A 144,179-nucleotide genomic window follows, 5' to 3' on the forward strand; every position below is an offset into this window, starting at 1 on the left:
CTTGTTAAACATTTCTTGTATATTCTCTATTCTATTTCCAAGATTTTGGATCATCTTTACTATCATTACTCTGAATTCATTTTCAGGTAGACTGCATATTTCCTCTTCATTTGTTAGGTCTGGTGGGTTTTTACCTTGCTCCTTCATCTGCTGTGTGTTTCTTTGTCTTCTCATTTTGCTTAACTTACTGTGTTTGGGGTCTCCTTTTCGCAGGCTGCAGGTTCATAGTTCTTGTTGTTTTTGATGTCTGCCCCCAGTTGGTAAGGTTGGTTCAGTGGGTTGTGTAGGCTTCCTGGTGGAGGGGACTGGTGCCTGTGTTCTGGTGGGTGAGGCTGGATCTTGTCTTTCTCGTGGGCAGGACCGTGTCTGGTGGTGTGTTTTGGGATGTCTGTGAATGTAATATGATTTTAGGCAGCCTATCTGCTAATGAGTATGGTTGTGTTCCTGTCTTGCTAATTGTCTGACATGGGGTGTCCAGTACTGGAGCTTGCTGGTCGTTGAGTGGAGGTGGGTCTTAATGTTGAGATGGAGATCTCTGGGAGAGCTCTTGCCAGCTGGTATTACATGTGGCCAGGAGGTCCCTGGTGGACTAATGTCTTGGACTCCTCTCTCCCACCTTAGAGGCTCAGGCCTAGCACCCTGCCAGAGCACCAAGACCTGTCAGCTACATGGCTCAGAAGAAAAGGGAGAACAAAATAATGAAAAGAAGTAATAATAAAATAAAATAAAAAATTATTTTAAAAAATATTATTAAAATTTAAAAAGTAAGAAAAAAGTAAAGACAGAAACCAAACCAATAAAGAAATTCACCAATGTTAACAAGCACTAAAAACTATACTAAGATAAACATAAATATCAGAAACTAGTCAGTCGCGTACAACAAACCCCAAGTCTACAATTGTTCCCAAAGTCCACTGCTTCAATTTTGGGATGATTCACTGTCTAATCAGGTATTCCACAGATGCAGGATACATAAAGTTGATTGTAGAGATTTAGTCTACTGCTCCTGAGGCTGCATGTAGTAATTTCCCTTTCTCTTCTTTGTCTGCACAGCTCCTGGGGTTCAGCTTTGGATTTGGCCCCACCTCTGCATGTAGGTCGCCCTGTGGTGCCTGTTCTTCACCCAGACAGGAGTGGGTTAAAGGAGCGGCTGATGGTGAACTCTGGCTCACTAAGGCTGGGTTGAGGGAGGGGTACAGAATGTGGGGCGAGCCTGAGTCAGCAGAAGCCATCATGACTTTGCAATAGCCTGAGGTGTTCTCCCTGGGAAGGTGTCCCTGGATCCTGGGACCCTGGCAGTGGCGGGCTGCACAGGCTCCCGGGAGGGGAGGTGTGGATAGTGACCTGTGCTTGCACACAGTATTCTTGGTTGCTGCAGCAGCAGCATTAGCGTTTCATGCCCATCTCTGGTGTCTGCACTGATAGCTGCAGCTTGTGCCCATCTCTGAAGCTTGTTTAGGTGGTACTCTGAATCCCCTTTCCTCGTGCACCCTGAAACAAAGGTCTCTTGACTCTTAGGCAGTTCCAGACCTTTTCTGAGATTCCCTCCCAGTTAGTTGTAGTGCACTAGCCCCCTTCAGGGTGTGTTCCCACAGGAAACCCAAGTCCTCTCCCTGGGATCTGAACTCCGAAGTCCAAGCCTCAGCTCCCAGCCCCAATCCTCCCTGGCAGGTGAGCAGACAAGCCTCTCAGGCTGGTGAGTGCTGGTTGGCACTGATCCTCTGTGCAGGAATCTCTCTGCTTTGCCTTCTGCACCCCTGTTGCTGTGCTCTCCTCCGTGGCTCCAAATCTTCCCCCCCCCACCACCATTTCCACCATTGAAGGGGCTTCCTAGTGTGTGGAAACTTTCCCTCCTTCACAGCGCCCTCTCAGAGGTGCAGGTACTGTCCTGATTATTTTGTCTCTGTTTTTTCTTTTTTCTTTTGCCCTACCCAGGTACGTGGGGAGTTTCTTGCCTTTTGGGAGGTCTGAGGTCTTCTGCCCGCATTCAGTACATGTTCTGTAGTAGTTGTTCCACATGTAGATGTATTTCTGATGTATTTGTGGGGAGGAAGATGATCTCCATGTCTTACTCCTCCACCATCTTGCAGGTCTCTCCTTGCTTATGCCTGAATTTAATTTTTGTTAGTTTGATTAATATGTGTCTTGGTGTGTTCTTCCTAGGGTTTATGATATATGTGAGTCTCTGTGCTTCCTGGACTTGGGTGACAATTTCTTTTCCCATGTTAGGGAAGTTTTCCACTATAATCTCTTTAAATATTTTCTCAGACCCTTTTTTTCTCTTCTTCTAGGACCCCTGTAATTTGAATGTTGTTGCATTTAGTGTTGTCCCAGCGGTCTCTGAGATTGTCCTCAATTCTTTTCATTCTTTGTTCTTTTTTCTGCTCTTTGGCAGTTATTTCTGCCATTTTGTTTTCCAGCTCACTTATTCATTCTTCTGCTCAGTTATTCTGTTATTTATTCCTTCTAGTATATTTTTCATTTCAGATATTGTACTCTTCATCTCTGTTTGTTTGTTCTTTTGTTCTTCTGGATCTTTTAAAAACATTTCTTGTATTTTCTCAAGCTATGCCTCCATTCTGTTTCTGAGATTTTGTATCATCTTTACTATCATTACTCTGAATTATTTTTCAGGTAGATTGCCTATTTCCTCTTCATTTATTTGGTATTGTATGTTTTTACCTTGCTACTTCATCTGTGACAAAGATTTTTGCCGTCTCTTTTTTTTTTTTTTTTTTGAGTGGGATTGTGTTCCTGTCTTACTGGTGGTTTGATCTGAGGCTTCCAACACTGGAGTTTGTAGGCTATTGGATAGAGCTGGGTCTTGGTGCTGAGATGAGGAACTCCATGAGACCTCACTCTGATGAATATTCCCTGGGGTCTGAGGTTCTCTATTACTCCAGTGGCTTGGACTCAGAGCTCCCACCACAGGAGCTTCGGCCCCATCCTGGGCTCATGAACCAAGATCCTGAAAGCTGTCTGGGGTGGTAAAAAAAAAAAAAAAAAAAAAGAATAACAACGTAAAAAAAAAAGACTAGGAAACTAACAAATATGTTAGGAAAGATATAAAAATAAAAATACAGATTAATCAACAGCTAGAAGGTACATAAGTATCACAATAGTAAAAAAGAGGAGGAGGGAAAAGAAAAAAAAGTGTGGGGGGAAAGGCTTGGCTGTGAAGGGCAGGGTCTAAGCAAGGGTGAGGTTTGGGCAGTGGGCAGGGCCAATGCTCAGGACCACAGGGCTGGAAAAGGCCCTGGGGGCTGTGAGGGGTGGGGCTTAGGCTCAAGGAACAGAAGGCCCAGGCGTGCCCCCCACCCTGGTCTCAGAGGGCAGGGAACCTCACCTGGGAGCCCAGCAGGCTTCCTGGGCCCAAGTGGTCAGGGCAATCACCCTCCACTCCTCTCCCGCTCCTCCCAGAGGGCCCCTCCCACCTGCCTCTCCTGATTTCCCTGGCCTCCCTCTTATGCCCCCAGTTCTCATGCAGCCTGGAGGGGGCTTTGGAGGGTGTTACAGCCTGGGAGCTCAGCAGGCTCCTGGGCCTGAGTGGGTGGGACAGTCACCCTCTGCTCCTCTCCCACTCCTCCTGGAGGGCCCCCCCCTCCTTCTTCTCCTGATCTCCCCTGCCTCTCTCCTATGCCCTCTGGATCCTGGTGGCCTGAATGGGGCTTTGGAGGGGGTTTACCATCTTGGGAACTCAGCAGGCTTCCCAGCCCGAGTGGGCCAGGTCATTGCCCTCTGCTCCTCTCCCACTCTTTCTGGAGAGTCCCTCCCGCCTGCCTCTCCTGATCTCCCTGACTTCAGGGGTGCCACTCCTGTCTGGCCTCCACTTCTCCTCCCCCTTCAGTTCCCCTATGTCCTACCGGTTCACTTTGGGGTTTCTCCCATCTCCTTAGGCATCAGAGTCCCCCTCCAGCAGCCGGCAGGCCCCCTTCTTGTTGGGAGATGCTAACTCCATGTCTTCCCACACCACCATCTTGACTCCACCTCCTGATGAGAGTTTTTAAGATGAATGGATGTTGAGTTGTATAAATGCTTTTATTGAGATGATCATGTGATTTTTATTCTTTCCTTTTTTAAATATGGTGTATCACACTGATTGATTTGCAGATATTGAAATATCCTTGCATCTTGTGAATAAATCCCACTTTGTCATGCTGTATGATTCATTTTACCTAATATTGAATTCAATTTGCCAATATTTTGTTGATTATCTTTGCACCTATATTCATCAGAGATATTGACCTGTAATCTTCGATTTGTAATGTCTTTATCTGGTTTTGGTATCAGGGTAATAGTGGTCTATTAGAATGAATTTGGGAGTGTTCTGCCATCTTCAATTTTTTGGTGTAGCTTAAAAAGAATAGGAATTAGCTCCTCTTTATGTGTTTGGTAGGATTCCCATGTCAAGCTTTCTAGTACTGGACTATTGTTTGTTGGGAGTCCTTATATTATAAATTTCATTTCATTTCTAGTGATCGGTCTGTTCAAATTATCTGTTTCTTCTTGATTCAGTCTTGGCAAGCTGTATGTTTCTAGAAATTTGTCCGTTTCTTCTAGGTTGTCCAGTTCATTGGTATACAACTGTTCATAGTATTCTCTTATTGTTTTTTTGTATCTCTGTGATATCAGTTGTTATTTCTCCTCTTTAATTTCTTATTTTGTTTATTTAGGTCCTCTCTTTCCTTGGTGAGCCTGGCTAAAGGTTTATCAACTTTGTTTATTTTTTCAAAAAACAAGCTCTTGGTTTCACTTATCTTTTTCTGTTTTTTTTTTTAATTCATTAATTTATTTATTTTTGGCTGCATTAGGTCTTCGTTGCTGCATGCGGGCTTTCTCTAGTTGTGGCAAACAGGGGCGACTTTTTGTTTCAGTGCACAGGCTTCCCATTGCGGTGGCTTCTCTTGTTGCAGAACACGGGCTTCAGTAGTTGTGGCACGTGGGCTCAGTAGTTGTGGCTCACAGGCTCTAGAGCGCAGGCTCAGTAGTTGTGGCACACGGGCTTAGTTGCTCCACAGCATGTGGGATCTTCCCGGACCAGGGCTCAAACCTGTATCTCCTGCATTGGCAGGCAGATTCTTAACCACTGCACCACCAGGGAAGCCCCTCTATTGTTTTTATGATCTCTTATTTCTTTCCTCTCTGCTCTTCATTATTTCCTTTCTTCTGCTGACTTGGGCTTTCTTTTTCTAATCCTTTAGATGATAGATTAAGTTGTTTATCTGAGATTTTTCTTATTACTTGAGGGAGGCCTGTATTGCTATGAACTTCCCTCTTAGAATTCCTTTTGCTGAGTCCTGATTTTGGAAAGTTGTGTTTTTATTTTCATTTGTCTTGAGGTATTTTCTGATTTTCTCTTTGTTTTCTTCAGTGACCCATTGTTTTTTTTTTTTGTTTTTTTTTTTTGCTTTTTTCTTCTTTTTTTAGTAGAATGTTGTTTAGTCTCCACGTGTTTTGTGTTTTTCCCATTCTTCTTCTTGTAATTGGTTTTTTCTGTCATAGCACTGTGGTTGGGGAAAAAAAGGCTTGATATAATCTCTATTCTCTTAAATATGTTGAGACTTGGTTGGGGGCCTTGTATGTGATCTATCCTGGAGAAATTCCATGTGCACTTGAAAAGAATATGTATTCTATTTTTGTATGGAATGTACTGAGATAGCTATTAAGTCCAACTGGTCTATTGTGTCATTTAACTACTGTGTCCTTATTTTTATTCCTGTCTGATTTGTTCATTGATGTATGTAGGGTTTTAAAATCCCATAATATTATTGTATTATTATCAATTTCTCCCTTTATGTCCCTTAAAATTTGCTTTATATATTTAGGTGCTTCTTTATTAGGTGCACATATGTTAACAAATGTTACATACTCTTCTTGTGTTGATCCCTTTATCATTACAAGATGCCCTTCCTTGTCTTTTGTTATAGACTTTGTTTTAAAGTCTACTTTGTCTGATATGAATATTGTTAACCAGCTTTCTTATAATTTCCATTTTCATGAAGTATCTTCTTTCATCCACTCACTTTCAGTCTGAGTGTGTCTTTAGCTGAAGTGGGTCTCTTGTAAGCAGCATATAGATGGGTCTTTTTTTTTTTTTTAATCCAATCAGCAGCCCTATGTCTTTGATTGCAGCATTCATTCCATTGACATTTAATGTGATTATTGATAAGTATATATTTATTGTCATTTTGTTACTTGTTCTGGTTGTTTTTGTATTTCTTCTCTTTTCTTCTTCTTTTAGTTTTGTCCCTTGTGGTTTGATCATTTTCTTTAGCAGTATACTTGTGTTCCTTTTCTCTCTAGTTTTTGTGTATCTATTACTAAGGAGTTCATATATGTTGACGTATAAATATATCTACTTGTTTTAAGCTGATAGTCACTTAAGTTCAAGCACTTTCTAAAAGATCTACATTTTTTACTCTCCTTGTCCACATTTTGTGGTTTTGAGGTCATATTTTACATCTTCACTTTTATCCCGTAACTGTTTATTGTGCTTATAATTGCTTTTTAAATTTTTATCTTTTATTCATTGTTCTAGCTTATTTAAGTTGTTGATCCACAGCCTTTACTATATATTTGCCTTTACTAGGGGATTTTTCTCCTTTCCTTAAAATTCTTACTGATTGTTGTAGACATTTATTTCCCACTTAGAGAAGACACTAACATTTCTTTTGTGACTGGTTTAGTACTGAGTAACTCACTTAGTTTTTGATTGCTTGACAAGTTCTTTATCTCTCCTTAAATACTGAATGATAATCTTTCTGGGTAGAGTATCTGAACTTGTAGACTTTCTCCTTTCGGTATTTTAAATATACCATGACACTCCCTCCAGCCTGTGAATCTTGTAAAAAAAATCAGCTGATAACCTTATGGGGGCTCCCTTATATGTGCCTCTTTGTTTTCTCTTGCTGTCTTTTTTTTTTAACATCTTTATTGGAGTATAATTGCTTTACAATGGTGTGTTAGTTTCTGCTTTATAAAAAGTGAATCAGCTATACCTATATGTATATCTCCATATCTCTTCCCTCTTGCATCTCTCTCCCATTCACCCTCCCTATCCCACCCCTCTAGGTGGTCACAAAGCACTGAGCTGATCTCCCTGTGCTATGCGGCTGCTTCCCACTAGCTATCTATTTTACACTTGGTAGTGTATATATGTCCATACCACTCTCTCACTTTGTCCCAGCTTACCCTTCCCCCTCCCCATGTCCTCAAGTCCATTCTCTACTAGGTCTGCCTCTTTATTCCCATCCTGCCACTAGGTTCTTCATGACCTTTTTTTAGATTCCATATATATGTGTTAGCATACTGTATTTGTTTTTCTCTTTCTGACTTACTTCACTCTGTATGACAGTCTCTATGTCCATCTACCTCACTACAAATAACTGTTTCATTCCTTTATATGGCTGAGTAATATTCCATTGTATATGTGTGCCACATCTTCTTTATCCATTCGTCTGTTGATGGACACTTAGGTTGCTTCCATGTCCTGGCTATTGTAAATAGAGTTCCAATGAACATTGTAGTACGTGACTCTTTTTGAATTATGGTTTTCTCTGGGTATATGCCCAGTAGTGGGATTTCTGGGTTGTATGGTAATTCTATTTTTAGTTTTTTAAGGAACCTCCATACTGTCCTCCATAGTGGCTGTATCAATTTACATTCCCACCAACAGTGCAAGAGGGTTCCCTTTTCTCCACACCCTCTCCAGCATTTATTGTTTCTAGATTTTTTGATGATGCCCATTCTGACCAGTGTGAGATGATATCTCATTGTAGTTTTGATTTGCATATCTCTAATGATTAATGATGTTGAGCATTCTTTCATGTGTTTGTTGGCAATCTGTATATCTTCTTTGGAGAAATGTCTATTTAGGTCTTCTGCCGATTTTTGGATTGGGTTGTTTGGGGTTTTTGTGATACTGAGTTGCATGATCTGCTTGTAAATTTTTGAGATTAATCCTTTTTCAGTTGCTTCATTTGAAAATATTTTTTCCCATTATGAGGTTGTCTTTTCATCTTGTTTATAGTTTCCTTTGCTGTGCAAAAGCTTCTGAGTTTCATTAGGTCCCATTTGTTTATTTTTGTTTTTATTTCCATTTCTCTAAGAGGTGGGTCAAATAGGATCTTGCTGTGATGTATGTCATAGAGTGTTCTTCCTATGTTTTCCTCTAAGAGTTTTATAGTGTCTGGCCTTATACTTAGGTCTTTAATCCATTTTGAGTTTATTTTTGTGTATGGTGTTAGGGAATGTTCTAATTTCATTCTTTTACCTGCAGCTGTCCAGTTTTCCCAGCACAACTTACTGAAAAGGCTGTCTTTTCTCCATTGTATATTCTTGCCTCCTTTATCAAAAATAAGGTGACCATATGTGCGTGGGCTTATCTCTGGGCTTTCTATCCTGTTCCATTGATCTATATTTATGTTTTTGTGCCAGTACCATACAGTCTTGATTACTGTAGCTTTATAGTGTACTCTGAAGTCAGGGAGCCTGATTCTTCCCGCTCCATTTTTCTTTCTCAAGTTGCTTTGGCTGTTCGGGGTCTTTTGTGTTTCCATACAAATTGCTAAATTTTTTGTTCTAGCTCTGTGAAGAATGCCATTGGTGGTTTGACAGGGATTGCATTGAATCTGTAGATTGCTTTAGGTAGTAGAGTCAATTTCACAATGTTGATTCTTCCATTCCAGAACATGTATCTCTCTATGTGTTTGTATCATCTTTAATTTCTTTCATCAGTGTCTTATATTTTTCTGCATAGAGGTCTTTTGTCTCCTTAGGCAGGTTTATTCCTAGATATTTTATTCTTTTTGTTGCAGTGGTAAATGGGAGTGTTTACGTAATTTCAGTTTCAGATTTTTCATCATTTGTGTATACGAATGCGAGAGATTTCTGTGCATTAATTTTGTGTCCTGCTACTTTACCAAATTCATTGATTAGGTCTAGTAGTTTTCTGGTGGCATCTTTAGGATTCTCTTTGTATAGTATCGTGTCATCTGCAAACAGTGACAGTTTTATTTCTTCTTTTCTGATTTTGATTCCTTTTATTTCTTTTTTTTTTTCTGATTGCTGTGGCTAAAACCTCCAAAACTATGTTGAATAGTATTGGTGAGAGTGAGCAGCCTTGTCTTGTTCATGATCCTAGGGGAAATGGTGTCAGTTTTTCACCATTGAGGATGATGTTGGCTGCAGGCTTGTCATATATGGCCTTTATTATGTTGAGGTATGTTCCCTCTATGCTTATTTTTTAGAGGATTTTTATCATAAATGGGTGTTGAATTTTGTCGAAAGCTTTTCGTTCATCTGTTGAGATGATCATATGCTTTTTATTCTTCAGTTTGTTAATATGGTGTATCACATTGACTGATTTACGTATATTGATAAATCCTTGCATTCCTGGGATAAACCCCACTTGATCATGGTGTATGATCCTTTTAATGTGCTCTTGGATACTGTTTGCTAGTATTTTGATGAGTATTTTTGCATCTATGTTCATCAGTGATATTGGCCTGTAGCTTTATTTCTTTGTGACATCTTTGTCTGGTTTTGGTATCAGGGTGATGGTGGCCTCGTAGAATGAGTTTGGGAGTGTCCTCCCTCTGCTATATTATGGAAGAGTTTGAGAAGGATAGGTGTTTTCTCTTCTCTAAATGTTTGATAGAATTCACCTGTGAAGCCATCTGGTCCTGGGCTTTGGTTTGTTGGAACATTTTTAAACACAGTTTCAATTTCAGTGCTTGTGATTGGTCTGTTTATATTTTCTATTTCTTCCTGGTTCAATCTCAGAAGGTTGTGCTTTTCTAAGAATTTGTCCATTTCTTCCAAGTTGTCCATTTTATTGGCATATAGTTGTTTGTAGTAATCTCTCATGATCCTTTGTATTTCTGCAGTGCCAGTTGTTCCTTCTCCTTTTTCATTTCTAATTCTATTGATTTGAGTCTTCTCCCTTTTTTTCTTGATGAGTCTGGCTAATGGTTTATCAATTTTGTTTATCTTCTCAAAGAACCAGCTCTTAGTTTTATTGATATTTGCTATTGTTTCCTTCATTTCTGTTTCATTTATATCTGATCTGAACTTTATGATTTCTTTCCTTCTGCTAACTTTGCGGTTTCTTGCTGTCTTTCAAATTCTCTCTTTAACTTTTGCCATTTTAATCATATGTCTTGGTGTGGGTCTCTTGGGTTCATCTTGTTTGGAACTCTCTTTGCCTCCTGGACCTGGATATCTGTTTCCTTCTTTACAGCCATAATTTCATCAAATACATTTTTTACCACCTTTCTCTCTCTTTTCTCTTTCTGGCCCCCCTATATTGTGAATTTCAATATGATTGATTTTGTGTCAGTGTCCTTAAAATGTTTTTTTATTTGATTTTCTTTTTGCTCTTCTGATTGGGTGATTTCTATTATTCTGTCTCCCAGATCACTTATCTATTCTTCTGTGTTCTTGTCTGCTGTTAATTTCTTCCAGCATGTTTTTAATTTCCAGTATAATACTTTGAAATCTTTAACTGGTAAGTTATTGATTTCTGTTTAATTACGTACTTTTTCATGGTTTTTCCTCATTCTTACATTTTAAGCAAATTTCTCTGTCTTCTCATTTTGCTTAACTTTCTCCTTCTCTATGAAATTAGGAGAAACAGTGACTTATCCCAGTCTTGAATGGATGTCTTTGTTTGGGAGCATCCCTAAACATTCTATGTGTGCCTTGTGGCTTTCATGGGAGAGCTGTATCTGAATTAAGCGTGGATCATGTCTTCCCTCAGGGTTTGCTAACAGCTGTCACCTTGGTGGGAGGTCAGGCTGGAGATCGATGGTCTAGAGGCCAGAACCAGTTGTGAGCTGGGACTTCTCCTATGCTCAGTGGTTGTCACCTCCCTATGTGAATGGGGTTGGATCCCAAGATGCTGGAGCAGAGGCCCTGAGGGTCAGGTCTGAGCTCGTTCTGTTCCCTCTAAGTGTGTGCTCTCCCCTGTTCCAGCAATGATACCTTTGCTCCAGAGGGGAGCAGCACTGGAGAAAGAGGGGCCAGACTGGGCACTTGGCATGGGCCTCAGCATATACTAGGGCATTCCTGGCACACCAGTCAGAGCTCCAGACCACTCCTGATCTGCCACCTCTGCAAATTCCAGGAAGTGTCATCCTTGCCCTGTTTGGATGCAGTTTCAGGTCCTAGCTGGCTCCATCCCCACTGACTGTGCATTCTCTTTAGGAACAGCAGCCTTTAACCTAGTGGGGAAATACACAAATGAAACCTGATCACTTCCTTCTGTTTCCGTCATACCCAACTCTGTGTGGGCCTTTCTATACATCCTTGGTTGTATAATTCTTTGTGCCAGTCTTCAGTCTGTTTTCAGTGAGAATTTCTCCACATATAGATGTATTTGTGATGTTGTGGGGAGACATGAGCTCAACAACCTCCTGCTCTGCCATCTTGATTTCCTCCTTATCTTATTTGAATAACTAGCTAAAAACAGTGCTAAGTTCTACCCCTAGCACTTCCCTACCCTCTCTTTCAACACTGTGATTGCCCATGAGACCCTCTTCTGTAAGAATTCTTTCTCCACCACCTTCGGCAGAAATCTATTAGTCCTTGGAAGCCACCTGAATGATATGTGACTTATATTGAAAGACATAAAACTGGTTCTAGGGGCTTCCCTGGTGGCGCAGTGGTTGAGAATCTGCCTGCTAATGCAGGGGACACAGGTTTGAGCCCTGGTCTGGGAGGATCCCACATGCCGCGGAGCAACTAGGCCCGTGAGCCACAACTACTGAGCCTGCGCTTCTCAACAAGAGAGGCCATGATAGTGAGAGGCCCACACACCATGATGAAGAGTGGCCCCCGCTTGCCACAACTAGAGAAAGCCCTCGCACAGAAACGAAGACCCAACGCAGCAAAAAGAAATAAATAAACTCCTACCCCCAACATCTTAAAAAAAAAAAAAAACTGGTTCTAGTAAGTTACCCATTGATCTTGGATGGAGGATCTTAATTTAGTTAACATCTCTCTTAAATTAGATGCTTGGGGAGCAATGAACTGAATGTAAATGCATTCTTTGCAACCATGTAGTAGGTATATGTTTTATAGAGTGATATGATTAACATGTGCTTCTTTTGTGAAGAGGTTACTACTTTTTGTTTTCTTAGTACTCAGTAGCATAAAGAGAGTCTGAAACCAAAGAACAGCATGGGCAGTTTTTCACTTTAAGGGTAACTTCCAAACAAAATACATAGATTCATTTTACCCTTGAGTTTTATTTCATGTGGTGTCATGAAAGAATTAACACCCAGATTTGGAGAAACGTTGACAGCCCAGGAGCTATCTTTTTATTTTTACAACTTATGTAGATCTAAATGAGGGATAAAATAAAGAGATTAAGGATGAGTAGAATTTTCTCCACAGGAGTCACAAGCCCTCCATGTGGTCAACTTGTGGTGTTCAGGAGCATTGCCAGGTCTGCTATTCTTCACAGTTTGCCCAAAGGAGAATGCTCATCTCCTCATTTGTTTCATCTGTTTGCACAGGCACATTCTCAGGGCTAATAAAGATGAATACTGATATTAGGAGCTCCAATTTTCATTTGAGCATGGATCTTAGTGTCCAAGTTTTACGTATTCTTGACACTTCTCTTCACAAGAAAAAATAGTTTCTGATTTTATGACACAACTGTAAGCATCTTGAAAACAGCTACCTTTCTTTATACACATCTGTACTACTTGCAGTGCTTACCAAGTGCTTTGAACATGGCTGAATTAATTGCTAACCAAATTATCTTACTGTGTCAAGTTTGAAATTGTTAGACTTTTACTTCAATTTTTGCTGAAGTTTTTGAATGTGTGTGTGTGTGTTTAAGTGTATGTTTCTCTGTGTGTACTCAATAAATAAAGAATCAGATCATGACTATCTTAGATATATTCCATTTGGCTTTCCTGATCCAGTTTCCACTCTTCTTCAAAATGCTCTCTATCCCAGAGGGCTGCCTGTTTGAATTACAGCACCATGTTCCTTCTGTGTTCCCATTAGCATCTATTTGGATTTGGCTAATGGAGATCCTCAGCAGGAGATAGGAGACTGATCCTTGGGACTCACATGTGGACAGCTGAAGTAAGAATAGAATGTATGTGAGGGAGGATAATTAGGTCTTAGTGTGCTTTGGGAAAAGAAGAAAACCCCTATCCACTGGGTATTGCTGTTGAAATATCTTGTGAAATTTTTAAAGGTAACAACACAGAGATTATCTGCTTGACCCTTGTATGTGGATATATAAAGCAGAGGTCAATCAGTCAATGAACAAGTGTCAAATTTCCTTCCACTCTGGGTGTACCACCATGTTGAGCTGATGTTCTAGGAGGGAAACTGAAGCAGATTCTTTCTCATACTAAATTTTGTTGGAGGTCTTAGTAAAACCCATAAGACTTTTTGAAGAAAAATTGCCCAAGATTAAGTATACTAGCCAAAGACTTTTCAAAAATTAATCTACATTTTGTACTTGTGTACTCTGGAGATATTTTTTTCCCATTGTCAATCAAATGAAAATTTATTCTTTAGGTGAGTTTTAGGTGAATAAAAATATTCATTTTGAACCAAAAGAGTATACATAATAACAAATAATAAAAACATTAAGGTCAAGAAAGAGCTTACAAACAATTCAGAAAAAAAAATACCAAGAAAACCAAACAAGTTAGTTCAAGGATTTTCTTCTATAAGTCAAATCAGAAATAAGAAAGGAGCAGAGGCAATCAGAAGCAGAAGTTTTGTGATAATGGTGACAAGGAGAATAGGTGAGGGTTTTATGAATTGGCCAAAGATTCTTAATCCTTAAGACTCATGAGTCTAGCACAAGGCTGGAAAATACACTGAATTTGTATCCTCTCTCCAATTACTTAGTAGCACCCCACACACAGTAGGTGCCCAATACAAATACAGTAGGTGTTTGTTAAATGTCAAAAATGCTAAATTTGCCTGCATGATGTTCAAATGTTCAGTGCCTGGCAGCAGAATGAGCTGTCCAATGGCAATCTCTTCAGCTGAGTTCTGACCCCCTACTAGTTCTAGGTGAGAATGTGCTATTATTCAGATCAAGATGGATCACAGGACCTAGTGAGTTTCTCAGTATGCCAAGAACCTGGCATATTAGTTCTTCATATTAAGGACTTGTATAATATTTCCCACATTTACCTATCACTTAAAACTTCCTCTGTCATGCTGTAAAACTAGAAAAAGTACACATCTTCCTCCAGTATCTCAGTTCCCACTGGGCTAGGATCAGAGAGAAAAAAGAATAACAGTGGGAGAATGATGCTTAAGACAGAAATCAGAATGGAAGGGGAGAGGGGAAACCAGTTCATCCTGGTTTAAAGATTTCTTTAACATCTAATTTCCTTCTTACCTGCAGGCAGTTTTCTGAAGGTGCACATTTAACTTCTAGGATAAATATGAAACTTGAAACTTGAAACCACTGGCACTGTGGCATAAATTAAATAAGGGGAAAATGGAGAGTGATTTGTTTTTCTCCTGGAATAAGACCCCAGTACTCCTCCAAGGTTGTGTGAAAGGCTGAGGAATCTGTGGTACAAATAATTTAATTAGCTGAGAGCATGTGGGGTGAATTACATTTGATCTCTGTTCAAGATGCTTGTATAAAAAAGGACTTGTTTCATTTTTTAAAGGATAATGGATGGATGGAGGAGGATGATATCTTGAGAATTTATTCATTTAAAACAGTGATTGCCATACTGTTCTGAAAAGTAGAATACAACATGAAGAACGTTGTAGAGAAAGTATGTAGGTGTCCCCAGCATCTGGGGATTCTTTGTACCTTTGCCCTTCTGGCTGGTTGTGAAGCTAACATCTCTCCATCAAACAACTACATAACTTTTGGCCCTTGTCATCTTTTGCCAGCAAGAATGTGATAGTCTCTTAATTGGCCTCTCTGCCTTGGGTTTTATCTTCTTCCTTCTTCTGTCTACCAATCTATAGCCAGAGTGTTCCACCAATAATGATAATGTGACTGGGTTCTTCCTTATTTGAAAACCTTTCAATGCTGCCCCACAAGATAAACTACAAGATTCACATGGACTTGAAATGCGTTGGCTGGCTCTCAGCATCATCATCCTCTACTCTCTGTCTTGAACATTATGCCTCAGTAGCACCTGATTACTGAAAAGTCCATGATGAAATCACATTTTTTCTCTCCAAATTTCTGCTTATGCCATCTCATATCCAAGGATGTTCTTTTCCTCTCTCTTGCTCTTCCCCAATTTTTGTATTTGTCCTTTAAGTAAACTAAGTCATTACTTCTTCCCACCTTCCCACCTTCCTCCTATCTGCATGAGCTGCCCCTCATTGATGCCTCCATATGATCCTGTAAGTAGTCTATCAAAGCAGTTCTCCCACTATCTTATAAGTGTCTATGAAAAATTCCCCATTAGATGGTGAGTTCCTTAAGAACAGGCCCTATGTTTATTCAGCCTCCGGCCTCTAGTACAGGACAGAACAGGTACTTATTAAATGCTTGTTCAATGAATGAGTGAATGAAAATACGTTTTCTTCTATTGGTTCAACAATATTATATATAGTACAAGTAACATTTTACCAAATAGTCAAGTGAGGCAGGTGTAAATAAATCACACACTCAAACATGACTAACATTTGTGGAGTGAAATGCCACAAAAAATTAAATTGCCAAGAAAGAGACTTGGACACATGTGCTATCCAATGTAATTGCATTTATTTAACATTTCACTTAATTGTAGCTATCATCCAGAATGCGTCTTTGTCCTACCTATATTATGGTTTAGAGAACCTGGCCACTTATCTAGTCACATTTAAAGGAGAGGAAGGTGCCTTGTCCAAACAGATGTGACTCTAGCTCTGAGCTTCTCGAACACTATTATACATCTATATCTTGGCTATTGTAAATAATGTCACTATGAATATTGGGGTGCATGTATCTCTTTGAATTAGTATTGGATGGACCTAGAGGGTATTATGATTAGTGAAATAAGTAAGACAGAGAAAGACAAATACTGTATGTGATCACTTATATGTGGAATCTAAAAAATAAAATAAAAACTAGCAAATATAACAAAAGAGCACACTCACAGATATAGAGAACAAATTAGTGGTTACCCATGGAGAGAGGGAAAGGGAGAGGGGCAATATAGGGGTAGGGGATTGAGAAGCACCAATTAGTATGTATAAAATAAGCTACAGGGATATATTGTACAGCACAGGAAATATAACGAATATTTTTAAATAACTTTAAATGGAATACATTCTGTAAAAATACTGAATCACTCTATTGTACACCTGAAACTAACAACATTGTAAGTCAACTATACTTCAATAAAAAAAAACTCCACCATTTTGCAAATACCCAAATAATGCTGATGCTACTGGCTCTTGGCCCTCACTTTGTGTGGCAAGGATAGAGAGCATCTCAACTCCATGTAGAGTAAAATGGCGTGCAGGGAATTTAATGTCAAAGTATTTTATTTTTGTGCACATAACTAACCTGAGAGTTTCTACCACTTTGTGTTAATATCTAAGTAGATTTCAGCTGATACTGTTGACCCATAGTTTGATGATCAAGTATTTTTCATGATCAAATTGAGTTCTGAATATTGCAAGTGTTTTTCTCATAACAACTTCAGAAATTTTCATTTTCTTATTTTTATTGTTTTTATGTTATATTATTTTGCACTGCTTAATTTTTTTGGTACCAAGCCCAGGTTTTTGAGTCACATAGGTGGCCTCTCTAGATTTACAAACCATATAGATGAATCAAAATAGCAGTGTTTTGGGAAAGGTCCTGTTCAGTATAGAAACTTGGGAGGAAATGACCAAAATGTGATCATATTCCAGATCATAAAGGAAAGGGGAATTCAATGAGATTAAAATAAATTAACCTGAGGAAATCTAAACCAGATCCAGATAAATCAAAATGAAAAGAAACTATTGGAAAAGAAGTCTAAGAAGAAAATAAAATACAAATGTTTAGAAGGTTTCTGTTCTAAGATTAAAATACTCAAAATTATATATGTGAGAAGAGCCAAGAAAAATAATGAGACACAAATTAGGCTAACCCTCAAATTTGACAGAGTTTAAAACCAAAGAGAATAACTTTATAAAATAGGTGTGCCACCACCATCAGGCACAAAAGCCTTTCTAAGTGCATTATCTATCTTATCTCACTTAATTTTCTCAACAACCCCATCGGGTAGGCCCTTTTATTAAAGCCAGATGACTAGAAAGGAATAAAATTACAATGCTAGTTAACAAGCTCTTAGGAACTAAGTGGTGCAATAACCTACCTTTAAAAATATAGCCCTTTCTGAGATTCTGTAATAAAAATAAGAATTACTCATTTTGGGGCTTCCCTGGTGGCGCAGTGGTTGAGAGTCCGCCTGCCGATGCAGGGGACACGGGTTCGTGCCCCAGTCTGGGAAGATCCCACATGCCGCGGAGCGGCTAGGCCTGTGTGCCATGGCCGCTGAGCCTGCGCGTCCGAAGCCTGTGCTCCACAACGGGAGAGGCCACAACAGTGAGAGGCCCGCATACCGCAAAAAAAAAAAAAAAAAAAGAATTACTCATTTCATTAACATTTATTGGGCAAGTAATAAGAAGGCATATGTGAAAGGATATTACATATATTATTTAATTTTAATAACAAGCCTATGAGTTAGGAGCTACTATTGTTTTCATTTTACTGATGAGGGAATTGAGATTTAGGGAGGTTACATAACTATCCAAAATCACCCAACTAGTAAGAAACAGAACCAGGACTCAAAGTTTTCCTAACAGCAGTTGGTTTGTTTCCAGTTTTGTAATATCTTTTTAAAAGGCTGTATCCTTATGCACATCCTGGTGAACAAAAGTCCCTTTAGATATATGTTATATTGATAGAGCATAAGAAATATACATGTTCAACTCTGCTATGAAATGCCAATCCACATTTCACAGAAATTATACAATTTACACTCGCTTCAAAAGTGAATCACAGTTCTACATTCTTGCCAATACTTGATACATTCTGACAGTTTAATTTTTGCTAATTTTGTGGTTTTACTTGTCTTTCCTCTGGTTAATAATGAGATTGAATATTTTCAAATGTTTTTAGATCATTTTTGATCCATCATTTATGAGGTTCCTCTTGGTTCCACCTGCCCCATTTTTCTACTGGGGTTTCTTTTTCTTTTTGCTTCACAGTGTTTATACATACTATACACTAATTATGTGTTGTTTATATGTATTGCAAATATCTTCAAGTTTGTAGCATTTTTATTCATTCTCTAAATGGTCTCTTTTAACAAAGAGAAATTGTTGAATGTTTTCCTTTTGCATTTCCCCACTGACTGACTTATTTCCTGAGATCACCTCCCAAGTAAATAATGTCCCCAAATTCTTGGTTCAGGTTTGGTTTTGGCTATAACCCAAACTGTCCTACAAAGCAGACCCTCAGGATAAGATCTAAAATTAGATCACTTGCTAGTCGTATGGTGGAAGGTCTCTGTTACTGGTAGTAAGTAGGGTGGTGATGATCATTTGTATGCTGCAACATCATACTTACTAAGACTCTTGACTATGATTTCCTGGGAAGAAGCACAGGTGAAGGAGAAAAGGCTGGCTTGTATATAGTTCCAGCATTTGAAATATATGTGGGTAATGTTGATCAGTATAATGAAGTTGTCTGGACTTTGTTAACTATCTTGGAAGCATAAAAAAAGAGAGAAGTTCGTGTCACTCAAACATTAACTTAGGGATTGTTGTTAAGAGGCAGATGGCCTCTGTTGAATATTTAAAGAGACCCTCATCTCCTGCAGCTTGAGGGCAGAATGTACTGAAAATCGGGATTAATATTAGATTGCACAGATGGCAAGAGTTAAGAAGAAGATGAATTAATAGCCATGACAAATCTCCTATGATAAAAACAGTGTCCTGATAAAGAGGAGATGGGACCATGAATTCTGGGGTGGAGATACTTGAAAATCCTGAGCTCCTAGATTGCTGTAAACCCTATGGACCAGTAGAAGAAGCCCCCTACCTCTTTGTGAGAGTAGATCAGACTTAAATGGCTTAGAAACCACAAAAACACAATGATTCACAAGACGAGCTTGTTCTCCTTAATACAAAACAATTAAATAAAATCAATATAATACAATAAAATCAATGTCTCACCTCATTGATTGTATTTAGACTCTTGGAGCCAGTCCTGATACACTGCTGGAATGATACCTTGCAGCTTGGAAATGATGCTTCCATAGATCCTAGAAACCCTTTCAGGGAGTTAACAAGGTTAAATTATTTTCATAATAATACTAAGATTAATTTTGAATATTCTGTTTTGTTGACATTTCCACTGATAGTGCCAAAGCAATAGTATATCAAATTGCTGGTGTCTTAGCAAAAATCAAGGCAGTGCCACCAAACTGTTCTAGAATTCTCCACTGCCAATTTTAAAAGTCAGTTTTCCAAGAGATGCTCTTGATGAAGCAATCAAAATTATTAATCTTAAAAATCTTGATACTAGAGTACATGTCTTTTAAGTACTCTATATGACAAAATAGTAAGTATGCATAGAGCTTTTGCTGCATACCAAAGTATGATCATTATATCAAGGAAAAACATTTCTGCAATTATTTCACTTGAAAGCTGAACAAGCCTCTTTAAGGGAACAGTGTTTTTCCTTGAAATAACAACTGACAGGCAAAAGATAGTTATTCAGACTTTGTTATTTTGCAGTCATTTTCTCAAAAATTAACAAAGTAAGCCTGCCATTTCAAAGAAAACAACTGACTGTATGTGTTGCCAATGATGAAATTTTAAGTTTAAAGTAAAAGTTATAATTGTGGGAAACTTGTATATTACATCTTGATCTTGAACACTTCCCAATACCTCAAGACTTTTTGAGGAGATCAGGGATTTCATTAAAGAATGTGATTTTATTAATATTGTATAATTAAATGAATAAACATTTAGAAGATCTGCTTAACTCATTGAACTAATATTTTCTAAATGGGTCAATGTATGATGTTTCAAGATCATGCATGACAAAGATTTATTTAAAAGTTCACAGTGAGCCAATGAATTTTAATGTAACAGAGGATGAAAAGTTCATGGAAATTATTTCAAATTCCACATCACAACTATATTTTAAGAAACTACTGCTTGTCAAGTTTTAGTGTAGTACTAAAGAATATTCACAACTATCCAAAAAGGCCATTGTAATCTTCCTCCCTGTTCAAACTACATATTTTGTGAAGCTGGATTTTTTGTATACGCTTCAACAAAAACAATGTATTACTACAGATTGAACCCCAAAGCATAAAATGTAGCTATCTTCTACTGAGTCAGATATCAAAAAGATGTAATGCCACTATCCTCACTACTTTTTTTTTTTATGTGCTTCATCACTCCCCTCCTTTGGGGTGAAGGTCCTAGTGTAGGGAAGAAGAAAACACTTTAAAGGGAACAGAGCCAGCTAGAGCCAGAACCTCAGGGCTTGTGCTCCAGGAACTCGGGAGCAGATACTGCCCCTGATGGAGTGGTGATGGCCACTGAGCAGAGAGGAACTCCCAGCTCACACCCTGCACAGGCTCTAGCTCCTGCATCTCCAGCCACACCCCCAACCAAGGTGATAGCTGCCAGCACACCATACAGAAAGAAGTGACTGGCATCAACATTAAATCCAGCCCTCCCACCAAAGGCACTGGGGGCACACAGCCTGCATAGGGACACTCCCACGTAAGAACATGCCTTCAAGACTGTAATAGGTAAATGTTTCACCTAAACTCATAGAAGCAGAAAAAGTTAATTAAAATGAAGAGGCACTAATTCAATTGAAAGAGCAAGAGAAAACCCCTGAAAAAATAAATAATGAAACAAACAATTTACCAGATAAACAATTTAAAACATTGGTAATAAAAATTCTAACTGAATTAGGGAAGAGAATTGATCTAAACACAGATCATTTTAACAAAGAACTAGAAAAGATAAAAAATACCCAATCAAAAATAGATAAATCAGTATCTGAAATTAAAAACACTCTCTAAGGAATAAATAGCAGACTAAGACACAGAAGAACACATAAGTGATCTGGAAGATGGAATTATGGAAATCGCCCATCATAACAGCAGACGGAAAGAAAAATTTTTAATTTTTTTTAAATTAATATATGATTTTTAAGGAAACTCCAGATCTCTGGGACAATGTTAAATGTGCCAACATTTGCATTATGGAGGTTCCAGACAGAGGAGAGAAAGAGAAGGAGATTGAAAATGTATTTGAATAAATTATGTCTGAAAACTTCCTAAACCTAAAGAAGTAAACAGATATCCAGGTACAGGAAGCACAGAGAGTTCCAAACAAGATGAGCCCAAACACATGCATACCAAGACACATAAAAATTAAAATGGTAAAAGTTAAAGATAGAGAATTCTAAAGCCAGCAAGAGAAAAACAAAGAGTCAGATATAAGGGAATCCCCATAAGGCTATTAGCTGATTTCTCTGCAGAAACTTTGCAGGCCAGAAGGGAGCGGCATAATATATTCAACACACTGAAAGGGAAGAACCTGCAACCTAGGATACTCTAACCAGAAACATTATCATTTAGAATAGGAGAGATAAAGAACTTCTCAGAGAAGCAAAAACTAAAAGAATGCATCAATACTAAACCTACCCTAAAAGAAATGTTGAAGGGTCTTTTTTAAATGGAAAAAAATAAGAATCTGTAGGAAAGGGAAAATCCCATCAGGAAAGGCAGACATATGTTAAGGACTGAAGATCACTTAAATAATCCAGTAAGTAGATTAAAAGACAAAAAAAATGTAAAAACAACTATAACTACAATAAACAGTTAAGGAATAAGCATGAAGAAGTAAAATAGGAAATCAAAAACAAAATGTGGGGGAGGGGAATAAAAAATATATCTTTTAGTATGTGTTTGAACTTAAATGACTATCAGTTTAAATCAAGTATATATAATTGTGGGTCAACATATGAACCCCATAGTAACCACAAATCAAAAACCTACAAAAGATACATCAAAGCCAAAAAGCAAAGAACCCAATACTACTGAAGAAAATCATCAAACCAAGATGGGAGAAACAAAAAGAAGTAACATAGAAAAACTACAAAAACAACTGGAAAACAAATGGCAATAGTATGTATCTATCAATAATTACTTTAAATATCAATGGACTAAATGCTCCAATCAAACACATAGGGTGGCTGATTGGACAAAATAACAAGACGCTTTAATATGCTGCCTACAAGAGACTCACTTCGGGGCTAAAAACACACACAGACTGAAAGTGAGGGGATGGAAAAAGAAATTTCAAACAAACAGAAATGAGAAGAAAAATATGGGTAGCAATACTCATATCAGACAAAATAAACTTTAAAACAAAGGCTATAAAAAAAGACAAGGGCATTATATAATGATAAAAGGACCAATACAAGAAGAGGATATCATACTTGTTAACATATATACATCCCAATCAGGAGCAATTAAATATATAAAGCAAATACTAACAAACATAAAAGGAGAAATTGACAATAATACAATAATAGTAGGGGACTTTTACATCCCACTAACATCAGTGGACAAATCAGACAGAAAAATACAGTAAGTGGAAAACAGAAAATATCTCAAGACAAATGAAATGGAAACAACTTTCCAAAATCTATGGGATGCAGCAAAAGTAGTTCTGAGAGCGAAGTTTGAATCAGTACAGACCTTCCTCAAGAAAAAAGAAAAATCTCAAACAATTTAACATACCACCTACAAGAAATAGAAAAAGAAGAACAAAGTCAAAAGTCAGCACAAGGAAGGAAATAATAAAGATCAGAGAGGAAATAATAAAACAGAGATTAACAACAACAACAACAACAAAAAGATCCCTGAAACCAACAGCTGGTTTTTTGAAATGATAATCAAAATTGATAAACCTTTAGCGAAGCTCACTAAGAAGAAAGAGAGAGGACCTAAATAAAATAAGAAATGAGGAGAAATAACAACTGATACCACAGAGATTAAAAAATCATAAGAGAATACTATGAAGTTATATGACAACAAATTTTACAACCTAGAGAAATGGACAAATTTCTAGAAATATACAGCCTGCCAAGAATGAATCAAGAGGAAACAGACAATTTGAACAGACCAATCAGTAAAAGTGAAATTAAATTTGTAGTGTGAAAACTCCCAGCAAACAAAAAGTCTAGAACCAGACAGCTTCACAGGGGAATTCTACCAAATATATAAAGAAGAGCTAATACTTATCCTTCTTAAACTATTCCAAAAAAACTGAAAAGGATGAAACATTCCCAAATCTATTCTACTAGGCCACAATTACCCTGATACAAAAACCAGTCAAAGACACTACAAAAAAAGAAAATTACAGGCTAATATCTTTGATGAATATAGATGTAAAAATCCTCAACAAAATATTAACAAGCTGAATCTAAGAATATGTAAAAAGGATCATACACAGTGAAAAAGTTGGATTTATTCCAGGGTCACAAGGATGCTTCAACATTCACATATCAATCAATGTAATACACCACATTAACAAAAGGAAGGATAAAAATCACATGGTCATCTCAACAGATGCAGAAAAATCATTTGACAAAATTCAACATTCATTCATCAAAAAACTCACATCAAAGTGGGTTTGGAGGGAACATATCTAAACATAATAAAGACCATTTACAGCAACCAACAGCCAACATCACACTCAATGGTGAAAAGCTAAACAGCTTCCTGCTAAATTCAAGAACAAAACAAGAATGCCCACTCTCACCACTTCTATTTAACACAGTATTGGAAGTTCTAGCCACAGCAATCAGACAAGAAAAATAAACAAAGGTATCCAAATTGGAAGGGAAGAGGTAAATCTATCACTATTTGCAAATGACATGATACCTTATTTAGAAAAACACAAAGTCTCCAACACCCAAATATTAGAACTAATAAACGAATTCATCAAGGTTGCAGGATACAAGATTAATATACAGAAATCTGTTGCATTTCTATATACTAATAATGAAATATCAGAAAGAGAAAGTTTAAAAAAATTCTGTTTAAAATCACATCAAAAACAATAAAATACCTAGGTATAAACTTAACCACGGAGGTGAAAAACCTATACTATGAAAACTGTAAAATACTGATGAAGGATATTGAAGATGATACAAAGAAATGAAAAGATACCTAGTGGCTTGGATTGGAAAAATTAATATTATTAAAATGTTCATACTATCCAAAGCAATCTACAGATTTAATACAATCCCTATCAAAACACTTACGTTTTTCACAGAACTAGAACAAATAATCCTAAAATTCATATGGAACCACAAAAGACCCCGCATTACCAAAGAAATCTTGAGAAAAAAGAACCAAGTTGCAGGTATCACCCTGCCTGACTTCAATCTATACTACAAGACACAGTAAGCAAAACAGTGTGGTACTGGCACAAAAACAGACATATAGAGCAATGGAACAGAATAGAGAGCCCATAAATAAACCCATACACTTATGATCAAATAATCCATTGATAAAGTAGACAAGAACATACAATGGAGAAAAGACAGTTCCTTCAACACGTGGTGTTGGAAAAACTGGGCAGCCAATGTAAAACAATGAGATTAGAACATTTCCTATATATACATTTCCTATATTCTTATATACAAGAATAAACTCAAAATGTTTTAAAGACCTAAATGTAAGACCTGAAGCCATAAAACTGGAGAAAAAGAAATCCTTGAATGCTGTTCATGGGAATGTAAATTGTTGCAGCCACTATGGAAAAGAGTATGGAGGTTCCTCAAAAAACTAAAAATAGAGTTGCCATATGATCCAGAACTTCCACTCCCAGGTGTATATCTTGAAAAAATGGAAACACTAATTCAAAAAGATACATGCACCCAATGTTATAGCAGCACTATTTACAGTAGCCAAGACATGGAAGCAACCCAAGTGCTCATCAATGGATGATTGAATTAAAAAGGTGTGGTATAGATATACAATGAAATATTACTCAGTCACAAAAAAGAATAAAATTCTGCCATTGGCAGCAATGTTAATAGACCTAGACAATAGTATGCTTAGTGGATGTCAGACAAAGACAAATGCTATATGATATAACTTATATGTGGAATGCAAAAAATAATACAAATGAATGTGTATGTAAAACAGAACCAGATTCACAGATATAGAAAACAAGCTTGTGGTTACCAAAGGGGAGAGGGTAGAAGAGAGAGAGAAATTAAGGATTGGAACTAACAGATATAAACTACTATGTAGGGCTTCCCTGGTGGCGCAGTGGTTAAGAATACACCTGCCAATGCAGGGAACACAGATTCAAGCCCTGGTCTGGGAGGATCCCACATGATGCGGAGCAACAAAGCCCATGCGCCACAGCTACTGAGCCCGCACTCTAGAGCCCATGAGCCACAACTACTGAGCCCACGTGCCACAGCTAATGAAGCCTGTGCACCTAGAGTCCGTGCTCCGTAACAAGAGAAGCCACTGCAATGAGAAGCCTGTGCACCGCAACTAGAGAAAGCCCTCATGCAGCAATGAAGACCGAATACAGCCAAAAATAAAATAAATTAATTAAAAAACAAACTATGTATGAGACAAGTAAGCAACAAGGGCATATTGCATGGCACAGGAAATTATAGCCAATATCTTATAGTAACTGATAATGGAGTATAATCTGCAAAAATACTGAATCACTGTGCTGTACACCTAAAACTAATATAATATTGTAATTCAACTATACTTCAATAATAAACTAACAAGCCCTCTGTAGGCCGTAGTGGGTGATAAGAGACATCATTATTGTACTGGGTTCTCTAGTGTCATAGGGATGATAGAATTCCATAATAGCAGAGTCCAAATGGTGACACATAATAATCAGAGGAACAGTGGAGATAATTACCTAATGGTCATCATGAATGAAATGGCAACCAGAGGCCTTGATTCACTGGGATCTTCACTGTGGCTAAGAGCCCATGGTATTTGCAGTTGGGAAATATATAGGAAGATGATGAAATTATTTATTATGCAATTTTAAAAAAGATTTCAAGATAGAAAGCAGAAGGCTGCTGTCAGTGGTTCAATGTAAAATCACAAACCCTCACCCAATTTCCAGACTTGAGCCAATTCTCAGACTCAGAGTCCACCCACTGAAGGACAGGTCAGACACTTCTAAGGGAGGACCCTACATTACTACTGAATGTATGTACAAAATATTCCCCCAATACTTCCTCAAAAAGATCTACATCCATTAACTCAGGTAACTATATACTGGGGAAAGGGTAGTACTCAGAGCTTTTGTGGGCTATTGAATATAGTGTCTGAGGTGACAGGAATACCAAGGGTGCAAAAATGCCAAACTTGCCCCCATTATGGTGTGGCAGCATGGAGATCAAGTGATAAATGGAGTCCTAGACCAAGTATATATAAGTATCTTACAGAGGGTCCATTGGATCTGCAGACTACTCTGAGTTCACTTCTCTAGTCCCTGCATGGAATAAATATACTTAGCATCTAACAAAACACTTCATTTTCCAACCTGTGGAGTAAGAGCCTTTATAATAGAAAAGGCCATAGCCAAGATATTAAATTGTAAGTGATATCATAACCCAGCTGGAACTTCAGAGAATTGAAGATTTAAAGGATAAGGGATGATAGTCCCCAACCTGTCTCTGTTTAATTCACTAGTATGGCTCTGCAAAAAACCAGATGGACATGGCAGATGGTGATAGACTGCAGTAAATTTAGAAAATCGTAACCCCAATCATAGATGCTGTGCTGAAGATCATATCTTTGCTAGAGCAGATGAACTCAGCCTCTGATTTGTAGTAGCTATTGATTTCTTTAATGTATTCATTTCAATACTCATCAGGAAAGAGAATCAAAAACAATTTGCACTTACCTGGGATAGATGGCAATATATTTGCACCATCTTGCCATATGGTTCTCCTAGCCCTCCTCCTATCTGCCATAATATAATACAAAGACACCTAGATCATCTCAGTACCCTATAGGTCATTACACTGGTCCATTATATTGGTGACATGTTAAGATTAGACCTAGTGATCATGAAAGTGGCATGTGTTCTAGATGGCCTGGTAAGATACATGTATGCTAGAAGATGGGAAGTAATTCCCAAGAGATTCAGGGAGACTGTTGAAGAGCTGAGAGATCTTGTGGCAGTCATGAATGTACCATTCAGGTCTCCTTTAAGAGAACTGGCTGTAGGAAGCATAATTGTCTGAGAATCTCAGCTGCTACCATTGGGAACCACCACTGCTTTTATGCCAATATCATGTTTCCCCCATGTTTTTCCTAGTCAGTAATTGAGAACCGTGGAGGTATAAATGCTGACCCATTCTTATGGTATGTGGGCTGACTGCTCTAATGGGTAACTTTGACTCATGACTATATAAGCCTGGCAGCCACAATTTTCTTAGAACTGTGCTTCAGTCTAACAGTTTTCCTTCCCAGTCCTCTTTCATTTCCTTCTTTTATCACAGATGTCAGACTTGCATCACTGTCTGAAGGCCTGCACTGCCCACTCCAGCTTATTCCCCCTTACCTTCCACTAGTATTCCCTCCCCCAAGTAAATCTCTTGCACACCTCATCCAGTCTTAGTGTTTGCTTCTAGGAGGACCTGAGCTAACACAGGGTCCAAAGATCTGGAGCATACTAGGACATATTCTTCAATCTAAAGGACAATTTATTGCAACTTGTACTTCCTACCACTAAAAAAAGGAATGTATATTTTGTAGGATTCTTTGGATTTTAAGAGAGTATATACCACACATGGGAATGATCTTCCAAATCATGCCAAATGAAGTAGAATGCTGCCAGTTTTGAGTGTAGCCCCAAGCAACCACTGAGTGTCCATCCACCAGAGTTATTATAAGCTGAGTATTGTCAGGTCCACTAAGTGTTAAGATTGACTTAGAGCAAAAGCAATCTAGTATATGATGACAACAGGACATTTGGAGTCTTAAGGGAACAAATACGTTACACAAAGATGTAATCCAAACCCCACTGTTGCACGGTGTCTTCCTTCAGCTCAGACTTATGGTCTCATTGGGGTTTCCTAATGGCCAGCTGATATACAAAGAAAAAAACCTGGATCACTTACAGATGGGTTGGTTCTATATATTAGTCCTAGTTTAAACTGGACATCTGCTATACCGCAGTTTCATTCAGGGCGTGGCTGGCAAAATAGCTGTGTAGGGGAATCATTATGGGCAGAAACTTAAGTACTGGACTTGATTTTCACTTTATGTGAAGGGATAAGTGTTAAGAGCTAAGGACTCTTGGATAGAAAGTTCTACAAGGACAGAAAGTCCTTGGACAGAGAGGCTACATGGACTCTTGGACAGAAAAAAAAATGGCTTAGCTACATGGTCAGGGTCTAGAAAGAACAAGATTAGAAAGTCAGAGACAAGGAATTCTATGGAAAGATGTGGAAGAAGGATGTGGATACTCCAAAAAGAGTAAGCACAGAGTGTGAGGATTTTTTAGGTTAATGGCTACCAGATAATGCAGAGGAGGCACTGAAAAATCAGGGAAAAAGTGTGACCCATCCAGTAGAGATCAGTCAACCTCTATCTTTGGCCACCCACCCCAGTGCTTATACAATGGGATGATGAATGGAATAGTTAAGGTGGTAAGGATAAAAGGTAGTACATGGATTCATCAGTATGGACACCCTCTCGCCAAGGCTAACAGATATTATCACTATTGAATATCCAACTTGTAAGCAGTAAAACATATGTGGACCTCTCAATATGATGCCATCTTTTGAGGAGAACAAGTTAGCCACTTGATTGGAGAGTTGATTACATCTGAACCTTTCCACTCTGGAGATTGCAGTAATTTATCCCAATTGGAATTTGTATGTGTACTGGGTGAGTTTGTAATCCCTGCTCATAGCACCTCCATCAGTATCTGAGGACTCACATAGTTTCTAATTTATTCATAAGGAATCTTATACAAGATAGTTTCAGGAAAAGGACCCATTTTATATCAAAGGAGATGGAATAATCATACTAGCACAAGATCCTCTATCTATCCACAATGATAGATGGGTATATCTATGATATGCCATATCACCTGTAAGCTGCAACCCTGATAAAATTTGTAGTGGCTCTTAATACTCAGTTAAGGTACTAGCTTGGGGATAACACTCTGCAAGTTTAGAGTGTTATCCTTTAAAGTGCGGTATATATGATAAACCAATTGCCTTTTTATTTTCTGTGTCCCAAATATTTAGATTATATGGGTCCAGAAACCATAGGTTATAAATAGGATTTATCTTCCTTACCATCAGTCCATGTGATCCAGTTGGCAAATTTGTAATTTCCATACTCACAACTTTAGGCTCCTCTAGATTAGAGGTCCTGGTTCCCATGGGTGTAATATTTCTACTAGGGTGATAGTATTTAATTGAATCTAAAAAATGACTGCCATCTGATCATTGTGGGCTCCTCTTGCCAATGGACCAACAGGCAAAAACAAAGAAGAGTTCCCATACTGGCTAGAGCAATACAGCCAGTGAATATACATGAGGAGCTGAGATTGTTTGAGATTGTCCCCTTATATTAGGGACAGAGAGAAACATGCTTGGAATGCCGAGGGTTCTCTTGTGTACCTCTTGGATCTTGCATGCTTGGTGATAATAGCAAATGGGTATGATTAAGCAGAGGTTCAGGCCTTTTGGGGATAAAGATCTGTTTCACTCCACTGAACAAGCAACCTATAAAGGTAGAAATTCTGGATGAGGGTAAGGGAAGGGGAGATATGAATATTAATTTCATCCTCAAGTTTGACTGAACAAGAGTGACTACTCTGTCTCACTGAATTCCTGTTTTAGGGTTTTTTGTTTTTTTTTTGAGGTTGTGAAAGGCTAATACCTTTAAGAACCAGAGATAGGACATGGTGAACTTAAAGTGGGGCAGAAGGAGCTCTGAATGATACACACGATGAAAGGTAATGTTGTTGGAGCCCTGCTCATACCATTGTTGCTACCCCAGAGGTCATTTTCAGCTTTGTTGGACAATTTCTATACATACCAACAATGTCCTACCTCAGACACCTGCATCTCTATGCCTGAGATTTTTCTCTGGCTGTGGGGACATATTTATCCTATAGACACAGGCAGGACAGAAATTCCAGAGAGGTAATACTTGCTGTATTTAGTTCTAAAGATAGCCACAAATTCTTTGACACTCCTTCCATCAAGAGGTGGGGTTTCTTCTGCCAACCTTGTATCTGGGCTGTCTTTGGTGACTTGCTTGAAGTAGAAGTGATGCAGCATGCTTTCTGAGGCTAGGATAGAATATAACATGCAGATTCTACCTTTTTTCTCATTCTTGGGGACCTGAGCCACAATATAAGAAATCCAACTACCTTTAGACTTCCCGGATATGAGGAAGCCATATAAAGAGACCGCAAGGTATTCTAATTGCTAGCCTCAGCTGACACCATCCTTTTATTCATCCCAGAGCAAGTCCAGATAAGATGAAATAAGCTTCCAGTGTTTCTGGTTCCTTCTGTTTGATCACAGCCAGTCATTTGAGGCTTCTTAGGTAAGTCTCCAGGCATTGTGGAGCAAAGACAAACCATCTCCAAATTTGTCCTGTCCAGGTTCCTGCCCAGAGAACCCATGAACATAATACAGTGGTTTTTTTTTTCCAATGCCACTAATTCTTAGGGTTGTTTCAAGCAACGAACAACCATAACCTGGCCCTAGGATCAACATTTAACGAATGAAAGATAGGAGGTTTTCAATAAATACCCAGCTTCCTATATCCTTTAAATTTTGTAGTGTTCTACACAGTATGGCAGGGATTTCCCAGCAGAATTGAGTCTTTCTTGTCCAAAGAAGCAACCAATTTATAAACATACCCTTTGCTTTGATCTATTCCCTGCTTATCTCTCTCAATCTCTGACTCTGAATCCTGAGATTCATCTCTCAAATAAACTACTTGTACCCAAATCCTTTTCTCAAGGTCTGCTCTTGCAGAAATTCAAACCAAGAGTGGATCAGTTTTTCCTTTGCTGTTTTTTGGATTTTTGCTTTCTGTACAGACCATACCTGTCCTCCATGTCATTTATTGAAAACCCATTCTCTCCCCTTTGGCCACTAGTACCATTTCTGTTACAAATCAAGTGTCTACTTATAATTAAGTATTTTTCTGGGATGACTATTCTATTCCATTGAGGTATTTATCAATCCCTGCACCAATATTAAACATTCCTATCTGTTAGGTCCAATCCTCTCATCTCTCTTTACTTATTCAGGAAAACAAGAGAATATTCATGTTTACATGTAAATATTATAATAAGTTTGTGAGGTTATACCATTAGCCAGACTCATCAGGAAAAAAGGGAAAAAGCTCAAATCAACAGAATGAGAAATAAAAAAGGAGAAGTAACAACTGACACTGCAGAAATACAAAGGATCATGAGAGATTACTACAAGAAACTATATGCAATAAAATGGAAAACCTGGAAGAAATGGACAAATTCATAGAAAAGCACAACCTTCCGAGTCTGAACCAGGAAGAAACAGAAAATATAAACAGACCGTCACAAGCACTGAAATTGAAACTGTGATTAAAAATCTTCTGACAAACAAAAGCCCAGGACCAGATGGCTTCACAGGTGAATTGTATCAAACATTTAGAGAAGAGCTAACACCTATCCTTCTTCAACACTTCCAAAATATAGCAGAGGGAGGAACACTCCCAAACTCATTCTACAAGGCCACCATCACCCTGATACCAAAACCAAAGATGTCACAAAGAAAGAAAAGTACAAAACACTGTCATTGATGAACATAGATGCAAAAATCCTCAACAACATACTAGCAAACAACCCAACAGCACATGAAAAGGATCATATAACATGATCAAGTGGGGTTTATCCCAGGAATGAAAGGATTCTTCAATATATGCAAATCAATAAATGTGATAAACCGTATTAACAAATTGAAGGAGAAAAACCATATGATCATCTCAATAGATGCAGAAAAAGCTTTCAACAAAATTCAACACCCACTTATGATAAAAACTCTCCAGAAAGTAGGCATAGAGGGAACTTACCTCAACATAATACAGGATATATATGACAAACCCACAGCCAACATCATTCTCAATGGTGAAAAATTGAAACCATTTCCTCTAAGATCAGGACCGAGACAAGGTTGCTCACTCTCACCACTATTATTCAACATAGTTTTGGAAGTTTTAGCCACAGCAATCAGAGAAGAAAAAGAAATAAAAGGAATACAAATTGGAAAAGAGGAAGCAAAACTGTTACTGTTTGCAGATGACATTATACATAGAGAATCCTAAAGATGCTACCAGAAAACTACTAGAGCTAATCAATGAATTTGGAAAAGTAGCAAGATACAAAATTAATGCATGGAAATCTTTTGCATTCCTATACACTAATGATGAAAAATCTGGAAGAGAAAGGAAGGAAACACTCCCATTTACCATTGCAACAAAAAGAATAAAATACCTAGGAATAAACCTACCTAAGGAGACAAAAGACCTGCATTCAGAAAACTATAAGATGCTGATGAAAGAAATTAAAGGTGATACCAACAGATGGAGAGATATACCATGTTCTTGGATTGGAAGAATCAATATTCTGAAAATGACTATACTACCCAAAGCAATCTACAGATTCAATGAAATCCCTATTAAGCTACCAATGACATTTTTCATAGAACTAGAACAAAAAATTTCACAGTTTGTATGGAAACACAGAAGATCCCGAATGGCCAAAGCAATCTTGAGAAAGAAAAACGGAGCTGTAGGAATCAGACACCCTGACTTCGGACTATACTACAAAGCTACAGTAATCAAGACAGTCTGGTACTGGCACAAAAACAGAAATATAGATCAATGGAACAGGATAGAAATCCCAGAGGTAAACCACACACATATGGTCACCTTATCTTTGATAAAGGAGGCAAGAATATACAATGGAGAAAAGACAGCCTCTTCAATAAGTGGTGCTGGGAAAACTGGACAGCTACATGTAAAAGAATAAAATTAGAACATTCCCTAACACCATACACAAAAATAAACTCCAAATGGATTAAAGACCTAAATGTAAGGCCAGACACTATAAAACTCTTAGAGGAACACATAAGCAGAAACTACGACATACACTCTATGACATAAATACACTCTACGACATAAATCACAGCAAGATCCATTTCTCCTAGAGAAATGGAAATAAAAATTAAAATTAAAAAATGGGACCTAATGAAACTTAAAAGCTTTTGCACAGCAAAGGAAATCATAAACAAGACCAAAACATAACCCTCAGAATGGGAGAAAATATTTGCAAATGAAGCAACTGACAAAGGATTAATCTCCAAAATGTACAAGCATCTCAACATCAAAAAAACAAACAACCCAATCCAAAAATGGGCAGAAGACCTAAATAGACATTTTTCCAAAGAAGACTGCCAAAGATTGCCAACAAACACATGAAAGGATGCTCAACATCACTAATTATTAGAGAAATGCAAATCAAAACTACAGTGCGGTATCACCTCACACCAGTCAGAATGGCCATCATCAACATATCTACAAACAATAAATGCTTGAGAGGGTGTGGAGAAAAAGGAACCCTCTTGCACTATTGGTGGGAATGTAAATTGATACAGCCACTATGGAGAACAGTACGGAGATTCCTTAAAAAACTCCAAAAGAGCTACCATACGACCTATCAATCCCACTACTGTGCATATACCCTGAGAAAGCCATAATTCAAAAAGAGTCGTGTACCACAATGTTCACTGCAGCTCTATTTACAATAACCAGGACACGGAAGCAACCTAAGTATCCATCGACAGATGAATGGATAAAGAAGATGTGGCACATATATACTATGGAATATTACTCAGTCATAAAAAGAAACGAAATTGAGTTATTCGTAGTGAGGTGGATGGACCTAGAGTCTGTCATACAGAGTGAAGTAAGTCAGAAAGAGAAAAACAAACACTGTATGCTAACACATGTATGTGGAATCTAAAAAAAATTAAAATGGTTCTGAAGAACCTAGGGGCAGGACAGGAATAAAGATGCGGATGTAGAGAAGGGACTTGAAGACATCGGGAGGTGGAAGGGTAAGCTGGGCCAAAGTTAGAGTGGCATTGACATATACACACTACCAAATATCAAATAGATAGTTAGTGGGAAGCAGCCCCATAGCACAGGGAGATCAGCTTGGTGCTTTGTGACCACCTAGAGGGGTGGGATAGGGAAGATGCGGGGGGGATGCAAGAGGGAGGGGATATGGGGATATATGTATACGTGTAGCTGAATCGCTTTGTTATACAGGAGAAACTAACACAACAATGTAAAGCAATTATACTCCAATAAAGATGTTAAAAAAAATAAAGTCTCTTTGTCTGATATAAATATAGCAACTTCTGCTGTCTTTTGGTTACCATTTGTATGGAATATCTTTTTCTATCCCTTCACTCCTCAGCCTAAATATGTCTTGATATCTAAAGTCTTTTGTAGAAAGCATATAGTTGAATCTTCTTTTTTAATGCATTCACCCACTCTGTATCTTTTGACTGGTGAGTTAAATACATTTAGATGTAAAGTAATTATTGATAGTTAAAGATTTACTATTGCCATTTTGTTAATTGTTTTTTGTCTGTTTTGTAGTTCTTTTGTTCCTTTCATCCCCACTTGCTGTATTCCTGTATAAATTGATGATTTTTTGTAGTAATATACTTTGATTATTTTGTCTTTGTCTTCATGTATTTACTATGTTTTTTCTTTGTGGTTAGCGTGAGACTTGCTTAAAATTTCTCATAGTTATAACACTTTATTTTAACCTGATAAAAGCTTAACTTCAATTACAAGCAAAAACTCTACACTTTTATTCCCTTCACTCCAGGCACACTTTATATTATTAATGTCAATTTTTACTTCTTTTTATGCTGTGTACCTAGTAACAAATTTTGTGGTTATAGTTATTCTTTTTTTTTTTTTTTTTTTTTTTTTTTTTTTTTTGCGGTACGCGGGCCTCTCACTGTCGTGGCCTCTCCCGTTGCGGAGCCCAGGCTCCGGACGCGCAGGCTCAGCGGCCATGGCTCACGGGCCTAGCCGCTCCGCGGCATGTGGAATCTTCCCGGACCGGGGCACGAACCCGTGTCCCCTGCATCGGCAGGTGGACTCTCAACCACTGCGCCACCAGGGAAGCCCCTATAGTTATTCTTAATAATTTTTATCTTTTATACTAGGGTTAAATATGTTTTATTTCCTTCATTACAGTATTGCACTATTCTGTGTTTTTCTGTTTTTTTAAAGATTTGATGAAAGTTCATAATAATGCAGTTGACAAGGAAATTTAGTTATTTCTGAGATATACATTTTAAAGTAATAACTAGAATTAAGACTTATAACACTATACCAGAACATATAAGATTTTTAGAAATTTCATGTAATGTCTGAAACATTTATATTAACATATTTCCATACAAATAACCCAAAGAAAGTTTAGTATTAGTTGTTTTTGTTTGTTTGTTTGTTTTCTAATACTGCAGGTTCTTATAAGTCATAAATTTTATACACATCAGTGTATACATGTCAATCCCAATTGCCCAATTCAGCACACCATCATCCCCACCCCACCGCAGTTTTCCCCCCTTGGTGTCCATTCATTTTTTCTCTACATCTGTGTCTCAATTTCAGCCCTGTGAACTGGTTCATCTGTACCATTTTTCTAGGTTCCACATATATGTGTTAATATACGATATTTGTTTTTCTCTTTCTGACTTACTTCACTCTGTATGACAGTCTCTACATCCATCCACGTCTCTACAAATGACCCAATTTCGTTACTTTTTATGGCTGAGTAATATTCCATTGTGTATATGTACCACAATTTCTTTATCCATTCGTCTGTCGATGGGCATTTAGGTTGCTTCCATGACCTGGCTATTGTAAATAGTGCTGCAATGAACATTGGGGTGCATGTGTCTTTTTGAACTATGTTTTTCTCTGGGTATATGCCCAGTAGTGGGATTGCTGGATCATATGGTAATTCTATTTTTAGTTTTTTAAAGAACCTCCATACTGTTCTCCATAGTGGCTGTATCAATTTACATTCCCACCAACAGTGCAAGAGGGTTCCCTTTTCCCCACACCCTCTCCAGCATTTGTTGTTTGTAGATTTTCTGATGATGCCCATTCTAACTGGTGTGAGGTGATACCTCATTGTACTTTTAATTTGCATTTCTCTAATAATTAGTGATGTTGAGCATCCTTTCATGTGTTTCTTGGCAATCTTTGGCAGTCTTCTTTGGAGAAATGTCTATTTAGGTCTTCTGCCCATTTTTGGATTGGGTTGTTTGTTTCTTTAATATTGAGCTGCATGAGCTGTTTATATATTTTGGAGATTAATCCTTTGTCTATTGATTCATTTGCAAATATTTTCTCCCATTCTGAGGGTTGTCTTTTTGTCTTGTTTATGGTTTCCTTTGCTGTGCAAAAGCTTTGAGTTTTCATTAGGTCCCATTTGTTTATTTTTGTTTTTATTTCCATTACTCTAGGAGGTGGATTAAAGAAGTTCTTGCTGTGATTTATGTCAAAGAGTGTTCTTCCTATGTTTGCCTCTAAGAGTTTTATAGTGTCCGGTCTTACATTTAGGTCTCGAATCTATTTTGAGTTGATTTTTGTGGATGGTGTTAAGGAGTGTTCCAACTTCATTCTTTTACATGTAGTTGTCCGGTTTTCCCAGCACCACTTATTGAAGGGACTGTCTTTTTTCCATTGTATATCTTTGCCTCCTTTGTCATAGATTAATTGACCATAGGTGCATGGGTTTATATCTGGGCTTTCTATCTTTTTCCATTGATCTATGTTTCTGGTTTTGTGCCAGTACCATATTGTCTTGATTACTTTAGCTTTGTAGTATTGTCTGAAGTCAGGGTGTCTGATTCCTCCAGCTCCGTTTTTTTTCCCCTCAAGACTGCTTTGGATATTCGGGGTCTTTTGTGCCTCCATACACATTTAAAGATGATATGTTTTAGTTCTGTAAAACATGCCATTGGCAATTTGATAGGGATTGCATTGAATCTGTAAATTGCTTTGGGTAGTATAGTCATTTTCACAATATTGATTCTTGGCCAATCCAAGAACATAGTATATCTCTCCATCTGTTGGTATCATCTTTAATTTCTTTCATCAGTGTCTTATAGTTTTCTACATACAGGTCTTTTGTCTCCCTAGGTAGGTTTATTCCTAGGTATTTTATTCTTTTTGCTGCAATGGTAAATGGGAGTGTTTCCTTCCTTTCTCTTTCAGAGTTTTCATCATTAGTGTATAGGAATGCAAGAGATTTCTGTGCATTAATTTTGTATCCGGCAACTTTACCAAATTCATTGATTAGCTCTAGTAGTTTACTGGTGATATTTTTAGGATTCTCTATATATAGTATCATGTCATCTGCCAGCAGTGACAATTTTACTTCTTCTTTTCCAATTTGTATTCCTTTTATTTCTTTTTCTTCTCTGATTGCCGTGGCTAGGACTTACAAAACTATGTTGAATAATAGTTGTGAGAGTGGACATCCTTGTCTCGTTCCTGATCTTAGAGGAAATGCTTTCAGTTTTACAGCATTGAGAATGATGTTTGCTGTAGGTTTGTTGCTTATGGCCTTTATTATGTTGAGGTAGGTTCCCTCTATGCCCACTTTCTGGAGAGTTTTTATCATAAATCAGTGTTGAATTTTGTCAGAAGCTTTTTCTGCATCTATTGAGATGATCATATGGTTTTTATTCTTCAATTTGTTAATATGGTGTATCACATTGATTGATTTGCGTATATTGAAGAATCCTTGCATCCCTGGGATAAACCCCACTTGATCATGGTGTATGATCCTTTTAATGTGTGGTTGGATTCTCTTTGCTAGTATTTTGTTGAGGATTTTTGAATGTATATTCATCAGTGATATTGTCTGTAATTTTCTTTTTATTTAGAACCTTTATCTGGTTTTGGTATCAGGGTGATGGGGGCCTCATAGAACGAGTTTGGGAGTGTTCCTCCCTCTGCAACCTTTTGGAAGAATTTGAGAAGGATGGGTGTTAGCTCTTCTCTAAATGTTTGACAGAATTCACCTGTGAAGCCATCTGTCTGTTCTTCCTGGTTCAGTTTTGGGAGGTTATGCCTTTCTAAGAATTTGTCCATTTCTTCCAGGTTGTCCATTTTATTGGCATAGAGTTGCTGGTAATAGTTTGTTAGGATGCTTTGAATTTTTGCGGTGTCTGTTGTAACTTCTGTTTTTTCATTTCTAATTTTATTGATTTGAGTCCTCTCCCTCGTTTTCTTGATGAGTCTGGCTAATGGTTTATCAATTTTGCTTATCTTCTCAAAGAACCAGCTTTTAGTTTTATTGATCTTACCTATTGTTTTCTTTGTTTCTATTTCATTTATTTCTGCTCTGATCTTTATGATTTCTTTCCTTCTGCTAACTTTGGGGGATTTTTTGTTCTTCTTTTTCTAGTTCCTTTAGGTGTAAGGTTAGATTGTTTACTTGAGATGTTTCTTGTTTCTAGAGGTAGGCTTGTATAACTATAAACTTCCGTCTTAGAACTGCTTTTGCTGCATCCCATTAAGTTTTGGATCGTCGTGTTTTCATTGTCATTTGTCTCTAGGTATTTTTTGATTTCCTCTTTGATTTCTTCAGTGATCTATTGGTTATTTAGTAATGTATTGTTTAGCCTCCATGTGTTTGTGTTTTTTATGTATTTTCCCCTGTAATTCATTTCTAATATCATAGCATTGTGGTCAGAAAAGATGCTTGATATGATTCCAGTTTTCTTAAATTTACTGAGGCTTGATTTGTGACCCAAGATGTGATCTGTCCTGGAGAATGTTCCGTGTGCACTTGAGAAGAAAGTGTAATCTGCTGTTTTTGGATGGAATGTCCTATAAATATCATTTAAATCTATCTGGTTTATTGTGTCATTTAAAGCTTCTGTTTCCTTATTTATTTTCATTTTGGATGATCTGTCCATTGGTGTAAGTGAGGTGTCCCCCTCTATTATTGTGTTACTGTCGATTTCCTCTTGTAGAGCTGTTAGCAGTTGCCTTATGTATTGAGGTGCTCCTATGTCGGGTGCATATAGATTTATATTTGTTATATCTTCTTCTTGGATTGATCCTTTGATCATTATGTAGTGTCCTTCCTTGTCTCTTGTAACATTCTTTATTTTATTTTATTATTATTATTTTTTTTTTACCATGGACTTTTATTTGGCATCCCTTTAATATGTGATGGTGTCTAATTCAATGATACATGACAAACAAAATCATGATAACAGTTCTTTACTTCATTTGCAGCATAATATTTTTGCAAGCACCTAAATCATCTATGACAGAACAAATGTAAATACAGTATATGAAATATGAATTTTATATATAGTATTTCTTTAAATTGTCACAGTTTGCTGACTAGTAAAGTTTTAGTAACATTTTAAAATTAAAATTCCTTTAAAAGTAATTTATGTACGTGGTTAACATATTTTTAGACCTTACGAGAAGGTATAAAATTGAAAGGCAAGGCCTTTATAACCCCAATTCCATTTCCTAGGATTATTGCCATTAAGATTTTGCTTCAGTTTCTTCTGGTGAGTGACATTATGAGTTTTAATAATTTTATATCAGTGTTTCTTGATTTATCGACTTTTAATAACTTTTAATATTGAGATGATGTATAATTACAGAGAAATAGCAAAAAAAAGCAGACTTCCTATATATCTTTCACTCAACTTTCACTTATATTATCATCTTAAATAACCAGAGAACAATTATCAAAACTAAGAAATGACATCTGTGCAATATCATAAACTAAACTAGAGAGTTTGCTCAGATTTCACTGGAATTTTTACTAATATCATTTTCTGCACCACAATCTCATGCAGGATTTATTAACTTTTAACAGAATCAATTGATCCTTCTCAAAGAAACGTGAGATTAGTGCACTTTCCATTTTCTTTCCCCTTGGCATCCCTATAATTTTTCCTTACATATTTTTGTCCTTTTAATGGTGTGATTATAACTCCCATGTAATTTTTTTAACATCTTTATTGGAGTATAATTGCTTTACAATGGTGTGTTAGTTCCTGCTTTATAACAAAGTGCATCAGTTATCCATATACATATGTTCCCATATCTATTCCCTCTTGCGTCTCCCTCCCTCCCACCCTCCCTATCCCACCCCTCTAGGTGGTCACAAACCACCGAGCTGATCTCCCTGTGCTATATGGCTGCTTCCCACTAGCTATCTGTTTTACGTTTGGTAGTGTATATATGTCCATGCCACTCTCTCACTTTGTCACAGCTTACCCTTCTCCCTCCCCATATCCTCAAGTCCATTCTGGTCTGTGTCTTTTTTCCCATCTTACCCCTAGGTTCTTAAGAAACCCAGAGATAAACCCCCGCACATATGGTCACCTTATCTTTGATAAAGGAGGCAAGAATATACAGTGGAGAAAAGACAGCCTCTTCAATAAGTGGTGCTGGGAAAACTGGACAGCTACATGTAAAAGAATGAGATTAGAACACTCCCTAACACCATACACAAAAATAAACTCAAAATGGATTAAAGACCTTAATGTAAGGCCAGACACTATCAAACTTTTAGAGGAAAACATAGGCAGAACACTCTATGACATAAATCACAGCAAGATCCTTTTTGACACACCTCCTAGAAAAATGGAAATAAAAACAAAAATAAACAAATGGGACCTAATGAAACTTAAAAGCTTTTGCCCAGCAAAGGAAACCATAAACAAGACGAAAAGACAACCCTCAGAATGGGAGAAAATATTTGCAAATGGAGCAACTGACAAAGGATTAATCTCCAGAATTTACAAGCAGCCCATATGCAGCTCAATAACAAAAAACAAACAATTCAGCTTCTTTTTGATTTCCATTTGCATGGACTATCTTTTTCCATCCCCTCACTTTCATTCTGTATGTGTCCCTACATCTGAAGTGCATCTCTTGTAGACAGCATATACATGGGCCTTGTTTTTGTATCCATTTAGCAAGCCTATGTTTTTTGGTTGGAGCATTTAATCCATTCACGTTTAAGGTAATTATCGATATGTATGTTCCTATTATCGTTTTTAAAATTGTTTGGGGTTTGTTTTTATACGTCCTACTCTTATCTTGTGTTTCCCACTTAGAGGAGTTCCTTTAACATTTGTTGTAGAGCTGGTTTGGTTGTGCTGAATTCTCTTAGCTTTTGCTTGTCTGTAAAGCTTTTAATTTCTCCATCGAATCTGAATGAGATCCTTGCTGGGTAGAGTAATCTTGGTTGTAGGTTATTCCCTTTCATCACTTTAAGTATATCATGTCACTCCCTTCTGGCTTGTAGAGTTTCTGCTGAGAAATCAGCTGTTAACCTTGTGGGAGTTCCCTTGTATGTTATTTGTCATTTTTCCCTTGCTGCTTTCAATAAGTTTTCTTTGTGTTCAATTTTTGCCAGTTTGATTACTATGTGTCTCGGCATGTTTCTCCTTGGGTTTATCCTGTATGGGGCTCATTGCGCTTCCTGGGCTTGGGTGGCTATTTCCTTTCCCATGTTAGTGAAGTGTTCGACTATAATCTCTTCAAATATTTTCTCTGGTCCTTTCTCTCTTCTCCTTCTGGGACCCCTATAATGCGAATGTTGTTGTATTTAATGTTGTCCCAGAGGTCTCTTAGGCTGTCTTCATTTCTTTTCATTCTTTTTTCTTTATTCTGTTCCACAGCAGTGAATTCCACCATTCTGTCTTCCAGGTCACTTATCCGTTCTTCTTCCTCAGTTATTCTGCTATTGAATCCTTCTAGTGCAGTTTTCATTTCAGTTATTGCATTGTTCATCTCTGTTTGTTCTTTAATTCTCACAGGTCTTTGTTAAACATTTCTTGCATCTTCTCGATCTTTGCCTCCATTCTTCTTTCCGAGGTCCTGGATCATCTTCACTATTGTTATTCTGAATTCTTTTGCTGGAAGGTTGCCTATCTCTACTTCATTTAGTTGTTTTTCTGGGGTTTTATCTTGTTCCTTCATCTGGTATATAGCCCTCTGCCTTTTCATCTTGTCTGTCTTTCTGTGAATGTGGTTTTTGTTCCACAGTCTGCAGGATTTTAGTTCTTGCTTCTGCTGTCTGCCCTCTGGTGGATGAGGATATCTAAGAGGCTTGATGGGAGGGACTCGCTTTTCTGTATTTTTATCTTTACTGGAGAGAACTATATATTTGTATGTTCTTGTGTTGAGTAGCATCCTTTTGCTTCAACTTGAAAAAACCCCTTTAACACTTTTGTAAGGCAGATCTAGTGATTATAAATTCCTTCAGTTTTTGTCTGTCTGGGAAATTTGTTTATCTCTCCTGCATTTCTGAAGGACAGCTTTTACAGGCATAGTATTATTGGTTCGCAGGTTCTTTTTCTTTCAACATTGGAATATATCATTCCAGTCTTTCTTGGACTATAAGGTTTCTTCTGAGAAATCTGCTTAATAATCTTATGGGGGTTCCCTTTTATGTGACAAGTTATGTTTCTCTTGCTGTTTTAAAATTCCCTCTTTGCCATTGACTTTTGAAAATTTAATGCATCTTGATGAAGACTTCTTTAGGTTCTATCTGGTTGGATTCTTTAGGCTTCACAAATCTATATGTCCATTTCCTTCCCTATATTTGGGAATCTTTCAGCCATTATTCCTTTAAATAATATTTGTGTCCTCTCTCTTTCTTCTTCTTGCTCCCAGATGTGTATACTGTTTCATTTAATGGTATCTCATAAATTATGTAGGCTTTCTTCACTCTTTTTAAATACCTTTTTTCTTATTGTTGCTCTGACAGTTCAGTTTAGAATGACCTGTCTTCAACTTTGCTGATAATTTCTTCTGCTTTATTCAGTCTGTTGTTAAAGCTCTCTATTTTTTTATTTTGTTTGATTGATTGATTTTTGTCTAGTCATTGTATTCTTCAGTTCCAGAATGAACTTCTCATTTGGTTCATGAACTGTTTGTTGTTGTTGTGTTCAGTTGTCTGCTTGTATTCTCTTGTAACTCACTAAACTTTTAGAAATAATTATTTTTAATTCTTTGTCAGACATTTCACAGATTTCTATAGGGTCTCTTTCTGGAGATTTATTTTGTTCCTTTAGTGGAATAATGTTTCCTGATCCTTCATGATCCTTGTAGCCTTGTGTTTTTATCTGCACATTTGAATAAGCAGTCACTACTTCCAGTCTCTATAGAGTGGCTTTAGCAGGGAAAGTCCTTCTCCAGTCACCCTGGCCAGAAATTCTGTGCGGGCTTGTTGCTAGAGTCCACAGGTGGGCCAACTGGAACGGTCTACAGGGGGCCCAATGCCAGGGTCTGTGGGTGTGAAGACCAAGTGCTAGGGTCTGTATGTGGACAGTTGTGGTGCCAAGGTCTGTAGGCAGGTGGTCCATGGGCAGGCAGATCTGCTGCCAGAGAGCCACAGGCCAGTTGTTGAGACCCATATGCTAGTTGAGAGCCCTCACCCATTTTTTTTGTTTGTTTTTTAGGTGCCCTCAGGCACTCTAGCTATTACAATTCCCTCAACGTTCTGGGTGAGGCACAACAGAAGTAGGTCTCTCAAGTAGCAACCCAAAAGGCTGAGGAAATCAAATGTTCATTTCACTTTCTCTTTCCCCTGGGGGAGATCTTGTGGGCAAAGGGGAGGTCTCTTAGTGCTGTGCTGTTCTACTTTGGGGGAGGAGTGACATTGGTAAAGTGAAACTGTCCTTCTTAAACTTTTTGATGCATCTTTTCTCGTTTCTGTGCTCCACTCAAGTGCCATTACCATCTCCTAGATTCCAGAGTGCTCATGAAAATATTTTCATCTGTGGATGTTTGTTAAATTGGTGTCTTGTGTGGGACAAGGGTTAAAACTCCAATCCCACAATCTTGATGATATCACTCTTAATTTAAAGATATTTAAATCATTCAAAGTATCTTCTTTGATCTCAGTGGGATAAAACTAAATATCTATAGCCAGAAAGAAAACTGAAAAATTCACAAATACTTGGAAATTAAGTAACACACTCCTAAATAACCAATGGGTTAAAGAAGATTTCACAAGTGAAATCAGAAAATAACTTGAGACAATTTTTCTTTTAAATTGCAACATACTAAAGCCTAAGGGATCCTACAAAGGCAGTATTTAGAAGGAAATTTATCACTGTAAACACCTACCTTAAAAAAGAGAGGAGAAAATATCTAAATCAATTACCTAATCTTACACCTTAAGTAACTATAATAAAGTAAAACAAACTAAATTCAAAGCTAGCCAAAAAAGGCAATAATAAAGATTAGAATTCAGATAAACAAAATAGAGAATAGAAAAAAAAATAGAGAAAATCAATAAAACCAAAAGTTGTTTCTTTGAAAAGATAACAAAATTGACAAACATTTAACTAGACATCTGCTTCCAAAATGTACTGCTCCATTTGGAGGCTGGATTGGTTGCCAGTTTTATTTAGAAAGTCTTCATAACTTCCTCTCCAAGTGATTTGCTTGATTTTTTTCCCCTGAAAATGCCCATTTAGGTAACAGATGGACACAATTTGATGTATGGCCCATTAGCATCAGTTTGTAGATTTGGAGCAGGCTTGCTTCATGGACAGGGAGAGAGACAGAAGAAACCAGCGTTGCAAATGGCTTCTTTATTCCCTAACTACAAAGGATAGAAAAACAAGGTAAAATTATGGCCCTATGAGTTTTCCAGAAACAAACTGTAAGTATCCTAATGGCAGCTTCTCCAAAAACAAGTTCTCTGATCTCCTATGGAGAGAGAACAGAGGGTTGGTGTCCCTGCCACCCTTCCTTATTCCCCTAGCAGCCTGCAAGTAAGTATATGTGCACCTTTTGGCGAGGAGAGACCGTCTAGAAGTATACACATGTTACACCTTCTGTGAGGGCTTCTCAGTGCAGTAATACCTCAGGAGCACTGCAGTTGTTTTTTTGGTAAAGGGTGTTGGATAGCTTAATGAAAGAATCTGTGAGGAGTGAGACTGTTTTTAACTTTCTTAACATAGTCTGCTACAAACTTCTGAATTGCTTTGGGACTATTTTAGTATAACTTACTACATTTTTGGAGGGGTCATGCCTTTGGTCCAACATGATTATTTGATCTTGGCTGATGTGTGAGAGAAGCAGCTTCTGCAGAATACGATTATTATATAACACAGTGCTAGAGAAATAAATGAGAAAATGGAACAAATTGGTGGATGGCCTCCCAATTAGGATCCTCTCTGGGGCTATTCAGAAAACAAAGGAAATAGGCCATTTCACCTGCTGAGAATATTTCCAGCAAGATCCCATTGTCTCCCTGTTCCAAAGCCAAAATTGCCAGTTTTCAGCAAGAGACCATTATAGAGGAATATATTATTGACTTCTACGCCTCTGTAAATGATAGTCTTTGCATTTAAATAGTCTACTTCCTGAACTATTGACAAATGATGTTGATTAGCTGGCACATATGAAACTTGGGATCTTTTATATACAGATGTTTGTTGAGACTGCCACCCTCACATCATTGTAACAAACTGATCAGACTGTTTGAAGAGCAAAATTTTCATGGTTGGGTTTACTCAGAGCAGCTGGAACACCTCTGGCTTTGGGTCTCAGCACTCAGGATCTTTACTGAAATATGTCTGTGCCACTTTCCCTTGTATGAAGTTCCATACAACTTAATCCAATGTGAGTGGAGAGCATGACTTCATTGGTTCTGTTTTCCAGTCATAGTTTGAATCTCTGAACATATGGACACATTTATTTTTCTCTTGGTGATTGATTCTGTTCTTGTTCCCTGTGCTGGCCCAGGGGTCTTGACTGAGACCAACATATTAGGCTCATTCTTAGAGGTAATAGACATGGTCGAAGATGAAGATGATTGATTCACTGTGTCTTTACATTGCAATCTCTTTAATCCCACTATTCACAGTCAAGGAGGTGTTAACCAAATAAACCCAAGGAGTGGAGGTCAAACTCTGCCTCTGGGAAGCCTCTGGGAAAAGATTTGAGAGTGTTGAACATGAAGGCATGGGCTCTAGACTATCCAAAGTGTACCTGAAAAATAAACACTCATCTGACACATTGTCAAAGTCGTGCCTATAACCCTCTATTAATAAGAGCTATTACTCAAGTCTGTACATGCAATATATATAGACCAGTATAGAAACACAGGGTATAGACTGGAGAACACCTTATACTCTTCCTAAAGATCTCATTTGCTTACTAGTTTAGGGTCGAGTGAAGGAGGTGGTAAGCTCTGAGAAAGAGTGCTCACAATATTTGTAACCACAGCTTGACATAGAAACCAAAATATCAAGAAGTATCTGACAAATGTGACAAAAGGCAACCTACAGGAGCATTTTCTGAACAAAGCTCTGCATTGTGAGGGAACCATGATCCAAGAAATCTACTTGAAGTTCCTCAAAGAGGCACCATCAATGTTGCAGTATAGAAGAATTTTATATACCTGTGTTTGTGGAAAAAGTTGGAAACTACATAGCACTCTGGTTGTAGGCCCTTTGCTTTGAGAGCTTACAGAAGATAATCCTGCAAGCCAATGCCATTCAGCACAGTGACCTTCATTCTCTAATTATTTGTCAAGGAAACCCAGTTAGTGCTACCTACCATTATTTTCAGTAAAATTGTTTCTTTTTTTTTTTTTAACCTTCTTACCATTTTTACCTTTTGTGTCAGGAATAACGGTGCTAAAACTTTCCTTTGAGTATTCTTAACATAATTTTAAGATAAAGGAAAGATAATTCCAGGTTCTATTACCCTTCTCCATATTTTCTACAAGCCTGCTTGAATATTTTATCCTAGGTAGATGGCTAACATTCTTTTTTAACATCTTTATTGGAGTATAATTGCTTTACAGTGGTGTTAGTTTCTGCTTTATAACAAAGTGAATCAGTTATACATATACATATGTTCCCATATCTCTGCCATCTTGCATCTCCCTCCCTCCCACCCTCCCTATCCCACCCCTCTAGGTGGTCACAAACCACCGAGCTGATCTCTCTGTGCTATGCGGCTGCTTCCCACTAGCTATCTGTTTTACATTTGGTAGTGTATGTATGTCCATGCCACTCTCTCACTTTGTCCCAGCTTACCCTTCCCCCTCACCATATCCTCAAGTCCATTCTCTAGTAGGTCTGTGTCTTTATTCCTGTCTTACCCCTAGGTTCTTCATGACTTTTTTTTTCTTAGATTCCATATATATGTGTTAGCATATGGTATTTGTTTTTCTCTTTCTGACTTACTTCACTCAGTATGATAGACTCTAGGTCCATCCAACTCACTACAGGTAACTCAATTCCGTTTCTTTTTATGGCTGAGTAATATTCCATTATATATATGTGTCACACCTTCTTTATCCATTCATCTGTTGATTGACACTTTGTTTGCTTCCATGTCCTGGCTATTGTGAATAGAGCTACAATGAACATTTTGGTACATGACTCTTTTTGAATTATGGTTTTCTCAGGCTTTATGCCCAGTAGTGGGATTGCTGGGTCGTATGGTAATTCTATTTGTAAAGGAACCTCCATACTGTTCTCCATAGTGGCTGTATCAATTTACATTCCCATCAACAGTGCAAGAGTGTTCCCTTCTCTCCACACCCTCTCCAGTATTTATTGTTTCTAGATTTTTTGATGATGGCCATTCTGACCAGTGTGAGATGATATCTCATTGTAGGAAAGCAAAGTGTTACAGCATGCAGATAGGAACTCTGCCTTTTCATTCTCCATGCTTCTTTTATTGCTATCAGGGTACCAGGAACTTATGGGGTGTCTGTTCCATGCGTTCTGGTGGTGAACCTTTGTGGCCTGCCAAACAAATGGCAGAAGACTGAAATGAGGGGAAGGAATGAAGGTTGATCAGGTCTATTTCTGGGACTGTAATCAGCAATATTCCCTTCAGGTACAGCAGATATTACTGGGCCCACTATAGAGACAGGAGCTAGGTCCTTCACCTGGAGGTTTTCCCTCAGAATAAGTGCCATGGGCTAAGGCCTTGTACTTGTCATTAGGCTGCTGTGGAACACCTTATTCTCTTTGTAAAGAGCTCCTTTGCCACTTGTTTGGGGCCATGTAACACAGGTAGTGTGCTCTAAGTAGGAGGATAAGAGGACACTAAGGAATGTAAATTCTCTCACAGGGAGGAAGACCTGTTCTCCTAGAAGCAGTAGGTCTATCCTTCAAAGTCATTCAATGTAGAGTTTCTCCCTTCTGTCTAGGGAGATATCCAGTAGAAAAGTGTATCAGAATCTGGGGGCGTTTTGCAACCTTTTTAGTAATAAAACAATCAGGAGCTCTTGTTCAAGCTCACATGGGTGTCAGGAGGTTGAAGGGAAATACATTACCCTAGAAGGTCATGAGAACTAGGATTGGATGGTAGGGATGGTATCAAAGAAGACATTGGCCACACCGGAATAATCACAAATTTCACAGCCTCGGTGTGTCTTGGGAGGACACAAAATAGAGGGAGGAGGTCTTGGAACATGGCTGCAAAAAGGCTTGAATGCTGAACATTCATTTCTGTGATTTAAAACCATCAGTAGCATCTTTTTAGACAGTAGTTTTAAAAAGAGTACCTGATAATAGTAACCTGACTTCCACCACTCACCTTTCTGCCTTTTATTTACACCCTGCTTCTAGGTATGCCATTATTTTCCTGTTCTCATCAGTAGGGCTGTCCTTTAACCATCCCACCAAGCTTATTCTACTTCTCCTCTCTTTCTTTCTCTTGCCCATACCCTTAGTAAAGGAGGAGGGTCTCTAGGGTGAGGTCTTCAAAAAGAGACTAAGTCACTCATGAGAAGATTGCCTCCTCCAGAACTATAATAGAAGTCACAGTGGAACGTTGCTGGAAATTGCTGATCCCTAGCCCAGTCAGTTGTCCCAGTCGGTAGATGGTAATGTATCACTTTCTGGTGTAGTGGCTCAGTGGGTGCTGAATTATTGAGTAGAGCCTTCAAGGAGAAGAATTAGAATCAGAAAGTTTGTTCTAACTTGACATGGCTTTCCAAATTGGTGCCACTCAAATCCAGTAAAAAATGAAAGTTATGAGAGTTCAAGGACTTGTCCTGATAAGGTTTGGACCATACAGCACTCTGGGACTGGGTCAAAGCCTTTCCTGTTCTGTAATGCTATTACCACATTCTAAAATTTGTCTGTAACAAACAGCAGGGACTCCCATCATATACCCAGTGTGGCTCAGGTAATAGAAAAAAACTGTCTGTCTCTTGTTTTGGGAGTATTCAACTCCTTCCTAATTTACATTGGGCTTAATCCATCACTAACTTATTGAGATCTTAGACTTGGGTTTGTTTTTGTGGAGTATAAACTAAAGATCTGGACAAAGATCACTATATTCAGTAGTTCAAGTTCAATAGCCTGATCTTTATTGCCTAAGGTCCTGTCACTTTCCTCTATACGTCCTGGCTATGTTATCTTCATATACAACAATCTCTCCATCATGAAGGTGCTTTTAGAGGCTATTTGTTAGACAGTGGGTCTTGTTGATATCACTGCTGACTTCAAAGTATGGCACTCTTGGGAGTTCCCTGGCAGTCCAGTGGCTAGAACTCCATGCTTCCACTGCAGGGGGCATGGGTTCTATCCCTGATTGGGGAACTAAGATTCCACAAGCCATGTGGCATGGCCAAAAAAAAGAAAAGAAAGAAAGAAAAAGCAAGTCCAAAGTATGGCTCTCTATATTGAAGCATCCCAAACTATAGAGTATCCTTCCCTTCAGGTTTTTAAATAAGAATAGTTCTACCAAGGCTTCTATTCTTCATAGACACTTCATATTATGGACATGTGGACTTGAAAAAAACGTGGTCAATGCTAGTGGCCCCTGCCGGCGCTATCATTAGACAGTGCTTTTGAATGAAAGGTTTAGATAGAACGTTTGTCCTTGATTCTTTGACTTGTCTGGCTCAGTCCTAAGAGAGGTTAGAAGACATAAAAGAAGACAGCGGCCCAGTTGATTTGACACCATGAGACCCCCTTACAGACAGCAGTAATCCATTAATACTGGCATGATCATTGATTAACCTTTGGAAGCAGCGGAATATGGTGGTTAAGAATAAGAGTTCTGGAATCAGATAGTCAGAGTTGAAATTCTAGGTCCATGTTTTTCAGCAGGTTATATAGCTTAAGTTAACCTTTGTTCCTCAATTTTCTCTTCTGCCAAACTAGTAGTACCTAGTTTCTATGCTTCTTAAGATTAATGAGATAATTAATATGATGTCTTTTGCCTAGAATAAAATAGTCATCATATTGGCTAGGTTCTATTAGTATTGAGTCCAGCAAGTGTTAAATTTTACAAAACAACAGATTAATATTGGTTAATCTGTTAACCAGTTGGTTAATACTTTTTGATTTGATACTACCAAGGCTTGGATAGCCAGATGAGATCCAACATCAATAGCTTAAGAGAAGAAGTACACATCCAATCAAATGTGACTGTGGAGAGTGAGGGAATATGCGTAGCTCTTACTAACATTACCTTTTGAAGTACTTTCTGGTGGCAGATATGCAGGAAAGTCAAACAGTGTTCAAATTTCTCTGTAGCATGAGATCAGGTGAAAATATGTCCTCTTGGGCAGTGGGGTTGGGACCCAGGCTTTCCCTTCTTTCTGAGGAGCCCTTTTGCTGGAACTGAAGGTAGAAGAAAATTCTCCATTCAGCTGAGTCATTCCCCTACTTTAGACAGACTTCAAGCAGCTGATTAAAAACCCCGTAAGTCACACTGAAATGTATACAGAAGGCTACATGTTTCCGTGTTGCTAAGATTTTAGAATTCACTAACAGTTGACTTTGATGGGATGAAGTAGAGTCATTAAGTTGGCTATAGAAATCTAGCTTCCCCAGGATAAGGTGCCATTATATATGGAAAGGATTGATAATGATAAAACTGGCTTTTTTTTCAAAGAGCTAAGGTTGACCTATTGAACAACAGGAAAAAAGCCTAGTAGTTTTTCATTCCATGTAAAATTTGTTACACTTGGTATGTTCTTCCATATATGTTATATAACAAACCAATGAACCCAGCATCCAAACCAAATTTCAAATTTTTCATATTTCTGTTTTTCATTCCTACCCATGCCTCTGCTTCTGTCCTCACATTGTACCTGATAACCATTCTCTGAATTATTTATGTTTTAAATAACTATCACCTGTAAGCCTTAATACATCTAGCTTTGCTTGTTTCTGTACTTGCTAAAATTGTCATAGTGTAGCGTTTTCTAGGACTTTTTTTTCACTTGACGTTGTTAAGAATAATTTGTGTACTTTTGCTTGCATCTATCATTCATTCATTTTTACTGCCTTATAACATTCCTCAAATGTTTTTTCTTCTGTATTTGGTAAGTACTTTATTTAGTTTCCTTATAGAAATGGTAATTCTGAGAAGGGAAAAGACTGACTGTATTTAGTTCTAAAGGCAAAGCAAATCCTGCCAAACAATTTTGCCCTTCTGTTTGACATTTTCACACCAAAAAACAAAACAAAACAAAACAAAACTCATTTCTGCTAAGGCTGAGGATATTTTTCTCTGCTTAGGCACCATAGTCTGGAGTTATTTAATATGAACTGTTGGAATACGTCTTGGAAGCTATATTATCTAATTTTATATGGCTCCAACTAGTCTTGGCAGCACATGAAGACCTAATGTGATCTGTACCACAGTTAATTACAAAATGGGTTGGGAACCTACCAAGTCAGAGTCTGATAGAAGAGTGTGAATAGACTTGAAGAAGGAAACAGCTAGGAGGAGACCATAAAATTCTGTATGGTTGAGTTTGTCCTGAATACAGTCTCAAAGCTCTGTGTTAATGCAAAGTAAGCCCAATAGAAAATCTCTTATGTTAATAGCCAAGCCAGGTAACCTAGGGAGTGCTTCCATATATGATCTTGGTGCTTCTCCTTGGCTTGCTGAAGCTCATCTTTGAGCTCTTTCCATGTCACATCTTGGCCACTGATCAGGAGCTATTACGGTAGCAGAGGAAATAATATATTAAGAAAACTAAGTCTGTTAACAGTGGAAGAGACTTTTTTAGTTGGAGAGGGAGGAGTTGTATGCTAATTGGGCTGCAAAAGTGTTTCTTTATGTGAAAATTTAACTCACACTGGCACTAAATGCATAAATTGCCTCTGGTTATCTTGCAATAAGAGGTTTTTCCTTATATGTCTGATCGGCAGGTATCATAAAATAGTGAACAGATAAACTAGTTGATTTAAAGATGAATTTTTTTTTACATCTTTATTGGAGTATAATTGCTTTACAATGGTGTGTTAGTTTCTGCTTTATAACAAAGTGAATCAGTTATACATATACATATGTTCCCATATCTCTTCCCTCTTGCATCTCCCTCCCTCCCACCCTCCCTATCCCACCCCTCCAGGCGGTCGCAAAGCGCCTAGCTGATCTCCCTGTGCTATGTGGCTGCTTCTCACTAGCTATCTACCTTACGTTTGATAGTGTATATATGTCCATGCCTCTCTCTCGCTTTGTCACAGCTTACCCTTCCCCCTCCCCATATCCTCAAGTCCATTCTCTAGTAGGTCTGTGTCTTTATTCCTGTCTTACCCCTAGGTTCTTCATGACTTTTTTTTTCTTAGATTCCATATATATGTGTTAGCATACGGTATTTGTCTTTCTCTTTCTGACTTACTTCACTCTGTACGACAGACTCTAGGTCTACCCACCTCATTACAAATAGCTCAATTTTGTTTCTTTTTATGGCTAATATTCCATTGTATATATGTGCCACATCTTCTTTATCTATTCATCCAATGATGGACACTTAGGTTGTTTCCGTCTCCGGGCTATTGTAAATAGAGCTGCAATGAACATTTTGGTAGACGACTCTTTTTGAATTATGGTTTTCTCAGGGTATATCCCCAGAGGGAAGAAAAAGTCTCTTGTCTTTTTGGCAGCTCCAGACTTTTTCACGGACTCCCTCCCGGCTAGCTGTGGCGCACTAGCCCCATTCAGGCTGTGTTCACGCATCCAACCCCAGTCCTCTCCCTGGGATCGACCGAAGCCCGAGCCTCAGCTCCCAGCCCCGCCTGTCCCGGCGGGTGAGCAGACAAGCCTCTCGGGCTGGTGAGTGCGGGTCGGCACCGACCCTCTGTGAGGGAATCTCTCCGCTTTGCCTTCCGCACCCCTGTTGCCGTGCACTCCTCCGTGGCTCCGAAGCTTCCCCCCTCTGCCACCCGCAGTCTCCGCCCGCGAAGGGGCTTCCTAGTGTGTGGAAACCTTTCCTCCTTCACGGCTCCCTCCCGCTGGTGCAGGTCCCGTGCCTATTCTTTTGTCTCTGCTTTTCCTTTTTTCTTTTGCCTTACCCAGGTACGTGGGGACTTTCTAGCCTTTTGGGAGGTCTGAGGTCTTCGGCCAGCGTTCAGTGGGTGTTCTGTAGGAACAGTTCCACATGTAGATGTATTTCTGATGTATCTGTGGAGAGGAAGGTGATCTCTGCATCTTACTCTTCCGCCATCTTCCTCAACTCCCCCTTTTTGTTTTGTTTTTTTTTTTGATACTGAGTTGCATGAGCTGCTTGTAAATTTTGGAGATTAATTTTTTGTCAGTTCCTTCAATTGCAAATATTTTCTCCCATTCTGAGGGTTGTCTTTTCATCTTGTTTATGGTTTCCTTTACTGTGCAAAAGCTTTTATGTTTCATTAGGTCCCATGTGTCTCTTTTTGTTTTTATTTCCTTTTCTCTAGGAGGTGGGTCAAAAAGGATCTTGCTGTGATTTATGTCATAGAGTGTTCCATCTGTTTTCTTCTAAGACTTTTATAATGTCTGACCTTATATTTAGGTCTTTAATCCATTTTGAGTTTATTTTTGTGTATGGTGTTAAGGAGTGTTCTAATTTCATTCTTTTACATGTAGTTGTCCAGTTTCCCCAGCACCACATACTGAAGAGGCTCTGTTTTCTCCATTGAATATTCTTGCCTCTTTCATCAAAGATAAGGTGACCGTATGTGCATGGGTTTATCTCTAGGCTGTCTATCCTGTTCCATTGATCTATATTTCTGGTTTTGTGCCAGTACCATACTGTCTTGATTACTGTAACTTTGTAGTATAATCGGAAGTCAGGGAGCCTGATTCCTCCAGCTCCATTTTCCTTTCTCAGGATTGCTTTGGCTATTCGGGGTCTTTTGTGTTTTCATACAAATTGTGAAATTTTTTGTTCTAGTTTTGTGAAAAATGCCATTGGTAGTTTGATAGGGATTGCATTGTATCTCTGGATTGCTTTGGGTAGTATAGTCATTTTCATAATGTTGATTTTTCCAATCCAAGAACATGGTATATCTCTCCATCTGGTTGTATCATGTTTAATTTCTTTCATCAGTGTCTTATAGTTTTCTACATACAGGTCTTTTGTCACCTTAGGTAGGTTTATTCCATGGTATCTTATTCTTTTTGTTGCAGTGGTAAATAGAAGTGTTTCCTTCATTTCTCTTTCAGGTTTTTCATCATTAGTGTACAGGAATGCAAGAGATTTCTGTGCATTAATTTTATATCCTCTTACTTAACCAAATCATTGATTAGCTCTAGTAGTTTTCTGGTAGCATCTTTGGGATGCTCTATGTATAATATCATGTCATCTGCAAACAGTGACAGTTTCATTTCTTCTTTTCCGATTTGGATTCCTTTTATTTCTTTTTCTTCTCTGATTGCTGTGGCTAAAACTTCCAAAACTATGTTGAATAATAGTGGAGAGAATGCACAACTTTGTCTTCTTCCTGATCTTAGTGGAAATGGTTTCAATTTTTCACCATTGAGAACAATCTTGGCTGTGGGTTTGTCATATATGGCCTTTATTATGTTGAGGTAGGTTCCCTGTATGCGCACCTTCTGGAGAGTTTTTATCATAACCGGGTGTTGAAATTGTCAAGTTTTATGAGTTCTTTATAGATTTTGGATATTAATCCCTTATCAGATATATGATTTGAAAATATTTTCTCCTATCCTGCATGTATCCTTTTCATTTTGTTAATGGTTTGCTTTGCTGTGCAGAAGCTTTTTAGTTTGATGTAGTTCCACTTGTTTATTTTTGCTTTTGTGCCTTTGCTTTTGGTGTCAGATTTTTAAAAGATCATCATCAAGACCAATATTAAGGAGCTTATTGCCTGCATTTTCTCCTGGGTGTTTTGTGGTTTAATACCTTACATTCAAATATTTAATCCATTGTGAATTGATTTCTGTGTGATGTAAAATAGTTGTCCAGCTTCATTCTTTTGCATGTAGTTGTCCAGTTTTCCCAACACCAGTTTTTGAAGACTATCTTTTCCCATTGTATATTCTTAGCTCCTTTTACATGAATTATTTGAACATACATGCATGGGTTTATTTCTGAGTTCTCTATTCTGTTCAGTCAATCTATGTATCTGTTTTTATGCCCATACCATACTGTTTTGGGTACTCTAAGTTTATAATATAGTTTGAAATCAGGAATCATTGTGCCTCCAAATTGTCCTTTCTTTTCAAGATTGCTTTGGGTATTCAGGGTCTTTTGTGGTTCCATATAATTTTAGAATTGTTTTTTTATTTCTTTGAAAATTACCATTGGAATTTTGATAGGGATTACATTGAATCTGTACATGGCTTTGGAAAATATGGGCATTTTAACAGTATTAATTCTTCCAATTCATGATCACAGAATATCTTACCATTGATTTGTGTCTTCAGTTTCTTTCATCAGTGTCTTGTAGTTTCAGTGTAAATATCTTTCACCTCCTTGGTTAAATTTATTCCTAGGTATTTTATTCTTTTTGTTGCAACTGTAAATGGTATTGTTTTCTTAGTACCTCTTTGTGACAGTTTGGTGTTAATGTACCAAAACACAACTGATTTTTTTATACTAAATTTTCATCTTTCAACATTGCTAAATTTCTTGATAAGCTCTAACTGCTTTTTGGTGGAGTCTTTAGGGTTTTCTGTATATAATATCAGGTCATCTGCAAATAAAGACTTTCTGACTTGGATGCCTTTTATTTCTTTTACTTGCCTAATTCCTTTGGCTAGAACTTTTAGTACCGTGTTGAGTATAAGTGAAGTGAGTGGGCATTCTTGTCTTGTTCCTGATCTCAGAGGAAAATCTTTCACTTTTTCAATTTTGAGTATGATGTCAGCTCTGGGCTTGTTGTATATGGCTTTTATCATGTTGAGGTAGTTTCCCTTTATACCCATGTTGTGGAGTGTTTTTATCATAAATTAATTTGCGTTTTGTCAAATGCTTTTTTGTGCATCTCTTTAGATGTTTCAAATGATGTTAATCCTTTATGTTGTTAATGCAGTATACTGCATTTATTGCTTTGCAGATGTTGAACCATCCTTGCATGTCTGGGAAAAATTCCACTTGACCATAATTTACAATCTTTTTAATGTACTGTTGAATTATTTCACTAATATTTTGTTTACGATTTTTGCATCTCTGTTCATCAGAGATATTGGCCTATAATTTTCTTTTCTTGTAATGTCTTTATCTGGTTTTGATGTAAGGGTAATGCTGGCCTCAGAAAATAAGTTTCTAAGTTTTTCCTCCTCTTCCTTAATTTATTTATTTTTTTTGCGGTACACAGGCCTCTCACTGTTGTGGCCTCTCCCGTTGTGGAGCACAGGCTCTGGACGCACAGGCTCAGTGGCCATGGCTCACGGGCCTAGCCACTCCACGGCATGTGGGATCTTCCCAGACCAGGGCACGAACCCGTGTCTCCTGCATCGGGAGGTGGACTCTCAACCACTGCGCCACCAGGGAAGCCCCTCTTCCTTTATTTTTATCTTATTTTTTGTTGTTTAAATACATTTAGCCACTCTGTCCTTTGATTAGAGAATTTCATACATTTAAAGTGATTATTGCTAGGTATGAACTTATTGCTGTTTTGTATTTCCTTTCCTCCTCTTCTCTTGCTCCTTTCCTTTGTGATTTGATGATTATCTGTAGTTTTATGCTTAGATTCCTTTCTTTTTATCTTTTTTTGTGTCTACTATAGGTTTTTGCTTTGTGGTTACCATGAAGCTTACATGAAGCTACTTGTATTTATAACAGTGTATTAAAATTGATACGTTAATTTGAATAATTCTAAAGCTCTACGTATTTACTCCCCCTCCCCACATTTTATATTTTTGATATCACTATTTTATCTCATGTATCCATTGACAAATTATTATAGTTATCTTTATTTTTACTACTTTTGTCTTTAGCCTTCATACTAGATTTATAAGTGATTAACCTACAATCAATACAGCATTAAATTATTCTTCATTTTTACATATATTTACCTTTGCCAATGAAATTTACTTTCATGTTTTCCTTTTGCTAATTAGAACTCTTTGGTTTCAGCTGAAGGAAGTCCCTTTAACATTTATTTTCAGGCTGGTCTATTGATGATGGACTTTTTCAGCTTTTTCTTGTCTGGAAAACACTCTCTCCTTCAATTCTGGAGGGCAACTTTGATGGATAAAGTGTTCTACATTGGCAGGTTTTTTTTTCCTTTTAGTGTTTAATATATTGTGCTTCTCCCTTCCGGCTACAAAATTTCTGCTGAAAAATTTGTTAATAGTCTTATGCAGGTTCCCTTGTACATAACAAGTTGTTTTTCTCTTTCTTGTTGCTTTTATGATTCTCTCCTTGTCTTTATCTTTTGACAGTTTAATTGTTAGTTATGATGTGTCTTGGTATGGGTGTCTTTGAATTAATCTTGTTTTAAACAATCTGAGCTCCCTGGCTCTGGATGTCTGTGTCCTTCCTCAGGTTAAGGAAGTTTTCAGCCATTATTTCTTTAAATAAGTTTATTGCCCCCCTTTTTCTCTGTGTCCTTCTGGGATTGCTATAATAAAGTATTGGTCATCTTTTTTTAAATTTACTTTATTCAAGTATAGCTGCTTTACAATGTTGTGTTAATTTCTGCTGTACAGCAAAGTGATTCAGTTATACATATATACACATTCTTTTTCATATTCTTTTCCATTACGGTTTATCACAGGATATTGAATATAGTTCCCTGTGCTATACAATAAGACCTTGTTGTTTATCCATTCTATATATAATAGTTTGCATCTGCTAATCCCAAACTCCCAATCCATCCCTCCCTCACCCTCCCACCTTGACCGCCACAAGTCTGTTCTATCTGTCTGTGAGTCTGTTTTATAGATAAGTTCATTTGTGTCATAGTTTAGATTCCACATATAAATGATACCATATGGTATCTGTTTTTCTCTTTCTGACTTACTACACTTAGTATGATAATCTCTAGGTCCATCCATATTGCTGCAAACAGCATTATTTCAGAAGTATTCCACTGTATATATGTACCACATCTTCTTTATTCATTCATCTGCTGATGGACATTTAAGTTGTTTTCATGTCTTGGCTATTGTGAATAGTGCTGTTATGAACATAGGGATGCATATATCTTTTTGAATTATAGTTTTGTCTCTATATATGCCCAGGAGTGGGATTGCCGTATCATATGGCAACTCTATTTTTATTTTTTTGAAGAACCTCCATACTGTTTTCTAGAGTGGCTGCATCAATTTACATTCCCACCAACAGTGTAGAAGGGTTCCCTTTCCTCCACACCCTCTCCAGCATTTGTTATTTGTAGACTTTTTAATGATGGCCATTCTAACCAGTGTGAGTTTGTACCTCATTGTAGTTTTGATTTGCATTTCTCTAATAATTAGTGATATTAAGCATCTTTTCATGTGCTTCTTGGCCATCTGTATGTCTTCTTTGGAGAAATGTCTATTTAGGGCTTCTGCCCATTTTTCAATTGGGTTTGTTTCTGTAATTGAGTTGCACGAGCTGTTTGTATATTTTGGAAATTAAGCCCTTTTCAGTCACATAATTTGCAAATATTTTCTCCCATTCTGTAGGTTATCTTTTTGTTTTGTTTATGGTTTCCATTGCTGTACCAAAGCTTGTAAATTTGATTAGGTCCCATTTGCTTATTTCTTCTTTTATTTCTATTTCCTTGGGAGACTGACCTAAGAAAGCAGTAGTATGATTTATGTCAGAGAATACTTTGCCAGTGTTCTCTTCTGGGAGTTTTATGGTGTCATGTCTTATATTTAATTCTTTAAGCTATTTTGAGTTTATTTTTGTGCATGGTGTGAGGGTGTGTTCTAACTTCATTGATTTACATGCAGCTGTCCAATATTCCCAACACCACTTGCTGAAGAAACTGCCTTTTCTGCATTGTATATTCTTGCCTCCTGTGTCGAAGATTAATTGACTGTAAGTATGTGGATTTATTTCTGGGCTCTCTCTTTTCCATTGATGCATATGTCTGTTTTTGTGCCAAGTATTGGTCATCTTGGTGTTGTCCTAATTCCCTTAAGCTTTCTTCACTCCGTTTCATTCTTTTTTCTTTTTGCTCCTCTGATAGTTGCATTCCATGCCTTTCAACTTTGCTATCCTTTCTTCTGCTTCATCTAGTCTTCTTCTGAACCCCTTTATTATATTTTTCTGATCAATTATTGTATTTTTCAGCTCTATGATTTCTACTTGGTACTTTCTTATATTTTCTCTTTGTTGAAATTCTCACTTTGTTCATGCATTGTTCTCCTGCCCTTGGTGAGCATCATTATGACGGTAATTTTGAACTCTCTATCAGGTAAATCACTTATCTGTGTTTCATGATGATCTTTTTCTGGGGTTTAATCTTGTTCTTTAGTTTAGAACATATTCCTCTGTTTCTCCATTTTCCATGCATCACGTTTTTTCTCTGCATTAGACAAAACAGCCACCTCTCCCAGTCTTGAAGGACTAGTCTTCTGTAGGAGATAAACCTTATTGTTTAACCCTGCCCTAGATCTCACAGAGTTTTTTGATAGTCCAAGAAGCTTTCTTTGTTCTTAGTGGCTCACGGTGTGGTGTTGATGTTGCATGTGTGTCACAACTTGTTAGTGCCTAAAAGGGAGGATATCAGTCTGCATATAGATGTAGGCTGATTGGAAGTCAGACCCTCAGGCAGCAGCTTGAGGTATGCAAATAACCTCCTTAAGGGGATGACTGGGAGATAGGTGTTTATCTCTGCTTTTTCTGCACTTATCCCTGAGGGGATAAGCCATCAAGTACTGTTTCTTTGTTTGCTACCATCCTGTTGAACCTGTGAACACAAGCCCCACTGTCCATCAGAATCAGTCAATCAAAGGGCATCCTCTGGGTGGCAGCCACAAAAATTGCAACATCAAACATATATTCAAGCTTCTTTGTGGCAGATACCAGTGACCTGGAGTGAGGCAGAGGGATATCACAAAGATGGCATCCACTGGCCTCCATGGTCTTTGAAGAGTATTTCCATTGAACCCTGGATGTGAAGTCTGCCCCTTAGAAGCTTTTAAGAGAAGCAAATAGGCCTCTTTCATGGAAAGACTGGACACATTTCAGTCTGCTGCCTCTGTGCTATACCCTGGGGAGGTTAGCCACCACGAGTCATTATGAGCCCTTTAAGAACTGTTTCTCAGTTCACTGTAGCCTTGTGGGGCTTGTGAACACAAGCTTCATTGGCTTTCAAACTATACTGTTTGGGGCCCATCTTTCAGGTGCAGGTCTTAAAATTTGGATGCCCGATGTGTAGTTCACACCTTCAGTCCTCAGGGAGAAGATAGAAGTTGTGACTTCTGGTAAAAAAGAAATAATTAAAAAAAAGAAGTAGTTGTGACTTTTAATTATTGGTCACTGCACTGGATGTGGGGTTTATGGTGAGAATTGTTTCTTGGTCTCCCTTACCTGTTTCAGTGTGAGTTGTTTCTTGATGTGTAGGAGTCACTCAGCTAGTTTTTGGTTTTCTATCAGAAGAAATTGTTCCATATGCAGCTGGAGATTCAGTGTACCCATGGGAGGAAGTGAGTTCAGAATCTTGCTATATTGCCATCTTGAACCAGAACTTAGTTCTTGTTTTATTTTAAATCTGGTTTCCTAGTGATCACCCCTGGGTCAGTATAGTTTAGCCATCATCCAACAACTGGTAAGAAGATTTTCTTAAATGCCTTACCTATACGTTTTCTACCATTTAACAAGGGGATTTATGTGATAAGGTATGTCTTCAACCTTCAGTCTTTTATTTTCTCCTTGCATAGGGTCTCAAGATCTGCCAGAAGTAACTTCCCTTTTACCATGCACCATACACCATTTAAATCCTGAGGAGCATATCTGAGCTTTACTATGTCTCCTATGGCTATCTAGTTTTCCAGAATTTCCTCTTGAATTCTTGGCTAGGCTGTTATTTTCTGCAACTAAAATCACAGTCTTAAGCAGGTGTGATATTGCCAGCTGATTTTATTGTTTTTGGTAATGCCGTAGGGTTAGAGGATTTTTCCACCCTGAGATGAAATTAAATAGACACAATATCCTGGGCATAGAAATTTCCCAGTGAGCTTCAAGTTGGGTCAAAATATTACCTGTGCTCTGGAGATGATGTATTTAAAGCAGTTGCAAAAGAGATTAGTTGTCTCCATTAACTTTGAGGCCATTGGCTTTTATAGCTACTGCACCACTGAAGTTGTTAGTGTGGGGAATGCAAATAACCCCAAATTTAAAAAATTTTTAAAGATTAAAAAATTTAAAGCCCCACCATTTTACCAAGGATCATTAGTTTCTCTGGGATAGGTAATTTGCAGTTCAATATCCGATTCTGATTAATTTCCAGAGTTCTGAAATTGTTGGTTTTAGTTGTTTTGCCAGTAATTTCCATGGTTTTTGTGGGAGAGTTCACTAAGATCCTTACTCTATCATCCTGGAAGTCGATTTTTATGTAGCCCTTTGTACTCTGTTCCAGCACAGCTTGTGGGGACAAGTGGCCCTCTAGTGTAGATGCCTGAGGTAAGTGGATTGGGTGAGCTAAAGAAAGGCCCATGTGTCCACAAGTAGCTGCAAAGAGGAGCTGATCCAGGTGGCTGAGGATTCATTCTATCTTTGTTCTAAGAGGCTGTGTAATCAGAGAAATCTGCAAAACTCTGGACATGGTATCTCAACAACTGATTATCAATATCATTTTAGCTTGAGTAGTAAAAGAGGGCACAAAGTAGATGATTTATTTGTTTATTTTTGTAGCAAATTCTTTTGGAACCCTGGGAAATACCCCCTTTGCCTGTCAATAATAGCACTTGTAACTGTGGTGAAAAATTCTCATGCTTGACTATGGTTTCCTGGTTCAAGTGCCTGCCACATCTCTAAGCTTTTCTTTCCTTGGAGCTCTAAAATGTCACTCAGCCCAAACACAGTATCAGCCCAGGAGAAAATAGGAGTTAAATCCATAAAGGATAACTCTCACCAGTGGATGATGAGTCAGTGCATAAATGGCTCAATCTCCCATTCTCCAGAGGGTCAATCGTGAAGGTGCTTTGGGAAATGGAATTAGTAAAGAGTCTTCTCAGACAGCATGAGTAGCGGAGGATAGATGGCCATGAACTCCTGAGTACAGCCCCATGTGAGGACAATAGGTGAATCGGCAGTGAGGGTCATGCTTAGGCTTAGACAAGGGAAAGATTACCAAGAATATAGGGACTGGGGTAGGCAACAATAGTCTGGTGGTGGCCCATACACTGTTACATGGTACTTCATTTTCTAAAAGTTTCTACCCATTAAGTAGACATTAGAGGAAATAGTTAAGCTTTCAGAGGAAAACTATTAGACCTTGGCAAAGAATATAGTGGACCTGGGGAAGAATCATGAGAGTTCACTGAGAGAACTATGTTCATTTTAGGGAGGTTGCTTAGCTGCCTTTAGATTCTGAGTAACAGATGTTTAATGTTGCCACCTGAAAGTCCAGGTTTTGCTGTGATAAATGACTGAACACAGCTGAAAATGTACTTTTCGAATCTAAGCAGGTTACAGGACACTTTTGCAAAACATTGCATCATGTTTGTATAGAGATTAAGCCAAAATAGGGGTTTATTTCTTTTCCAGTGATGTTTCATACAAGAGGAATCTTGTTATTCCTGAATGCAAACAGAAAGTTAAGGTAGCAATTCGAAAATAGAAACAGATAAGTAAATACAGACCTACTCATCTCTTCTCAGGAAGAAGAAAAGAAGATGTACTTTATCTTAAATGGCTGTTACAGGAAGCACTGAGAAACTTTTAACCATGGTGAATTAACTTACAGTTGATAGGACATTCATTACACCATGGTTAATTGGAATGAGCTTATCTGGCACTTGAAGCTTTTTATCCTTCAAAACAGGATTGGTCAGTGGGTCCTAGTTCCTTTAACACTGAAGGTTCCCAGGGAGATTGAGCTCTGGTTGCCCGCATAGCTACCCTTCCTTGACTCTCTCTTCATTATCACCATCCTTGTCCTATATTCCCTGCTCCTCCCCTTCAGATCTTGGAATCATTTTCCAAAACAATGACCTGCAGCCTAGTCCCTGTCTCAGGATCACTTTTCAATGCCAATCAAATTAGATGGTCTCCATCCCATTCATAATGCCTGTAACTATCCTGCCTCCCTGAATAATTACCTGTGGGGCAATAAACTTAACCCAGGTCTTGTTCAATCTGTGACTATTCTGTTGCTCTTTTTCTTACTTCTGACTCCCTGGCTACCCTGTCAATCTTTATTTTTGGCAACTCAGTTTCATGTTACAAGTTCAAGCCAAAATTTAGTGCTGGGCAATAAATAAGATTCTCAAGAAAACTTTGTGAGGAATAAAGAGAAATTTTCAGTTGGAAGATGATCTTGCTTTTAAGTGAACTTGTCTTTACAGCCTAGGATTACCCTAACAAACCACTAGGGACTACCAATTCAGTCACTGCCTATTCCACATCATCACCAATCTTTTTTTTTTTTTTAATCTACTCCTTCTGTCTTGTTTTCTAGGTTTACTAATCTCTGATACAGGCCCATCTCTTTGCCACCTGTAACTGGAATTCTATACCCGGAGCATTTGATGGAATTGTTGGTCATGAACCAGATGTTTTTCATCTTCCCAATAAATAACTGAGTAGAACAGAATTCTCTTAGGTAAGGCTCAGTATGCTGGAGAGCTAAGGAATTCCCCCAGTGAAGTTTGTTGCCATCCAAGAGTTTATAGTTCTTAACTAAACTGAGATACCATTTAATCTTCACTGCCTAGATGATCTTTGATGCACAGTAGGTATTGGTTCACATTTCTACCACATACATGAACCTCCCCAATTTAGACGTTAATTCCAAATGGTTTTACACCATTACAATATACTCATAAGTAGAGAGAAGATAAAGTTTAAGGTAACTCTAAACTTGTTTATAAAATGGACCACACTGCCTTTTACTTAAAAAATCTTTAACATATATTCTATAACCTGTATAATTAAATTTAACTGCATGTGTGTTAATTTCTTGACAGTAAGTGCTTAAATTTTATTTTTTCTTTCAGTTTTATTGAGATATAATTGACATACAGCACTGTATATGTTTAAGGTTTGCAGCATAATGACTTGATTTACATATACTAATATGATTACCACAATAAGTTTACTTAACATCTATTATCTCATATAATCTAAAAAAAAAAGTTTTTTCCTTGTGTTGAAAACTTTAGGATCTACTCTCTCAGCAACTTTTAAATAGGCCATACAGCAGTGTTAGCTATAGTCATTATGCTGTACATTATACCCCCAGTACTTATTTAAAGTCTGTACCTTTTGACCACATTCACACAATTCCCTCACCTCCCACCCCCAACCTCTGGTAACCACAAATCTGATCTGTTTTTCAATAAGTTTGTTTGTTTTGGTTCCACCTGTAAGTGAAATCAAGTAGTTTTTATCTATCTTTTCCTGACTTACTTCACTTAGCATAATGCCTTCAAGGTCCATCCATGGTGTCACAAATGGCAGGACTTCTTTCTTTTTTTTTTTTTAATGACTGAACAGTTTTTCAGTGTGTGTGTTACCAATATCTGGTCAGCTCATATTTTCTTTATTCATTCATCTGTTGATGAACATGTAGAGGTTGTTTCCTTGTCTTGGCTAGTGTAAATACTGCTGCAATGAACATGGGGGTACAGATATCACTTTGACCTAGTTATTTCATGTTCTTTGCATATGCACCCAAAAGTGGAATTGCTGGATCATATGGTAGTTCTGTTTTTAATTTTTTGAGGAGCCTCCATACTGTTTTCCATAGTGACTGCACCGGTATACATTCCTACCAACAGTGTACAAGAGTTCCCTTTTCTCCACATTCTCACCAGTGTTTATTATCTCTTGTCTCTTTGATGAAAGCCATTCTAATAGGCATGAGGTGATATCTCATTGTGGTTTTGACCTGCATTTTCCTAATGATTAGTGATGTTGAGCATCTTGTCATGTACCTGTTGGCCATCTGTATGACTTCTTTGGAAAATGTCTATTCAGGTCCCTTGTCAAATTTTTAATCAGATTATTTGGGGTTTTGCCATTGACTTGTATGAGTTCTTTATATATTTTGGATATTAACCCCTTGTCAGATATATGGTTTGCAGATATTTTTTCCCATTCCCCATAGGTTGTCTTTTTACTTTGTTGATGGTTTATTTGCTGTGCAGAATTTTTTTAGTTTGATGTAGTCCTACTTGTTTATTTTTAATTTTGTTGCTTGTGCTTCAGGTCTCATATCCAAAAAAATTATTACCAAGACCCATGTCAAGGAGCTTTATTCCTATGCTTTCTTCTAGTAGTTTTATCATTTCAGGATTTATAATTTAAGTCTTTAAACCTCGTTGAGTTAGTTTTCATGAGTGGTTAAAATAGGGGTCTAGTTTCCTTCTTTTACATGTGAGATTTTCCCAGCACTATTTATTGAAGAGACCGGCCTTCCTCAATGAGTATTAATGACTCCCTTGTCAAATACTATTTGACTGTGTATGCATGGGTTTCTCCTGAGCTCTCAGTTTTGTTCCATTGGACTATGTCTGTTTTCATGCAAGTACCACACTATTTTGCTTACTACAGCTTTATAATATAGCTTGAATCAGAAAGTGTGATACCTCCCACTTTCTTCTTCATTCTGAGGATTGCTTTGACTATTCAAGGTCTTTTGCATTTCCACATAAATTTTAGGATTTTTTATGCTACTTCTGTAAAAAAAAAAAAAACATTGGAGTCTTGATAGGGATTGCCTTGAATCTATACATGACTTTGGAAGTATGGACATTTTAACAATATTCTTTCAACCTATGAACATAAGGTACCTTTCCATTTATTTGTCTTCTTCCATTTCTTTCATCAATGTCTTATAGTTTTTAGTGTAGAAACCTTTCACCTCCTTGGTTAAACTTATTCCTAAGTTTATTTTGATGCTATTGCAAATGGGACCATTTTCTTTATTTCTTTTTCAGATATCTATTGGTGTATGGACACTACTGATTTTTGCATATTAATTTTGTATCCTGCAATTTTACTGAATTCAGTTATTAGATCTAACAGTTTTGAGGTGGAGTCTAGGATTTTCTAATGTATTATCTTGTCATCTGAAATTAGAGACAATTTTACTTCTTCCTTTCCAATTCTGATGGCTTGTATTTCTTTTTCTTGCAGATTGCTCTGGCCAGGACTTCCAGTACTATGTTGAATAGGAGTGGTGAGAGTGGACACCCTTCTCTTGTTTCTGATCTTGGAGGAAAGGTTTCAACCTTTTTGATATTAGCTGTGGACTTGTCATATACACACTTTATTATATCGAGGTATGTTCCTTCTATGGCTAATTTGTTAAGACTTTTTATTATGAACAAATGTTGAATTTTGTAAAATGCTTTTTCTTTATCCACTGAGCTGATCATATGATTTTTTTCCTTCATTCTATTAATGTTATGTATCACATTGATTGATTTTCATATGTTGAGTCATTCTTGCATCCCATGATAAATCCCACTTGAGCATAATGATCCTTTTAATGGGCTGAATTTGGTTTGCTAATATTTTATTGAGAATTTTTTTCATCTATATTCATCAGTGAGATTGACCTGTAGTATTTTTTTTCCTTTTTTGTTGTGTCCTTATCTGACTTTGGTATCAGGGTAATGCTGGCATTATAAAGTAAGTTTGGGCATATTCCCTCCTCTTTGATTTTTTGGAAGAGTTTGAGAAGAATTAGTGTTAATTCTTTAAGTCTTTGGTAGAATTCACCAGTGAAGCAAGCTGCTGCTGGACTTTTCTTTGTTTGGAGAGTTCTGATTACTAACTCAATCTCCTTACCGATATTTGGTCATGTCAGATTTTCTATTTCTTCCTGGTTCAGTCTTGGCAGGTTGTATGTTTCTAAGAATTTTTCCATTTATTCTAGGTTGTCCAGTTTGTTGGTATATAGTTATTTACAGTAGCCTCATGATTCTTTGTATTTCTTTGGTATCTGTTATAATGTCTCCTCTTTTGTTTATAATTTTGTTGGTTTGGATCCTCTTTTTTTACTCTTTCATTAGTCTAGCTAAAGATTTGTCAAATTTGTTTGTCTTTTCAAAGAACCAACTCTTAGTTTTGTTAATTTTCCTATTGTTTTCCTGTTCTCTATTTTATTTATGTCTCCTCTAATCTTTATTACTTTCTTCCTTCTATTAACTTTGTTGTAAGTTTGTTCTTTTTGCTCTGATTCCTTGAGGTATAGGTTAGGTTGTTTATTTGAGATCTTTCTTGATTCTTAGTGTACGTGTTTATTGGTATGAACTTCCCTCTTAGAACTGCTCTTGCTGCATCCTTTAAGTTTTCATATACTGTGTTTCAGTTTTCATTTGTCTCAAAATACTTTTTGCGGGGGGGGCTGCTGTGTATTTTTAAAATTTTTTGAACCATTTTTGTATTGAAATATAGTTAAGTTACAATGTTGTGTTAGTTTAGGTATACAGCAAAGTAATTTAGTTGTACATATATCTATTTCTTTTTCAGATTCTTTTCCATTGTAGGTTATTACAGGATATTGAATATAGCTCCCTGTGCTATACAGTAGGTCCTTGTTGCTTATCAACTATATATAGAATAGTGTGCATATGTTAATCCCAAACTCCTAATTTATCCTCCCCCCTGCCCTGACCTGGCTATCCCCTTTGGTAACCATAAGTTTGTTTTATATATCTGAGTCTATTTCTGTTTTGTGAATAAGTTCATTTGTATCATTTTTTTAGATTCCACACGTAAGTGGTATCATATGATGTTTGTCTTTCTCTGATTTACTTCACTTAATATGATACTCTCTAGGTCACAATACTTTTTAATTTCCCTTTTAGTTTCTTCTTTGATCCATTGGCTGTTCAGCAGTGTTGTTTGATTTCCATATATTTGTGAATTTTCCAGATTTTTCTCCTTTTACTTTTTCTAGTTTTATACCATTGTGATCAGAGAAGTTACTTGGTATGATTTCAGTATTCTTGAATTTAGTAAGATTTGTTTTGTGGCTTAACAAATGCTATCCTGGAAAATGTTTCCTCTGTGCTTGAGAAATGTGTATTCTGGTATTGTCAGAATGTTCTCTATATGTCTGTTAGGTTCATTTAATCTATAGTGTTGTTCAATCTACTATTTCCTTAGTGATTCTCTGTCTGTATGATATATTCATTGTTGAGAGTGGGTTACTAAAGTCCCCAACACTTATTGTATTGCTGTTCATTTCTCCTTTAAGCTCTGTTAATTTTTACTTTATATAGTTGGGTACATAAATGTATAGAATTGTTTTATATTCTTGATGGAGTGACTCCTTTAAAATTTTATAACTTTCTTTCCTTTTTTAGCCATTTTTAGTTTCAAGTCTATGTTATTTAAGTATAGACACCTCTGGTTTTCTTTCTTTCTTCCTTCCTCCCTCCCTCCCCCTCTCTCTTTCATTCCTTCTTTCTTTCTTTTGTTTGTTACCATTTGCTTGAAATATATTTTTCCATCCTTTCACTCTCAATTTATGTCTGTTATTGAGGCTAAACTGAGTCTCTTGTAAGCAGCATGTTGATATTTCTTGTTTTTAAAAAAATCCATTCAGATATTTCATGTCTTTTGATTGTGGAATTTAATCCACTTACATTTAAAGTAATTATGTAAGGACTTACTATTGCCATTTAGTTAATTGTTCTGGTTGTTTTGTAGATTCATTGTCTTCTTATCCTGCTGTCTTTTTTCTGTGTGTTTTGATGTCTTCTGATATCTATGTGCTTTGATGTTCTTGCTCTTTTGTGTTATTACAGCTTTTCCCCTTGTAGTTACCATGAGGCTTACATAAAATATCTTAAAATGTTAACACCCTATTTTAACTGATAACTTCAATAGCATTTTTAAACTTTAAACTTTTACTTCTCCCTTCATATTTTTGGCTATTGATGTTACAGTTTATATATTTTTTTCATTTTATTTATCTAATAATATTATTTTAGTTATGGTTATTTTTATACATTTTTTAACTTTTAAGAGTACTAAGTGTATTATGCACTACCATTACCATATTACAGAATCTAACTTTGACTATGTATTTACCATTACCAGTAAGTTTTACACTATGTTCTGTTTTTATGATGTTAATTAGCATTCTTTTACTTCTATGCAATGAACTCCCAGTAGCATTTCTGGTAAGGCAAGTCTGGTGCTGATGAACTCCCTCATCTTTTGTTTTCTACAGAAAGTGTTTTTTATCTTCAATTATAAAGGACAGCTCTGCCAGGTATAGACTTCTTGAGTGACATTTTTTTCTTTAATATTTTGAATATATCAATCCATTCTTTCCTGACCTGAAAAGTATCTGTTGAAAAATCTGCTCATAGTCTTATGGGAGTTCTCTTGTGTGTAATTTATGTCTTTTCTCTTGCTGCTTTCAAGATCTTTGACATTTGACATTTCAGTTATAATGTGTCCTGGTGTAGCCCTATTTAGGTTCAGACTTTTTGGGATACTTTGGGCCTCATGGATCTGGATGCCCATTTCTTTCCCCAGTTTTGAGAAGTTTTTAGCCATTATCATTTTAAATATACTTTCTGTAACTTTCTCTTTCCCTTCTTCTTCTGGAATTCCCAAAATGTAGATCTTGTTTCTTTTGATTGTGTCCAGTAAGTTCCAGTGGCTTTCATCATTTTTTTCACTCTTTTATCTTTTTGTTCCTCTGCATGAATAATTTCAAATGTCTTCTAGGTCACTTATTCTTTCTGCTGTGTGGCATAATCTGCTCTTGAAGCTCTCTACTGAAATCTTCAGTTCAGTCCTTGTGTTTTTCAACTGTAAGATTTTTTTAATGATTCTCTTTTTGTTGAACTTCTTGCTTTGTTCCTGCATTGTTTTCCTAATTTTATATAATTATGTTGGTGTGTTCTTGTAGTTCACTAAACTTTTTTAAAAATTAATTTATTTTATTTTTGTTTATTTTTGGCTGTGTCGGGTCTTCATTTCTATGTGCGGGTTTTCTCTAGTTGTGGTGAGCAGGGGCTCTTCTTCATTGCAGTGCGCAGGCTTCATTGTGGTGGCTTCTTTTTTTGCGGAGCATGGGCTTTAGGCATGCGGGCTTCAGTAGTTGTGGCTCACAGGCTCTAGAGCACAGGCTCAGTAGTTGTGGTGCACGGGCTTAGTTGCTCTGTGGCATGTGGGTCTTCCCAGACCAAGGCTCAAACCCGTGTCCCCTGCATTGGCAGGTGGATTCTTAACCACTGCACCACCAGGGAAGCCCTTCACTAAACTTTTTTTCAGAGAATTATTCTGAATTCTGTTGTCAGTTTATAGATCTCTATTTCTTTAGGGCCAGTTATTGGAGATTTATTAGATTTCTTTGGTGGTGTAATATTTACCGAATTTTTTGTGATCCTAGATTTCTTATATTGGTATCTGAACATTTGAGTAAGCAGTTTCCTTTTCTAGACTTCACTGGTTACTTTGGGGGAGAGAGTTCTTTACCAGTCTGCTTGCTTGGAGGTCTGGATGTGTCAGTTGGCAACATGCTTGGGCCAGTAGGGCTTTTTATCAGGCTCTATTTTGGGACAAGGCCACTGATAATGCTCTGAAGTCAGGAAGTGGGTGCTTCTGGCTGAGAACAGTTAGACTGTTGCTTTGTTTCCTTGCTGAAGTGAGCCTGTAGTTTGGGCTCCACTGTTGCCTCAGTTCTCTGGTCAGGCATCCTAGATGGCAGAATTGGGTACTATACTCAGTTGTTAGTGGGGCTGTGAATTAGCTTCCCTGCCCTGGTGAAACAGTAGAATGAATCCCAAAGCCTATACAGCTCATTGTTTGGGGACCTAAATCAGGCAAGACTGCACTGAATTCCCTGGACAGATGAGACTACCGGTTTTACTCTGCAGATGGGAAAAGTACCAGGCTATATTCTCTATTCGAGTGCCATTGAAAGCAGGCCAGTAGGATAAGATAGGCAGCTTCCCAGGTGCTCTAGTTAGGTCCCCTGGCTGTGTGGGCTGAAGTCTATATTCTGTAGTGAGCAGGGATATTAATTAGTTTCCCTGCCCAGGCAGGGTTCCATGTAGGTCCCAAAGCTGGCAACGCTCTTCTTTGGGGATCAGACTAGACAGAACTCTGTGCCAAGATCTGTGACCTGATGGGCCAGTGTCCTAGCTCTGCAGATGGATAGGGCTGCTGGCTGGGTTCTCTGCTTAAGTGCCCTTTAATTAAGTTTGCAACATAGGCTACTGAGATGCCAGGAGCTCTGGTTCAGTTGCCTGGTTAGGAGGGTTGGAGGCTGTATTCCGCTATGGGCAGATTATGGATTAGCTTTCCTGATGAGGTGGGGGGGGGGAAGCGTAGGGGGGTTGCACAGAAAAGCCACAAAGCTGGTAAGACTCTTGTCTGGGGACCTAATTAGGCAGACTTGTTCACCAAACTCTGGCCAGATGGGCTTACCAGCTTGTCTCTGCACACAGGCAGAGCCACTGACTGGGCTTTCCGTTCAAGAGCTGCTGGGCCAAGCAGTTTCCCAGGTGTTCAGGTAAGGTTTCCTGTGCATTCAGGGCCAGAAGCTACCCTCAGCAGTGGAGGAGGCTATGAATTAGCTCCCCTGCCCAGGTAGGGCATCAGAACCAGTTCCAGGGCCAAAAACTCTCTTTAAGGTCTTTTTTTTTAAACATCTTTATTGAGGTATAATTGCTTTACATTGTTGTGTTAGTTGCTGCTGTATAACAAAGTAAATCAGCTATACATATAAATATATCCCATATCTCCTCCCTCTTTCGTCTCTCTCCTACCTTCCCTATCCCACCCCTCTAGGTGGTCACAAAGCACCGAGCTGATCTCCCTGTGCTATGCGGCTGCTTCCCACTAGCTATCTTTAAGGTCTTGACTCAAGTAGAACTGTGCCCCAAATTCCATGGCCAAATAGGTTTGCCTGCTTTGCTCTGCTGATGGGCAGTGCTGTGGGCTGGGCTCACCACTTGAGTGATGCTTGGCTAAGCAGCTTCCCAGGTGTTCTGGCCAGGATTTCCTGTAGGGTGGAGCCAGTAGCTACCCTCAGCAGTGGGTAGTGACTTAGCTCTGCTCTCTGAGTGGATGGAGGGTCAGACCAGGCTCCAGGGCCATCAGTGCTCTTTGAGGTCCCTTCCTGGTCAGATTGAACAACTATCTTGGATCTGCTGATGAGCAAAGCTGCTGGATCAGACTGCTACTTGGGTGCTGAGAGTGTGCCAGGATCCAAGCACTGGTTGTTGCACACCCCTCCCGCATCTCTGTCACAATCCAATCCCCAATGGTCAAGGTCCACAGATTTACTTATGGTCTCCATGAGGTGAGACTGGAATGAGACTTTCAAGAAGCGACTCAGTGCTGGGGGAGGTAGATGTCCACCTGGGCTCTTTTCCCACTGGAGGAACCATAGGCTTAGGGGAGACCTCTCAGTGTAGTACTGTGCTGGCCTGTATGAAGGGCAGTGTAGTCAATGTGTAGCTGTTCCTCTTACCCTTCTAATGTGGTCCATCTTGGTCTCTGTGCAGTGTGTTGGGAGGCTGCATCATTCTCACCCCTGCTGTGTTCTGGGTTATTCTCAATGGTTTCTTGTCCATGAATAGTTGTTAGTTTTTGGTCTTGTGAGGGGCAATAAAGTTGGGAATGACCTATGTTGCCATGTTAGTCATGTCTACATGCTTAAATTTTAAAATAAGACTCAGTTTGGAATCTTCTTTTTGCATATTTCTTGTATTCCTGGATATTGATGAACATCCTCAGTAAGATGCATAAGCAGATTAGGAATGAATCTTTAGAAGTGAACTGTGATTCTTTGTATGGATAAAACTTTTCTGTAAGAAAGTCTAGGCTGTGTGTTGGCTCCAGAGCCTGACTGACTCTAAAGAAGTATGACTTTTCCAAGCCTCATGGTAGATCAATTTGAGTCACATTTGCCCCTCCATCCAGTTACCTCAGTGAAATATCAAGGCTAATACCACCTTGGCAGAACATCTGGGTAATAGAGTTGCATGCCTTAGGACCACAAATCTGAAAGCAGAGATACCTATTTTATCAATATTTGGAACATTAAGGATACAGCATTAACTACGCCATGGTTTGGGGGCTTCCCTGGTGGCGCAGTGGTTGAGAGTCCGCCTGCCGATGCAGGGGACACGGGTTCGTGCCCCGGTCTGGGAGGATCCCACATGCCGCGGAGCAGCTGGGCCCGTGAGCCATGGCCACTGGGCCTGCGCATCCAGAGCCTGTGCTCCACAACGGGAGAGGCCACGGCAGTGAGAGGCCCGCGTACTGCAAAAAAAAAAAAAAAAACAAAAACCTATGCCATGGTTTGTTCTTTCAGATTCTTAGGCTGGTGCTCATGTCCATGAACAGTCCAAGTATCAGAGCAGGTAAATTGTAATATCCTCTGCTCTTCTATATTGGCTCCATTTTGCAAGCTTATCATTCCCACATCTCTAGAGTCTACCTGTTTCTCCAAGCAATTTGGAACTAGTCTCTTCATAGCAGGTAGCATCATCTGTATTTCATTGTAAAGGAAGCTAAAGTTCTGTCCCTGAGGTTATTGTCAAGATCAAAGGTGCTGGGAGAGGGAGGGCGGGGGTGTGTGGGGGAGACTGCAGCGGCCAATTATGAATACCAGAACCACATTCTCTGGCTCTGCTTAGAGACAGCACAAAGGTTTGAGGTTATATTCAGCAAAAATATATGAATTAATCCCATGGCCACCCCCCTGGGATCCTGGTTGCAAATAGGAAGCTGGCTAATTCATATTATCTCTACTACATTTCCTTAGAACAAACTGAATATGGCAAGATCAATTTCAATCTCTAGTACTATCAAGAGTATAGTGTGGAATTGAAAGTATATACTTCCTAAGTGAGATTCAAGCATTCTGTAAACTCAACTATCCACATAGGAAATAGGTATCTATGAGAGAAAAATGTTATGTCCTTTCAAAAATATCTTAATATATCTGTTGTATATATACACATGCGTAATGCAGGTCAAAGATTAGGGCAACACTGATTAGCAATATATGCTTTGCATTTGTGAATGAAAGTAAAACATATGCCCCCAGATATTAGACTGTAGCGAGAAGAGAAATTTGGGAAACTTAACACGACAAATAATCAGCTGTGGAATGTCATAAGAAGTTAAAATAAATGCACTAAAACTTTATATAGCACAGAATAAAATGACCTTTATTATGTTCAATTTTTAAGACTAAATGTGAATGATATAGGGAACAAAGATATCTAAATGTAAATGTATTTTAAAGGATTTACTTCAAACTTAAAGGAATAATAAAGTTCATGATGTACAGTTGACCCTTGAACAACACAGGTTTGAACTGCATGGGTCCACTTATACACGGATTTTTTTTCAATAAATATATACTATATAGTACTACACGACCAGCAGTTGGTTGAATCCGTAGATGCAGAACTGCAGATACAGAGGGCTGACTGTAAAGCTATATGCATATTTTTGACTGTGTAGAGGGTGGGTGCCTCTAACACCTTCTGTGTTCAAGGGTCAACTGTAGTTATGTGATAGGGAGTTACATGGGCTATGGAAAGAACACGTAGATAAGTTATTCACACTAACTGCTGGATCGGAAATTTGGTCCCATGGATTTTGTTGTGGCATGCTTTTTTATAAATAAGAAATTAAAACCAAGTTATATGACCTATATATTTAATATAAACACAACTGCTTTTGCTTATACACTGCCCTCTAATTAGATTACATTTGTCTTCTCACAGGGCAACAGATTTCACTTATCAATGATTCCCATCTGTAAGTGAAGCTTCTCCTTTGACTGCTGGATTACTGTAGGCACTGTGTGGTTCATGCTCCACAGACCTTCTTGCAGCAGGGAGTGATATGCCCCACCAGGGTGTAACAGTTAGGGATTTGTAGGTACTTGAAGACCCCCGCCTGCCTGTGGCTGTATTGGAACCAGCATCATGCTTGTATAATCTCTTACAAGTTATGATTTGTGGCTTAGAAGTCTCCTTTTTCAATATCAATCTCATATTTTGCACTTTCTAGATCTTCTAACACTATGTAAAGTGACAACTGGAATTACCACAACTGATCCAGTCCTTATTATAACTACAGTACATTCGGACAGTGCTTTTTCAAGATGGACCTTTTGTATCTGTTTTTGACCAGTCCACCTTATTTATTTTTGTTTACATGCTCCTATAGTTTTCAGCTTAGTACATCACACCTAGAGGATTCTTTTGTCCCCAAAAGCCATTTGTGCACCTTCCCCTAGAGTCTTACAGTATCTTCCCAAGCCAGAAAAGATGAAAATCCTGAGCGGAGCACCACAGGAAGAAAAATATCTGAAAACTATTCTTATGAGACTGTAATTTGCTTACTCTTTGGTCGTCTCTAGTAAATGACTGCTTTATAATCACTACATCAGATTTTCCAGTTTAGTTCGTTGTATACTCCTATTTACTCACGTTTTCCCTTGTCTACTAAAAAATGTAGCTTGACTCCATTGCAGAAGAGATCTTAAGCTGTAATTATAGGAGTTATCTGATGAAATATTGGTTTGGCCAAAATGTCCATTCGGTTAGCGAATACATTGTTCAATAAAGATCTTTGTGAAAATGAAAACTACTTGAAACCGAACGAACTTTTTGGCCAAGCTGATACTTTCACATAGCACTATCTTCTTCCAAAAATTAGTCTGATATACTGTGTAAGCTTTGATATACAGTTCTTAAAGACATTACTGGTACTCCTCCATGACTGCCTCTAATATCTAGGTCAGCCCTGAAGGGGAGATCATTTACTTATAGACACATGACATTCATGCTAAAGGGCTAATACAGTTGCATAAAGTTTCACCTTCTGTTTGTAGACCAGTGGCCACCACATCTGTGTGCCCTGCGTGTTCTTCTGCAGCAAAATGATATTTTTGTACTTTCATGAAGTTACAAGAGGAATATAAGTTGGATGCACCCTTGTCCCAGGCCCCTAGGGGCAAAGGGTGTTTTCTAATGGAATATATCTAAATGATTTTGAGACAGGGTCAATGTCTATGATAGCTTCCAAAGTCACATGAGTCAATAGATCACAGATGCAATAACAATTCTGCTACAATTAAATTCAAAGACAACAATAAATCTGATAATTTCTAAGGTTCCAGTTCAAGATGGCAATGTAGAAGGCTCCTGAACTCACCTCCTCCCATGGACACACTGAATCTATAGCAACATACAGAAAAATTCCCTCAGTAAGAAGAAAGAAAAAAACACATAAAAATGGGTAGGAGAGGCTGATTCCCAATCTCACCATAAACTCCACCTCCAGCCTGGTGACACACAACCAAGAGGGAACTCACAACTTCCAGCTTCTCCTTGAGGAGTGAAGAATTTGGACCCTGCATCTGGTGCCCCAACTTTTAAAACTATCACCTGAGAGATTGCCCTCCCAATCATCTAATTCTCAGAGCCAACAAGGCTTGTGTCCATAAGACCCACAAGGCTATAGCAATCTAAGAGAGTTTGTTTTTGAAAAATTGAGGTAACTTTGACTTATAACATTATATAAGTTTCATGTATACAATATATTTTGACTTCTGTGTATGCTACAGCATGGTCACCACCAAACGTTTGGTTTCTGTTAGTCACCATACAGCTGACCCCTTTTACCTATTCTTGCCCTCCCATTGCCCTTTCCCTCTGGTAACTACTACTCTGTTCTCTGTATCTATGTGTTTGTTTCTCTATGGTTTGGTTTGTTCCTTTATGTATTTACTTAATATTGCACATTTGAATGAACTCATACAGTAATTCTCCATCTGTCTTATTTCACTTAACATACTACTCTAAAGTTTCATCTATGTTGTTGCAATGGCAAGATTTCATCTTTTTATGGCTGAGTAGTATTCCATTATGTGTATATATGTATGTGTGTGTGTGTGAGATATATGTATATCCATTCATCTGTTGATGGGCACTTACATTGTTTCCGTATCTTGGATATTGTAAATAATGGTGCAGTGAACATAGGGGTAATATAATCTTGAATTGGTGTTTTCGTATTCTTTGGATAAATATACAAAAGTAGAATAGCTGGATCATATCATAGTTATAGTCTTTAATTTTTTGAGCAATTTCCACACTGTTTTCTACAATGGTTGCACCAATTTACATTCCTACCAGCAGTGCATGAGGGTTCCCTTTTATCTACACTTGTTGTTTCTTGGCTTTTTGATGTTAGCCATTCTAATGGGAATGAGGTGATATCTCATTGTGGTTTTTATTTTCATTGCCTTTAGAATGGGTGATGGTGAACATCTTTTTATGTGCCTGTTGGCTATCTGCATGGCTTCTTTGGAAGACTGTCTATTCAGGTCCTCTGCCCATTTTTAAAATCACATTGCTTGTTTTGTTGTTGATTTGTATGAGTTCTTTATATATTAATATTTTGGATATTAACCCCTTACTGGATATGAGGTTTGTAAATATCTTCTTTTATTCGGTAGGCTCTTTTCATTTTGTTGATGGTTTCCTTTGGTGTACAGAAGGTTTTTAGTTTGATGTAGTCCCATTTGTTAATTTTTGCTTTTTATTTCCTTGCCTGAGGAGACATATACCAAAAAAAAGTATTTCTAAGACTGATGACAAAGAGCATGGTTTCTAGGAGTTTTATGGCTTTGGGTCTTATATTCAAGTCCTTAATACATTTTGAGTTGATTTTTGTGTATGGTATAAGATAGCAGTCTAGGTTTGTTTTTCATTTGTTTGTGTTTTTTTGGCATGTGGCTGTCCAGTTCTTTAGCCCCATTTATTGAGGAAACTATTCTTTCTCTATTGTATGTACTTTGCTCTTTTGTCATAAATTAATTCTCCAAATAGGTTTGGGTTTATTTCTGGGGTCTCAATTCTGTTCCACTGATCTGTGTGTGTTTTTCTGCCAATACCATGTTGGTTTTATTACTACAGTATTATAGTATAATTTGAAATCAGGGAGTGTTATACTTCACCTCTGCTTTGTTCTTTTTTTCTTTCTTTTGGCTATTTGAGATCTTTTGTGGTTCCGTATAAATTATAGGATTTAAAAAATATTTCTGTGAAAGTTGCTCTTCAGATTTTGATAGGGATTGCATTGAATCTGTAGATTGCTTTAGGTAATATGGACATTTTAACAATTTTAATTCTTCCATTCCACGAGCACATATCTTTCCATTTCTTTGTGTCTTCTTCAAGCAATGTCTTATAGCTTTCAGTGTATAGGGGTTTTTTTGTTGTTGTTTTTGTTTGTTTGTTTGTTTGTTTTGCGGTACGTGAGCCTCTCCCGTTGTGGAGCACAGGCTCCGGATGCGCAGGCTCACCGGCCATGGCTCACGGGCCCAGCTGCTCCGCGGCATGTGGGATCCTCCCAGACCGGGACACGAACCCGTGTCCCCTGCATCAGCAGGCGGACTCTCAACCACTGCACCACCAGGGAAGCCCCAGTGTAAAGGTTTTCAACCTCCTTGGTTAAGCTTATTTCTAGGTATTTTTGTGGTTGTTGTTGCCGTTGTAAATGGGATTGTTTTAATTTTACTTTCTGCAAGATTGTTGTTAATGTATAGTAATGCAACAGATTTTTGTACATTGAGTTTGTACCCTGCAATTTTACTGTATTTGTTCATTATTTTAAACAAGTTTTTAGTGGAGTTTTTAGGGTTTTCTCTATATAAAATCATGTCACCCACAATTAGTGACAGTTTTATTTCTTCCTTTCCAATTTGGATGCCTTTTACTTCTTTTGCTTGTATATATAATTTTTCTGGCTAGAACATCCAATACTATGTTGAATAAGAGTGGCAATAGTGGGCATCCTTATCATGTATCTGATCTTACAGAGATACCTTTCACTTCTTCATCATTGAGTTTGATGTTAGCTATGGCTTGTTATACATGGCCTCTATTATTTTGAGGAATGTTCCTTCTATACCCATTTTACTGAGAGTTTTTTTTAATGTAAATTGTTGTTGAATCTTGTCACATACTTTTTCTGCATCTATTGACATGATCATATGATTTTTAACTTCCATTTTGTTAGTATGGTATATCACATTGATTGATTTGCAGCCCTTGAACCATCCTTGCTCCCTGGAATTAATCCACTTGATCATGGTATGATCCTTTTTATATATTTTTGTATTTGGTTTGCCAATACAGCGTTGAGAATTTTTGCATTGATGTCCATCAGAGATATTGGACCATAATTTTCTTTTATGGGTTCTTCTTATTGGGTTTTAGTATCAAGGTAACGTTGCACTTGCCAAATAAGTTAGGAAGCATCCTGTCCTCTTCATTTTTTTAGGAAGAGTTTGAGAAGGATATATATTAAATTTTCTTTAAATGTTTGGTAAAATTTTATCTGTGAAGCTGTCTGGTCCTGCAATTTCATTTGGGGGGACATCTTTAATCACTGTTTTAATCCTACAAGTGATCGGTCTGCTCAGGTATTCTATCTCTTCTAATTCAATATTCTTTTTGTTATTGGGGTATAGTTGCTTTATAGCGTTGTGTTAGTTTCTGCTGTACAGCAAAGTAAATCAGCTATAAGTATACATATATCCCCTCTTTTTTGGATTTCCTTCTCATTTAGGTCACCACAGAGCACTGAGTTCCCTGTGCTATACAGCAGGTTCATTAGTTATCTATTTTATACATAGTAGTGTATATATATCAATCCCAATCTCCCAATTCATCCCATCCTCCTACACCCTTGGTGTCCATACGTATGTTCTCTACATCTGTGTCTCTATTTCTTCTTTCCAAATAGGTTCATCTGTACCATTTTTCTAGATCCATATATATGCATTAATATATGATATTTGTTTTTCTCTGACTTACTTCACTCTGTATGACTGTCTCTTTGTCCACCCACATCTCTACAAATGACCCAATTTTGTTCCGTTTTATGGCTGAGTAATATTCCATGTATGTATGTACCATATATTCTTTATCAATTTTTCTGTCAACGGACATTTAGGTTACTACCATGTGCAGGCTATTGTAAATAGTGCTGCAATGAACATTGGGGTGCATGTGTCATTTTGAATTATGGTTTTCTCTGGATATATGCCCAGTAGTGGGATTGCTGGGTCATATGGTAGTTCTATTTTTAGTTTTTTAAGGAACCTCCATACTGTTTTCCAAAGTGGTTGTATCAATTTACATTCCCACCAACAACGTATGAGGCTTCCCTTTTCTCCACACGCTTTCCACATTTATGGTGTGTAGATTTTTTGATGATGGCCATTGTGACTGGTGTGAGGTGATACCTCATTGTAGTTTTGATTTGCATTTCTGTGATAATTAGTGATGTTGAGCATCTTTTCATGTGCCTCTTGGCCATCCGTATGACTTCTTTGGAGAAATGTCTATTTAGGTCTTCCACCCATTTTTTGAATTGGATTGCTGGGTTTTTTTTTTAATATTTATTTGGTTACACTGGGTCTTAGTTGTGGCAGGCAGGCTCCTTAGTTGTGGCATGTGAACTCTTAGATGCAGCACGCATGTGAGATCTAGTTCCCTGGCCAGGCATCAAACCCAGGCCCCCTGAATTGGGAGCATGGAGGCTTAACCACTGTGCCATCAGGGAAGTCCGAGTTGTTGTTTTTTTTAATAATGAGCTGCATGAGCTGTTTGTATATTTTGGAGATTAATTCCTTGTCAGTTGCTTAATTTGCAAATATTTTCTCCCATTCTTAGGGTTGTCTTTTCATCTTGCTTATGGTTTCCTTTCCTGTGCAAAAGCACTTAAGTTTAATTAGGTCCCATTTGTTTATTTTTGTTTTTATTTTCATTCCTCTAGGAGGTGGGTCAAAAAAGATCTTGCTGTGACTTATGTCAAAGAGTGTTCTTCCTATGTTTTCCTCTAAGAGTTTTATAGTGTCCAGTCTTACATTTAGGTCTCTAATCCATTTTGAGTTTATTTTTGCGGATGGTGTTAGGGAGTGTTCTAATTTCATTCTTTTACATGTAGCTATCCAGTTTTCCCAGCACCACTTATTGAAGAGACTGTCTTTTCTCCATTGTATATTCTTGCCTCCTTTGTCATAGATTAGTTGACCATAGGTGCATGGGTATATCTCTGGGCTTTCTATCCTGTTCCATTGATCTATATTTCTGTTTTTGTGCCAGTACCATACTAACTTGATTACTGTAACTTTGTAGTATAGGCTGAAGTCTGGGAGCCTGATTCCTCCAGCTCTGTTTTTTTTTTTTCTCAAGATTGCTTTGGCTATTCGGGGTCCTTTATGTTTCCACACAAATTGTAAAAAATTTTTGTTCTAGTTCTATGAAAAATGCCATTGATAATTTGATAGGGATTGCATTGGGTAGTATAATCATTTTTACAATACTGATTCTTCCAATCAAAGAACATGGTATATATCTCCATCTGTTTGTGTCATCTTTGATTTCTTTCATTAGCGTCTTATAGTTTTCTGAGTACAGGTCTTTTGCCTCCTTAGGTAGGTTTATTCCTAGGTTTTTTATTCTCTTTCTGATCTTTTGTTTTTAGTGTATAGGAATGCAAGAGATTTCTATGCATGAATTTTGTATCCTGCTACTTTACCTAATTCATTGATTACTTCTAGTAGTTTTCTGATGGCATCTTTAGGATCGTCTATGTAGAGTATCATGTCATCTGCAAACAGTGACAGTTTTACTTCCTTTCCAATTTGGATTCATTTTATTTCTTTTTCTTTGACTGCTATGGCTAGGATTTCCAAAAGTATGTTGAATAATAGTGGTGAGAGTGGACATCTTTGTCTTGTTCCTGATTTTAGAGGAAATGTTTTCAGGTTTTCACCATTGAGAATGATGTTTGCTGTGGGTTTGTCATCTATGGCCTTTATTATGTTGAGGTAGATTCCCTCTATGCACACTTTCCGGAGAGTTTTTATCATAAATGGTGTTGAACTTTGTCAAAAGCCTTTTCTACACCTACTGAGATGATCATGTGGTTTTTATTCAATTTGTTAATGTGGTCTATCACATTGATTGATTTGCATAATTGAAGACTCCTTGCATCCCTGGGATAAACCCCACTTGATCATGGTGTATGATCCTTTTCATATGTTGTTGGATTCTGTTTGTTAGTATTTTGTTGAGGACTTTTGCATCTATGTTCATCAGTGACATTGATCTGTAATCTTTTTTTGTGATATCTTTGTCTTCTTTTGGTATCAGGGTGATTGTGGCCTCCTAGAAGGAGCTTGGGAGTGTTCCTTCCTGTGCAATTGAGAAGGACTGGTGTTAGCTCTTCTCTAAACATTTGATAGAATTCACCTGTGAAGCCATCTGCTCCTGGACTTTTGTTTGTTAGGAGATTTTTAATCACAGTTTCAATTTCAGTTCTTGTGATTGGTCTGTTTATATTTCCTATTTTTTCCTGATCCATTCTTGGAAGGTTGTACTTTTCTAAGAATTCGTCCACTTCTTCCAGGTTCTCCATTCTATTGGCATATACTTGCTTTTAGTAGTCTCTTATGGTCCTTTGTACTTCTGCAGTGTCTCTTGTAATTTCTCCTTTTTCATTTCTAATTTTACTGATTTGAATTCTCTCCCTTTTTTTCTTGATGAGTCTGTCTAAAGTTTTGTTTACCTTCTCAAAGAACCAGCTTTTAGTTTCATTGATTTTTTCTATAGTTTTCTTCACTTCTATTTCATTTATTTCTGCTCTGATCTTCATGATTTCTTTCCTTCTACTAACTTTGGGTTTTCTTTGTTCTTCTTTCTCTGTTTGCTTTAGGTGTAAGGTTAGGTTTTTCATTCGAGATTTTTCTTGTTTCTTGAGGTAAGATTGTATTGCTATAAGCTTCCCTCTTAGAACTGCTTTTGCTGAATCCCATAGGCTTTGGGTCTGCGTGTTTTCATTGTCATTTGTTTCTATGTATTTTTAAATTTCTTCTTTGATTTCTTCAGTGATCTCTTGGATATTTAGTAGTGTATTGTTTAGCCTCCATGTGTTTGTCTGTCTTACAGTTTTTTTCCCCTTAATTGATTTCTAATCTCTAATCTCATAGTGTTGTGGTCAGAAAAGATGCTTGATATGATTTCAATTTTCTTAAATTAACCAAGGTTTGATTTGTGACCCAAGATGTGATCTCTCCTGGAGAATGTTCCGTGTACCCTTGAGAAGAAAACGTATTCTGCTGCTTTTGGATGGAATGTCCTATAAATAACAATTAAGTCTATCTGGTCTATTGTGTCATTTAAAGCTTTTGTTTCCTTATTAATTTTCTGTCTGGATGATCTGTCCATTGGTGTAAGTGAGGTGTTAAAGTCCCCCACTATTATTGTGTTACTGTCGTTTTCCTCTTTTATAGATGTTAGCATTTGCCTTATGTATTGCAGTGCTCCTATGTTGGGCGCATAAACATTTACAATTGTATATCTTCTTCTTGGATTGATACCTTGATCACTATGTAGTGTCATTCCTTGTCTCTTGTAACAGTCTTTATTTTAAAGTCTATTTTATCTGATATGATTGTTGCTACTCCAGTTTTCTTTTGATATTCCATTTGCATGGATTATCCTTTTCCATCCCATCACTTTCAGTCTGTATGTGTTCCTAAGTCTGAAGTGGGTCTCTTGTAGACAGCATATATATGGGTCTTGTTTTTGTATCCATTCAGCCAGTCTGTGTCTTTTGGTTGGAGCATTTAATCCATTTACACTTAAGGTAATTGTCGATGTGTATGTTTCTATTACCATTTTCTTAATTGTTTTGGGTTTGTTATTGTAGGTCTTTTCCTTGTCTTGTGTGTCCTGCCTAGAGAAGTTCCTTTAGCATTTGTTGTAAAGCTGGTTTGGTGGTGCTGAATTCTCTTAGCTTTTGCTTGCCTGTAAAGCTTTTGATTTGTCCATTGAATCTGAATGATATTTTTGCTGGGTAGAGTAATGTTGCTGTAGATTTTTCCCTTTCATCATTTAAATATATCCTGCCACTCCTTTCTGGCCTGCAGACTTCCTGCTGAAAAATCAGCTGATAACCTTATGGGGATTCCCTTGCATGTTACATGTTGATTTTCCCTTGCTGCTTTTAATATGTTTTCTTTGAATTTAATTTTTGTTAATTTCACTAATATGTGTTTCAATGTGTTTCTCCTTGGGTTTTTCCTGTGTGGGCCTCTCTGCACTTCCTGGACTTGGGTGGCTATTTCCTTTCCCATGTTAGGAATGTTTTCAACTATAATCTCTTCAAATATTTTCTCAGACCCTTTCTCTTCTTCTTCTGGGACCCTCATAATTCGAATGTTGGTGCATTTAATGCTGTCCCAGAGGTCTCTGATACTGCTTCATTTCTTTTCATTCTTTTTTCTTAATTTTCTCCTTGGCAGTTATTTCCACCATTCTATCTTCTAGCTCACTGATCTGTTCTTCTTCCTCAGTTATTCTGTTATTGATTTCTTCTAGTGTATTTTTCATTTCAGTTATTGTGTTGTTCATCTCTGTTTGTTCTTTAGTTCTTCTAGGTCCTTGTTAAACAGTTGTTGTATTTTCTCTATCTGTGCCTCCATTCTATTTCCAAGATTTGGGATCATCTTTACTATCATTATTTTGAATTCTTTTTCAGGTAGGTTCCCTATTTCCTCTTCAGTTCATTGGTCTTATAGATTTTTACCTTGCTCCTTTGTCTGTAACATAGATTTTTGTTGTCTCATTTTTTTGATGGGTGGGGCTGTGTTCCTGTCTTGCTGGTTGTTTGCCTGAGGCACCCAGCACTGGAGTTGGCAGGCAGTGAGGTGGAGCCAGGTCTTGGTGCCAAGATGAGGACCTCTGGGAGAGCTGACACCAATTACTATTCCTTGGGGCCTGAAGTTCTCTGTTAGTCCAGCAGCTTGGACTTGGTGCTCCCACCATAGGAGCTCAGGCCCAACCCCAGCCTGGGAACCAAGACTGTGAAAGCCATGAAGTGCAGCTAAAAAAAAAAAAAAGACCAAAAAAAAAGACAACAACAGAAGAGAGCATAATAATAACAATGAATAAAAAATAGAATTAGGAAAATAAAATCAAAACAAGAAAAAAATAATTGAAAGAATAAAAATATTTTAAAAAGAGAATAAAGATAATAAAAAATTTCCTGATGCCTCCACTATCAGTGTCCTTGCCTCCACGGTGACCTACCGCCAATCCCTGCCTCCCTCAAGAACCTAGGCCCTCTAAGACCTCTAGGTAGGTCTCTGGACCTGCTGTGTCAGCCCCACCTCTGCATGTGTCCCTCTTGTCTGCTCCTGAAGCTGGCCTGGAGCACATGTGCCTGTGCAGGCCAGCTGGGGCACAGGCCTTCACAAGCATGCCTGCAGGGGCCTGCACAGATGGAGGAGCCTTAGAGGGGGGCAGCGCTTGGCTCACCTGGACCCACGCAGCCAAAGGAGGCTTTGGCAGAGGAGGGGCTCAGACCCAGCACCCATGTGGCTGAGGGGGCCTTGTGGGTTGGGCGGGATCCTCTTCTGATTCAATCTTGAAAGGTTGTATGACTCTAAGAATTTATCCATTTCTTCTAGGTTGTCAAATTTGTTGGCATACAGCTATTCATAGTATTCTAATTCTTTGCATTTCTAGAACATCCATTTTAATTTCTCCTCTTTCATTTTTGCTTTTATTTATCTGAGCCTTCTATCTCTTTTTTTCCTTAGTGAGTCTAGCTAAAGGCTTGCCAATTTTATCTTTTTAAAGAACCAACTATTAGTTCATTGATCATTTCTACTGTTTTCTTAGTCTGTTTCATTTATTTTCTGCTATGATCTTTATTATTTCTTTCCTTCTACAGACTTTGGGCTTCATTTGTTCCTTTTCTAGTTCCTTTAGTTGTAAGTTTAGATTGGTTATTTGAGACTTTTCTTGTTTATTGAGGTAGGCTGATATTGGTATTTACTGCATCCTTTACATTATTTTTCTTTGTGCAATTTTTAGTTCTCCTTTGATTTCTTAGTACACCAAATATTCTTCAGTAGCATGTTGTTTAGTCTCCACATAGTTCTTATTTTCAACCTTTCTTTCTTGTACTTCATTTCTAGAATAATTTCAATTTTCTTAAATTAACTGAAGCTTGTGTTTTCCAATATATGGTCTATCCTTGAGAATGTTCCATGTGTGTTTGAAAGAATGTGCATTCTGCTGCATTTGGATAGAATGTTTTGTGTAAATCTATTAAGTTCAACTGGTCCTAATGTTTAAGGGTGATTTTTTGTTGTTGTTGATGACTTTCTGTCTGGATAATCTACCCATTGATGTAAGTAGAGTGTTTAAATTCCCTACTATTATTGTGTTGCTGTTAATTTCTCCATTTATGTCTGTTTAGTCTTCTTGAATTGTCCACTTTATCATAATATAATGTACATCTTTTTCACTTGTTATCTTTTTTGGCTTGAATTCTAATTTGTCTGATATAAGTATTGCTACAGCCACTTTCTTTTGGTTGCCATTTGCTTGGAGTATCATCTTCCATTCCTTCACTTTAAGCCTATGTTTGTGTTTAGAGATGAGATGAGTCTCCTGGAGGTAGCATATAGTTGGGTCTTGTTTTTTAATTTATGCAGCTACTCTATGTTTTGATTGGTGAATTCAATCCATTTATATTTAGGGTGATTATTGATAAATGAGGACCTAGTACTACCATTTTATATTTTGTTTTCTGGTTGTTCTATTAGTTTGGTGCTTTTCTATGATTTTTTTTCAGTTTCCTTTTTAAAAATGTTTTCTGTCTCTGCTCTAGTTTTGTAGTTACCATGAGGTTTATATAAAACATCTCATAGATGAAATAGTACTTTTTCTGTCCAAAATATTTTATGTTTATTTGTATATGGTTCCATCCTTTTCTTCTTCCTTTTACGTTTTCATTTTCTCAAGTTATCCCTTTTGCTGTTGTGAGTTTGTTACAAAATTAAAGTAGATATAGTTATTTTTACTGCTTTTTTCTCTTTAACCTTTATGAGTTGCAATTTTCTGATTCTATTTAAAACCTTAATCAAAGTTTTGTGTACTTTTGCCTTTTTGTTTCAGATAGAAGAGCTTCTTTCTAGCCTTTTTGTAAGGCAAGTCTAGTGGTGATGAACTTCCTTAGCTTTTGTTTGTCTGAGAAAGTCTATTTCTCCTTTATATCTGAATGATAATTTGTTAGAGAGTATTCTTGGGTGACTGTTTTTATTTTTCAGTGTTTTGAGAATATCATTTCACTCTCTCCTGGCCTGTAGAGTTTCTGCTGAGAAATCTGCTGATAGGCTAATGGGAGTTCCTTTGTATGTTACTTTTTTTTACCTGGCTGCCTTTAAATTCTTCATATTGACTTTTATGTATTTTGTAGAAGGTTTTTTTGCATTGAGATAATTAGGTGTTTTCTTAGCTTCATGGCCTCCCCCCAGGTTTGGGAAGTTCTCAGCTCTTTTTTTTTTTCTTCTTCTTCTTTAAATTAGCTCTCTGATCCCTGTCTTCTCCTTCTGGGATACCCATTATCTTTATGTCACCCTTCCTAGTGTAGTTGGGTAGTTCCTGTAGAATGTTTTCATTGTTTTTAGTTCTCTCTCCTCTTCTACCTATATCATTTCTAAATTTATCTTCCATATGGTCTGCTCTATATCCAATGCTTTCTAATGCATTCTTCATCTTTTTTACTGAGTTCCTCACTTTCAGAATTTGTTTGTTTCTTTATGACAATTATTTTGAATTCTCTATCAGTTAAATTGCAATATTCTGTGACTTTAAGTTTGCTTTTTGAAGAATTGTCACTTTCTTTTTGTGATACCATGTTTCCAAAGTTTTTCAGGGTACTTGATGAGTTTTTCCTCTGCTGGCACATCTGAAGTAGTGAACACCTTTCTTCTTTAAGTAAAGCACTTTTTACTGGATTCTAACAATTCAACACGTTAGTAATTAGGGGCCTTTTTCAGTAAGTGACACTGTAGCACAAGTTTTCAGAATAGTCATTTTTCCACCCTCCATTCCCTCTTCCCGAGGTTTCTCCCAGTGCCTTCATTACTGGTGCTGCCACCTGGGTCACCAGGACATTGGGCATCTCTGCCATGTCTAGTGTTACCAGGTTTGTGAGCTCCACCAGTGCAGGTGGGAGGGCTGGAGTCACAGGTGCCTCTGTGGCTGGAAGGCCAGTGTTTCATACCCCACTACCTCCCCTGCTGTTACTGGGCTCAGTTGCCATGGCCTGAAAGCTGGGATTGCAAGCACAACATTCACTGTTCACCTGGTTCTGCCTCTTCTTCTATGTGCTCCAGTCCACCCACCTATAGATGTATATATGTGTAGATCTCTCTAGTATCCTGCTCTTTTGGGCAGAGGAAGCTTTGTTGAGTTAGTGTTTTAATGGTTTTTGATTGAAGGAGAGAGACAAAGGCGACATCTCACACTGCTATGATGCTGACATCACTCTAAGAGCCTGAAGTGTTCCCAGTCTTTCTGTGAAACAGGCCTATTTGCTTACCATAAAAGCTTCAGTCTGAGGAACAGGCTTCTAATTTTACATACAACTAGGGGGCAACTGCAGCACTCCAGAGATTGGGGAGGCTAGCAGGCACCATCTTTGTAGTCTCCCTTGCTCCAGGTCTCCAGTATCTCCTGAAAAGAAACTTACATACATGTCAGCAGCCCTGGTTTTGTGTCTGTCACTCAGGAGATGTGCCTTTTTAGCCTGGCTCTGGTGGCCAGCAATGCTTGTTTGTGGGTTCCCTAGGAGAGTAATGAACAAAGAAATAGTTCTTAATCAGCTATGTATCTAACACACAGTGCAGAAGCAGCAGACAGAAATGCCCAGCCTTCCCATCAAAGAGGCTTATTGCTTATCTTAAAAGCTACGGTCTCAGAGGCAGGATTCTAATTTAATACACACTGGGAACTGACTGCAATCCTTTCCAGAGATGAGTGAGGCCATCAAGTGCCATCTTCACACTCTCCCCTGTTGCAGGTCCCCAGTATCTCAGAAAAGGAGTTTGTGTATAGGTATATTTTCTCAGATTTGGGGGATGCTGCCCAGAGGACATATCCCTTAATAGCCTGGCTCTGGTGGCCAGTGACTTGAGTTCATATGTTCAACAGGACAATAAGGAAACAAAGAAACAGTTTGTAACTGGTTATCCCTTCAGGGCTCAGTGCAGAGGGAGTGCACAGCACTGTTCATCCCAGTCTTCCCCTGAAAGAGGTATAGTTTCATACTTTAAAATCTGCTGACTTAGATCCTTCCCCCTGGGACACTGACAGTTCTTGACACACCCTCAAATATTGGGAGCCACTAAGAACAAAAAAAAAAAATTGCTTGGGCAATTACAAAGGATTGAAAGGCAACACTCTTCTGTACATAGCAGAAGATCATCAACAGATTTTTCAGCAGGAATTTTGAAGGCCAGAAGGGAAATGCATAATATATTCAAAGTGCTAAAAGGAAAAAAGATACCAACCAAGAACACTCTGTCCATCAAAGTTGGCCCTCAGAATTGTAGGGAGAGATATAGAGATTTCCAGACCAAAAAAAAAAAAAAAAATGGAGGAGTTTACCACTGATAGACTGGCCTTACAATCAATGTTAAGGGGACGACTTTCAGCTGAAACAAAAGAGCTCTAATTAGGAAAAGAAAAACATAAGGAAGTATACATTTCACTAGTGAAGCTAAATATATATTAAAATTAAGATTAAACTAATGTTGGTGGTAGGTTAATTACTTATAAATTAAGTAATTAAATTTATAAGTAATAATTTATAAGTAATTTATAAGTTTTATTACTTAAATTATAATTAATTACTTAATTTATAAGTTATAATTTATAACATAAATTCCTTATAAATTTAGTATGAAGGCTAATGACTAAAACAGTAAAAATAACAAAACTACAATAATTTGTTAATGGATGCACAAGATAAAGGGATATAAATTTTGACAGTCAAAACATGAAACATGTTGGGAGAGTAAAATTGCAGGGCTTTAGAATGCATTGAATCTTAAGTTGTTATCAACATATAATTGACTGTTTTAAGATTTGCATAAAATATTTTGTATTTATGTTAACCACAAATAAAAATCTATAGTAGGTACACAAATGAAAATAGAGTCTAAGTATTACACTACAGAAAATCTTCAAATCACATATAAGAGAGAAAGAGAAGAAGAAAGGAATGAAGGAATTACAAAAAACAGTCAGAAAACAATTAAGTCCACTCTTATCAATAATTAATTTAAATGTAAATGGACTAAATTCTCCAAACAAAAGACAGAGTGGCTGGTGGATAAAAAAAAAAAACAACTATATTCTGCTTTATGGGCACAAATTTCAAGACTGAAAATGAAGGGATGATAGAGATATTCCATGAAAATCTAAACCAAAGAAGCTCTACTTATATCAGACAAAATAGACTTCAAGACAAAGGAGGTCACATCTTAATAATAAAGGGGTCAATCCAACAAGAGGACATACATTTGTAAATATTTATTCACATGACATAGGATCATATAAGTATATAAAGCAAATTCTAAAGAGAAATAGCAATACAATAATACTAGGGCAGTTAAATACCTCACTTTCATCAATGGATAGATCAGTGAGACAGAAAATAAGGAACGCTGACCTCAAATGACATGTTGGACCAGATAGACTTAAACATTCACAGAACAGTCCATCCAAAAGCAAGAGAATACATGTAGTTCTCAAACACACATGAAACACTCTCCAAGATGAAAGAACATACATTAAGCCACAAAAAAGTCTTAATAAATTCAAGAAAATTGAAATTATATTGAGCATATTTTCCCACACAAGGGTATGAAACTAGAAACCAGTTACAAGAAGAAAACTGGAAAATTCACTTATATGGGGAGATTAAACAACATGCTAATGAATAACCAATGGATCAAAAGAAATCAAAAAATTTTTGATACAAAAGATAATATATACACAATATACCAAAACTATGGAGTGCAGCAAAAGCAATTCTAAGAGGGAAGTTCATAGAAATAAACATCTATATAAGGAACCATAAGAGCGGGGCTTCCCTGGTGGCACAGTGGTTGGGAGCCTGCCTGCCGATGCAGGGGACATGGGTTCGTGCCCTGGCCCAGGAGGATCCCACATGCCATGGAGCGGCTGGGCCCATGAGCCATAGCCGCTGAGCCTGTGCGTCCAGAGCCTGTGCTCCACAGCGGGAGGGGCCACAGCAGTGAGAGGCCCACATAGCGCAAAAAAAAAAAAAAAAAAAAGGAACCATAAGAGATCTCAAACAACCTAACTTTACATCTCAAGGAACTAGAAAAATAAGAATACACTAATAGAAGTAAGGAAATAAGATTAGAGCAAAATATATGAAATGGAGACTAAAAAGATAATAGAAAAGATCTATGAAACTAAGAACTGGGGTTTTTTTTTCCTTTTTTTTTTAAGAGTTGGTTTCTTGATGAGACTAACCTTTAGCTAGACACACCAAGAAAAAAGACTCAAATAAGTAAAATTAGACAGGAAAAAGGGGAGATTACAACAGATGCAACAGAAATACAAAGGATCATAAGAGACCACTTTGAACAATTATAAGCCAACAAAGTAAACATCCTAAAAGAAATGGATAAATTCCTGGAAACACAATTTACCAAAACCAAATCATGAAGAAATAGAAAATCTGAACAGACTGATTACTAGTAAGGAAATTGAATTAGTAGTCAAGTATCTCCCAAAAAAGAAGTCCAGGACCAGATGTCTTCACTAATGAATTCTACTAATCATTGAAAAATAATTCCTACCAATCCTTCTCAAACTCTTATGTCCAAACACATTTTATGTAGCCAGCGTCACCTTGATACCCTAGTCAGACAAAGACACTACCAGAAAAGAAAAATACAGGTCATTATCTGTGGTGAACATGGATAAAAAAATCCTCAATAAAATATTAGCAAACTGAATTCAAAAGCGGGGCTTCCCTGGTGGCGCAGTGGTTGAGAGTCCGCCTGCCGATGCAGGGAACACGGGTTCGTACCCCGGTCTGGGAAGATCCCACATGCCGCGGAGCGGCTGGGCCCGTGAGCCATGGCTGCTGAGCCTGCGCGTCCGGAGCCTGTGCTCCACAATGGGAGAGGCCACAACAGTGAGAGGCCCGCATACCGCAAAAAAAAAAAAAAAAAAAAAAATTAGCAAACTGAATTCAAAAGTACATTAATAGGATCATACACCATGATCAATGGGGTTTATTACAGAGAGCAAGGGTAGTTCAACATTATCAAATTAATCAATGTGATACAGCACATTAATAAAATAAATGCTAAAAATCATTTCAATAGATACAGAAAAATCACTTAACAAAATTTACCATCCATACATGATAACAACTCTTAACAAAGTGGGTATAGAGGGAATGTAACTTAATAAAGGCCATATATGACAAGACCACAGCTAACATCATACTCTGTGGTGAAAAGCTGAAACATTTTCCTCTAAGATTATGAACAAGACAAGGATGCCCACTCTTACCACTCCACTCTTTCAACATAGTACTGAAAGTCTTAGCCAGAGCAATTATTGGATTGGCCAAAAAGTTTGTTTGGGTTTTTCCATACCATCTTACAGAAAAACTCAAATGAACTTTTTGGCCATCCCAATAAATGAGAAAAAGAAATACTAGGTATCCAAATCAGAAAAGAAGTAAAATTCTCTTTGCAGTTGGCATATTATATATAGAAAATACTAAAGACTCCATCAACCATATGACCCAGCAATCCCACTACTGGGCATATACCCAGAGAAAACCATAATTCAAAAAGACACATGCACCCCAATGTTCATTGCAGCACTATTTACAATAGCCAGGTCATGGAAGCAACCTAAATGTCCATCAACAGATGAATGGATAAAGAAGATGTGGTACATATATACAATGGAATATTACTCAGCCATAAAAGGGAACGAAATTGGGTCATTTGTAGAGATGTGGATGGATCTAGAGACTGTCATACAGAGTGAAGTAAGTCAGAAAGAGAAAAACAAATATCGTATATTAACGCATATATGTGGAATCTAGAAAAATGGTACAGATGAACTGGTTTGCAAGGCAGAAATAGAGACACAGATGTAGAGAACAAACGTATGGACACCAAGGGGGGAAAGTGGGCAGGGGGATGAACTGGGAGATTGGGACTGGCATATATACACTAATATGTATATGTATATCTATGTATAAAATAGATAACTAATAAGAACCTGATGTATAGCACAGGGAATTCCACTTCGCTGTACAGTAGAAACTAACACAGCATTGTAAAACAACTATACCCCAATGAACACACACACACACACACACACACACACACACACACACACACACAAGACTCCGTCAAAAAATTTAGTTCAAATACATGAATTTAGTAAAGTTGCAGGGTACAAAAACAATATTCAAAAGTCAGTTGTGTGTTTATACACTAATAACAAACTATCAAAAAAGTGAATGAGATGGTTTTCTTAATTTCAACTGCATCAAATAGAATAAAATACATAGGATTAAATTTGACCAAGGAGGTGAAAGACCTATATTTGGAAAACAAGACATTGATAAGATATTTGAAGAAAATACAAATAAATGGAAATATATTCCATACTCATGGATTGGAAAAATTAATAGTTATAATTTCCATAGTACCCAAAGCTATCTACAGACTCAATTCAATCCCTATCAAAATCACAATGGCATTTTTCACAGAAACAGAACAATCCTAAAATTTGTACAAAACCACAAAAGACCCAAAGATCAAGTAATCATGAAAAAGAATTAAGCTAGAGGCATCATGCTTCCTGATTTCAAACTATATTACAAAGCTATGGTAATTAAAACAGCGTGTTTTAGGCACACAAAAGACATATACATTAATGGAACAGAAGAGAGAGCCCTGGGGAAAACATTCACATGGAATAGACAAGGAAGTGCATTTATAAACCATGATAATTCTTCCTTGCTATCATAATATAGTCAGAAGAGATTGGGACCGTGTGAATATGTAAAGAACATCACATTGATCCATTACGTCCATGAAAACATACTGATTAGGCAGAATGTGTCAGAGTTGGCTAGTGTACTGAAAGCTTTGATAAGAACCATGTTTTCTGGGAGGCAAGAGAGGAACCTTACAAGACTCAGGAATCTAATTTTAATAAATATTCTAGATATCTAGTGACCAGGAATGTGCCTGGATGTCTCCAAGGTAAAGCACAAATTGCTGCATCTTACATACTTTGCCAAGAAGAAGAAAGCATAGTGCTTGGTCAGCCTCTTTGCATTCTGGGGACAACAAATTCCTCATCTGAGACATTGGTCTAGCCTATAAACTAGCTGATACAAAAGGCTGCCAGTTTTAAGTGGGCTGGGAGCAGGAATGTGCTCTTTGGCAAGTCCAGACTATGATGCAAGCAGCTTTACATCTTCAGTCAGATGATTCAGCAGTCCTGATGTTGTCAATGGTGAGAAATGTTTCACTGTAGAGTTTATTGGAAGTCCCTGGGGTTCTGAAGCAAGGTCATGTCATCTAAAACAGAAAATTAAATGCCTTTGAGAAACAGTTCCTGGTATGTTATTAGGGCCTTGTAGAGATGGAACACTTGACCATGGAACAGTAAGTGACCATTTGTCTCATTTGTTATAAGCTGGGAAATATCTGGTCCATTAAGTCACAGTGGATTGTTGCAGGGCTTGTCCAACCTTAGAAGATGGAAATGGTACATTCAGAATTAAGCCCAAGCAGGAGGGGTGTCAGAACAGCTTACTTTTGCCCTCTAGTCCTGACCCATTGTTGATAAGGATGTGGAACAACTAATAAATGGTGGCAAACTAAGTCAGTGAGAGGGAGGGGTTACAAAGCAGCAAAAGGAAAGTTTTGGCAATGATACATATTCCTTCTCTGTGGTGATAGTTTCATAGGTATACACATATGTCAAAACTTAACATATCTAATGTACATAATTTAGTAAGTGATTATTATATATCAGTTATACTTTAATATAGCTGTTAAGTTTTTTAACATAGCAGAAATTCCGGAAGTGGTGGCAACATGCCAGGAAAAGCGTTTTCTGAGCTCTACTGATACCAGACTGACCAAATTTGAAGGTGATCACCATGCTTGGGTGTTGTTCTTATAAGACCCATGAAGACTAGGTAAATAATCAGTAATGAAACAAGATGAATAATCAGCAATGAAACAATGAAATGAGGCCATCTCATTCACTCTGGCACACCATGCCAGGCTGTCAAAATACCTCTCCTTGGCATGCTAAAGCCTTCTATAGTACTTTACAAATCACTCCTGTCTCCTAATGAGAATATATACAGAAGCAGAGAGAGCAAGGGAACAAGTTATGGCCCAGCTGGTTCTCCTGCCACAAGCAGTGTGGGATCATTTCCACTGCCAGGAACCCACCCAGAGTGATAATCAAGAACTGGTGACAGCAGAGTTCCCATCACACAACTGGCCCACTCTGTTCAGGACAAAGGGTCCAGGCCTCAGTCTTGCCATATTGGGTTTTCTTTGCCAAGTTAGAAAGCAATATAATAGAATGGTAAGGTATGTGTAAAGATAGATGCCAATTCCTCTATGGAAAGGAAGGTTTCAGATATCTTGAAGTAAATGCCCTAGTATTGGCTATCTTGTTGGGTACAAATAGCACATATAGCCCTTTTAAAGTAAGGGGTGTATGTAATAGAAAGGTGTATTTAATACCTGGAGTGGCTTTCAGAAATAAGGAGAATTGATCTGAACCAATGCAATCCTGTAAACTGTGATACCGTTGTATAGAATTTTGAGATAGCATCTCACTGAGAAAAACACACCAAGAACTTATTTGTACTAGGTTTAGATAACCAGACATTGACCAGTCAACTGTTTGGCCAATGGAAGGTACTTCCTGTGCTCTTTGAATAACAGTTTGAATTTGTGAATTCATAAGACAAGAACTAAGAAGAAACACTGGCTTAGCACCATTACTAATACATGGTGATACCTCAGGTGCTTTATATTCCTAGCACCTTTTATTTTTGGCATCTCTAATTTTTCACTTATCATTAGAGATACTGGGAATGTTGTAGAGAACAAGATCAGAACCTGGGCCTGGCTTGACTCTAAGGCCTATGAACTTTTTGCTATATTAGGTTGCCCAGTGTTTAAGGAAAAACTGCCTTCCAAACAACATTTGAAAGGTCAGTTCATTGTGTTATGACATTCTGGAAGCATTGCTGAAGCCAGTCTCCAATACAACATTGAAATATACAAAGAATATGGCTTAATATTCAGAGGTCCAAGTGAGGTGAGTTCACTGAAAATCCAACTTCTTAAAAAAACCTAGACCCCTTGAAACTGACCCTGCGGGCAGGATGAGAGGGAGTAGGGACAGATCTCAGACTGGTGCTTGCCTTATGACAACAATAACAACAACAGTCATGAATTCCTGATTTATTAAAGCCAGTTGAATAGAAGATGCTGTTACAGGGCAGATGAACCATGTTTTAATTCCAATGCTGGCCAGAAGGGGAAAATAACTGTTTATCCAAGACTACCAGCATAAGGCCAACATTCTAGTTTAACCCTTTGTATTCTTTCCAATCACTATTCCAAAGGCTACATAACATGAACAGACCATATGTAAAGCAATAAACTCTGTGGCCTCCTGGAGAGACCCACTGACCATATACAACAGACCACATCAGTGCTGCCCACAAAGTGTGTATGAAAATTACAAGGCCTAGTAATTTAGATTTCTGCAATCTACCATGGCCTTATTCTACATGAATCCAGAGGTGTTTCTGGTACCAAATTCTGAAGCAAGATAAACTATCCTCATGATCAACCGCTTTCCCAATGCTATGGGATGATGGGACCCAGCTTTATCTCAGATGCGTCAGTTCTTTGGATTGTAACTATACACACATGAATTTTCTTCTCAGCTTAGCCAGATTGCCTGCTTAGGAATCCATACCAGCTCATCTCAAGGGCCTGATCATTCTCTGCTGGAATTGGATATAAAAGCTGCTGCAATCCATGCCTAGCTTTAAGCCATGTGCCAGTGCTGTAGAAATCCAAGAGAGAGTACTGCGGGGGCGAGAATATTGAAAGGATTTGTAGAATGACAGAATATCCTTGCCTGATTCTTAACTACCTACTTCTTAGATACATGATAGATAAATGATCAGAGAGGAGACATTATCTGGATGAAATATAGATATGGGGGAGAAAACAGATGTTCAGGAAGATACTGTAACAAGGGAAGAGAAGTAATAAGCAAACAGACATACTTCAATCTATGACAGTATAAAAATTAACCTCCTGGGGAAAAGACTTCTTCCTTTTTACTTTTGCCAACCCACCAAAAAGAATCCTGTAAATGCTCTTGCCTAAAGGGAAAAGAAAGGGGAAGTTTATAGACAGGCTTATTATTCTTGTATTGGGATGAACTGAGCCTTTCCCCCAAGAGGAAAGAATCAAAGACAAACAAAGGGAGGAGGTAAAAAGCCCTTGGCAGTGACTAGAAGAGTATATCCAGTGGAGGTGTGGAAGGTGTCAGAGAGATGGGTAGTGTGAGGGCAGCAGATTTCAGTAAGTGTTGCTGTGAACCATGGCTTTCCATTTAAGGTCTTTCAAGAGTAGAGTAATTATAAAGGATGGAATTCCTTCTCATTACTTTTGGATTTAGACTTGTGCCTCTGTAACCTGTCACTGTCTTAACATGTGAGCTACATTAGTCTCCAGCTTAAGGTGGGCTCCTGTCATCTGCGATCTGAGCTTCAGAATTGCCTTCAGTGTTTATTCTACTCTTTATTACTTCTAATGATTTTTAAAAATTTACAGCTTCATTTCTTTTTCTCATAAATGTAGCCATTTTATATACCATCTTTCTTCTTTTCTTACTGTCCTATGAAGTTCATATTTTCTCAAAAGTCTTATCTTGAATGAAGAGAACCATAGGAAATGTTTCAGATACTTAAAGTGACACAATGTATATGCCCATTTGTGTTCTAGATATTATTTATTCCCTGACTTAATGGTCTTTAGTGCCGAGCAGGAAAAATGAGAAACAATTACTAATTACAAGAATGAGAAATGGGAGTGATATTAAAGGATGTTTGGAATGCTATGGGAGCACATAGAGTGGATTTAATCTACTCTAGGGAGTCATTGGTTACACACTGTCAACAGCTTCCCTGGGAAGGCTTCGTTAAGTTGAGGACTCCTGAATGAATTTGGGTACCTTACTGTCAAACTAGCACATTCTTTTTTTTTAAAAAAAATCATTCAACACTTAATGAATTAGGGAAGAAAAAGACTTTCTTCATAAAGATGTAAAGATAGATTTTTTTCCCATAATAGTCTATGTCATTAGAAACCTAATATCTGATTTCTCTATGGGTTTCATAATCAATTTTAATTTGTCACTTAGACAAAACAAACTGATTTTGCATCTTTTAGGGAAATTCCTGTTTCCCTATACCCTTACCATCAATGAATCTCATTTTTAACTTTTAACTGCTAAATCCCAAATAAATGAGAAATGATAAAATATTTGTTAACAATAGTCCTTATAAAAAGAGTTAAGGGAGACATAAGATTGAAACCTTGGAAAACTCTTCTAATTTTGCATAATAAATGGGTGACTTGAGTCTTTTTGGATGAAATAGAACTAAACCCTTATATAGTCCAGAATTTTAGATCTTTTCAACATTCTTCTGTTATTGTTTCATCTATTACTTCATCCTGAGGGAGTGAGTATAAAAACTAGCTTTGACTGAAGTTGCTGTGATGGGGGTGACTGGCTTTCCTCATCAAATTTTTTAACCTTTAGGGTGGCATCCACAGTTTGCCTACTTCTTATACCCACCCATATCAGGAAGAAGCATTGCTCGTTTAGACTTAAAAGATTGAGCTCCCCTTTCCCTAAGTAGCAACTGCTATTAATCCACAATAGCGAGGTAGTGGCCACTCTTGACTTCAAACTCATTCCAGTGCTTACATACTACCAATAACTTAAATGCACCAGATGGAATGGTATTCTTCTTTACCTTCTAGTGCTATTACAGGATTTTCCTTATTTTCATCTCTAATAACTTAAGTGAGGTTTTTGTTAGGGGTGAGGAAGAGTTTCACCCCTGAGCTCATCTTCCCCGAGAGCCTTGGAAGGCTAGTTTGGGATGAATGTACAAGTCAGGTTCAGTTTGACATGTTCCTTTTCTTCTGTTTCGTACGTGCTTGCTGGGACCTTTTAAAGAGGTTTGAGCAAATTCAGCCATTCATCCATATAAAAGTACAAAAAATCAGTTCCCCTCTTTACCACCCATAATGGTACAGTTAGGGAAGAAGAGAATGCACTTAATCCCATCTAGACTCATGGCCCCCACTCTGCAGGCATGCTTTCAAACATTACTGTACTGCCCTCACTCTGCAAGCACACAGCCTACTGGTGCAATCAATTTCTGGGAGCATGATTGACCTATTTTTCTCTGCCATTCAGACTTCCTCCAAACAGGCATACCTCTAACCCTTGGCATACAAATTCTCTAAAAAAAAGAATCCAGATATTTACAAATGGTTAAGTTAAATGTAAAATGGGGATAGTTCTTCCATAAGAATTGTTAAACAGGGGAGGTGGTGAAACATGGATGTTACTGCTATGATACCAGATGCATAGTGAGCACTAATGTCCCACGGAGATCTTTCAGGCTTTAGACTAGTGTCTTCTATGTCACACTGCATTCCAAGGTTCAGATTCAGCTTGTGCCTCCCCCCTTTTTTTTATTATCCCCCGCCACGTCCTACTCCATAGGCTAAAACAGTTTAGTTTTTTAAGAGTTTTGCTTAAAAAGTTTTTTTAAGCAAAAGGGAGACATCATGGTGTTCACTGTGTTTGTTTCTTTCCCTGCTTTCTGAAAAACTCGATCTGTGATAGACCACCTCTGAGATGGAGATTAGCAGGCAGAAGCGTTTTTAGAGTGTGCTCTTGGGATCCTCAACTGTGAAATGGAAGGGAAGCAAGTAGAACTGAGCAGAGGGACAAGTCAAGCTGCAGTCCTGTCTGGGTGGAATACCTGTAGGGAGCTCTAAAGATAAAATTATCCTTCAGGGCTGCCCATATTTGGGACAAGGGGCCAGGCCTTTATACTACTGGGACAATCATTTATTAGATGCAGTCCATCCATGAAAGACATATGACTTTGGACAAGGTTGTTCTCTGCCACTGAGAAATCCCTGAAAGTGGCTGACAGCTGAGGGCTGCATGCCTGCAGCACTCTCAGCAGCTTGCCAACTCAGTCCTTCATTCCTGAACAAGGATCTGAGCAACATATCACGGCAGCCATCCCATTGCCTGATGTGTACCTGTAGAAAAGTTTATTTTCAAGCTTCCAAAGTTTTGAGCTTGTAGTCTGAGACAAGTACATAATGTCCATATAAAAGCTGGAATATTTGTGAATACTGTTGGCCAAAAGGAAATTCTCTCTTAAGCCTGATTGGGCCTGTAATTCTTTTACAGTCATATATACTCTTAAGCAAAGAATATTCATTATTATCCATACCTGTCTATTCAAAAGGGAAAATAATTAAGGGAAGCTTTAAAATAGTCATCTTCTAAGGACCTTACCAGTCATTAGGCATGACCTCCTTAAGTCTACACATAATTGGAGGAGAGCTAGTAAAGAGAGACACTGCTTCCCAATGAATTGTTGTGGTAATGCAGTTGGATGTTGCCTTTCTAACTAGTGTGGAGTAGTGGGGATGAAAGGTCAATATAGAAATGCCTAGCTATTCACAGTATTGCAGTGTAGAATAAGTAGTAGAGGCTACTTCTATTTAGTTTTAGAATAAAGAGAAATCACTATAGACCATTTGAGGAAAAGCTTCAGAGGTGAGACTCTTGACAAGCCTGTGGGAGATGGACAGAATTCATTGGGAGACAGATAAGGTAATACTATGAGCAAAGGCAAAGCTCAAAATGCTCAGAGGATACTGGGAAATAAATATATCTGCCTGGCTGTAACTACTTGTGGAGTAGAAACAGGAAGAGACTGGGACCAGATAATCAACTCCTCTATCCCCAGGACAAAATGCTACCAAAAGTTTAAAGAGGAGACTCACTTGGTAAAAGCAGTTTCTTATGAAGGCAAATCCAATATACTGTGGGAATGAAACAGACTAATGAGAAGTTATATAATGTCCAGCTATGAGACAATGGCCACATTAGCATCAATGAGAATAAAAGGGGAAGATACAATGACCTATGAGGAAATATCAATCTTCTTTATCCCTGTGTAATCCCTTAGGATAAATAAAACCAAGAGCAGTTTTTTGAAAAGATAAACAAAATTGACAAATATTTAGCCAGCTTATTAAAAAAGAGAGAAGACCAAATAAACAAAGTGAGAAATAAAAGAAAAATAACAACTGATAGCACAGAGATACAAAAAAATCATGAGAATACTATGAATAGTTATATGCCAACAAATTGGAAAACCTAGAAGAAACGGACAAATTTCTAGAAACATAAAAGCTCACAGGATTGAATCAGGAAGAAATAGACAATTGGGACAGACCACTGATTAGTACTAAATTGAATTTGTAATTTAAAAACTCCAAGCAAACAAGTCCAGGACCAGATGCATAATTATATATTAGCACATATAAAGAAGTACTAATACCTATCCTCCTCAAACAATTCAAAAAATGTGAAGAGGAAGGAACACTCCAAAATTCATTCTATGAGACCACAAAACCAGACAAAGTCACTGTAAAAAAAAAAGAAAACTGCAGGCCAACATCTGTGATGAATATACATGCAAAACTCCTCAACAAAAATATTACCAAACCAAACTCGATAATACATAAAAAGAATCACACACCATGATCAAGTTGGATTTATTCTAGGGATGCAAGGATGGTTCAATATTCAGAAGTAAGTCAATGTGATATACATTATCAAAAAAGATAAAAATCACATGGTCATCTCAATAAACACAGAAAAAGCATTTGACAAAATTAAATGTCCATTCACGTTAAAAATTCTCAAACGTGTATAGAGGGAACATATTTCAACATAATAAAGTTCATTTATGACAAACCCACAGCTAATATCATACCCACAGCTAACATCATACTCAAAGGTGAAAAGCTGAAAGCCTTCCCTCTAAATGCAGGGACAAGACAAGGATGCCCACTCTTGCCACTTCTTTTTAACATAGATATACCATGTTCTTGGAATGGCAGAATTAATATTGTTAAAATATCCATATTACCCAAAGCAATCTGTAAATATAATGTGATCCTATCAAAATACCCATGACATTTTTCAGAGAACTACAACAACTAATCCTAAAACTTGTATGGAACTACAAAAGATACCAATTAGCCCACAGTCTTGAGCAAAAAGAACAAAGCTGGAGGTATCGCACTCCCTGACTTGAGAATATACTACAAAGCTATAGTAATAAAAGCAGTACAGTACTGACACAAAAACAGACACATAGATCAATGGAACAGAATAGAAAACCCAAAAGTAAACCCATGCAATTATGGACAACTAATCTATGACAAAGGAGGCAAGTATATACAATGGAGATAAGACATGCTCTTCATTAAGTGGTACTGGGAAAACTGGATGGCTACACATAAAAGAATGAAATTAGAACATTTTCTCACACCATATATAAAAATAAACTCAAAATGGATTAAAGATATGAATGTAAGACCTGAAACCATAAAATTCCTACAAGAGAACATAAGCAGAACACTGTTTGACATAAATCATAGCGGTATCCTTTGGACATGTCTAAGGAAACAAAAGCAAAAATAAAAAATGGACCTTAATTAAACTTAAAACTTTTACACAGCAAAGGAAACATCAATAAAAAGAAAAGACGGGGTTCAAGATGGCAGAGTAGAAGGACGTGCTCTCACTCCATCTTGCAACAGCACCAAAATTACAACTAACTGCTGAACAATCATCGACAGGAAGACACTGGAACTCAATGAAAAAGATACCCCACATCCAAAGACAATGGAGAAGCCAAAATGAGATGGTAAGAGGGGCACAATCACAATAAAATCAAATCCCATAACTGCTGGGTGGGTGACTCACAAACTGGAGAACACTTATACCACAGAAGTCCACCCATTAGAGTGAAGGTTCTGAGCCCCACATCAGGCTTCCCAGCCTGGGGGTCTGGCAACAGGAGGAGGAATTCCTAGAGAATCAGACTTCGAAGGCTAGTGGGATTTGACTGGACTTTGACAGGATGGGGGGAAAAGAGACTCCACTCTTGGAGGGCACACACAAAGTAGTGTGTGCATTGGGACCCAGGGAAAGGAGCAGTCACCCTATAGGAGACTGAACCAGACCTACCTGCTAGTGTTGGAGGGTCTCCTGCAGAGGCAAGGGGTGGCTGTGTCTTACTGTGAGGACAAGGACACTGGCAGCAGACGTTCTGGGAAGTACTCCTTGGTATGAGCCCTCCCAGAGTCTGCCGTTAGCCCCACCAAAGAGCCCGGGTAGGCTCCAGGATTGGGTCACCTCAGGCCAAACAACCAAGAGGGAGGGAAGCCAGCCCCACCCTTCAGCAGACAAGAGGTTAAAGTCTTACTGAACTCTGCCCACCAGATCAACACCCAGCTCTACCCACCACAAGTCTCTCCCATCAGGAAACTTGCACAAGCCTCATAGACAGCCTCATCCACCAGAGGGCAGACAGCAGAAGCAAGTAGAACTACAATCCTCCAGCCTGTGGAACAAAAACCACATTCACAGAAAGACAGACAAGATGAAAAGGCAGAGAGCTATGTACCAGATGAAGGAACAAGATAAAACCCCAGAAAAACAACTAAATGAAGTGGAGATAGGAAACCTTCCAGAAAAAGAATTCAGAATAATGATAGTGAAGATGATCCAGGATCTCGGAAAAGAATGGAGGCAAAGATTGAGAAGATGCAAGAAATGTTTAACAAAGACCTACAAGAATTAAAGAACAAACACCTAGAAGAATTAAAGAACAAACAGAGATGAACAATGCAATAACTGAAATGAAAATAAACTAGAAGAATCAATAGCAAATAACTGAGGCAGAATAAATGACCTGGAAGACAGAATGGTGGAATTCACTGCCGTGAAACAGAATAAAGTAAAAAGAATGAAAAGAAATGAAGACAGCCTAAGAGACCTCTGGGACAACATTAAATGCAACAACATTCGCACTATAGGGGTCTCAGAAGGAGAAGAGAGAGAGAAAGGACCTGAGAAAATATTTGAAGAGATTATAGTTGAAAACTTCCCTAACATGGGAAAGGAAATAGCCACCCAAGTCCAGGAAGCACAGAGAGTCCCATATAGGATAAACCCAAAGGAGAAACATGCTGAGACACATAGTAACCAAACTGGCAAAAATTAAAGACAAAGAAAAATTATTGAAAGCAGCAAGGGGAAAATGACAAATAATGTAAAAGGGAACTCCCATAAGGTTAACAGCTAATTTCTCAGCAGAAACTCTACAAGCCAGAAGGGAGTGGCATGATATACTTAAAGTGATGAAAGGGAAGAACCTACAACCAAGATTACTCTACCCAGTAAGGATCTCATTCAGATTTGATGAAGAAATCAAAAGCTTTGCAGACAAGCAAAAGCTAAGAGAATTCATCACCACCAAACCAGCTCTACAACAAATGATAAAGGAACTTCTCTAAGTGGGAAACACAAGAGAAGAAAACAACCTACAAAAACAAATGCAAAACAATTAAGAAAATGGTAATAGGAACATACATTTCAATAATTACCTTAAACGTGAATGGATTAAATGCTCCCACCAAAAGACACAGGCTTTCCGAATGGATACAAAAACAAGACCCGTATATATGCTGTCTACAAGAGAGACCCACTTCAGACCTAGGGACACATACAGACTGAAAGTGAGGGGATGGAAAAAGATATTCCATGCAAATGGAAGTCAAAAGAAAGCTGGAGTAGCAATATTCATATCAGATAAAATAGATTTTAAAATAAAGAATGTTACAAGAGACAAGGAAGGACACTATGTAATGATCAAGGGATCAATCCAAGAAGATATAACAGTTATAAATATATATTCACCCAACATAGGAGCACCTCAATACATAAGGCAAAGGCTAGCAGCTTTAAAAGAGTAAATCAACAGTAACACAGTAATAGTGGGGGAATTTAACACCTCACTTACACCAATGGACAGATCATCCAAACAAAAAATTAATAAGGAAACACAAGCTTGAAATGACACAATAGACGAGATGGATTTAATTGATATTTATAGTACATTCCATCTGAAAACAGAAGATTGCACTTTCCTCTCAAGTGCACACAGAATATTCCCCAGGATAGATCACATCTTGGGTCACAAATCAAGCCTTGGTAAATTTAAGAGAATTGAAAGTATATTGCGCACCTTTTTTAACTACAATGTTATGAGATAAGAAATTAATTACAAACGTAATTAAACATAATCACAAACACATGGAGGGTAAACAATTCGTTACTAAATAACCAAGAGATCACTGGAGAAATCAAAGAGGAAATCAGAAAATACCTAGAGACAAATGACAATGAAAACATGACAATCCAAAACCTATGAGATGCAGCAAAAGCAGTTCTAAAGGGGAAGTTTATAGCAACACAATCGTACTGCAAGAAAGAAGAAAAATCTCAAATAAACAATATAACCTTACACCTAAATCAACTAGAGAAAGAAGAACAAACAAAGCCCAAAGTTAGCAGAAGGAAAGAAATTATAAAGATGAGAGCAGAAATAAATGAAATAGACATGAGGTAAGCAATAGCAAAGATCAATAAAACTAAAAGCTGGTTCTTTGAGAAGATAAACAAAATTGGTAAACCTTTAGCCAGACTCATCAAGAAAAAAATGGAGAGGACTCAAATCAATAAAATTAGAAATGAAAAAGGAGAGGTTACAATGGACACTGCAGAAACACAAAGCATCTCAAGGGATTACCAGAAGGAAATTTATGCCAATAAAATGGACAACCTGGAAGAAATGGACAAATTCATAGAAAGGTATAACCTTCGAAGACTGAACCAGGAAAAAATAGAAAATATGAACAGACCAATCACAAGTAATGAAATGGAAACTGTGATTAAAAATATTCCAACAAACAAAAGTCCAGGACCAGATAGCTTCACAGGTGAATTCTATCAAACATTAAGAGAAGAGCTAACACCCATCCTTCTCGAACTCTTCCAAAAAATTGCAGAGGAAGGAACACTGCCAAACTCATTCTATGAGGCCACCATCACCCTGAAACCAAAACCAGACAAAGATTCTACAAAAAAAGAAAATTACAGACCAATATCACTGATGAATATAGATTCAAAAATCCTCAACAAAATACTAGCAAACAGAATCCAACAACACATTAAAAGGATCATACACCATGATCAAGTGGGGTTTATCCCAGGGAAGTAAGGATTCATCAATATACACAAATCAATCAATGTGATACACCATATTAACAAACTGAAGGATAAAAACCATATGATCATCTCAATAGATGCAGAAAAATCTCTTGACAAGATTCAACACCAATTTATGATAAAAACTCTCCAGAAAGTGGGCATAGAGGGAACCTACCTCAACATAATAAAGGCCATATATGACAGACCCACAGGAAACATCTTCCCAATGGTGAAAAACTGAAAGCATTTCCTCTAAGATGAGGAACAAGACAAGGATGTCCACTGGAGCCACTGTTATTCAACATAGTTGTGGAAGTCCTAGCCACAGCAATCAGAGAAGAAAAAGAAAAGGAATACAAATTGGAAAAGAAGAAGTAAAACTGTCACTGTTTGCAGATGACATGATAGTATACATATAGAATCCTAAAGATACCACAAGAAAACTACTAGAACTAATCAGTTAATTTGGTAATGTTGCAGGATATAAAATTAATGCACAGAAATCTCTTGTATTTCTATACACTAATAATGAAAGGTCGGAAATAGAAATTAAGGAAACTCCCATTCACCATTGCAACAAAAAGAATAAAATACTTGGAATAAACCTACCTAAGGAGGTAAAAGAGATATACTCAGAGAACTATAAGACACTGATGAAAGAATTCAAAGATGACACAAAAGGATGATAAGATATACCATGTTCTTGGATTGGAAGAATCAACATTGTGAAAATGACTATACTACCCAAAGCAATCTACAGATTCAATGCAATCCCTATCAAACTACCAATGGCATTTTTTACAGAACTAGAACAAAAAATTTCACAATTTGTATGGAAACACAAAAGAGCCTGAATATGCAAAGCAGTCCTGAGAAAGAAAAATGGAGCTGGAGGAATCAGGGTCCCATACGTCAGACTATAATACAAAGCTACAGTAATCAATACAGTATGGTACTGGCCCAAGAACAGAAATATTACATCAATGGAACAGGATAGAAAACCCAGACATAAACCCACACACATATGGTCACCTTATTTTTGATAAAGGAGGCAAGAATATACAATGGAGAAAAGACAGCCTCTTCAATAAGTGGTGCTGGGGAAAATGCAGAGCTACATGTAAAAGAATAAAATTAGAACACTCCCTGACACCATACACAAAAATAAACTCAAAATGGATTAAAGACCTAAATGTAAAGCCAGACACTATAAAATTCTTAGAGGAAAACAGAACACTCTATGACATAAATCACAGCAAGATCCTTTTTGACCCACCTCCTAGAGAAATCGAAATAAAAACAAAAAGAGACACATGGGACCTAATGAAACTTAAAAGCTTTTGCACAGCAAAGGAAACCATAAACAAGATGAAAAGACAACACTCAGAATGGGAGAACATATTTTCAAATGAAGCAACTGACAAAGGATTAATCTCCAAAATTTACAAGCAGCTCATGAAACTCAATATCAAGAAACAAACAACCCAATCCAAAAATGGGCAGAAGAGCTAAATAGACATTTCTCCAAAGAAGATATACACATTGCCAACAAACACATGAATGCATGCTCAACATCACTAACCATTAGAGAAATTCAAATCAAAACTACGAGGTAGCTCCTCACACCAGTCAGAATGGAGATCATGAAAAAATGTACAAACAATAAATGTTGGAGAGGGTGTGGAGAAAAGTGTGCACTGTTCGTGGGAATGTAAATTGATACAACCACTATGAAAACAGTATGGATGTTCCTTAAAAAACTAAAAATAGAACTACCATATAACCCAGCAATCCCACTATAGGCATATACCCAGAGAAAACCATAATTCAAAAAGACACACGCACCCGTATAAGTTCTGCCGCTTTTCATGTGCTTTCAAGGCAACTCCAATCTACCCCTTGAAAACTGTTTCTTGCAATTCTGGCTTGCTCTCGTTTTCATTGCCTTACCTCAATGTGTTTTTGGATGATAGTTATCATTTAGGACCCTACAGGTTTGTGATTTGCAGTGCCCCTGAGCTCCATTTTTCAACTCGCTTTTTTGGGAGCTGGCCCCAAAATTGCAGGATTTCTTCAGGCCCTATTCTGGTTCCGGGGAGCAAACTGAAATTAGAGTGACATGTGCCTGTGCAAAGACTTAAAGCTAGTCTCTCATTGGTCCCCCTCTTGCCGTTCATCCTCCGGACAAATTGCCAACTGTACAAAACAGGAGGTTAAAGGTGCTGATTCTCCAACTGGGGAGATTGTTAGTAGGTGGCTGGAATGGCGAACCTGAGCACCAGGAGACGAAAAATGAGGTGCGTTTTAGAAACCTTTCCCAATCACACTGTGTACCATCCACTGGGTTTCCCATGCATGTTTTAGCTGGAGGAAAATTCCCTTGAACCTGGAGATTTGGGACCCGTGGAATTGGTACCACACGGTATTACTTTAAAGGGTCTGCATTTGCTCACCCAACCTCACCAATCCTCTCAGCCCCAAGACTGTCCAGCCTTATGACTCATCCAGCTGTGGGTCTAGATGTGGTCAATCCAGGTTGCATCACAGCTCCTGAATGAATTTTGTAAGAATTTCTCTCTCTTTCACTATCTTTTTATTTTTTGCAATTCATTTTTATAATGGGGTTTAGCTGATTTTCAATGTTGTGTTTATGCCGCTTTACACCCACTTGATTCACTTAGAGAGATATCAATAAATACTTTTTAGGATTCTTACTACTCAGGTATATTCTTCTGTGGTGAGTAGGGTGTGTTGAGTGCAGTTCATTGAGCAATGAGTAGGTCTTGTCTAGTACATATTTGGTTTATGAAACGGTATCTGTGCTAATTTCAAACTCTTGTTTTATGCATCAGCCCTCCTCACCTTTCCCCTTAAGCAGCCATGTGTGTTTTCTAAATGTGTGACTCTGTTCTGTTTTGTAATTCAGTTCATGTGTAGCCATGTTTACATTCCCTCTATAAGTGATATCTTAGGATAAGCTTCTTTTTCTGTCTGACTTATTTCACTTAGAATTATCATACCTAAATCCACTCATTATGCTGCTAGTGGCCTTATGACTTTGATTTCATGACTCAGTGATATTCCATTGTACATAAGTACCACAACTTCTTTATCTATTTTTCTCTTTCCTGGGATATTTAAGGTGTACCCAAGTCGAGGTTCTTGTAAACAGAGCAGCACTAAAATTTGGGGTGCCTGTGTCCTGTTGATTTTTGGTTTTCCCAGCATATATGCCCATGAATGGAAGTGCCATATGCTCTGTAGCTCTGTTATTCAGATGTTTTAGGAAACACCATAGACTTCTCCAGAGTGGCCGCTGGCAGTTTATATCGCCCTGCCCATCAGCGTAACAAGGCTCCCTCTTCTCCATGGCCTGTCCTCCATTTCTGGTTTTTACACCTTTCCAGGATGGCCCTTTTGACGGATGTGAAGTGAGACTTCTTTGTAGTGCTGATTTGCATTGCCCACTTGTTTGGTTGGCCAAAAAGGGCAGATGTGTTTTTCCTGAATCTATTCAGGAAAAACGCATAGGCCCTTTGTGGCTAACTTCATCATAGGTGAAATTCTGCTGCTTTCCACGTGCTTTAAAGGTGAGTCCAATCTGCCTCTTGAAAACTGTTTCCTGAAATTGTGCCTTGCTTTCAAATCCTTTTCATTGCCTTACCTCAATATATTTTTGGACGAGAGTTATCATTTATAACCCTGCAGCTTTGTGAATTGCACTGCCCGAGCTCCATTTTTCTGGGAGCTGGCCACAAAACCGCAGGATTGCTTCAGGCCCTATTCTGCTTCTGGGGAGCAAGCTGAGCCTTTGGTTGATTCTTTTTCCTGATTGGAAATTAGAGTAACATCTGCCTGTCCAAACACCTAGAGCTAGTCTCTCATTGGTTCCCCTTCTTCCCGTTCATCCTGTGGACATATTGCAAACTGTGCGAAACAGGAGGTTAAAGGTGCTGATTCTCCAAGTGGGGAGATTGTTAGTAAAGCAGATAGAATGGCGAACCCAAGCACCAGGAGATGAATAGTTGAGGTGCGTTTTAGAAACCTTTCCTGATCAGACGTTGTACCATCCTGTGGGTTTACCATGCATGTTTTTGCTGTCGCAAGAATCCCCTGAACCTGGAGATTTGGGAACCATGGAATGGGTACCACGCAGTATTACTTTAAAGGGTCTGCATTTGCTCATCCAAGCTCACCAGTCCTCTCTGCCCCAAGAGTGTCCAGCTTTATGTCTCATCCAGCTGTGGGTCTAGATGTGGTCAATCCAGGTTGCATCACAGCCCCTGAACAAATTTTGTAAGAATTTCTCAATCTCTCACTGTCTTTTTTTTTGTAATTTATTTTTATAATGGGGTTTACCTGGTTTTCAGTGCTGTGCTTATGCGGCTTTAAACCCACTTGATTCACTTACAAAGATATCAATAAATACTTTTTAAGATTCTTACTAGTCAGATATAATCTTCTGTGGTGAATAGGGTGTGTTGAGTCCAGTTCATTGAGCAATGAGTAGGTCTTGTCTGTTACTTATTTGGTTTATGGAATGGTATCTGTGCTAATTTCAAACTTTTTTTATGCATCACCCCACCTCACCTTTCCCCTTAAGCAGCCATAAGTGTGTTTTCTAAATGTGTGACTCTGTTTTGATTTGTACTTTTCATGTGTAGCGATTTTTACATTCCCCCTATAAGTGATATCTTATGATAAGTTTCTTTTTCTGTCTGACTTATTTCACTTAGAATCATCGTACCTAAATCCACTCATTATGCTGCTACTAGCCTTATGACTTTGATTTCATGGCTGAGTGATATTCCATTGTGCATAAGTAGAACAGCTTCTTTATCCATTTTTCTCTTTCCTGGGATATTTAAGGTGTAACCAAGTCGAGGTTCTTGTAAACAGAGCAGCACTAAACTTTGGGGTGCCTGTGTCCTATTGATTTTTGGTTTTCCCAAGATACATGCCCATGAGTGGAGATGCCCTATGCTCTGTAGCTCTGTTTCCTAGATGTTTTACAAAACATCATACACTTATCCAGAGTGGCCTTTGGCAATTTACATCACCCCCGTCCATCAGCATAACAAGGCTCCCTTTTCTCCATGGCCTGTCCTGCATTTCTGGTTTTTACACTTTTCTGGGATGGCCCTTTTGTCAGATGTGAAGTGAGACTTCTTTGTAGTACTGATTTGCATTGCCTGCTTGTTTGGCTGGCCAAAAAGGACATATGCGTTTTTCCTCCATGTATTCAAGAAAGAAGCATACGCCCTTTTTGGCCAACTGCATCATTGGAGAAGTTCTGCCGCTTTTCATGTGCTTTCAAGGTGACACCAATCTACCCCTTGAAAATTGTTTCCTGTAATTGTGCCTTGCTTTCAAATCCTTTTCGTTGCCTTACCTGAATATATTCTTGGACGATAGTTATCATTTATAACTCTGCAGGTTTGTGAATTTCAGTGCCACTGAGCTCCATTTTTCAACTCGCTTTTTTAGGAGCTGGCCCCAAAACTGCAGGATTGCTTCAAGACCTATTCTGGTTCCAGGTAGTAAGCAGAGCCTTTGGTTAATTCTTCTTCCTGATTGGAAATTAGAGTGACATGTGCCTGTCCAAACATCTAGAGCTAGTCTCTCATTGGTTCCCCCTCTTCCTGTTCATCATCCAGACAAATCGCAAACTGTATGAAACAGGAGGTTAAAGGTGCTAATTCTCCAACTGGGGAGATTGTTAGTAAACCGGCTGGAATGGTGAACCCGAGTACCACAAGATGAAAAATGAGGTGCGTTTTAGAAACCTTTGAAAACTTTCTCCATGGCCTGTCCTGCATTACTGGTTTTTACACTTTTCTGGGATGGCCCTTTTGATGGATGCGAAGTGAGACTTCTTTGTAGTGCTGATTTGCATTGCCCACTTGTTTGGCCACTGCATCATTGGCGAAGTTCTGCCACTTTTCATGTGCTCTCAAGACGAGTCCAATCTACCTCTTGAAAACTGTTTCCTGCAATTCTGCCTTGCTTTCAAATCCTTTTCGTTTCCTTACCTCAATATATTTTTGGACGATAGTTATCATTTATGCCCCTGCAGGTTTGTGAATTGCAGTGCCCCTGAGCTCCATTTTTCAACTCACTTTTTTGGGAACTGGCCACAAAACCACAGCATTGCTCCGGGCCCTATTCTGGTTCCAGGGGGCAGGTTGAGCCTTTGGTTAATTCTTCTTTCTGATTGGAAATTAGAGTGACATGTGCCTTTCCAAACACCTAGAGCTCGTCTCTCACTGTTTCCCCCTCTTTCCGTTCGTCCTCCAGACAAATGGCAAACTGTACGAAACAGGAGGTTAAAAGTGCTGATTCTCCCAGTGGGGAGCTTGTTAGTAAAGTGGCTGGAGGTGTGAACTCGACTACCAGTAGATGAGGAGATGTTGTGTCTTTTCCAAATTCTTCTCGTTCAAACGGTGTACCATCTTCTGGTGTCACAGGCATGTTTTAGCTGTAGGAGGAGTCCCCTGCATGGAAGGAGAACACCAGGGATTTTTCCAAATCAGTGTCTCCCCGTATCCCAAACTGGGAAATTTTTAAGCTACAGGTACATGTATGTTCATTAAGGACCTTGGGCAGTAGGCAGGGTCTGAGCTTTAGATGATTGAAGTCTTCAGGGTCAGAAGTGCTCACCATTGCTCTCCTTTAGGTTACATTTTATCTGTCGTTGATAGATGATGTAGATATAGATATATCTTCTTTTTCAGATTATTTCCCCTTATATGTTATTACAAAATATTGAGTGTAGCTCCCTGTGCTATACAGTAGTTCCTTGTTGATGATCTATTTTATACATTGCAGTGTGTATGTGTTAATCCCAAACTCTTAATTTATCCCTCCTCTTGCATTTTCCCTTTGGTAATAATAAGTTATAAGACTTTATACTTCTCAGAAATGGTGGAGCTGAAAGAGAGGTATCACTTTCAGTGGAAAAGCATTCAAAACAAGATTGAAGCTTCATCCAAGATTATTAGATGTACATCCTTGGAAAGAAATCCCTTAATTTCTCTAATGTTGACCTGAAAAAGAAGACAAACCCCTCCACTGAACTTGCTTATAATGAAGTGATGGAAATATCAAATGGAAGTGTTAGAAACATCTTATTTTACACGAGCCTTATACACTGCTCTATGTTAATTACAGTTTGGCTCACACGTCTGTTCATTGAAGTTACAATGTTCTCAATTTCTGTTACTGATCCTCCAGAGTGGGCCCCAACAAGGGTCCCCCTGCCCAGTGTCACTGGAGCCAAGAGAATGAGACTAAGTTTGGTTCAGAAGCAAAGGAAAACTTTATATTTTGATCAGTGAATGGAGAGGTGAGAGCGAGCAGTCCCCCGCGGGCTGTGGGCGGGGCTGCTGTGTAGGGATCCTGTCAGCATCAGTAGGACGGAGGGGGCGGAGCTCTCGAGGGCCGGGTTGTCTGGAGCTCAGGCTCTATGTCGCGGAGCCTTCCGGGGGCCCACGAGCTGAGGTGTCAGCCCAGCCATTTTGCACTAGGAAATCGGGTTTGAAGTGCCGGATGTGAGGCCTCTGCCTGCGGAACCCTACGAGCAAGTGAAATTAGAGAAAGCACAAAGGAAAAACAGATTAGACTTTATTTTATTGCCCAGATTCTATTTATCTCCCAGGAATTTTTAATGGGCTTTGCCAGTGACAAAGCCCTCCTCTGCCTTTTCTTCGTTCCTCATTCTAGGGGGGCTGAGGGTGCAGACCCCTCTTCTGTAACTGCTTTGTGCTGAGTTGGGAGTCCTCATACCCGGGGGGAGGGGCAGAGCTTCTCCCCAGCAGCCTCCAGGTGAGTTTGATTGTCCCCAGGGCTCCTCCCTCACTGCTCGTGTGCCTGAGAACCAATATTTGAAGTTTTATAGATTCTAATGACTTTTAAGGGTCCAGGAAAGAGATGCCCAGAGACGCTAGGGTGGCCGGTTTTACCCCGACCCCACATTTGTTCGGCCACCTTAGGCTGACGGTTTCTGCCAGCCAAGATGCTCTGATTAGTAGTCTGCGCTTTCTTCAATTAGGCCACTGAATTAACTTAAAAACAGCACCAGGTGTCAGAGCCCAGCCCGCTCAACTCCCAGACAGTCCAGGGCCGGTGGTGATCCAGGTCCATGACGGCCACTGAGTCAACGGCCTTTTGAAGTAGCCAGGAGTCCAGCCGGTCTTATTGGCCGCCATCACCGCGGTGTCTGTAGGCTTTTCTATGGTGACAGCGTGATATACGGTTCCCCCGCCAAGCTTATTAGCTCCCCTCTGGGTGCATTAAGTCCTGCAAGCAGTAGTCTGCTCTTTTGGGGCACACTCTTGTTTTCTGAGAAGCTCCAGGTTAAGTGATGGTCACACGAGTCGTCATGGGGGCCCATTGCCCCAGGTTGTCTCTCTGGAGGTTGGAGTTGGAGGGCCTCCTCTCTTGAGTTCTGTGTGCCCACGGAGTGATACCTGCAATTTCATGGCATGGTGGGTGGTTAGGATCACTAAGTGGGGTTCTTTTCCCTTAGGAGGGAGCTGGCCATGCGGGCTGCTGATTTCCAGGTTTTTAGATACCCCCGTATCCTGGCCGGATGGGGCGATGGGCCCAGCCCTTGGTTACCATAATTTCTCCTACCTGGAGGGCATTCTTAAGTTATTCCATTTCAAGTGGTCCCAGTTTTTGCACTAATACTCCAAGGGCGATTCACCTTCTACCGGGAATGTAAAGGTCAAAGGGTTTAGCTAAATTAGGGAGGTCCAGGGCAAGGGCCTGAATTAACTGCTCTTTCAATTCTTGAAAGGCTGCTTCTGGATTCTATTCAAAAGGATCATCATCTTTTCTTTTCAGTGTTTCATATAGAGGCCCAGCTATTACACTGTATTTAGGGATCCAGATGCAGCAAACCCCGGCCTCCCCAGGAACCCTTAAGCTGTCTTCTTGTTTTAGGAAGGGTAAGGCTGCAAATGGCTTCTTCCCTTTCCCGGGATTGGCTTCTCTGACCATCTGTGAGAATGAAGCCCAGGCAAGTCACCTTAGTCTGTGATACTTGAGCCTTTTTCTTGGACACCTTCTATCCTTTATTGCCTGGGTAGTTCAGAGACCTCCTTAGTAGGGCTGGTGATCAGAATGTCGTCTGCATATTGAAGGAGGGTTCACTTCTCCAGAGGTAGATCTTTTAGGTCTTTAGCTAAAGTTTCCCCAAAGATGGTGGGGGAATTTTTGAACCCTTGTGGTAGGACGGTCCAGCAGTATTCTTTTTGTTGTATGTTGAGTCCTGCTAGTCAAAAGCTAAACTTTCTTGTGACTCTGGGACTAATGCAATACAGCAGAAGGCATCTTTTAAGTCTAATACAGAATACTAGGTGCTGGTGGAGAGTAGAGTGACGAGCAGTGTGTAGGAATTAGGAACTACTGGATGTATATCCTCGGTGGCTTCACTGACTGTCCTGACATCCTTTACCAGGTACCCAGCAGCCCATGGAGCTCTCCTGGTCAGGCCCCTCCCAGGATATGGAGCTCACCTGTACAAGTACCCAGCAGCCCACGGGGCTCTCGTGGTCAGGCCCCTCCCAGGATATGGAGCTCACCTGTACAAGTACCCAGCAGCCCACGGGGCTCTCATGGTCAGGCCCCTCCCAGGATATGGAGCTCACCTGGGCTGGCACCCAGCAGCCCACGGGGCTCTCATGGGCAGGGCCATCCCAGTATACGGAGCTCACCTGGGCAGGTACCCAGCAGGGCTGGGCACACAGGAACTGTGCACATAGCCCTCATCGCAGAGCACCCCCAGCTCACCTGTTGGTCAGAGCTGACCCAGAGCACCTCAGAGCAGGACCTGAACTAACAAACAGCAGCTCCGACAGGTCTGTGACCCTGGGCTTCACTCTGTGCGGCCTCACTCCGCCTGGTCTTCCAGAGGCTTCCACTGCAGCCGGGGCACCAGGCCTCTGTCTCCACCCACCACCCCTCCTCTCCCTGACTCCTGGCTTCTTCTCATTAGGAGAGGGTCTTCGTGAAGTTGTCTCCCACTCATGGGCCAGATAAAATGATTAGAAAACAAGCCAGAGCTGCAGCCCCTTGTCTATCCTGACCCTCAGGACGCCACACCTGTTCCTTGGACCTGGCCAGTGCAGCAGGGCCCATTTTCTGCAACTCTGCACCCCTGATGGGCAAGGATTGGCTGACCTGCGCAGCCTGACTCGGCCGGCTAGTCGGCCCTCCCCAGGTGTACCCCTCCAGGCAGCAAGAGTGCCTGCAGCTGTGCCTGATGCCATATTCTCTGCCCGTCAGCAGTCTCCGGGCTGGGCTGGTGGGAGGGAGTGAGGGGCCACAGCTCTGTGGGTGGCCCGGTGTGAGTGGGACTCTGCTGGACTTTCTGCAGGTGTTGCCAGTCTGCCACCTGGTAAAGAAGACGATGTGTCACCAATAACTGCCGTTGGAATTTTTCCCTGGGCAGAGGTGAGGAAGGAAAAAAGCAGTGGGGACCAGGACAGGAGGGGTAACTCAGGTAGGGAAATGGAAAGTTTCCAGAAGAATGCCCAGGGCCACGACCATCCTGGCTGGCCTGCAGGCACCAACTCGGGCCTGCATGCTGTCTCTGGTGTGGCTCCAAGGCCCTTCCTCTAGGCGTTAAAGTCCTTGCACACATTCAGGTGTTTTACCTGGGAAAGGTGGGAAAAGTTCAGCAGCAGCTGGCCTGGGATTCAGCTCACGTTTACTCAGAGACGCCTCGGCACCGTCCACCAGCTTTGCAATGAGGACGCTCCTTGCGGGGTGGCTGCTGGCTGCCTGTGAGACGATTCCCCACCTCTGACCAACTTCAGAATTGTTTACCCCTGGAGCAAGTGTCCTGATAACGTTTTCATCTTTATAACTGGTGGGTTCTGTTTTGTTTTTCCTTTTATTTTCTTTTTTTGGCTCAAGGTAGGTTTTATTTGTTTTTTTTGTATTTATAGATATAAGCATAGATATAATTCATTCATATAAATACATTTAGGGGAAGGGTAGAACTTTTTCTTTCTGTTTTATTGTTTTTTAATTTTTTAATTTTATTTTTTTCATACAGCACGTTCTTATTAGTTATCTATTTTATACATATTACTGTATATATGCCAATCCCAGTCTCCCAATTCATCCCACACCCCCAGCCACTTTCCCCCCTTGGTATCCATACGTTTGTTCTCTACATCTGTGTCTCTATTTCTGCCCTGAAGACCTGTTCATGTATACCATTTTTCTCATTTCCACATATGTGTTAATATACGATATTTGTTTTTCTCTTCCTGAATTACTTCACTCTGTATAACAGTCTCTACATACATACACGTCTCTACAAATGACCCAGTTTTGCTCCTTTTTATGGCTGAGTAATATTCCATTTGTATATATGTACCACATCTTCTTTATCCATTCGTCTGTTGATGGGCATTTAGGTTGCTTCCATGACCTGACTATTGTGAAGAGTGCTACAATGAACATTGCGGTGAATGTGTCTTTTTGAATTATGGTGTTCTCTGGGTATATGCAGGATTGCTGGGTCATAAGGTAGTTCTATTTTTAGTTTTTAAAGGAACCTCCATACTGTTCTCCATAGTGACTGCATCAATTTACATTCCCACCAACAGTGCAAGAGGGTTCCCTTTTCTCCACACCCTCTGCAGCATTTGTTGTTTGTAGATTTTCTGATGATGCCCATTCTAACTGGTGTGAGGTGATACCTCATTGTAGTTTTGATTTGCATTGCTCTAATAATTAGTGATGTTGAGCAGCTTTTCATGTGCTTCTTGGCCATCTGTATGTCTTCTTTGGAGAAATGTCTATTTAGGTCTTCTGCCCATTTTTGGATTGGGTTGTTTGTTTTTTTAATATTGAGCTGCATGAGCTGTTTATATATTTTGGAGATTAATCCTTTGTGCTTTGATTCATTTGCAAATATTTTCTCCCATTCTGAGGGTTGCCTTTTCGTCTTTTTTATCTTTTCCTTTGCTGTGCAAAAGCTTTGAAGTTTCATTAGGTCCCATTTGTTTATTTTTGTTTTTATTTCCATTACACTAGGAGGTGGACCAAAAAATACCTTGCTGTGATGTATGTCAAAGAGTGTTCTTCCTATGTTTTCCTCTAATAGTTTTATAGTGTCTGGTGTTACATTTAGGTCTCTAATCCATTTTGAGTTCATTTTTGTGTATGGTGTTAGGGCGTGTTCTAATTTCATCCTTTTACAAGTAGCTGTCCAGTTTTACCAGCACCACTGATTGAAGAGACTGTCTTTTCTCCATTGTATATCCTTGCCTCTTTTGTCATAGATTAGCTGACCATAGGTGCATGGGTTTATCTCTGGGCTTTCTATCTTGTTCCATTGATCTATATTTCTGTTTTTGTGCCAGTACCATATTGTCTTGATTACTGTAGCTTTGTAGTATAGTCTGAAGTCAGGGAGTCTGATTCCTCCAGCACCGCTTTTTTCCTCCAAGACTGCTTTGGCTATTCAGGGTCTTTTGTGTCTCCATACCAATGTTAAGATTTCTTGTTCTAGTTCTGTAAAAAATGCCATTGTTAATTTGATAGGGATTACACTGAATCTGTAGATTGCTTTGGGTAGTAGAGTCATTTGCACAATATTTATTCTTCCAATCCAAGAACATGATATATCTCTCCACCTGTTGGTATCATTTTTAACTTCTTTCATCAGTGTCTTATAGTTTTCTGCATACAGGTCTTTTGTCTCCCTAGGTAGGTTTATTCCAAGGTATTTTATTCTTTTTGTTGCAGTGGTAAATGGGAGTGTTTCCTTATTTTCTCTTTCAGATTTTTCATCCTTAGTATATAGGAATGCAGTAGATTTCTGTACATTAATTTTGTATCCAGCAACTTTACCAAATTCATTGATTAGCTCTAGTAGTTTTCTGGTAGCATCTTTAGGATTCTCTATGGATAGTATCATGTCATCTGCAAACAGTGACAGTTTTACTTCTTATTTTCCAATTTGTATTCCTTTTATTTCTCTTTCTTCTCTGATTGCTGAAGCTAGAACTTACAAAACTATCTTGAATAATAGAGGTAAGAGTGGACATCCTTGTTTTGTTCCTAATCTTAGAGGAAATGCTTTCAGCTTCTCACCATTGAGAATGATGTTTGCTGTGGGTTTGTCGTATATGTCCTCTATTATGTTGAGGTAGGTTCCCTCTATGCCCACTTTCTGGAGAGTTTTCATCATAAATGGGTGTTGAATTTTGTCAAAAGCTTTTTCTGCATCTATTGAGATGATCATACGGTTTTTCTTCTTCAATTTGTTAATATGGTGTATCACACTGAATGATTTGCGTATATTGAAGAATCCTTGCATCCCTGGGATATATCCCACTTGATCTTGGTTTATGATCCTTTTAATGTGTTGTTGGATTCTGTTTGCTAGTATTTTGTTCAGGATTTTTGCATCTATATTCATCAGTGATATTGGTCTGTAAGTTTCTTTTTTTGTAGTATCTTTGTCTGGTTTTGGTGTCAGGGTGATGGTGGCCTCATCGAATGAGTTTGGGAGTGTTCCTTCCACTGCAATTTTTTGGAAGAGTTTGACAAGGATGGGTGTTAGCTCTTCTCTTAATGTTTGATAGAATTCACCAGTGAAGCCATCTGGTCCAGGACTTTTGTTTATTGGAATATTTTTAATCACAGTTTCCATTTCATTACTTGTGATTGGTCTGTTCATATTTTCTATTTCTTTCTGGTTCAGTCTTGAACCAAAGGTTATACCTTTCTAGGAATTTGTCCATTTCTTCCAGGTTGTCCATTTCATTGGCATAGAGTTGCTTGTAGTCATCTCTTAGGATGCTTTGTATTTCTGTGGTGTCTGTTGTAATTTCTCCTTTTTCATTTTTAACTTTATTGATTTGAGTCCTCTCCCTCTTTTTCTTGATGAGTCTGGCTAATGGTTTATCAATATTGTTTATCTTCTCAAGGAAGCAGCTTTTAGTTTTATTGACCTCTGCTATTGTTCTCTTTGTTTCCATTTCATTTATTTCTGCTCTGATTTCTATGATTTATTTCCATTTGCTAACTTTGGTGGGATGGTTCTTTTTTCTCTAGTTCCCCTAGGTGTAAGGTTATATTGTTTATTTGAGATTTTTCTTTTTTCTTGGGGTAGGCTGTTAGAGCTATAAACTTCCCTCTTAGAACTGCTTTTGCTGCATCCCATAGGTTTTGGATCATCGTGTTTTCATTCTCATTTGTCTCTAGGTATTTTTTTATTTCCTCTTTGATTTCTGCAGTGATTTCTTGGTTATTTAGTAACGTATTGTTTAGCCTCCATGTTTTTGTGTTTTTTATGTTTTTTTCCCTGTAATTAATTTCTAATCTCATAGTGTTGTGGTCAGAAAAGATGCTTGATAAGATGTCAACTTTCTTAAATTTACTGAGGCTTGATTTGTGAGCCAAGATGTGCTCTATACTGGAGAATGTTCCATGCACACTTGAGAAGAAATGTAATCTGCTGTTTTTGGATGGAATGTCCTATAAATATCAATTAAATCTGTCTCGTCTATTGTGTCTTTTAAAGCTTCTGTTTCCTTATTTATTTTTCATTTAGGATGATCCGTCCATTGGTGTGAGGTGTTAAATTCCCCCTCTATTATTGTGTTACTGTCGATTTCTTCATTTATAGATATTAGCAGTTGCCTTATGTATTGAGGTGCTCCTATGTTGGGTGCATATATATTTATAATTGTTATATCTTCTTTTTGGATTTATCCCTTGATCATTATTTAGTGTCCTTCCTTGTCTATTGTAACATTATTTATTTTAAAGTCTATCTAAATCTATGAAAATCTATTTAAATCTAAGTCTATTTTTTAAAATAATTTATTTATTTTATTTATTTTTGGCTGTGTTGGGTCTTTGTTGGTGCGTGCGGGGCTTCTCTAGTCGTGGAGAGTGTGGGCTACTCTTCCATTGCAGTGCGCATGCCTATTGTGGTGGCTTCTCTTGTTGCAGAGTACGGGCTCTACGCTCACGGGCTTCAGTAGTTGTGGCACACGGGCTCAGTAGTTGTGGCACGCGGGCTTAGCTGCTCCGTGTGCTGTGCGATCTTCCCGGACCAGGGCTCAAACCCATGTCTCCTGCACTGGCAGGCAGATTCTTAACCACTGCGCCACCAGGGGTTAAAATCTGATGTTGCTACACCAGCTTTCTTTTGATTTCCATGTGCATGGAATATCTTTTTCCATCCCCTCACTTTCAGTCTGTATGTGTCCCTACGTCTGAAGTGGGTCTCTTGTAAACAGCATATATATGGATCTTGTTTTTGTATACATTCAGCAAGCCTGTGTCTTTTGGTTGGAGCATGTAATCCATTCAGGCTTAAGGTAATATCGATATGTATGTACCTACTACCATTTTCTTAATTGTTATGGGTTTGTTTTTGTAGGTCCTTTTCCTCTCTTGTGTTTCCCACTTAGAAATTCTTTTAGTATTTGCTGTAGAGCTGGTTTGGTGGTGCTGAACTCTCTTAGCTTTTGCTTGTCTGTGAAGATTTTGATTTCTCCATCAAATCTGAATGAGATCCTTGCCGGGTAGAGTACTCTTGGTGTAGGTTCTTCCCTTTCATCACTTTAAATATATCATGCCACTCCCTTCTGACTTGTAGAGTTTCTGCTGAGAAATCAGCTGTTCCCTTGTCTTTTATTTGTCGTTTTTCCCTTGTTGCTTTCAATAATTTTTCATTGTCTTTAATTTTTGTCAATTTGATTATCATGTGTCTCGTCATGTTTCTCCTTGGGCTTATCCTGCCTAGAACTCTCTGCGCTTCCTGGACTCTGGTGGCTATTTCCTTTCCCATGTTAGGGAAATTTTTGAAAATAATCTCTTCAAATATTTTCTCGGATCCTTTCTCTCTCTCTTCTCTTTCTGGGACCCCTATAATGCGAATGTTGTTGCATTTAATGTAGTCCCAGAGGTCTCTTGGGCTGTCTTCATTTCTTTTCATTCTATTTTCTTTTTTCTGTTCCGTGCGAGTGAATTCCTCCATTCTGGCTCCAGGTCACTTATCCGTTCTTCTGCCTCAGTTATTCTGCTATTGATACCGTCTAGTGTATTTTTCATTTCAGTTATTGTATTGTTCATCTCTGTTTGTTTGTTCTTTAAATCTTCTAGGTGTTTCTTTTTTAATTCTTCTAGGTGTTTGTTAAACATTTCTTGCATCTTCTTGGTCTTTGCCCTCATTCTTTTTCCAAGGCCCTGGATCACTGTCACTATCATTGTTCTGCATTCTGAAAGGTTTCCCTCTTTTGAATTTTTTGGTTGATTTTCAACCTCTGGATTTTTTTTTTGAGGGCAGGTGTCATTTAGGGGGCTGCAATTATTGTTAATATTAAGTGACCATTAACACGGGGTTTAAAGCTGCTGTTGTGGGAAACGTCCACAAGGTGGCAGCGTTTCTCCATTCCCAAATCTGGTTACTAGGGCAGTAGATCTTTCCTGGAAGTCATGTTTCTAGTTTGTAAATTAGAATGGAATGTGTCAGGAAAAACCCCTGTAAGTTTATGTCTCAGTACTTCTTGTGCGTTGTTTTAATGTATTTTATCTAATCAGGGTAATGATTAGAATATTATTTGTTCTAAGTGTACACAATCTGGTTCATTTGTACATTATATATATCTATTCATGTCCAGATCCTCTTCTCATTTAAATTAATACAGAGTGTTCAGTAGCCCTTCCTTGGTATATGGTCAGGCTTTTTGATATATGTATTTAATATGTATTGGTATACATATGGTAACCCTAGTATTAGTTTATCCATTCCTCCCACCTTTCTTTTAGATAACCAGAGTTTCTTTTCTAAGTCTGTGAGTGTCTCCTCTGTGGAAATAAGTTCATTTGTGTCAGTTGTTAGATAACACCTATAAGTGATATGATAAGATATTTGTCTTTTTCTTTCTGACTTACCAAATGTTCTCTGCTTATCTCTAGGCCCATTTATGGTGCTGCAAAGAGCAGTGTTTCACTGTTTTCAATGGTTACTATTCCACTGTGTACATGGATCACTTCTTCTTGTGCATTGATCTGTTGAGGGACATTTTGGTTGCTTCCATTTCTTGGCTATTCTGAATATGGCTGCAGTGCAGCTTTGCCAGCCTGTGTCTTGTCAATTCTGGTCTTCTCAGGTGATGGGCCCAGCAGTGGGCCTGATGGATCAAATGGTAGCTCAATTTTTACTTTGAGACACAGCTCCTTTCTGTTCTCATTATTTGCTCTTACCACTTTACACCTCACCAGCAGCAAGAAGGTACACAGTTCTCTAAAACCTCTTCAGCATATTTTTTTGTAGACTTTTTGCTGATGGTCATTCGACTGGTGTGTGTTGAAACCTTTTTGTAGATTAGATTTGCATGAGTCTAATAATTCCTGATGTTGAGCTTTTAGCCATTTTCTTTTTTATTTTAAAATAGTGAGTAAAACTTAATTTTTCATACAATTTTCTTGAAAAATTTGCACTGTTTTGAGTTTTTTTGGCCATTTCCTTCCTCAGGACATTTTTTGAGGGCAAGTGTCCTTTACAGCCCTGAGTATTAAGTGATCCTTAGCTGTGGGTTTAAAGCCGCTCTTGCTGGAAACAGCCACAAGGCGGCAGCATTTCTACATTTACAACTCTGGGTACATGGGCAAGAGAGCCTTTCTGGAAATCGTGTTAGTAGGCTGCAAATTAGAGTGGAAGGTGCGAAGTCAAACCCCCAACAGCTTATATCTCCTTACTTCTTGTTTGTTTTTTAAATTTAATTTTTATTTTTTATCAGAGCATATTTGATAAAATGTTGTGTTTTTTCTGTGTGTACAGAATCTGGTTCATTATATCTATGTATCTATTCATCTTTGGATCCTTTCCCATGTAGGTTATTACAGAGTGTTGAATAGACCTCTCTTGCTATTCCATAGGTCTTTGGTTATTATATGTTTCATATGTATTAGTATAGGTCTGTCAACCCCCATATCCTAATTTATCCATTCCTCACATCTTTCCATTAGGTTAAACGTGATTTTGTTTTCTTAATCTACGAGTGTCCTTCTCTAGGAAATAAATTCATGGATATCAATTTTTAGGTAACACCTATAAGTGATATCATAGGATATCTGTCTTTCAGTTTCTTTCTTACTTCATGTTGTGTGATTATCTCTAGGTCCTTCATTGGTGGTGCAGACGGCACTGTTTCATGCTTTTCCATGGCTAGTATTCCATTGTGTACATAAACAACTTCTTCTTTGTGCATTCATCTGTTGATGGACATTTTGGTTGCTTCCAAGTCTTGGCTATGGTAAATATTGGTGCAGTGTAGGATTGCCAGCCTGTGTCTTTTTGAACCTGGTCTTCTCAGGTGATAGGCCCAGCAGTGGGCTAACCAGACCATATGGTAGCTCAATTTGTACCTTTAAGCGCACGTCCATTCTGTTCTCACTACTGGCTGTTACCAGTTTACATCCCACCAGCAGCTAGAGGGTACACAGTTCTCTAAAACCCCCTCAGCATTTATTGTTTGTAGACTTCTTTGCTGATGAACATTCGGACAGTTGTGCCATGAACGTTTTTGTAGATTGGATTTGCATGTCTTTATTAATTTCTGATGTCCATGCCCTTTGATTGGTTAAAGAAAAACAAAATAAAAGCAATAATGTGAGTGACATATGTCTCTTGAAATTGTGTTCTTGAAAGGTTGCCCTCTTTTGAATTTTTTGGTCGATTTTGGACCCCAAGATTTTTTTTTAGGGCAGGTGTCATTTACAGACCTGCAATTATTGTGAATATTAAATGACCATTAGCACTGTGTTTAAAGCTGCTTTTGCGGGAAACGATCACAGGGCTGCGGCATTTCTCCAATCCCAGCTCTGGTTACTAGGGCAACAGAGCATTCCTGGAAGTCCTGTTCCTAGCTTATAAATTTGAATGGAATGTGCCAGGAAAAATCCCCATAAGTTTATGTCTCATTACTTCTTGTTCATTTTTTTAATTTAATTTAATTTTTTTTTTTTTTTTTTTTTTTTTTTGCGGTATGTGGGCCTCTCACTGCTGTGGCCTCTCCCGTTGCGGAGCACAGGCTCTGGACGCGCAGGTTCAGCAGCCATGGCTCATGGGCCCAGCCACTCCACGGCATGTGGGATCTTCCCGGACCGGGGTATGAACCCGTGTCCCCTGCATTGGCAGGTGGACCCTCAACCACTGCGCCACCAGGGAAGCCCTAATTTAATTTTTATTTGTTATCACAGAAAATTTGATTACAATGTTTTGTTTGTTCTAGGTGTGCAAGATGTGGTTCTTTTTCACATATACATATATCTATTCATCTTCGGATCCATTTGCCATGTAGGTTATGAAACAATGTTGAGTAGTCTTCTCTTGGAATTCCATAGGTCTTTGATGATTATATATTTCACATGTGCTTGTATATCTTTGTTAACCCAAATATCCTAATGTATCCAATCCTCCCACCTTTCCATTTGGTTAACCATACATTTGCTTATTGAATCTGTAATTGCCTTTCTGTGTGGAAATGTCTTCATTGGTATCAATTTTTAGGTAACGCCTATAATTGATATCATAGGATATGTGTCCTTTGCTTTCTGACTTACTTCAAGTTGTGTGATTACCTCTAGACTTGTCTGTGGTGCTGCAAATGGCATTGTTTCATTTTTTTCCTTGGCTAATATTACCTCTGTACATGTACAACTTGTTCTTTGTCCATTGATCGGTTGATGGACTCTTTGGTCGGTTCAGTGTCTTGGCTTTTGTAATTCTGCTGCAGTGCAGTATTGTTGCCTTTGTCTTTCCAATTCTGTTCTCTTAGGTTATAGGCCCAGGAGGGGTACTTCTGGATCATATGTTAACTCAATGGTTACCTTTTAAAGACACCCCCATTCTGTTTTCCTTAGTGGCTCTTACCAGTTTATGACACACTTAAATTTGAGGGTATGCATTTCTCCACAACCCCTTCAGCATTTATTGTTTTTATTTTTTTGCTGATGGTCATTCTGACCGGTGTGAGCTGATACCTTTTTGTGGTTGGATTTGCATATGTCTAATAATTCCTTATATTGAGCTTCTTGCCATGTCCTTTTTTTAAAGAGTGAGTACAACTTACCTACTCAAATTGTTTTTTTGAATTATGTGCCATATTTTGAATTTTTTGGCCATTACCTCCCTCAAGACATTTTGAGGGCAGGTGTCATTTATAGCCCTGCAGTAATTGTGAATATGAAGTGACCATTAGCACAGTTTTTAAAGCTGTTGTTGCGGGTAACAGCCACATGGCGTCAGCATTTCCACATTCCCCACCCTGGTGACTAGGGAAACAGACCCTTCCTGGAAGTAGTGTTCCTTGGTTGTAAATTAGAGTGGAATGTGTCCAGATAAACCCCCAAAGCTTATGTCTCCTTACTTATATTTGTTTTTTGTATTTAATTTATATTTTTTATCGGAGTAACATTCCATTGTGTACATGGACCACTTCTTCTTTGTGCATTCATCTGTTGATGGACATTTTGTTTGCTTCCAAATGTTGGCTATGGTAAATATTCCTGCAGTGCAGGATTGCCAGCCTCTGTGTTTTTGATTCTGGTCTTCATAAGTGATAAGCCCAGCAATGGACCTACCATATCATATGGTAGCTCAATTTTTCCCTTTAATTGCACCTCCAATCTTTTCTCACCACTGGCTGTTACCAGTTGACATCCCACCAGAAGCTAGGGGTACACAGTTCTCTAAATCCCCTTCAGCATTTATTGTTTGTAGCCTTTTTACTGATGATCATTGTGACTGTTGTGAGTTGAAAGCTTTTGTAGATTGGATTTGCATGTCTTTATTAATTCCTGATGTTGATCTCTTTCTATGCCCTTTTTTGTTAAACAAAAAAAAGAAAAAATATGAGTAAAATATGCTTCTTGAAATTGTCTTTTTTAAGGTTACCCTTTTTGAGTTTTATGGTCGATTTTCGACACCAGGGTTTTTTTTGAGGGAAGGTGTCATTTACAGACCTGCAATTCTTGTGAATATTAAGTGACCCTTAGCACTGTGTTTAAAGGTGCTGTTACAGGAAATGGCCACAAGGCTGCAGCATTTCTCCATTCCCATATCTGGTTACTACAGAAAAGGGTCTTCCTGGGAGTCCTGTTCCTAGCTTGTAATTAGAATGGAATATTCCAGGAAAAACCCCCATAAGTATATGTCTCATTACTTCTTGTTCATTTTTTTAATTTTTATTTGTTATCACAGCAAATTTGATTACAATGTTTTCTTTGTTGTAGGTGTGCAAGAAGTGGTTCTTTTACACATATACATATATCCATTCATCTTCAGATCCATTTCCCATGTAGGTAATGAGACAATGTTGAGTACTCTTCTCTTGGTATTCTGTAGGTGTTTGGTGCTTGTATATTTCACATGTGTTTGTATATCACTGTTACCCTCAATATCTTAATTTATCCAATCCTCACTCCTTTCCATTTGGTTAACCATATGTTTGTTTATTGAATCTGTGATTACCTTTCTCTGTGGAAATATCTTCATTGCTATCAATTTTTATGTAACAGCTATAAGTGATATCATAAGATATGTGTTCTTTGCTTTCTGACTTACTTCAAGTGTGTGATTACTTCTAGACTCATCTATGGTGCTGCAAATGGCATTGTTTCATTTTTTTCCTTGGCTAATATTCCATCTGTATATGTACTGCTTCTTCTTTCTCCATTCACCTGTTGATGGACTTTTTGGTTGCTTCCATCTCTTGGTTATTGTAATACTGCTGCAGTGCAGTTTTGCCTGCCTGTGTTGCTACAGTTCTCTTTTCTTAGGTTACAGGCCCAGGAGTGGGCCTGCTGGATCATATGGTACCTCACTGTTTACCTTTTAAAGGCACCTCTATTCTGTTTTCATTAGTGGCTCTTACCAGTCTACATCCCACTTAAATTTGAGGGTATGCGTTTTTCCACAACCCCTTCAACATTTATTGTATGTATGTTTTTTTCTGCTGACAGTCATTCTTACTGTGTGAGTTGATACCTTTTTGTGGTGGATTTGCAAGCGTCTAATAATTCCTTATATTGAGCTTTTAGCCATGTCCTTTTTTTTTTTTTAAAGAGTGAGTACAACTTACCTATTCGAATTGTTTTCTTGAAGTATGTGCCACATTTTGAATTTTTTTGGCCACTACCTCCCTCAAGACATTTTGAGGGCAGGTGTCATTTACAGCCTTGCAGTCCTTGTGAATATGAAGTGTCAATAGCACAGGTTTTCCAGCACCTGTTGCGGGTAACAGCCACAGGACGTCAACATTTCTACATTCCCCACTCTGGTTACTAGGGAAACAGAACCTTCCTATAAGTCGTGTTCTTTGCTCATAAATTACACTGGAATGTGCCTGGATAAACCTCCATGAGCTTATGACTCCTTGCTTATGTTTGTTTTTCATATTTAATTTATATTTTTATCAGAGTAATATTCCATTGTGTACACGGACCACTACTTTGTGCATTCATCTGTTGATGGACATTTTGGTTGCTTCCAAGAGTTGGCTAAGGGAAATATTGCTGGAGGTCAGGATTGCCAGTCTGTGTCCTTTTGATTCTAGTCTTCTCAGGTGATATACCCAGCAGTTGGCCTGCTGGATGGAATTGTAGCTCAATGTTTACCTTTTAAAGGCACCTCGATTCTGTTTTCATTAGTGGCTCTTAGCAGTTTACTTCCCAATTAGAGCTGAGGGTACGCATTTCTCCACAGCCACTTCAGCATTTATTGTTTGTAGTTTTTTCGCTGATGGTCATTCTGACTGGTGTGAGCTGACAGGTTTTTGTAGATTGGATTTGCATGTCTTCTATAATTCCTAATGCTGAGTATTTTCCCACGCCTTTTCGTGTTTGTTTAAAAAAAGAAAAAACTGCGAATAAAATTCCCTCTTGGTCTTCTTTAAAGGTGGCCCTCTTTTGAATGTTTTGGTCGATTTTTGACCCCAGGATTTTTTTTGAGTGCAGGTGTCATATACAGGCCTGCAATAATCGTGAATATTAAGTGACTATGACCACTGGGTTTAAAGCAGCTGTTGTGGAAAACGGCCACTAGGCGGCAGTATTTCTCCATTGCCAAATCTGGTTACTAGGGCAGAACAGCCTTCCTGGGGGTCTTGTTGCTAAGTTGTAAATTAGAATGGAGTGTGCCAAAGTAACCCTCATAATTTTATGCCTCATTATTTCTTCGTTTCTTTAATTTTTATTATTTATCACAGCAGATTTGATTATAATTTTTTTTGTTCTATGTGTGCAAGATGTGTTTGTTTTACACCTATACATATATGTCTATTCATCTTGGGATGCATTTGCTATGTAGGTTATGACACAGTGGTGAGTAGTCTTCTCTTGGAATTCCGTAGGTCTTTAGTGATTATATATTTCACATGTGTTGGTATATCTCTGTTAACCCCAATATCCTAATGTATCCAATCTTCACAACTTTCTAATTGGCTAACCATAAGTTTGTTTAATAAATCCGTGATTGCCTTTCTCTGTGGAAATATCTTCATTGGTATCAATTTTTAGGTAAATCCTGTAATTGATATCATAGGATATGTGTCTTTCACTTTCTGACTTACTTCAAGTTGTCTGATTACCTCCAGACTCATGTATGGTTCCGCAAACTGCAGTTTCATTTTTTTTCCGTGGCTAATATTCCATCTTTACACGTACCAGTTCTTCTTTGTCCCTTTGTCTCTTGATGGACTTTTTGGTTGTTTCCATGTCTTGGCTATTGTAATACTGCTGCAGTGCAGTTTTGCCTACCTGTGCCTTTATATTTCTGTCTTCTTAGGTTATAGGCCAAGGAGTGGGCCTGCAGGATCATATGGCATCACAATGTTTACCTTGTAAAGGCAGCACCATTCTGTTTTCATTAGTGGCACTTACCAGTTTATGAGCCACTTAAAGTTGAGGGTATGCATTTCTCCACAACCCCTTCAGGATTTATGGTTTGTATTTTTTTGCTGATGGTCATTCTGACCGGTGTGAGCTGATACCGTTTTGTGGTTGGATTTGCATATGTCTAATAATTCCTTATATTGAGCTTATACCCGTGTCCTTTTTTTTTTAAAGAGTGAGTACAGCTTACGTATTCAATTGGTTTCTTAGAGTACCTTCCATATTTTGAATTTTTTTGTCATTACATCCCTCAACACATTTTGTTGGCAGGTGTCATTTATAGCCCTGCAGTCCTTGTGAATATGAAGTGACCTTTAGCACAGGTTTTAAAGTTGCTGTTGCAGCAAAAGGCCACAGGAAGGCAGCATTTCTACCTTCCCCACTCTGGTTACTAGGGAAACAGTACCTCCCTGGAAGTAGTTTTCTTTGGTTGTAAATTAGAGTGGATTGTGCACGGATACACCCCCAAAGCTTATGTCTCCTTACTTATGTTTGTTTTTTATATTTAATTTATATTTTTTATAGTAGCAATATTCCTTTGTGTACATGGACCACTTCTTTGTGGATTCATCAGTTGATGGACATTTTGTTTGTTCCAAGTCCTGGCTAGGGTAAATAGAGCTGCAGTGTAGGATTGTCAGCCTGTGTGTTTTTGATTCTGGTATTCTCAGGTGATAGGCACAGCAGTGGGCCTACCAGATCATATGGTAGCTCAATTTTTACCTTTAAACGCACCTCCTTTCTGTTCTCACTACTGGCTGTTACCAGTTGACATCCCACCAGCAGCTAGAGGGTACACAGTTCTCTAAAACCCTTTAAGCATTTATTATTTAGAGATTTTTTACTGATGATCATTCTGACTGTTGTCAGGTAAAAGTTTGTAGATTGGATTTGCTTGTCTTATTAATTCCTAATGTTGAGCTTTTTACATGGCATTTTTTGTTAAAGAAAAAAAAATGAAGAAAAGAAAAAATGTGAGTTAACTATGTTTCTTGAAATTGTCTTCTTGAAAGTTTGCCCTCTTGTGAATTTTTTCATCGATATTCGAACCCAGGATTTTTTTTGAGGGCATGTGCCATTTACAGAGCTGCAATTCTTGTGAATATTTAGTGACCCTTAGCACTGTGTTTAAAGCTGCTTTTGCAGGAAATGGTCACAAGGCTGTGGCATTTCTCCATTCCCACATCTGGTTACTAGGGCAAAAGAGCTTTCCTGGGTGTAATGTTCCAACTTGTAAATTAGAATGGAATGTGCCAGGAAAATCCCCATAAGATTATGTCTCAGTACTTCTTTTTGGTTTTAATTTAATTTTTATTTGTTATCACAGAAAATATGATTACAATGTTTTGTTTGCTCTAGGTGTGCAAGATGTGGTTCTTTTACACTTATACATATATCTATTCATCTTCGGATCCATTTCCCATGTGGGTTATGACACAATGTTATGTACTCTTCTCTTGGTATTCCATAGGTCTTTGGTGCTTATATATTTCACATGGGTTGGTATACCTCTGCTTATCCCAATATCCTAATTTATCCAATCCTCAAACCTTTCCTTTTGGTTAAATGTATGTTTGCTGATTGACTCTTTGATTGCCTTTCTCTGTGAAAAATCTTCATTGGTATCCATTTTTAGGCAACACCAATAAGTGATATAATAGGATATATACCCTTCGCTTTCTGACTTACTTCAAGTTGTGATGACCTCTAGAGTCATCTGTGGTGCTGCAAAGGGCATTGTTCTCTGTTTTTCCTTGGCTAATATTCCACCTGTACATGTACCAGTTCTTCTTTTCCATTCATCAATTGTTGGACTTTTTGGTAGCTTCCCTGTCTTGGCTATTGTAAAACTGCTGCAGTGAAGTTTTGCCTGCCTGTGTCTTTCTAATTCTGTCTTCCTAGGTCATAGTCCCTGGAGTTAGCCTGCTGAATCACATGGTAGCTCAATGTGTACCTCTTAAAGTCACCTCCATCCTGTTTTCATTGGTGGCTCTTATAAGTTTTGTCCCAATTAGAGCTGTGGGTACGCACTTCTCCCCAGCCCGTTAAGCATTTATTGTTTGCAGAAGTTTTGCTGATGGTCATTCTTACTGGTTTGAGCTGATACGTTTTTGCAGATTGGATTTGCCTGTGTTTAATAATTCCTAATGATGAGCATTTTTACATGCCTTTTTCTTGTTAAGAAAAACAAAGTGCAAGTAAAATATACCTCTTGAAATTGTCTCCTTAAAACCTGGCCCTCTTTTGAATTGTTTGGTCGATTTTCGACCCCAGGATTTTTTTGAGTGCATGTGTCACTTACAGGCCCCTTTTGTTGTTAATATTTAGTGAACATTAGCACTGCCTTGAAAGCTGCTGTTGTGGGAAACGGCCACACGGCGGCAGCGCTTCTCCATTCCCAAGTCTGGTTACTAGGGCAGGAGAGCTTTCCTGGAAGTCTTGTTCCTAGATTGTAAATTAGAATGGAATGTCCCAGGAAAAAAACCCATAAGTTTATGTCTCAGTACATCTTCTTCATTGTTATAATTTAAGTTTTTTAATCAGGGTAATGATGAGCATATTGTTTGTTCTAGGTGTACACAGTCATATTCATTTGTACATTATATATATCTAATCATGTACAGACCCCCTTCCCATATAAATTAATACAGAGTATTCAGTAGACCTCCCTTGGTATATGGTCGGTCTTTTTGATATATGGATTTAATATGTATTACTATACGTATGGCAAACGTACTTTTAATTTGTCCATTGTTCCCACCTTTCCTTTTAGATACCATAGTTTGTTTTCTATGTCTGTGAGGGTCTTTCTTCGTGGAAATAAGTCTATTTGTGTCAGTTGTTAGATAACACCTAGAACTGATATCATAACATATCTGTCTTTTGCTTTCAGACTTACCTCATGTTCTGTGCTTATCTCTAGGATCAACTATGGTGCTGCAAAGAGCAGTGTTTCATTGTTTTCCACGGCTAATATTCCATTGTGTACATGGACCACTTCTTCTTTGTCCATTCATCTGTTGATGGACATTTTGGTTGCTTCCATGGCTTGGCTTTTGTGAATATTGCTGCAGTGCACATTTGGCAGCCTGTGTCTTCTCGACTCTGGTCTTCTCAGTTGAAAGGCCCAGCGGTGAGCCTGCTGGATTGAATGGTACCTCAATTTTTACTTTGAAACGCAGTTCCTTTCTGTTCTCATTATTGGCTCTTACCAATTTACATCTCACCAGCAGCTAGAGGGTACACAGGTCTCTAAATCATCTTCAGCATTTATTGTATTGTTTGTAGAGACCTTGCTGATGGTCATTGGACTGGTGTGCGGTGAAAACTTTTCATAGATTAGATTTGCATGAGTCTAATAATTCCTGATGTTGACCTTTTATCCATTTACCTTTTTATTTAAAGAGTGTGTAAAACTTACCTCTCATACGATCTTCTTGAACATTTTGCTCTCTTTTGAGTTTTTTCGGCCATTCCTTACCTCAGAACATGTTTTTGAGGGCAGGTATCCCTTACAGCCCTGAGTCCTTGTGAATATTAAGTGACCATTAGCTGTGGTTTAAAGCCAGTCTTGCAGAATATGGCCACAAGGCGGCAAGCTTTCTACATTTACAACCCAGTGTACTTGGGCAAGAGAGCCTTCCTGGAAATCATGTTAGTAGGCTGTAAATTAGAGTGGAATGTGCCATGGCAAACCCCCAAATCCTTATATCCCCTTACTTGTTTGTTTTAAAATTTCATTTTAATTTTTTTTATCAGAGAAAATTTGATTAAAATGTTGTGTATGTTCTAGGTGTACAGAATCTGATTCATTATAGCTATGTATCTATCTATTCATCTTTGGATCCTTTCCCATGTACGTTATTCCACAGTGTCAAGTAGACCTCTCTTGGTATTCCATAGGTCTTGGTGATTATGTGTTTCATATGTGTTAGTATACGTCTATCACCCACATATCCTAATTTATCCATTCCACACACCTTTCCATTTGGTTAAACGTAATTTTGGTTTCTTAATCCATGAGTGGCCTTTTCTTGGAAATAAGTTCATGGGTATCATATTTTAGGTAACACCTATAAGTGATATCATAGGTTATCTTTCTTTCAGTTTCTTTCTTCAAGTTGTGTGATCATATCTATGTCCTTTGATGGTGGTATGAACAGTACTGTATCATGCTTTAACATGGCTAATATTCCATTGTGTACATGGACCAGTTCTTCTTGGTGCAGTCATCTGTTGATTGACATTTTGCTTGCTCCAACTCTTGGCTGTGGTAAATATTACTACAGTGTAGGATGGCCATCCTGTGTCTTCTTGATTCTGGTCTCAGGTGATAGGTCCAGAGGTGGGCCTACCAGATAATATGGTTGCTCAATTTTTACCTGGAAACACACGTTCATTCTGTTCTCACTACTGGCTGTTACCGGTTTATATCCCACAAGCAGCTAGAGGGTCCACAGTTCTCTAAAACCCCTTCAGCATGTATTGTTTGTGGACTGTTTTGCTGATGATTATTCTGACTGTTGTGAGTGAAAGTTTTTATAGACTGGATTTGCATGTCTTAATTAATTTCTGATGTTGAGCACTTTTCCATGCCATTTCTTTGGTTAAAGAAAAAAAGAAAGAAAAGAAAATATGCGTGTGAAATATGCCTCTTGAAATTGTGTTCTTGAAAGGCTGCCCTCTTTTGAATTTTTTGTGGGCTTTTTGACCCCAGAAATTTTTTTGAGGGCAGGTGTCATTTACAGGCCAGCAATTGAGGTGAATTTTAACTGACCATTAGCACTGGGTTTAAAACTGCTGTTGCAGGAAGGCCAAAGTGCTGCAGGATTTCTCCATTCTCAAATCTCATTACTAGGTCAACAGAGCCTTCCTGGAAGCCGTGTTCCAAGAATGTCAGTTACAATGGAATGAGCCAGGAAGTACCCACATAATTTTATACCTCATTACTTCTTGTTCATTTTTTTAATATAATTATTATTTTTTATCACAGCAAATTTGATTATAATGTTTTGTTTGTTCTAGGTGTGCAAGATGTGTTTGTTTTACACCTATAAAAATGTGTACTCTTCTTGAGATCCATTTGCCACGTAGTTTTGACACAGTGTTGAGTACTCTTCTCTTGGAATTCCGTAGGTCTTTGGTTATTATATAGTTCACGTGTGTTTCTATATCTCTGTTAACCCCAATATCCTAATGTATCCAATCTTCACAACTTTCTTATTGGTTACCCATAAGTTTGTTTAATAAATCTCTGATTGCCTTTCCCAGTGATAATATCTTCATGGGTATCAATTTTTAGGTAACAACTGTAATTGATATATGATATGTGTCTTTCGCCTTCTGACTTACTTCAAGTTGTGTGATTACCTCCAGACTCATCTATGGTTCCGCAAACTGCATTGTTTCATTTTCTTTTCGCGGATAATATTCCATGTGTACCCGTAACAGTTCTTCTCTGTCCATTCGTCTCTGGATGAACTTTTTGGTTCTTTCCATGTCCTGGCTATTGTAATACTGCTGCAGTGCCGTTTTGCCTGCCTGTGTCTTTATATTTCTGTCTTCGTAGGGTATAGGCCAGGGAGTGGGCCTGTGGGATCATATGGTATCACAATGTTTACCTCGTAAAGGCAGCTCCATTCTGTTTTCATTTGTGGCACTTACCACTTTATGAGCCACTTTCACTTGAGGGTATGCATTTCTCCACAACCCCTTCAGGGTTTATTGTTTGTATTTTTTTGCTGATGCTCATTCTGACCACTGTGCTCTGAGATATTTTTGTGACTGGATCTGCATATGTCTAATAATTCCTTATATTGAGCTTATAGGCATGTCCATTTTTTTAAAACAGAGAGTACAGCTTACCTATTCAAATGGCTTCTTGAAGTACATGCCATATTTTGAACATTTTTGGCCATTACCTTCCTGAACCCATTTTGTTGGAAGGTGTCATTTATACTCTCCAGTCCTTGTGAATATCAAGTGACCTTTAGCACTGGTTTTAAAGCTGCTGTTGGGGCAAACGGCCACAGGGCGGCAGCACTTCTACATTCCCCACTCTGGTTACTAGGGAAACAGTACCTCCCTGGAAGTAGTGTTCCTTGGTTGTAAATTACAGTGGATTGTGCAAGGATACAACCCCAAAGCTTATGTCTCCTTACTTATGTTTGTTTTTTTTATATTTAATTTATATTTTTTATCGGAATAATATTCCTTTGTGTACATGGACCACTTCTTTGTGGATTCATCTGTTGATGGACATTTTGGTTGTTCCAAGTCTTGGCTAGGGTAAATAGTGCTGCAGTGTAGGATTGCCAGCCTGTGTCTTTTGATTCTGATCTTCTCAGGTGATAGGGCCAGTAGTGGGACTACCATATCATATGGTAGCTCTATTTTTACTTTTAAATGCACCTGCTTTCTATTCTCACTAATGGCTGTTACCAGTGGACATCACCCCAGGAGATAGAGGGTACAAAGTTCTCTAAAATCCCTTGAGATTTATTGTTTAGAGATTTTTGCTTATGATCATACTGACTGTTGTCAGGTAAAAGTTTTTGTAGATTGGATTTGCATGTCTTTATTAATTCCTGACGTTGAGCTTTTTCCATGGCCTTTATTGTTAGACAAAAAGTAAAATAGAAAAGAAGAAAAGTAAGTTAAATATGCCTTTTGAAATTGTCTTATTGAAAGGTTGCCCACTTTTGAATTTTTTCGTCGATATTTGAATGCAGGATATTTTTTGAGGGAAGGTGTCATTTACAGAGCTGCAGTTCTTGTGAATATTAAGTGACCCTTAGCACAGTGTTTAAAGCTGCTATTGCAGGCGACGGTCACAAGGCTGTGGCAGTTCTCCATTCTGAAATCTGGTTACTGGGGCAAAAGAGCCCTCCTGGGTGTACTTTTCCAACTTGTAAATTAGAATGGAATGTGCCAGGAAAAGCTCCATATGTTTATGTCACATTACTTCTTGTTGGTTTTCTTAATTTTTATTTGTTATCACAGCAAATTTGATTACAATGTTTTGTTTGTTCTAGGTGTGCAAGATGTGGTTCTTTTTCACATATACATGTATCTATTCATCTTTGGATCCATTTCCCATGTGGGTTATGACACAATGTTGAGTACTCTTCCCTTGGTATTCTGTAGGCCTTTGGTGCTTATATATTTCACATGTGTTGGTATATCTCTGCTTATCCCAATATCCTAATATATCCGATCCTCACACCTTTCCATTTGGTTAACCATACGTTTGTTGATTGAATCTCTGATTGCCTTTCTCTGTGAAAAATCTTCATTGGTATCCAGTTTTAGGTACCACCAATAAGTGATATCATAGGATATATGTCCTTCACTTTCTGACTTACTTCAAGTTGTGATTACCTCTAGACTCATCTATCGTGCTGCAAATGACATTGTTCCATTTTATTCCTCGGCTGATATTCCACCTGTACATGGACCACTTCTTCTTTTCCATTCATTTGTTGATGGACTTTTTGGTAGCTTCCATGTCTTGGCTATTGCAATAATGCTGCAGTGCAGTTTTGCCTGCCTGTGTCTTTCTAATTCTGTCTTCTTAGGTCATAGGCCCAGGAGTGTGCCTGCTGAATCCTATGGTACCTCAATGTGTACCTGTTAAAGGCACCTCCATTCGGTTTACATTAGTGGCTCTTACCAGTTTAGTCCCACTTAGAGATGAGGGTTCGCATTTCTCCACAACCCCTTCAGCATTTATTGTTTGCAGAATTTTTGATGATGGTCATTCAGACCGGTGTGAGCGCATATGTTTTTGGAGATTGGATTTGCATGTCATTAATAATTCCTAATGAAGAGCATTTTTCCACGCCCTTTTTTGTTGTTGTTAAAAAGAAAAAAATGTGCATGTAAAATATACCTCTTGAAATTCACTTCTTGCAAATTTGCCCTCTTTTGAATTTTTTCCTCGATTTTTGACCCCATGATTGTTTTTGAGGGCATGTGTCACTTACAGGTCTGCAGTGGTTGTTAATATTTAGTGACCATTAGCACTAGGTTGAAAGCTGCTGTTGTGGGAAAAGGCCACACGGCGGCAGCGTTTCTCCATTCCCAAATCTGGTTACTAGGGCAGGAGAGCTTTCCTGGAAGTCGTGTTCCTAGATTGTAAATTAGAATGGAATGTGCCAGGAAATCCCCCCATAAGTTTAGGTCTCAGTACATCTTCTTCACTGTTATAATTTAATTTTTTTAATCAGGGTAATGATTAGAATATTGTTTGTTGTAGGTGTTCACACTCTGGTCCATCTGTACATTATATATATCTATTCATGTACAGAGCCTCTTCCCATGTAAATTAATACAGAGTATTCAGTAGACCTCCCTTGGTATATGGTCGGTCTTTTTGATATATGCATTTAATATGTATTGGTATACGTATGGCAACCCTAATCTTAATTTGTCCATTGCTCCCCACCTTTCCTTTTAGATAACCATAGTTTGTTTTCTATGTCTGTGAGTGTCTTTCTTTGTGGAAATAAGTCTATTTGTGTCAGTTGTTAGATATCACCTAGAAGTGATATCATAAGATATCTGTCTTTTGCTTTCGGACTTACCTCATGTTCTGTGCTTATGTCTAGGATCATCTGTGGTGCTGTAAAGAGCAGTGTTTCATTGTTTTCCATGGCTAATATTCCATTGTGTACATGGACCACTTCTTCTTTGTCCACTCATCTGTTGATGGACATTTTGGTTGCTTCCATGGCTTGGCTTTTGTGAATATTGCTGCAGTGCACCTTTGACAGCCTGTGTTATCTCGACTCTGGTCTTCTCAGGTGAAAGGCCCAGCGGTGGGCCTGCTGGATTAAATGGTACCTTAATTTTTACTTTGAAACGCAGCTCCTTTCTGTGCTCATTATTGGCTCTTACCAGTTTACATCTCACCAGCAGCTAGAGTGTACACAGGTCTCTAAATCCTCTTCAGCATTTATTGTTTGTAGATACTTTGCTGATAGCCATTCGACTGGTGTGTGTTGAAAACTTTTCATAGATTGGATTTGCATGAGTCTAATAATTCCTGATGTTGACCTTTTATCCATTTTCCTTTTTTTTAAAGAGTGTGTAAAACTTACCTCTCATACGATCTTATTGAAAATTTTGTGCTCTTTTGAGTTTTTTGGGCCATTCCTTACCTCAGAACATTTCTTTGAGGGCAGGTGTCCTTTACTGCCCCGAGTGCTTGTAAATTTTAAGTGACCATTAGCTGTGGTTTAAAGGCGCTCTTGTGGGAAATGGCCACAAGGTGGCAAACTTTCTACATTTAAACTCAGCATATTTGGGCAACAGAACCTTCCTGGAAATCGTGTTGATAGGCTGTAAATTAGAGTGGAAAGTGCCAAGGCAAACCCCCAACAGCTTATATCTCCCTACTTCTTATTTGTTTTTAAACTTAATATTTATTTTTTATCAGGGAAAATTTGATATAAATGTTGTGTATGTTCTAGGTGTACAGAATCGGGTTCATTATGTCTATGTATGTATCTATTCATCTTTGGATCCTTTCCCATGTACGTTATTACACAGTGTCGAGTAGACCTCTCTTGGTATTCCATAGGTCTTGGTGATTATGTGTTTCATATGTATTAGTATAGGTCTGTCACCCCCATATCCTAATTTATCCATTCCTCACACCTTTCCATTTGGTTGAATGTAATTTTTGTTTCTTAATCCATGAATGGCCTTTTCATGGAAATAAGTTCATAGGTATCATTTTTTAGGTAACACCTATAAGTGATATCATAGGATATCTTTCTTTCGGTTTCTTTCTTACTTCAAGTTGTGTGATTGTTTATAGGTCCTTCGATGGTGGTGCAGACAGCACTGTGTCATGCTTTAACATGGCTAATATTCCATTGTGTACATGGACCGGTTCTTCTTGGTGCTTTCATCTGTTGATTCACATTCTGCTTGCTCCAACTCTTGGCTGTGGTAAATATTACTACAGTGTAGGATGGCCAGCCTGTGTCTTTTTGATTCTGGTCTTCTCAGGTCATAGGTCCAGAGGTCGGCCTACCAGATCATACGGTTGCTCAATTTTTACCTGGAAACGCACGTTCATTCTGTTCTCACTACTGGCTGTTACCGGTTTACACCCCACCAGCAGCTAAAGGGTCCACAGTTCTCTAAAACCCCTTCAGCATGTATTGTTTGTGGACTGTTTTGCTGATGATCATTCTGACTGTTGTGAGTGAAAGTTTTTATAGATTGGATTTGCATGTCTTTATTAATTTCTGATGTTGAGCATTTTTCCATGCTGTTTCCTTGGTTAAAGAAAAAAAGAAAGAAAGAAAAGAAAATATGCGTGTAAAATACGCCTCTTGAAATTGTGTTCCTGAAAGGTTGCCCTCTTTTGAATTTTTTGTGGGCTTTTTGACCCCAGAAATTTTTTTGAGGGCAGGTGTCATTTACAGGCTGGCAATTAAGGTGAATTTTAACTGACCATTAGCACTGGGTTTAAAACTGCTGTTGCAGGAAGGCCAAAGTGCTGCAGGATTTCTCCATTCTCAAATCTCATTACTAGGTCAACAGAGCCTTCCTGGAAGCCGTGTTCCAAGAATGTCAGTTACAATGGAATGAGCCAGGAAGTACCCCCATAATTTTATGCCTCATTACTTCTTGTTCATTTTTTTAATATAATTTTTATTTTTTATCACAGCAAATTTGATTATGTTTTGTTTGTTCTAGGTGTGAAGATGTGTTTGTTTTACACCTATAAATATGTGTACTCTTCTTGGGATCCAGTTGCCACATAAGTTATGACACAGTGTTGAGCACTCTTCTCTTGGAATTCCGTAGGTCTTTGGTTATTATATAGTTCACATATGTTTCTATATCTCTGTTAACCCCAATATCCTAATGTATCCAATATTCACAACTTTCTTTTTGGTGACCCATAAGTTTGTTTAATAAATCTGTGATTGCCTTTCCAAGTGAAAATATCTTCATGGGTAACAATTTTTAGGTAACAACTGTAATTTATATCCTATTATATGTGTCTTTCACCTTCTGACTTACTTCAAGTTGTGTGATTACCTCCAGACTCATCTATGGTTGCGCAAACTGAATTGTTTCATTTTCTTTCTGTGGCTAATATTCCATGTGTACCCGTACCAGTTCTTCTCTGTCCATTCGTCTCTTGATGAACTTTTTGGTTGTTTCCATGTCTTGGCTATTGTAATATTGCTGCAGTGCCGTTTTGCCTGCCTGTGTCTTTATATTTCTGTCTTCTTAGAGTATAGGCCAGGGAGTGGGCCTGTGGGATCATATGGTATCACAATGTTTACCTTTTAAAGGCAGCTCCATTCTGTTTTCATTTGTGGCACTTACCACTGTACGAGCCACTTTCACTTGAGGGTATGCATGTCTCCACAACCCCTTCAGGGTTTATTGTTTGTATGTTTTTGCTGATGCTCATACTGACCGCTGTGATCTGAGATATTTTTGTGATTGGTTCTGCATATGTCTAATAATTCCTTATATTGAGCTTATAGCCATGTCCATTTTTTTTTTCTTTACGCGGTCCTCTCACTGCTGCAGCCTCTCCTGTTGCGGAGCACAGGCTCCAGACGCGCAGGCTCAGCGGCCATGGCCCACGGGTCCAGCCGCTCCGCGGCATGTGGGATCCTCCCAGACCAGGGCACGAACCCACGTGCCCTGCATCGGCTGGCGGACTCTCAACCACTGCACCACCAGGGAAGCCCCATCCATTTTTTTTTTTTTTAAAACAGAGAGTACAGCTTACCTATTCAAATGGCTTCTTGAATTATGGGCCATATTTTGAACATTTTTGGCCATTACCTTCCTGAACCCATTTTGTTGGCAGGTGTCATTCATAGCCCTCCATTCCTTGTGAATCTCAAGTGACCTTTAGCACAGGTTTTAAAGCTGCTGTTGGGGCAAAGGGCCACAGGGTGGCAGCATTTCTACATTCCCCACTCTGGTTACTAGGGAAACAGTACCTCCCTGGAAGTAGTGTTCCTTGGTTGTAAATTGCAGTGGATTGTGCAAGGATACAACCCCAAAGCTTATGTCTCCTTACTTATGTTTGCTTTTTATATTTAATTTATATTTTTATCGCCATAATATTCCTTTGTGTACATGGACCACTTCTTCTTTGTGTATTCATCTGTTGATGGACATTTTGGTTGTTCCAAGTCTTGGCTAGGGTAAATAGTGCTCCAGTTTAGGATTGCCAGCCTGTGTCTTTTAATTCTGATCTTCTCAGGTGATAGGGCCAGTCGTGGGCCTGCCAGATCATATGGTAGCTCAATTTTTACCTTTAAACGTACCTGCTTTCTATTCTCACTAATGGCTGTTACCAGTGGACATCACCCCAGGAGCTAGAGGGTACACAGTTCTCTAAAATCCCTTGAGCATTTATTGTTTAGAGATATTTGCTTATGATCATACTGACTGTTGTCAGGTAAAAGTTTTTGTAGATTGGATTTGCATGTCTTTATTAATTCCTGACGTTGAGCTTTCTCCATGGCCTTTATTTTTAAACAAAAAAAAAATAGAAAAGAAGAAAAGTAAGTTAAATATGCCTCTTGAAATTGTCTTATTGAAAGGTTGCCCACTTTTGAATTTTTTCGTCGATATTTGAATGCAGGATATTTTTTGAGGGCAGGTGTCATTTACAGAGCTGCAGTTCTTGTGAATATTAAGTGACCCTTAGCACAGTGTTTAAAGCTGCTATTGCAGGAGATGGTCACAAGGCTGTGGCACTTCTCCATTCTGAAATCTGGTTACTGGGGCAAAAGAGCCTTCCTGGGTGTACTGTTCCAACTTGTAAATTAGAATGGAATGTGCCAGGAAAAACCTCCATATGTTTATGTCTCATTACTTCTTGTTGGTTTTCTTATTTTAATTTTTATTTGTTGTCACAGCAAATTTGATTACAATGTTTTGTTTGTTCTAGGTGTGCAAGATGTGGTTCTTTTTCACATATACATGTATCTATTCATCTTTGGATCCATTTCCCATGTGGGTTATGACACAATGTTGAGGACTCTTCTCTTGGTACTCCATAGGTCTTTGGTGCTTATATATTTCACATGAGTTGGTATATCTCTGCTTGTCCCAATATCCTAATATATCCAATCCTCACACCTTTCCATTTGGTTAACCATACGTTTGTTGATTGAATCTCTGATTGCCTTTCTCTGTGAAAAATCTTCATTGGTATCCAGTTTTAGGTACCACCAATAAGTGATATCGTAGGATATGTGTCCTTTGCTTTCTGACTTACTTCAAATTTTGATTACCTCTAGACTCATCTATTGTGCTGCAAACGGCATTGGTCCATTT

Source organism: Hyperoodon ampullatus (assembly GCF_949752795.1).
Source record: "Hyperoodon ampullatus genome assembly, chromosome: 3".
Taxonomy (NCBI): domain Eukaryota; kingdom Metazoa; phylum Chordata; class Mammalia; order Artiodactyla; family Ziphiidae; genus Hyperoodon; species Hyperoodon ampullatus.